This window comes from Giraffa tippelskirchi, chromosome 4, assembly GCF_054371585.1.
Source record: "Giraffa tippelskirchi isolate mGirTip1 chromosome 4, T2T-mGirTip1v1.2.pri, whole genome shotgun sequence".
Taxonomy (NCBI): domain Eukaryota; kingdom Metazoa; phylum Chordata; class Mammalia; order Artiodactyla; family Giraffidae; genus Giraffa; species Giraffa tippelskirchi.
The window spans coordinates 93,618,506-93,762,684 of NC_137278.1; the positions used below are offsets into that span (position 1 = coordinate 93,618,506).

The 144,179-nt window shown below is 41.1% G+C and overlaps 3 long non-coding RNA genes and 1 other non-coding gene across 4 annotated transcripts; 3 read left to right on the top strand and 1 right to left on the bottom strand.

The window, feature by feature from the left end:
- Nucleotides 1-12,824: 12,824 nt before the first annotated feature.
- Nucleotides 12,825-12,931, top strand: LOC145504004 (U6 spliceosomal RNA). The gene has a single exon (XR_014051998.1). It is a non-coding gene; the product is annotated as a U6 spliceosomal RNA (small nuclear RNA).
- An 11,929-nt stretch (nucleotides 12,932-24,860) lies between these two features.
- LOC145544558 (uncharacterized) lies at nucleotides 24,861-33,559 on the bottom strand. Its single transcript, XR_014081476.1, has 4 exons — nucleotides 33,396-33,559; nucleotides 26,020-26,146; nucleotides 25,469-25,586; nucleotides 24,861-25,027 (listed from the first exon to the last, which is right to left on the bottom strand). It is a non-coding gene; the product is annotated as an uncharacterized LOC145544558 (long non-coding RNA).
- LOC145544560 (uncharacterized) lies at nucleotides 33,494-117,712 on the top strand. The gene is made up of 2 exons (XR_014081478.1): nucleotides 33,494-33,630; nucleotides 117,218-117,712. It is a non-coding gene; the product is annotated as an uncharacterized LOC145544560 (long non-coding RNA).
- LOC145544561 (uncharacterized) lies at nucleotides 48,597-54,593 on the top strand. Its single transcript, XR_014081479.1, has 2 exons — nucleotides 48,597-53,107; nucleotides 53,662-54,593. It is a non-coding gene; the product is annotated as an uncharacterized LOC145544561 (long non-coding RNA).
- Nucleotides 117,713-144,179: the final 26,467 nt, after the last annotated feature.

The following is a 144,179-nucleotide window of genomic DNA, read 5'->3' on the forward strand; positions in this document are numbered from 1 at the left end:
CTAAGAAACTACTGTGGACTTGAGAAATATTGCCATTTGAATCTGTAAGAATCTTAAAATGCTACTATATTATTTCTTAATTGTATAGCATAAACATATTTATGTATAATACATACAATTATTTTTAATTAAATAAAATATATGAATATAAATATAAAATAAAATGTCAAATATATTACATATAAAATATATTATATATAAGATCTCCTGGGGGAAGTCATGGCAATTCACTCCAGTATTCTTGCCTGGAGAATCTCACGGACAGAGGAGGCTAGTGAGCTACAGTCCATGGGATTGCAAAGAGTTGGAGATGACTGAACGACTAACACACACACATACATATGTAAGCACATATACCTAGTTATTTCTTAATAATAATACTTATTATTTCTTTTTTCCTATTATATATGTATAACACATATAATATATATACCATATATAATATATACTATGTATAACATATATACCATATAGGGCTTCCCTGATAGCTGTTAGTAAAGAATCTGCCTACAATACAGGAAACCCTGGTTCAACTCTTGGGTCAGGAAGATCTGCTGGAGAAGGGATAGGCTACCCACTCCAGTATTCTTGGGCTTCCCTTGCGGCTCCACTGGTAAAGAATTCATCTGCAATGTGGGAGACCTGGGTTCAATCCCTGGGTTGGGAAGATCCCCTGGAGAAGGGAAAGGCTACCCACTTCAGTATTCTGGCCTGGAGAATTCCATGGACTTTATAGTCCATGGGGTCGCAAAGAGTAGGACATGACTGAGTGACTTTCACTTTCATATATACCATATATAATACGTACCATATACCATACACAATATATAAACCATATGCAAAATATAAAACATATAATGTATACAATTTTTCTTAATAATTACTATTAATATTTATTCTTATTTCTTAATTGTATATATTATGTCAATATGTATTTTGTGTGCAATATATTTATTTTTTATATTTATACTTAATATATTTTATATGCATACACACACACACATATATCCCCTCTTATTTATGATAAGAGCACAAACAAAACAGAACACAAGCCACACTCCTAAATAAGAGACAGCTTTCAGAGCACTTGAGAAGGACGCCCCTCAGGGGACGGGAGGGGCTTGGTGGTACTGGGGAAGCTGTTCCACATTCTTGGCAGCCCCCAGCAGTGGGGGCAGGGGCTTCCCATTTGCATCTGTGGTGCTGCGGTCTTGCTCCAAGTCCCTCTCCACAATGAAAGAGGCTGACTGTGGGAGGCCGCTGGGGCAGGCAGCAAGGCTATGGCAGAATCACACTGCTTGCCTCATCAGCTTTGCTGGGACCACTGCACAATGGTCTCTGTGAAGAAATGTAGATAATAATATACAACGTCTCCCAGAACCATGGCTGGAGTCAGACTCTTCTGATCCTTCATGGGAATTTAGAAGTGCAGTTGTGAGGTTGCAGTGACATCTAAAGGCAGACTCCTCAACTCCTGCTGCACTTCCGCTCTGCTGGTTCCTTCTCACAAACGCTCCTCTCCCCATCAGAGCTTCTGACAAATGACAAATGTCTCCTAAAATCTGCAGGAAACCACTTTTCCTGGGATAATCTCTTTTCTTGGTCTACTCCCTTTGGAAGTGGGACCTACTTGCCACCCTGAAAGCCTTTCTTGGGTTCCGCATTCCATCACTTCTGGCATTGTTGCTGTGTTATCTTCTTACACTCTTAAAACCTTTGTGCCCATATGTCTTGAGGCCAAATCAGTCTTAAGTACACAAACCACAAGTTGGGCAATAGCTTGCATTGCCCTGGGGCCAGGATCCAGCCTTATCTTCCTGTTGTTGTTCAGTCCCTAACTCATACCCAACTCTTTTCTACTTTGCGGACTGCAGCATGCCAAGCTCCCAGGTCGTTTACTATCTCCTGCAATTTGCTCAAACTCATGTCCACTGAGGTAGTGATGCCATCCAACCATCTCATCCTCTGCCGCCCCCTTCTCCTCCTGCCTTCAATCTTACCCAGCATCACGGTCTTTTCCAGTGAGTCGGCTCTTTGCATCAGGTGGCCAAAGTATCTTCCTATCTCCACCTCATTCTCCCTCTTCTACTTTCCCCAAGGAGACAGGATGGTCCTGAGGTTGTATGAGCTTCCTCTGAAGGGTAGAGGCTGGCTAAGCCACATGCTGTTCTTGTTCTTGAATTACATATGACCACCTTGCCAATCAGGATAAGGAAACATGTATTTTTAATAATGGATGCCCATGTATGAACTGTGTCCTTTCCTCCTTATTTAAATAAAATGACCTTTTCTGTAGCCAGGTTGGTAGTCGTCTTTCCCTTACTCCATCACAAATGGCAGACACAAGACCATTGCCATCCTGCAGGGGGGGCCAGCTTCCCACCTCTGCTTCCCTAAGGACCCCAGCCGTGGACGTTTCAGCCACCTACTCTCTCATTTCAAATGTGCCCCAGAGTCTCTTGTCAAGTAGATTCATGAATCTGAAATGTCTCATGCTCTGATTTGGCTTCACCATCCTTAACAATCAGATGCGTGGCATTGGTAAATTCAGACAAGGGCAGAGAAATGAGACCATGTACACAAGGAAATGGTATTTTGCATGCAGGTGATCCCTGACAGTATTAGAACCTGAATGTGTTTTCTTAGCTCCCCATTGAAAGGATGGGAGTCTTTCTTTTCTATTTTTTTTTAATGGCCTTGATGAAAGACCTATAAAGTTGAATTGAATGGTTGGAAGATAATAACTCCGGTGGTAAAGTTCCTGCCTTGTCTCTGACCCTGCCCTGGCAGTAATCCTGGCTTTGGGGGTCTGAAATTTCCTAAAGATGTATTAGTGTCGTATACACATGTGCTCTTGTATGCTCATAATCCCTTTCACTAGCTTCTTAGCTGCATGCTTTGTATTTAAATTTTCCTTCTGACCAAGTAAATCCCTTTGGATGAAGTGACAGGATCTTTTCAGCACCCATGGCTGGTGACAGCTGGTGGGGAGATTCTGAAAGCCTGCAAAGTATTCCTTCTTGCTTCCTTCAAGACCAGTGCCAGCCACCAGCTGAGAGATTTGTTAGCGCTCCCTTCAGGCATCCGTCAGCTGAAGAGGTGCACAGTCAATGCTAAAGAAGCATAATAGATATCAATGTAAAAGACAATATCGGTGCTTCTGGCTTAACCATGTCTTTAATTAGGTACTTATTTATTATATGTGAACATGAAACCTTTTCATTAATTCCTGTGTAACCCTTTATTAATACTGTATGAAGCATACACTGGCGTGTCAAAATGCAGTGAAAACTGGGCTTTGAAAGCAATCATTGCCGATAACCTTTAAAAGAACAGCTCCCAGGGCCAGATGCATGCTGTTTCCCCCTCCTTCGGTAAAGTTTCCTTGTGAATATCTAACTTGTAGTACATGCTGTCATTCTCTGTGAAAATCGAAGGATGTCCTTTTGGGAGGAGAGGGGGGCTCCTCTCTGGCAAGTGGTCATTGTTAGATTAAGCAATGAGGTAATGAGAAAGACCCTAACTAAGTAAGAAACTAGACTTTGAATTCATGAGGGTGTTAGCAGTAGGTTGGTCCTTATGTGGAATTACTTGGTTTCAAAGACTTACCTAACCAAATGTCCTTTCTCTATTTGCTGGAAAAGTGAAACAAAATAATGCTTTCAGGGTAACAGAGGTGATTAACTCCTTAAGAGCAACATTTAGGTGTTGTGAAATTTTTCTGTAAATGTATATCCCTAACCTACATAATCATCTTTCTAGAAATTACAAATTTGCTCACCTATAAAGTGAAAATAAAATGCAAACTAAAATGTCACTTCAAAAGATGCCTGGTTGTAGATTCACTTTTTCATAGTCCCCCTTTGTTTTTGCCTTGACTATTCTAATTATGAAGAGAAAGTTGAGAGAAGGTTTCGTTGTTTACACCCACTTATGAACAGTCCTAGCAATTAGAATCTCAGAGATGAGGAAAATTGGTTGTTCTGCGTACTATCAGTTGTTGTTTTGTGTTTGTGCACAAAAAATCAGAGCAGTGGTCATCCCAGAATGTTGAGATGTTCATATACATCATCAAGTATTTTGACAATGCAAAATTAATGGCAGATTTCATAATCACTATTCTGGTTTGGCAACTTATAAAAACCAAAACTTCCTTCCCTATCATATAAATGTGTGTGTTTTGCATCTTCTAACATTTCTCAAATAAATTCCTTTCCTAATTATTTTTTAAATTGACAGAACTTTCTACGAAGTGAATCTATTTTAAGAAATTGGAATATTATAGTTCGTGCCATGGTTTTGTTTTACAAAAGCTGTTGCACTCTACTAAGTTACAGATGAGAAAATTACTATGAAAATAAAGTGATTTTCATCTTATTTTACATTAGGGTTTGGGGTTACTAACAGTATATCAGCAGCAAAACAGATTCCATGACTTTTAATAAGAAAGAATGACACACTTTGGAATTTGAAAATCTGTGTTTTCTTTTTTGTCATTCTGCTTTTAACATGCCATGTTTCCTTAGGGGAGGGAAGGCTGTTGGACAGAGCGGAGGGAAAAGGATTGGAGACTTTTAGTTATATATACATTATTGCCAAACCCCCAAATACAGGCACTTTGCAAAACATCAAATGATGCCTTTTCCTGTGAGAAAAATTGCTAAACTCAATCATACTAGTGCGCTACAAGGATATTAAATAAGCTGTTGAAAGAATAAAATTTCTCTTGTAAACAATTAAAAGCAACCAATCCACTAAGAATAAAATTGAAATCTGAGTTTGTGGTTGGTATTGTTGTTTGAACCAAAAACGCACATGGCTTTTCAAATATTCAAGTACCGAGGACACCATTTTTTGTGTGTGTGCCTGATGAATTATTAATTCAGGGCTTGCACCGGGTTCACCAGCTATTCCTGAAGCCTTATTAGTAAATTGCAACTTGATGTGTCACAAGGAGGGTGAAGGGCATTCCTAATAAGACTATAATCTATCCACCGGTGAACATACATTGATATCTGCTTCTTGATCTACTTCCTCTCATATTGGGTAAATTCCTTTGAATGGGCTTTGTGTTTTTATGTAAGAAATTGCTTGGGTTTTGTTCTGTTTTGTTCTGGTTGCTGTTAGGGGCATGCACGCATGTGTGCATGTGTATGATTTAATGGGCTGCTTTACATGCTCTAATTTTTTTGGTATATCTTTGCACCAAATATTCCAATGCAAGTATATACACATGCATATATGGACTGGCCTACCTGTATGTGTGGTGTCTGTTTACATTTTCTGTCACGTAGTCATTAAGCACACAACGTAGCCTTAAAGGATGTCAGAACTGACAGCCCCAGCATGATGGATGATGTTGTGCTAGACTGATTCTTACCAGGTGTGGTGTGATGGGAATTCAGATGCTCTTCAGAGCTCTTATTTGTGTTAGTAAAGTTTTGCTTTTCTGTAAGTGCTTTTTTTTGGAGGGGGAGGGCTTCTGCACTTGTAGTCATAAACCCCTGTAAGATCTATCAAATACTTGAAGTAAAAAACAATATGGAGGTTCCTTCCAATGTGTGTATATGATGTATGTGATCTATTTTTAGATCACCTCCTCTTCAACAAACATTTAAGTAGCCTCGAGTTATCAGGAGAGATATTTTCAAAGATTTAATATTGCTGATTCTGTTGTTGCTAATCTCCAGGTAATATGAACGGCCCCACTGACCCGCTTAGCTGGACAGGAGTGATTACCACCTGCCCAGATCCATGAAAACATCAAGCCAAAGTTAGAATTTCATTTAAATATTAACTAAACTTTTATTTAAATATTTTGGGTCAGCTACAAGTTTGAAGGGAGAAAGGCAACATTCTCTGGCCTGTCTGCACACAATGGCTGGCCTCTGAACAAAATCTGAAAGCTCACATTGGTCCCTTCTAGCCATCAACACAAAAGCATGGGGCTGTGCCCAACCGCCATGAGGGTGCCCCTGCCAAGCTAAGCATGTGGCTAAGTGACACTCTGTACCCACAGCAAACCCCAGTATCAACCAGGGACACTGCTGCCTCAGTGAAGCTTGTTTGTTTTCCATATTTGAACTCAGTGTCTTCTGATCAAAAAGAACTTGTCCTTCCTTTTTGACCATTTAAGATGGGGATGACAGAACTAATTGGCTGAATTTAAGGTCTGCAGAATTTGACAAAACTGGACGACCTGCCTCAGGGTGTTGTCAAATATCACCTGTCATCAACAGAGGGAAGCTGGTAACTTAAGTAATCAGTGGACCTGAGCGAGAGAGTTCTAACTTCACCTAAGTGTTTACTGATCTTCCCAAATAATACTGGGCTAACTCAGCCTTTGTGTACAGATGATCTCAAAAGCTTGTCCTGACACCTGCTATGAACCATGTTTCTCACCAAATTTCCCAAGAAAATTATAACACAAAACAACTAACCCAGTGTCTAAGATCTTTACAGCTTTGATGAGTCTTCAGAGTTTCTTATACATATGTGAAAGTGAAAGTCACTCAGCAGTGTCCAATTCTTTGCACCCCCATGGACTGTAGTCCACCAGGCTCCTCTGTCCATGGGATTTCTCCAGGCAAGAATACTAGAGTGGGTTGCCATGCCCTCCTCCAGAGAATCTTCCCGAACCAGGGATCAAACCCATGTCTCCCTCATTGCAGGCAGACTCTTTACCATCTGAGCCATCAGGGAAACTTATATACATATATGAATATATATATATATATATATGCAGTATTCTTGCCTGGAGAATCCATGGACAGAGAAGCCTGGTGGACTATAGTCCATGGGGTTGCAAAGAGTTGGACATGACTAAGCTCTGCATAGCAGTCTTTCATTTCACAAATATCCAATGAGAACCTATAATGTTCTGAATTTGGTACAGAGGTTGGGGCTTGGTCCTAATTGATAGGTGTCTATCTGGAACTTGCTAGAAATCCACCCTCCACAGTGCCAGGGAAAGGTGTTCACAGAGAGGTGTCTCACTGGTGACAAACCTCTACCACTCACTTGGAGAAGGTGCTACAAAGCTGCAAGCGATTGGGTGGCCCTGGAAGCCATGGTTCAGGGGCCCTGAGGGGAGAGGCTGTGCTTACTGTGGTTTCCAGGCCCTTGGGAAGTCAAGAGCCTTCAGGAGCCCACTGGAACCAAAAATCAGAACCACTTCTCCTGCAGTGTCTCTCCAGCACCCTCTGCTGACAATGAAACTGAACATGGCACTAGTTGACAGCAGATACTTAGAGGGCACAGATCCATTTTCATAAATCAGGCAATTAAAGGAGAATTTAGAGCTGGGAGCATCACATAGGTAACTGGCCCACACAATGAAAGCACATCACCTGCAGGCCTACTCTTCAGGGGCTTCTCCTTTGAGTGTTTTGGTCTTAGGTTTTTCCTAGTGGTTACTCATAAGATTGGGCTTCTCTGGTGGCTCAGCAGTAAAGAATCCACCTGCAATGCAGGAGATGCACGTTTGATCCCTGGGTTGAGAAGATCCTCCAGAGAAGGAAACGGCAACCCACTCCAGTATTCTTGCCTGAGAATTCCATGGACAGAGGAGCCTGGTGCGCTACATTCTATGGGCTCTAGTCCAAGAGCTAGAGACGACTTGGCAAGTAAACCACCATCACTTGTAAGACTACACACACACCTCAGAGATTTTGTAGGTCCTGATACAGAGTACTGCAGTAAAGCAAATATCACAGAAAAGCAAGTCACATGATTTTTTTGGTTTCCAAATGTATATAAATATTATGTTTACCCCCATACTATAGTCTATTAACTGTGCAATAGCATTATGTCTAAAAGAGTACAGGCTTAATTTAAAACTGCTTATTTTTTAAAATGCAATAATAATTACAATACTAACATCAAAAATCATGGATCACCCTAACAAATATAATAAAGTTAAAAGGTGTGAAACATTAAAAGAATTACCAAAATGTGACACAGAGACACCAAGTGAGCGAATGCTGTTGGGAAAATGGCACGTGAGTTGCCACAAACCTTTAATTTGTGAAAAACACAATATCTGCCAAGTGCAATAAAACAAGGTATGCCTCTATGCTAATATTTGCAATTCTTGATAAATCGGTTTGAACTATTATCTACTAATACTTTACTATAAAAAATAACAAATGTGCTCCACTTTATCATCCCATTGTTTCCTAGGCATGACTTCAGTGACCTATAAAACTTTAAATAATATTTGAGCTTTATTTCCACTTGTCATCTTTGGGCAGTATTTTCTGACTCCTTAACTTCCAGAGAAATATCAGTGACTCTAGGCTTTCTTCTTTTGATCCTCTCCTCACTAGTACATCCAATGGAGTGCTCAGATTCAATGCTACTTTTAAATTCCTACTACTACATTCTTTCAAAAAAAATAGTTATAGTTAAGTCCTCTGTGCTTTGTCTAGTAATTGGCATTGAAAATTGAACCCAATGAACTGCACTGTCAATGTTATGATTATGTGTTATTCACTGAAATATTATTTATTGGCTCCTGGAGATGTAACTCTAAACCTAAGAGCAAATAAGAAATGTACTCTTCTTGTGATCATACAGCCAATAAGACAAAGTTTTCTCAAACCTCCTCCAAGTTATAGTGAGTGATAGAGTTGGATGTCTCAAATCTAATTCTAATGCACTGATCTTGAACACAGTGCTATGTAGTAAACTATTATTTTACTTTTGGTTCTTGATAGATTTTTTTTATGTGAGTATACTTCTGTTTCATTATATTCATTTTTTTTCAGACTTCACAAATAAGTGTTAACATACAATATTTGTGGAGAAGGAAATGGAAACCCACTCCAGGATTCTTGCCTGGAGAATCCCATGGACAGAGGAGCCTGGCGGGCTACAGTCCATGGGGTTGCAGAGAGTTGGACATGACTGAGCAACCAACACACACATACAATATTTGCCTTTTTCTACCTGACTTATTTTACTAAACAAAATACCTTCCAGGTTCATTCATATTGTTGCAAAGGGCAGATTTCATTCTTTTCTCGTGGCTGAGTAATATTCAATTGTATATTTATATACCACATTTTCTTTATGCACTCAGCTGTGGGTGGAGAATTAGGTGGCTTCCATATTTTGGCTTTTGTAAATAAAGCTGAATGAACATTGGGGTGCATAAAAGTTTTTGAATAAGTATTTTGCTTTGTTTTGTTTCAGATGTATACCCAGGACTGGAATGACTATCATCATAATCTACAAATAACAAATGTTGGCAAGGATATGTACAGAAAACAACTCTTGTACATTGTTAGTGGGAATGTAAATTGGTATAAGCCACAATGGAAAACAGTAAGGGGGTTCCTCAAAAAAAAACTTGAGAGATTCTTTATTAAAAACACAGAAGATGATTAAATGTTAGTCATAGAAAAGTAATTTATGTTCCGAGCATTAAGTGAGGTAGTACTGAGATGCTCATGTGCTCCTATATGCATCCATTAACACTACTGTCTGTGCTTACAGAAATATACTCATGTGTTTAGTTTGGGTTTATTATTTTTTTTAGGAAAAAGGGACTACACTACGCATATTTTTAAAGCTTTTAATTTTGTAATTACTTTTTGATGGATGGAGAGATTCAAAGATATCATAATGAGGTCTGGCAAGCCTTTTACAAGAATCTGCCCGTAATACAGGAGATGCAGTTTCCATCCCTGGGTTGGGACGATTCCCTGGAGGAGGAAATGGCTAACCCATTCTAGAATTCTTGCCTGGGAAATCCCATGGACAGCCCACGGGGTCACAATAGAGTCAGACACGACTCAGCAACTAAACAACAACAAACAACAACAAAAGACATGTTGAAATTCTACTCTTTACCAGTACCAGTGAATGTGATTTTATTTGATAAAGGGTTTTTGCAGATGCGTGCTGTGCTGTGCTGTGCTTAGTCGTTCAGGCGTGTCCAACTCTTTGTGATCCCACGGACTGTAACCCACCAGGCTCTTCTGTCCATGGGGATTCTCCAGGCAAGAATACTGGAGTGGGTTGCCATGCCTTTCTCCAGGAGATCTTCCCAACCCAAGGATCGAACACAGGTCTCCCACATTGCAGGTGGATTCTTTATGTCTGAACCATTTTGGAGGTGTAAGCAACTTAAAACGAGTTCATAAGGGTGGGCTCTAATCCAACAGATGGGTGTCCTTTTAAGAGGGACATTTCATGTAAGACAGAGACACACAAGGAGAAGCTATGTGAAAACAGAGGTGAAGATTACAGTTCGCTCTCTCATCATTACTTTTGATTCTTGCTGGACCAAGAATACAGCTATTCACTGTCACCCAAGGAAACAGCAGTGTTCACTTGGAAAACAGCACTAGATAACTTCATGTATTTTGTCACTCCTTGTTCTCAAATTCTGTACCTCTATTCTCTTAGTTGATTGTGTGTATCAAGTGGGTTTCAGTGAACTTCTGGGTCTGACTCCCCAGGAGAGGAATAGAAAGGTATTGAGTTAAAGAAAATGGTTTTGAAAGTGACAATGATACTCATCAAATACTCTAACTATGTGCCTCCATTTCTCAGCTGCCCTGGGAATCCACATGACTACTTTTTCTGGCCAGTGGGCTATGAGCAGAAGTGCCATGTGTCACCAGCAGGTGTTTATAAACTGGCAAGGCACTCCCAAGATGACTCTTCTACCATGGCAACTGAGGAGGCTTCTTTTTCAAGCTTGTAAAGCTAGATGATGATAAAAGATGTTCAGTCTCCATCTCTGCACAAGTAACTCTACTTGTACCAGACAAGCAGAATAAAAAAGTGAAAAAAATCTTGTGAAATGATTTTAACTTTAGCACAACCAAGTCCATCCTGACAAACAAGAATACAATGAGTATTCAAAAAGGAAAGCATGTACAATTACATCTTGACCTATGAAGGAGAAGACTCCTAGGCATACAAATAACTAATAGAGTAAAATAGTAAGTTTCAAAAAGCAAAGCCAAGAAAGTGTGAGCATTACTAAGAGGGGAAAGGGCAGGTAGGATGAATTGGGAGATCGGGACTGACATGTATACACTATTGATATTGTGTATAAAACAGATAACTAAGGAGAACTTACTATATATAGCACAGGGAACTCTACTCAGTGCTCCATGGTGACCTAAATGTGAAGGAAATCCAAAAAAGAGGGGGTCTAGGTATGTGTACGGCTGATTCACTTTGCTTTACAGTAGAAACTAACACAACATTGTAAAACAACTATGCCCCAATAAAAAATGCCAAAAAATATTTTTAAAAAAGAGAAACAAAACAAATTTTAACCCAATAGGAAATCAGGGAAGGCTTCACAGAGTAGCGAATATCTAAATTAAATTTCAAAACTTAAAATTACATGTTGTTTCACACTTGAGATCTCAGAGGCCCAGAACTGCTCCAATCATTCCAATCATCCAAATAGCAACATAAAGACTAATCCTTATAGTCTCTGAAATAGTACTTGAAAAAAATTATGGTAAGAATTTATTCGTTTAACTTGTTTTGATCACACAGATATCAGAACTGACCCTCTGCAATTCTTAAGTTTGGTAGGAAACTAAAGGAAACAGCTATTTGAAGAAGCTCCTTAGTGAGGGCAAAGCACAGTCCTCCTCTTGACCACAGGTGATTTTTCTCAGGATCTCTTAGGGTCAGATTTTCTAACAGGACATATCAACTCCATCACTAAAGTATCAAAGAAAAAATGAATAAATATATTTACATAGGACATGGGCTTCCCTGGTGGCTCATATGGTAAAGAATCTGCCTGCAATGCAGGAGACCTGGGTTCAGTCCCTGGCTTGAGAAGATCCCCTGAAGAAGGAAATGGAAAATCCACTCCAGTGTTCCATGGATGGAGGAGCCTGGTGGGCTACAGCCTGGGGTGGCAAAGAGTTGGATATGACTGAGCAACCAACAATTTCACTTTCATTTCACAAGGATATAAATATATAAGAGCCATTCATCAGGAAATTGAGATCATCTCTTTTAAAAACAGCATTTCTGTTTTTATTGGTCATTTATTATTTCCCTTCAGAAATTTTCTAAAAGGCTCAAATAAAGACTCTATATTCAGTTTCAATAAAATAAAATAAAGTCCAGCTTTTGGAACTGGATCCAGTCCATGAAACAGCTCCAATACTTTTCCTTCTCCTATATAATTGTCATTTTGTCATGATTGTCTTAGAGGATGTGTTTTACTCACTCAACAAAAAAGACTATTCTGTGAATCAGAAAAATTGGCAGCGGCTTTTGGTATTAACTACCTGGGTCAGTACAAAATTTCCCCTGCTAACATTTCTGAAAATGTTTTACATGTATTTTTAACAGCATCTTAAAATGTTTAAGTAGTATTTTTTTATATATATTTTAGTTGTACCACAAGATTTAACATATTTTAAAATACTATATATGTTTATAATAATATATAAAATACCTTAGAAATATATTTAGAAACCTAATAACCTTACAGAGTAAGTAGATCCAGGTCTCATATTCCCAGGATGGACTTGAGAAGTCGCTGGGCTCTCTGCAGACTTAGTGGATCCAGTGGTATGTGTGTCTGTCTACAGGTGGGACCACAGGGAAAGTCCATTTAGGTTATACTGCACAAAAGACACTTCCCTGAGGGAATAAGAAGAATCAGAAATACAGTCCATTCTCTGTTTACCAAGCTTTATGTCATGGTTAGGCTGGTTAAGTGGGAGCAAGGGACACTATTCTACACAGAGAACTAGAGGCTCACAAACCCACCAGCCCCAAATCTGAGTCCTTCCAAGGATATAACCATTGAATTGAAAGGGAATTATTCAGTGCTCGCTTCAGCAGCACATATACTAAAATTGGAATGACACAGAGAAGATTAGCATGGCCCCTGCACAAGGATGATACGCAAATTCATGAAGCATTCCATATTTTTGACATTTCTCCAAAGAAGAAATACAGACGGCTAACAAACACATGAAAAGATGCTCAACATCACTCATTATCAGAGAACTGCAAGTCAAAACCACAATGAGGTACCATCTCACACTGGTCACAATGGCTGCTATCAAAAAGTCTACAAACAATCAAAGCTAGAGAGGGCGCAGAGAAAAAGGAACCCTCTTACACTGTTGGTGGGAATGCAAACTAGTACAGCCACTATGGAGAACAGTGTGGAGATTCCTTAAAAAACTGGAAAAAGAACTGCCATATAACCCAGCAATCCCACTGCTGGGCATACACACTGAGGCAACCAGAATTGAAAGAGACACGTGTACCCCAGTGTTCATCACAGCACTGTTTACAATAGCCAGGACATGGAAGCAACATAGATGCCCATCAGCAAACGAATGGATAAGAAAGCTGTGGTACATATACACAATGGAATATTACTCAGTTATTAAAAAGAATGCATTTGAATCAGTTCCAATGAGGTGGATGAAACTGGAGCCTATTATACAGAGCGAAGTCAGTCAGAAAGAAAAACACCAATACAGTATATTAACGCATATATGTGGAATTTAGAAACATGGTAATGATGACCCAATATGCAAAGACAGCAAAAGAGACACAGATGTAAAGAACAGACTTTTAGACTCAGTGGAAGAAGGTGAGGGTGGGATGATTTGAGAGAATAGCATTGAAACATGCATATTATCATATGTCGAACAGATCACCAGTCCAGGTTCAATGCATGAGACAGGGTGCTAAGGGCCAGTGCACTGGATGACCCTGAGGGATGGGATGGGGAGGGAGGTGGGAGGGGGGTTCCGGATCAGGAACACATGTGGTCCTGTGGCTGATTCATGACAATGAATGGCAAAACCCACCACAATATTGTAAACTAATTAGCCTCCAATTAAAATAAATAAATAAATAAATAAAAAGGGAATTATTCAGATCAGGCCAAGACTTCTTTCTCTCTTCCAAGAGAAAACAAAAACAAAACATAAAAAATAGAAGCAACAGGCACACTTGTTACAGTTAGTAGAATTAAACATAAAAGCAACTCTGATTAATATACTAAAAAATATTTAAAATTGTAAAGATAAAAACCAATTTAAATTAAATAAAGTGGAAACTTTAGAACTATAAAAATAAATAAGGACAATAATTAGCTTATTGACAAATGAGTATAAAGGTGGAATGCATGTAGCTAAAGAGAGAATTAATACACTAGAAGACAGTTTCATAGAAATATCCAGAGTAAAGCACAGAGGAGAAAAAAACAGAAAATATTGGAAAAGGCATAAAATTATATTGAGGTTATGTTAAAAAATGTCTAATGTGTTATTAGAGGGGAAGGAATGAAGTAGAAGTAGTGCCTGGAGATATCAACAGAATTGTTAAAACTAGTAAGAGACATCAAGTCACATATTCCAAAAGCACTGTAAACTCTACCCAAAATAAGCACCAGAAACAAACTAATAAAAATGGAAAAGGCAAAGAAAACACCTTCAGGCACATAAGAATGAAATGACACAAAATCGAAGACAAGAAGTGAAGAACACCTAGGGACTGGGGTGGATTGTTTAAAAGTCGCATTATCCTCAAAAAAAACCCTGCAATAATACTGGAATCTGACTTCTCAAATGAAATAGGAAGCCAGAAAACAATGTGCTCAAAGAAAATAAAACAAAATGGTTAACTAGAATTCCATTCCCAGAATAATGGTCCTTAAACAGCAAATGTAAAAGAGGGATATTTACAGACACACACAAAAATATATATATATACATATATATATATATATAAAATACTGGAAAAAAACACATATAAAAAATACTAGAATGGTTTTTTTTTTCAGGCAGAAGGAAAATGAACCCAAGTGGAAATAGAAATGAAAGAAAGAAAAACAAACAAGTGTAAACATACTGGTAAATCTATAGGAATATTGACCATTTAAAACAATAATAACAGGACTTCCCTGGTGGTCCACTGGTTAAGAAGACTTCATCTTTCAAAGCAAGGGGTATGGGTTCAATCCCTGGTTGGGGAGCTAAGACCCCACATCCCTTGCAGCCAAAAAAAAAAAAAACAAAACAAAACGTAAAATTGTAATAAATTCAATAAAGACTTTAAAAATGGTCCAAATCAAAAAAAAAAAAAATCTTAAAAAGAACCAATAATGGCAATATCAATGCCTTGAGGAGTTTCAATACATGTAGTTTTAAAATTCATGAAAATGCAATGGTGAATAGAAACTATAAGCAAGGTGAAAAGACAGACTTCAGAATGGGAAAAGATAATAGCAAACGAAGCAACTGACAAAGAATTAATCTCAAAAATATACAAGCAGCTCATGCAGCTCAATTCCAGAAAAATAAATGACCAAATCAAAAAATGGGCCAAAGAACTAAACAGACATTTCTCCAAAGACAAACACATGAAAAGATGCTCAACATCACTCATTATCAGAGAAATGCAAATCAAAACCACAGTGAGGTACCATCTCACACTGGTCACAATGGCTGCTATCAAAAAGTCTACAAACAATCAAAGCTGGAGAGGGTGTGGAGAAAAGGGAACCCTCTTATGCTGTTGGTGGGAATGCAAACTAGTACAGCCACTATGGAGAACAGTGTGGAGATTCCTAAAAAAATTGGAAATAGAACTGCCATATGACCCAGCAATCCCACTACTGGGCATACACACCAAGGAAACCAGAATTGAAAGAGACACGTGTACCCCAATGTTCATCACAGCACTGTTTATAATAGCTAGGACATGGAAGCAACCTAGATGTCCATTGGCAGACGAATGGATAAGAAAGCTGTGGTACACATACACAATGGAATATTACTCAGCTATTAAAAAGAATGCATTTGAATCAGTTCTAATGAGGTGGATGAAACTGGAGCCTATTATACAGAGCGAAGTCAGTCAGAAAGAAAAACACCAATACAGTATATTAACGCATATATGTGGAATTTAGAAACATGGTAATGATGACCCTATATGCAAAGACAGCAAAAGAGACACAGATGTAAAGAAAAGACTGTTGAACATTGTGGGAGAAGGTGAGGGTGGGATGATTTGAGAGAATAGCACTGAAACATTACCATATGTGAAATAGATCGCCAGTCCAGGTTCAATGCATGAGACAGGGTGCTCAGGGCTGGAGCAGGGGATGACCCTGAGGGATAGGATGGGGAGGGAGGTGGGAGGGGGGTTCAGGATGGGGAACACAAGTACACCCATGGCTGACTGATGTGAATGTACAGCACAAGTCACTACAATATTGTAAAGTAATTCGCCTCCAATTAAAATAAATTAATTAATTTAAAAAATTCATGAAAATGATACATAGAAGAAGTGTAATTAAATTCAGTGAGTTTTAAGCCTTTGTTTTGTTTGGAAGACGATAGAAATACTAATTTATATTGAATTATAATAAATAAAAATAGCATGTTTAATATCTAGATGTGGACATTCACTAAAATAACAGTAACAATCTATAAAAAGCAGTATGCATAATATATATCTCTTCACATACACAAAAAAATTATTAACTACAAAGACAACTAAAATTATTTTAAACAGAAAAAGTAACAATACTGTAAAAGAAATAAAATGCAATTGTTGCATACTTTGTAGTTTCAGTTCAGTTCAGTCGCTCAGTCATGTCCTACTCTTTGCGACCCCATGAACTGCGGCACTCCAGGCCTCCCTGTCCATAACCAACTCCCTGAGTCCACCCAAATCCATGTCCATCGAGTCGGTGATGCCATCTAACCATCTCATCCTCTGTCGTCCCCTTCTCCTCCTGCCCCCAATCCTTCCCAGCATCAGGATCTTTTCCAATGAGTCAACTCTTTGCATGAGGTGGCCAAAGTATTGGGAGTTTCAGCTTCAACATCAGTCCTTCCAATGAACACCCAGGACTGATCTCCTTTAGGATTGACTGGTTGGATCTCCTTGCAGGCCAAGGGACTCTCAAGAGTCTTCTCCAACACCACAGTTCAAAAGCATCAATTCCGCGGCGCTCAGCTTTCTTCACCGTCCAACTCTCACATCCATACATGACCACTGGAAAAACCATAGCCTTGACTAGACAGACCTTTGTTGGCAAAGTAATGTCTCTGCTTTTTAATATGCTGTCTAGGTTGGTCATAATTTTCCTTCCAAGGAGTAAGTGCCTTTTAATTTCATGGCTGCAATCACCATCTGCAGTGATTTTGGAGCCCAGAAAAATGAAGTCAGCCACTGTTTCCACTGTTTCCTCATCTATTTGCCATGAAGTGATGGGACCGGATGCTATGATCTTAGTTTTCTGAATGTTGAACTTTAAGCCAACTTTTATACTCTCCTCTTTCACTTTCATCAACAGGCTCTTTAGTTGTTCTTCACTTTCTGCCATAAGGATGGTGTCATCTGCATATCTGAGGTTACTGATATTTCTCCCAGCAATCTTGATTGCAGCTTGTGCTTCATCCAGCCCAGCATTTCTCATGATGTACTATGCATATACACATATATTATTTTTGAGATTATTTTCCATTATAGGTTATTATAAGTTATTGACTATAGTGATGAATAAAGAAACAAGTCAGCCCCCTGCCTCCTCACTCACTCTCCAACCACATTCCACCTCTTGTATTTACAGCTGGGTTTCTACCTGGGAGCCTAGGAGCTGCAGAAATTATTAGCATCAATTGAGTCTCTTGTTTGCCAGGCACAGTGCTAAGTCCTACAAAGTTCAGGGCATTTTAAAATGTCCCCAACCCACTCCTCACCATCTATATTAGCAGCTCCAACTCAAGCCAGTTCAACTCAAGAGATGCCCCTAGATTCCTGCCTTTTCTCTCTGTATCCCAATGATGCTGCCTTCATCCTCTACCTGGTAACCTCTCACCTGGACACCTAACAAGCGTCTTGTCTGAGAGTCCTCCCCTACTGCAGCCAGTTCCTCCTCACTCCCTCCACCTTTTACATTCCCAGTAAAGTTATTAAAAAAAAAAAAAATCACATATCAGTGGCCTGATTTTAAAATGTTGATTATTTGATTATTTCTGATTAGTTTGGATAAAAATCCAAAGTCCTTGGCTGAATGGTCCTTGTTTCAGCCACACTTAGGCACACTCACTCTCAACCCTCTCCCACCCCACAGACCCTCCACCACACTCTAGGTCTTAATTGTCCCCTGACCCCCTCAGGTACATGTCTCTGCTTCTACTTAAAGTGCCCTCTGCACCTTCGTCTTCTCCCAAACACCGGCTCATACTTTATTATTTTTTTTGACATTTTATTTATTTATTTATTTTTTTGTTTGTTTTGCCATACATTGACATGAGTCCACCGTGGGTGTACATGTTTTCCCCTTCTAGAACCACCGGCCCATACTTTAAAACCCAGATCAAACCTCACCTCTTTAACGGAACTTCGCTCACATCCCCAAGGCACAATTACCTCCTATCTCTGTAATGTCCCTCATCACAGTGCATTCTCATTTGCCTTTAAAATCACTCAAGTTGTTCCTCAAAGCAGGGACACAGACTCTGCCCCACCCCAACCACGGTCCAGGCACCTAGAAGTGTCATGTTCAATCTTGGATTAATTTGCTAGGGCTACTGTAGCAAAGGACCACAGACTGGGTGGCTTGAGCAATGGAAATCTATCATCTCAGGGCTCTGAGGTCTGGAAGCCTGAGCTCAAAGGTGTCAGAAGGCTGGTTTCTCCTGAAGGCTGTGTTCAAATTTCCCCTTTTTATAAGGAAACTGATCCTATTAATATTAGTTTGGGAGCTCACTTTATTCAGCATGACCTCATTTTATCTGATTACATCTACACAGACCCTATTTTCAAATAAGTTCACCTTCTTTTGTCCTGGGGGTTCAACATGTGCAATTGTGGGGGGCACATTTCAATCCATGAAAAATGCACAGTGTTTAGTGAAGGACTGAACAATGAAAGAAGAAATGAAGTATTGTCACTCTGTCCTTTGAAATATACACCACTGTCTCCTTTCCTTCCAAGTCCCACCAGCTATTTCCTTCACCCTTACTCACACAACTTTGCATTAACCTCTGCTCCAGGGCTCTGTTTCCCAATCCAACCTTCATATGTCCACTATATTATTCTTTTTAAATGCTCTTTACACCAACTCATTTATCTAATTAAGGGTTTACCATGGCTCACTTGGTGCGGATGACACCACCCTTATGGCAGAGAATGAAGAAGAACTAAAGAGCCTCTTGATGAAGGTGAAGGAGGAGAGTGAAAAAGTTGGCTTAAAGCTCAACGTTCAGAAAACTAAGATCATGGCATCTGGTCCCATCACTCCATGGGAAATAGATGGGGAAACAGTGGAAACAGTGTCAAACTTTATTTTTTTGGGCTCCAGAATCACTGCTGATGGTGACTGCAGCCATGAAATTAAAAGATGCTTACTCCTTGGAAGGAAGGTTATGGCCAACCTAGATAGCATATTTAAAAGCAGAGACATTACTTTGCCAACAAAAGTCCGTCTAGTCAAGGCTATGGTTTTTCCAGTGGTCATGTATGGATGTGAGAGTTGGATGGTGAAGAAAGCTGAGCGCCACAGAATTGATGCTTTTGAACTGTGGTGTTGGAGAAGACTCTTGAGAGTCCCTTGGACTGCAAGGAGATCCAATCAATCCATCCTAAAAGAGATCAATCCTGTGTGTTCATTGGAAGGTCTGATGTTGAAGCTGAAACTCCAATACTTTGGCCACCTCATGCGAAGGGTTGACTCATTGGAAAAGACCCTAATGCTGGGTAGGATTGGGGGCAGGAGGAGAAGGGGACGACAGAGGATGAGATGGTTGGATGGCGTCACCGACTTGATGAGCATGGGTTTGGGTAGACTCCGGGAGTTGGTGATGGACAGAGAGGCCTGGCGTGCTGCAGTTCATGGGGTCGCAAAGAGTCGGACACGACTGAGCGACTGAACTGAACTGAACTGATGGCTCACTTTCTCCTATTTTATCAAGTCTAAAACTACCCTACCTCCTTTCAAGAGCTATTGTACTCTGAATCTAGCTTATTATATTTTAGGCAATGTTTGGGCTTGCCATGTGTGGATATCCACACTAGACTGGAGGAGTCTTGAGATGAATGAAAATCTAAAAACTGACCACGTATCTTAGGTAGACAGAATCTAGAAGGAGGCCCTGGAGAGTGTCTGGGGATTGGCAGGCTGAGCAACATATCAGAAAAAAACTGATCACAAGTAAACAGGAAAATGCAAACATAGCATCAGGAGCTCTATGAAAAGGAGCAATGAGTCCCAACAGGTGGACGGAACCCAGACACAGGAAATCTAAGAACAGGTGAGATTCTGAAATGCAGGGAAGCCGGCCACATAGGAAACTGTATCTCTGGGAAACAAAGCACAGACCACTAGGACACAGTTCAGAAGGGATGTGCAGGTTTTCTGGATGAGCCATTAGACCCACGAAAACAAACAAAATAGAAATGAGGGCTGAAAGGACTGCGCACCAAGGAACCAAGAGCAGAGGGGACACAGGATCAAACTAGTCCAGTTCGTTCAAGCTGAGTACAAGAATAATGGAGCAGCACAGGAATGTGATGAAAAAACTAGGCCTACATAATCTTCCCTCCAAACGAGGAAGAAAACAAATATCAATAAAAACATTGTTATTATTATTTAACAAATATTTTATACACAAACAACTATGTTTAATCTATTTAATATTATTGAAAGACTTAAATGTAAGATCTGAAACCATACAACTTCTGGAAGAAAACACAGGCAGTATCCTCTTTGACAGAAGTCTAAGGAATGGTCTTTTAGATATGTTTCCTCAGGCAAAGGAAACAAAAACAAAAATAAACAAATGGGATGATGGCAAACTGAAACACTTTTGCACAGTGAAGGAAACGATCAACAAAACACAAGGGTTGCCTGCTGAATGGGAGAAGATATATCTGATAAAAGGTTAATATTCAAAGTACACAAAGAACTCATACAACCGATACCAACAACAACAAAAAAAACCTGATTAGAAAACTGACAGAGGACGTGAACAGACATTTTCCCAAAGAAGACTTACAGATGGCCAACAGCCACATGAAAAGATGTTCGATATCACGGATCATCAGAGAGAGGCAAATAAAACCACAGTAAGATATCCTCTTACACCTGTTATCACGGCTATTATCAAAAAGACAACACAACACAATTGTTGGTAAGGCTGTAAAGAAAAGGGAAGCTTGTTCACTGTTAGTGGGAATGTGAATTTATGCAGCCACTTTGGAAAACAGTATGGAGAGTCATGAAAAAATTAAAAATAGAACTATTGTACAATCCAGCAATTCCACTCCTGGGTATTTATTGGGTGAAAACATAAATACTAATCTTAAAAGATATAGATAATAGATATAAAGATATATGCATATAATATTAAAAATGTCTACTCAGATCTTTTTAATCAGGTTGTTCACTTTTTTGATATTGGCTGTATGAATTCTATATGTATACCTAATATCATTGCAGCATTATTTACAGTAGCCAAGATATAGTAGCAATCTAAGTGGCCATTGACAGATGAATGAGCAAAGAAGACATGGCATACATGTGTGTGTACACACACACACACACACACACACAGGAATATTAGTCATAAAAAGAATGAAATCTTGCCATTTGCCATAACATGGATAGACCTAGAGGACATTATGCTAAATGAAGTAAGTCAGACAAAGACAAATACTGTATGATTTCACTTATATGTGGAATCCAGAATACAAAACAAATGAACAAACAAAACATAAGCAGAGTCATAAATTCAGAGAATAAACAGATGTGGGAGGGGAGGGAGCTGGAGAGAAAGAGGTGAGGGAGACTACAAGTACAAACTTCCAGTTACAAAATAAACAAGTCCTCGGTATGAAATGTACAGTGTGGGGAATACAGTCAATAATTATGTAACATCTTTGTATAGTGACAGATGGTAACTAGAATTTCCATAATGATCATTTTGAAATGTATAGAAATATCAAATCATTATGTTATGTTAACAGGAACTAACATAGTGTTGTAGGTTAATTATATTTTGAAAACAAACAAACAAAAGAAAAAAGAGATCAGATTTGTGGTCACCAGGGAGGTGGACTGGGGGAGGGAGGATTGGATGAAGGTGGTCAAAAGGTACGAGATCCTAGTTATGAGATAAATATGTACTAGAAATGTGAGGTACAATATGATAAATATAAATAAGAGCACTGTATATTATATACCACAGATGTAAAGACAATAAATCTGAGTTCTCATCACAAGGAAAAAATATTTTTTCTACTTAATTTTGTATCTGTATGGGATGATGACAGTTCACCAAACTTACTGTGGTGATCATTTCATGAGGTATGTAAGTCAATTCATAGGCTACACACCTTATAATACAGTACTGTACATCAATTATATGTCAATAAAATCAGAATTAAAAGTGTGATTTAGTGATTTTTGAAAAGATCCACAGCGGTTTTTCTGGTTTTAAAATTTTGTGACATAGGGGACACATTGGTGACATGTCTCCTAAAATATCAACTTTTTCCCAATGAACAATCACTGCAGAGAAGTAACCCACCAGGTCATGAGAAGTGGACACAGATTTCCAGACTATCTTCCCAGTTCCCTGAAGGAGCTAGTAACCCTCTGATTGGCTGAGCATCTCTTCTCTCACATCTACCTTGTATGATTGTCTTGAAACCAAATGAAGCAACATATATGAAAATGGCTATGTATGGCAAAACCATTACAATATTGTGAAGTAAAAAAAAATAGATAAATAAATAAATTTAAAAAAAAAAAAGAAAATAGCTGTGTTGACACTGAGATGCTTTTCGAAAGCATGTCACTACCACCAAGGATAGTAACACAGCAGTGGATAACAGGATAGTAACACACTAGTAGTAAAAGGACTAGGACTTTTTTTTTTTTTTAAGACTTTCTGATATGGATTATTTTCAAAGTCTTTACTGAATTTGTTACAATATTGTTTCTGTTTTACATTTTGGATTGGATGCCACGAGGCACGTGTGATCTTAGCTCCCAGACCAAGGATAGAGCCCGCAACCCCTGCATTCAAAGGCGAAGTCCTAACTCCTGGATCACCATGGAAGGTTCCAGGACAAGTGTTTAAAATCTTTGTTACTAAAGGAAAACTTGACCTCAGGGAGGTGTGCTTTCCTGCATTCTTCCTTAGTTGTATGCTGTATGGCCCGTGTCCAAGAGGTACTGCAGTTTCAAATGGCACCCAGGACAACCAAGGGCAGGAGATGCTGCTGGTACATGGCACTGGAGGGAGGGTGCTCTCTGCCGTGCCCCCACCCCCCAGTCTCCTCCCAGGGGGCTCAGCTCCCCTGCCAGTACCACAGTGACAATATGAGACAGCGCATCTGAAGCAGCAGAGCCAAATATTTGATTTGGATGGCTCTGCTGAAGATGCCTTATCACAACTGTGGGTGCCCAGATTACCAGCTTCTTGCTCTTGGCTTCCACGTGCTTTGCAGCGAGTACAAACTGCACAGAGAGCTCCTTGCAACAGGGACGGGAGGAAGCCCAAATGGCTGATGTGGAGTGTCTTGTTTGGGGAAGAGTTCACTGATGAGGAATAAGCTGAGGAGGCAAGATGCTGTTGTTTTTCCTGTCAAGGCACATGGTAATAAGCACATGGCAAGCGTGTTTGTTTTTTTTTTTTTCCCCTTTCTAACTTAGATTCAGAAATTTCTGGCGATGAGAAAGCAATTCCTTTTCAGGGAAGAGTCACTATGACTTTTACCCTTCTCTCCTTGATGCACATGGGCTCCACATCAGTTAGCATCACTGACAAAAATTACAGATCTTGGAAGGATCTGGTCTCAGCTGTCCCCCACAATCCCCTTCCAAAGTATTAGCTGTTTCTGACACCCTCCTGTGCTCCTGTTTCAATCTGACTGAAACATAAATAAAACCATGGTGCCTCATTAGCCACAAATACCTTCTTTATATTTTTACTACACAGGGATAGTATCTTCTAAACTTTATGCAGAAACCCCTGAAGTCTCTGAAGACAACAGGAGATGAGGACTTCGCATTTCCCCACATGTGCCTGCAGAATAAAAGGTGTTCTGTATTTTTAAGTGTGTAAAAAGTGAATTTCTCATTCAAAAGTATCCATATTTGTAGAAAACAAATTTACAGTGGGTAACAGAGGGAGGGATAAGTTGGGAGATTGGGATTGACATCTATACACAGTTATATATAAATAGTAACTAATAAGGACCCACTGTATAGCACAAGGAACTCTACTCAATACTCTGTAATAACCTATATGAGGAAAAAAATCTGAAAAAAGAGTGGATATATGTAAAACGGATTCACTGTGCAATATACCTGAAACTAACAACGCTATAAATCAACTATATACTTCAGTAAAAAGTTTTAAAAATAAAGCAAAATAAAACTCATTTTAAAAGTATCTGGCTTTCCCACCATTACTTCTAGAGATAACAGTTGTAATTACAAAGTCCAGGAAAGAAAGTGAAAGTTTAGTCACCCAGTCGTGTCTGACTCTTTGCGACCCCATAGATTGTAGACTACCCAGCTCCTCTGTCCACGGGATTTTCCAGGCAAGAGTACTGTAGTGGGTTGCAATTTCCTTCTCCAGAGGATCTTCCAGACCCAGGGATCGAACCAAGGTCTCCCACATTGTAGGCAGACACTCTACTGTCTGAGCCACCAGGGAAAGTCCAGGGGGGGTCACTGAAATGCAAGATGGGTAAAATTCTGGTCATTACACACATGCATACACACACAATGTACTTACAGACATTAATTCTGTGAGAACATAAATAGATGTATGTGTATCAGTGCACAATCATGAGGAGGTTCACACTTTGTATTTACGATTGTTGGCGTGTACTCACATACATTTCCACCTGCATACAAACACGAGTATAATCACGTGCCAACTTGTACATATCAAAGTCTTTAGAATGATTTTGAAAACTGAAGTGACCAAATGTGTATGTTTTAATAGATGTCCCTTCTTGATTTTCATAGGCTATCCTGAAAAAAAAAAAAATCAAGTCATAATAAAGGATTTGGGACAACTTGCCTTTCTTATTCACTTAATTCTTTTAGTCCTGTGCTAATCATGCCAAGTTTGTGGGTTCAGTCCCCAGGCAGGCTGTTTATATCTGCTCTGCTCCAGAGCCCCAGGCTGCACTTGAACCCCACATCAGTCATGAGATGAACACACCATGGAGGCTTGAAGTTGAGCATGTGAGGTCTGGAACAGACTCCACCGATAGAAAGCTCAGCTCTCTACTTCCTAGATATGTGATTTCCTACTACTCAGCCACTCTAAGCTTCCATCTCATCTGTACAATTGATTAATAATTATATTTCTTTCCTAAAACTGTTGTGGAAAGTAACTGAGAACACACACAGCCCAGAATCCACTAGGGATGGGGGCTGGGACGAGGTGGAGATGATGGCAATACTCACCACTTTTCTATCAGGGAACTAAGCAGCTATGTTGAGTGGATCATACAAATCCCCTCTAATGATCACAACTCAGGAGCAAGTTTGAAACCCAGGATCATGAGTTTGAAGAATCTGCTTCCTGCAAATTCAAAACTAATGGAAAAATAACTGGCTTATTTCCCAGCTTTTTAATCCCTAGTTATGATTTGAAAGATTTGCAAAACGAATTCCACGGCTTAAAGCCCAATTAAATCTTTTGTGAAAAAAAAAAAGCCAACACATATAGTATAAACCTCAACTTGTCAAGGAGAAATATATGCACAGTAGAAAGTTAATTAACGGTATTCTCCGTGCATTCCTATTTTAACTCTACTTTTCTACTGTCTTTTTCACTAGTTAAGTATTGCTTTTATAATTTCACTGAGTCCCACACGAGAACTTTTAGTAGAACACATAGTCAGATTTAATTATTTTACCTAAGTCCTAATTCATCTATGTTGATATCATAAGACACTATGTGATGAGTCTAAATGTTTTTCGGGTACAATATGTCATTTGTCTGTGGTGATTACCTGATCGATGATCTTATTTAACAGCAGAAGCAGACACAGAGATGTGCAGGACACACATATGGACACCAAGATGGGGAGGAGGATGAGGTCAATCAGGAGACTGGGATTGGCACACACACTAATGACACTATGGATGAAACAGATTGATAATGAGAACCACGGATCAGCACAGGAGCCGCTACTCAATGCTCTGTGATGACCTCAATGGGAGAGAAATCCACAAAAGGGGGAGATATGTGTGTAACATAGACGACGATTCACTTTGCTGGGCAGTAGCAACTAACACCGGAGAAGGCAATGGCACCCCACTCCAGTCCTCTCGCCTGGAAAATCCCATGGACGGAGGAGCCTGGTAGGCTACAGTCCATAGGGTCGCTAAGAGTAGGATATGACTAAGCGACTTCACTTTCACTTTTCCCTTTCATGCACTGGAGAAGGAAATGGCAACCCACTCCAGTGTTCTTGCCTAGAGAATCCCAGGGACGGCGGAGCCTGGTGGACTGCCGTCTATGGGGTCGCACAGAGTCGGACACGACTGAAGCGACTTAGCAACAGCAGCAGCAGCAACTAACACGACACTGTAAAAGAACAATACTCAAATAAAATTTGTTTTAAAAAAATGACTCCAGAAGGCCCTTCAGTCTGAAATGTACAATGAGTCTGAGACTCCTCTTTTCTTTTCTGTGTTCACTCTTGCCATGGTTTTTTCTCACAGCACTGGCTTGTGTGACTTCTTTAGATTAATTTTCCCATATGTTTCTAATTCACTCTCCAGAGAAATCAAGGTCACGTATAAACAAAACCTTAACTTGTTTTAAAAAAAAAAAAGTAGAAAAAAATTAAACCAATTATTTGCCACCATTTCCACCTTTGTATTTACTTCTCCCACCAGATAATCATTTAAATGAATACAACTTGTGATACCAAAATGGGCCATTTTATAATTAGCTGTAACATAACCTAAATCTTACACAAACAAATCATCTTATACAACCGCTAGCATCTCTGAGCCATGTGGAAGAAATTCTTTTTAGGCGCTTATCAAAATCTCACAGAGAATTTCTAGAAAATCATTGGGTGTCTCCAAAAAGCTCAATCCAATTTAATGTGGATTAAATCATATTATTGATTTATTCTACAATTTACATCTACCTGTAGCTTTACCATTATTTACACAAATTAACCTTCATATTCCTTCCTCTTAATTTTTCCTAAATTTCTGTTTATTCAATCTCTTTTCCTTCTTATACTAAAAGTGAGGGACTTCCCTGGCAGTCCAGTAGTTAAGACTCCAGGCTTTCACTGCAGGGGGTGCCAGTTCAATCCCTAGTCAGGAACTAAGATCCCACATGCTGTTGCGGCCAAAGATTAAAAATAATAAATACAATAAAGTGAATAAATTAAAAATTAAAATTTTCACCCATGGTACCTTAATAAAACCAAGTTTTCTTTAAACCACTTTCTCACCTGACACTGAAATATCAAAATGTTCCAATCAGGCCATAGAAAACATGTATGAAAGGATGGCACTGATACTGAAATCAGAATATTATCTCTTGCTGCTGCTGCTGCTGTTAAGTCGCTTTAGTCGTGTCCAACTCTGTGCGACCCCACAGACAGCAGCCCACCAGGCTCCCCCATCCCTAGGATTCTCCAGGCAAGAAGACTGGAATAGGGTGCAACTGCCTTCTCCAATACCATCTCTTACTTCTTCTAGTAAATATAATTATCACTTCTCAGGGGGTGTAGAAATGAGAAAATTTTCTAAATAGATTCATCTGCATTTCTTAATAGCAGGGAAGAAATGACACTACTCTGAGAGGTGGTTTACTGAGATGCTGGTTACTGCTCTTGGAGCTTTTTCTGACACTTAATGAGGTTTTCTGAAAATAGCATCTGGCATATTTACACTGACCACACAGGACAGCAAGAATAAAACCATGGGGTGGGGTGGGCTAAATCTCTCCTTCTGTCTCCACCCCAATGCCCACCCCCTCAAGTCATGAATCTCTGCTAAAACGTATCTGGGAAGAGGGATAACTATCTCCATCACCCAGCAGCTGGGCTCTGAACGCATTAGAAACACAGGGTCTGTTTCTCCATTGTTGCCCTGTAAGTAAATTCTTCAGTACCATTTTTCTAGATTCCATATATATGTGTTAGAATACAATATTTATCTTTCTCTTTCAGTTATCCTTCAATAAAAAACAAATTAATAATTAAAAAAAAGAAACACAGGGTCCCTGAAGCAAGTCCACAAAGGATGCTGAAGAAACTGAAGATGTTCTTGCATCCCAGAGACCAAGGCAGTGTCTTCTTTAGTTGGGGGACCAGGACATCAGTGCCTTCTTTCCCAACGTGGCTCTATGTGATCTTTTAGCTGCGGCATATTAGGACAACGGGGAGAGAACTAAAAGGACATGTTCATAAAGAACCATAAAACATTAATCCAGAGTTTGGAACAAGAAGGACTCCAGCACAGATCAATTTCTGTTCCACTGGTACACAGTAGTCCTGAGCCAAGGTGGTGAAGCAGGGTAATATCTGCATCAACTATGGAGTAATTACTTCCTGGTTTCATACTTGGATTTTTAACCCACTCACATTTCTCACAGAAGAATGGAATAAATAAATAAATAAATAGTCCAAGGGACAGCATAAAAGCACCAGAAAGGTGATGAAGCTTGTCTTAAGATTTAATGAGTGCTGGAAGCGGGTGCCACTCAGGGAAAGAAGGCATCGCAGGAGCCGAGGGCTTCACAGGAGATGTTTTCTGCTGGCTGAAGTGGCTTAGCTGGTTCTTCTTGCTACCCAGTACCTATCTGTGATGTGAGATAAATATTAATGGAAGCTGAAAAATGTATAAGGAGACAGGCGGGAGCCTAGTGCCAGAGGAAAGGGGGAGTGAAACCTCCCATTCCCATTTCAATCTGGATAAGTAGAAGGAGCCAGGGGAGCATAAGGAAATCCTCAAAACTGAAAAGACAGGACTGGGATGTGGTGGGAAATTGACAATGATTTTTAATTATTTTAAACCTGCTGGTTAGCCCTATCTGCTTTGAAAGGAGCTTCATCATGATTACTCAACGACACTGAGAACAAGCGGAATAATGACACATAAACCAAAGGGCAACAAATGATCAAAATACTGGAGGTGTAAGAAGTTCTGCTTTGGGGAAAGAAACGTAATTAAAAATTGAGGAAAAAAGAAAATGCATAAATACTGAAACATAAATAAGATTTGAGATACAAACACCAGGGAAGGAAAGAAAACGTAGAACAACTTTATCTTTAGTTTTGGTTTTGCTTTTTAAATTGGTATTAGAGGTCATGCTTAATGAGATTCAGAGTTGGGGAGAAAAAAAAACAACCTGTCATTTCAAGCAAAAGAGAGACTGTGCAAAGGATGATATTTCCTGCAGCCAGACCAGGGCGTATTTATTGAAGCTCTGAAACTCAGCATTCCAGAGCATATAGGGATGTTGTAGCCAACAAAGTCTGCATGTTAGGGCATCAAGGCTAATTCCTTCCTTAATACACTTGTCTTGTGTATTCTTGCTGTTTGTATTTAATAAGATTTTTTTGATATGCGAAGAGTCATTAGACAACTAATATAGAGGGAAATAAAATAAGGTAGAAGAGAGAAAAAGCAGATAGTTTTTAATGATAATAAAAGTACATCAACAAACTAGTTATTTTGGTAAAACAATTATTTGGATGATAAGAAGAATAGCAGTAATATTTTTTTTGTTTTAATTTGTCATGTATCATCAGGCCTTGATACAACCAGCCTCACCTACCTGTGCATTCTTTACGTGTAATATGATGTATTTAACATAAGCCAATTTTAATTTAATCAATTGATTAAATGATTATGGTGATGTCCTTCATAAATAGTGCCTATGATGAACACTTTTATGCTGAAGAGTAAAATTGCTGGGGCAAAGAGTGCAGAGTTGTTACTGATGTGGGAAAAGGGAAGATGTTAACAATAAAGTTTAAAAATCACTTACCAAGGCAGTTTTATAAAGAAGAAAACAGTATACTTTCATTAATTCCATGTTACTAGTCAGAATTCACCACCTGGGCCCTTGTCGAGTTTCTCGACGGAAGACCAGGCCCCTGAGTATGGCTAGGTTACCTGCAGCTCTGTCTCTGGGAGGGCATCCTGGGCTTTGTTTCTATAAATCATATTCTACCTGCAGATGCATCCATAATTCCTTCCCTCCTTAGTAGGTAGGGATTTTGTATATTTTGAATGTGGAATACCATAATACTGTCAATGATAAAGAAAACCTTGAATATGGTTTTTATAGATAGATATAAACAGATAGGATAGATGGATGTATGCATTGATGATAAAATGGATGGACAGATTAGATTATATGTATGTATGGATGGATGGATGGACGGATGGATGGATGGATGGATGAATAGATATACAGCTACCCAAGTCTACAGACATTCCCTACAGACGTACATGGATGTGGGAATTACCCTGGGTGTTGAGTAGGGGTTCTCCAGGCATGAGACGCTCCTTTTGGTGATCTTACTACAGTATAATAAGTTACGGACTTTCCTGGAAAAATAAAAATGTTCTCTAAACATTCATAACTTCAATACTATCTTCCCTTGGATGTGGACTACATCAAAGGTCCAGAAAACCCTAAATCGAGAACTTAACATGGAAATCCATCCCAGATTTTAACAGAACCAAGAAATACAGAAGCCCCCCTCTCAAGAAGTTCAGATTATAGAATGATCAGACATAAATTCTAAAACAATAATGTTTAAAATAGTAAAGGATGGACTTCCCTGGCAGTCCAGTGGCCAAGACTCTGTGCTCCTGGGTTTGACCCCTGGTCAAGGAACTACAATCCCACAAAGTGCAACTAAGACCCGGTGCAGCCAATTAAATAAATATTAAAATAATAAAGGAAAGAAAATTAAGACAGGTTCAAAATTTGAGACAGAAATGCAGTGTTAAAAATTAAACATATCTGAAAAGAAACCAAAGAACTTCAACATATAAAAAAAAGTTATTTAAATTTAAACACTTAATGGATGAGTGAAACAGCATATCAGACACAGATCAGAAGAAAATTGGTGTACCAACGGACAGATTTGTATGGAGGCACAATAGTCAGAGAAACACCAAAAGCAACTTAAAAGAAGACCAAGTTGGGGAATCTTCCCTACCAGACAACAAGATCTATTTTATACAGCAATATTCTATAGCAAATGGAATAGAATATTGGTGATGCAGGGAGAAATAGACAGTGTAATGGAGAAAAAAACCGTAATACTCAGAAACAGACTCACAATATATATAAACCTGATAGAGGACACGGTAAATCAGTTGGATAAGGGTGAACATTTCTAGGACAACTGGCTACACACATGGAGAAAGAAATGAAGTAGATCCCTACATTCTACCATAGACAGACATCAATTTCAGCATCTTTTCCTCATCTCACTGCTCCCTCCTTCTTCCCCTTTCAGGAAAGCGAACTTTTAACAGAATTTACTTTATCCTGATATTTTCTTTATATTTTTAACATACAGATGAATATGTGCTTAATATAATCAAACACATATATTTACTTATATATGCAATGTATGTGAAGTATATATATATATACACACAACAGGGTAGTGTATGTATGCATATATATATATTTATTTATACTACTTTTAAGATTTTTAAAGTTTTATTGAATTTGTTACAATAGTACTTCTGTTTTATATTTTGGTTTTCTGGTTGAGAAGCATGTGGGATCTTAGCTCTCCAACCAGGGATCAAACCCCCTGCATTGGAAGGTGAAATTTTAATCACTGGACTACCAAGAAAGTCACTATACTCATACTCCTTTTATACATGCTTGTACTCATATCCCTTACCATTTTTTTTACAACTTAAAAGATAAGCTATAATTTACTGAGTGTATATTATTTTTTTTCACTCACAAATGGAATCTAATTTTTAAAATGATACAAACGAACTTAGCTACAAAACAGAAACAGACCCACAGATACTGAAAACAAATCTATGGTTACCAAAGGGGAAACCTGGTGGGGAGGGGAGGAAATGGATAAACCAGGAGCTTGAGATTAATATACACACACACAAGACAGACAACCAGGAAGGACCCACTGCACAGCACAGGGAACTCAATACTCCCTGATAATTTATATGAGAAAATAAATGAATCTGAATGAATAATCTGAAAAAGAATGAATGTACATGTATAACTGAATCACCCTGCAGCACACCTGAAACTAAAACAATATTTTAAATCAACTATAATCCTTTTTCTTTTTTTTTAATCAAGCTCCACTTGCTGCCTATCAGCAGAGAGCAACTGGCCTGCACTCAAGCAGTCATCAGTCTCATGAAAGCAAAACTCTGCCATCTGATCTCATTTAAATGCCTGACTATTAAAAGAAAAAAAAAGTTAAATAATATTTCTAAAAGCATGGTAAGAAAGCCATTATTCAAATGGGTGAGTTAGGACAGGCATAGGACCATCGTGATGGAATATACGTTTTCCTTTTTAGAAAATAAAGCATTCCCACGAAAACTCTGGGGAGCTAAAATGGCTGCCTGGGGTGCACAGCTGCCTCTATGATGGTTTCCTGGAAGACAAACACTTAACACTTGCCAAGTAGCAAGTTGGTGGCCAATGGATGAAAAATTTACTACAGAAGCATCAGTGGTAAGGGGGATTCTGGCTAAAACGGCCTATAGGATTCTCACTGAAGTCACTCCAGCATAATGAGCCACCACCTGGGGAATGGTGGTGAGTGAGCAAATTGATCTGATGTGGAGCATGGAGGCGGTGACTCTAGTTAAAATGACCTAGCAGAGTTCCTGTGGAAACTAGATTTTACAAGGACACCACCTCTGGCCTAAGAGGAAGTTCAGGAGTGAGAAAGTTTGGTCCAGAAAAAATTTTTTTGTCCTCGGTGGTGAAGAACCCGCCTGCCAATGCAGGAGACATGGGTTCCATCCCTAGGTAGGGAAGACCCCTGGAGGAGGAAATGGCAACCCAATCCAGTATTCTTGCCTGGAGAATCCTATGGAGAGGAGCCTGGCAGGCTATATCCAAGGGGTTTAAAAGAAACGGACACAAGTGAGGGACTAAAAAACATCACCACCCAGCAGAGACCGGCCCTCCGTGCCACCCAGGAACCCTGCCCAAAGCCCAAGCATTTCTCAAGCAGAGAGGTACTAATGAACCTGCGTGTGCTCAGTATTAATATTAATGTGTGTGTCCAGCAAGCAAAACAGAAACTCGAAAGAGGAAGAAGGAAAGCTCCGCCCTGAACTACTAGCAACAGTCTGAGCGTTCCTCCCCACCCCTTCTGACCGTTACCTGAGTCTCCTCTGGGGCTATACAGTGAAGTAATAACGCACAACTGCGGAACAAATGGCCTGTTGTACAGCGCCTCCGGCCACCCAGGCTGGAAACCCGAGACAGGGATCTACAGGCAGCATAGTCAAGATGGTGCCGCTGATGTGTCAGCCGGCGGGAATCCTGGCGCATGCGCTTTAGGAGCCACAACGTCGGCTTCCCAGAATCCTCCCTGAGGGCCTTCCAGATTTCCCAGGTAATCGCCTCGTAACTGGCCCGTGGCAGTTCCAGACCCTAGAGCTGCCAGCATCCTCCACGCTATCTTCCATGAGCCTCCAGAATCTGAATTCCTGCTATTTTCAGTCAGAAACTGATCTGGGCATGCTGCCGGCCAGACAGCATTTACTTCACTCCCTCATCCCTATGTTGGTGCTAATTGCAGACCTCTATCATTTTATCTCCTATTGGGACCACAAAAGCTTCATTTTATTAATATCTAGAACAGAGAAAGTGTTCCCCAGCCTTCTGCGTAATGAAGGAGCCTGTCATATAATCATTTTCCAAACACCCTCTTCTCCTTTCCACATCACACAATACATTATGAAGCCTTGTCTGGGGTGTGATAGTTCACAGTTTGAAAGCTGGTGCTCTGGCGTCACCGTGATTGGGAAGTGAGACCTTGTATCTCCACGTACAAGGAGTGCTGTTAAGCACAGACACCGCTTTAGTGGCCGTGAAAATTCTACTCTATGATCACCCACTGCAGGGAGCATATTTGGGCGGTTACCTACTCTTGCCTCTGACATACTTCTTACTCTTCTTAATGGAATAATAGCATACCACATACCTTTCTCGATCTTGCATTTTTCACCTATAGATATAAGGTGAAAAATACAGGCATGTTCCTATATACACATATTCTTCATCCAACAGTTACATAATACTTCACCATGTAGAATAGATGCTGTATGACCCAGCGATTTTGCTTTTCATTGAATATCTTAGAAAAACTCTATTGTCTACAAAGAAAGTTAGAAAAATTCAAATGACCATCCACAGAGGAAAAGGAAATTCATGGTTTATTCAAGTGAAAGAATGTTATGCATCCCTAAGAGTGGGTGAGCTTACTAGTATGTAACTTTAGATGACTGACTTAAACTAAAGGCTGATTTCTTTAATGGTTAAGCATTAGTTATATAAAGAAGCTGCTGCTGCTGCTGCTGCCGCTGCTAAGTCACTTCAGTCGTGTCCGACTCTGTGTGACCCCATAGACGGCAGCCCACCAGGCTCCCCCGTCTCTGGGATTCTCCAGGCAAGAATATTGGAGTGGGTTGCCATTTCCTTCTCCAATATATAAAGAAGCTAGTAAGTATTAAATAGAATTGTTGTTGTTTAATTGCTGGCTTTAAGTCCTGTCTGATTCTTTTGTGACGCCATGGACTGTAGCCCACCAGGCTCCTCTGTCCATGGGATTTTCCCAGACAAGAATACTGGAGGGGGTTACCATTTCCTTCTCCAGGGGACCTTCCTAACCCAAAGATGGAGCCCTAGTATGCTGCATTGACAGGTGAATTCTTTACCAATTTGTCACCAGGGAAGCCCATTAAATAGAATAACCTAAGGGAAATGTTTGGGCTTTCTAGGTGGCTCAGTGGGTAAAGAATCTGCCTGAAATGCAGGAGACGCAGGAGACATGAATTTTATCCCTGAGTCAGAAAGATCCCCTGGAGGAGGAAATGGCAACACATTCTACTATTCTTGCCTGGAGAATCCCATGGACAGAGGAGCCTGGTGGGATACAGTCTGCAGGGTCCAAAGAGTTGGACAAGACTGAACGGATGGAGCACATATGCAGGCAAGGGAAATGTTTATACCATATCTTCCACAGATGAAGTGTGGTAATTATTGGTACTGTTTGGCAAAGGGAACTGGCAGAGGCTGGAAGAGGCAGATTCATGTTACCTATGGAAAATAGTGAAACTGGTTCATCTACTATCTTGGGAAAAGATATGTGATCATGGATTCTAGTTCTCAGGGAGGAGGTTGCGGAATGGGATACTGGCAGCATGTGTTCCTTACTATCGGCTGTATTTAATGGGCTATCACCAGAAAGAGATGAATTCACAAAAGAGCTGGTCAATTTGAAACCAAGAGTGAAAGGGAATGAATGGATACCAGGAAAGAAAGGTTTGTTAAGAGTAAAAGGAGAAGTTGCTCTCTGCGCCCAGGGAGTAAAAAATAAAACTGAGGTGGTCTTGAGCAGGAGGGTCTCTTAGACTTGCAGCAAGAATAAAACCAAGGGCATGACTTCTAATTATTTGGTTAAAATGCCTAATGTTTTAAGGTATTTCAGAGTAAAGACACAGTTAGTCTTTGATACCCAGCAAATCTGATCAATTGGACGAAATATTTCAGAGGAGGAAAAAGCTATTAAAATGTGATTCTGTAAGATAGGTTCATGGCTCTAACAATTAGGTAGAGAATGACAGCATCATGTAAAGGAAAGAGAACAGTAGATCATTAAATGGGTCTAGAGAAGAACTATGGGTATAGCTATGGAGTCATTGGAATCAAAGTATCACATAAGAAATCTATTGTATTTTAAGGAAATAAATTAAAGTCCAAATAAATCAGAAGCCTGACTTAAAAAATCTGTAATTTAGTCAAGACTTAAAATGGCCCACCATCTCCCCCCATCCTTTGGATAGGAACCCCTCTGAGAGACCAGTTTAGCTCCAAGGAGAGCAGCTTCTCAAATGCCCTTTTTGGAGATGGCCAGGGAGGAAAACTGAGAAGGTAGTCTCTTCCTTCCATGGAAAAGGGTGGACGTTGGGTTCTAAGCACTAAACCAGATGGAGCTATTAGGTTGGCTCCCTTCAAGAGAGGAGAGGGTGAGGGCTTTATGCTCTTTTCGTTCCAGTAGAGTTGAGTAGGGCCATATGACAAGTGAGTGGTGAATGGAAGGGACATTGCCAGGCATTTGGGGGCTAGAGCATTGAAATGCAGTTGAAACATATTGCTGGACTCTCTGCCAGTTGAGATGGTAGCCATTTCATCACCCAGAGTCCCAGAGCAAGGAGACCTGGAGCAGAGTCACCAGGTGTACTGTGAGCAAGAAATGAAATGTCTTTGTTTTAAGACAGGAAGAAGCACAGGTTGTTTACCACCGCAGAATAACCTGGTTTGATGTGACTTATCAGTAAGAACAGAGTACAGTAAACGTAAATTATAATAATGAAAATGTTAATGAGCAATATCACTAATATATTACTTACTAATGGCAGCCTCTTATCTTACATTACTAAAAGTTTGCATAGAATAGATAATGGACATTTATATTATGTTTACTTAACATGTCTCCTCTGTTTAATTGCATCCTTTTGCCTCTTAAGATTTCCTGTTTCCTCACTGAGCCTTATCTTTACTCCTTCTACCTGAATATTAGCAATCACTTAAATTGTTCATTTTCTCATTCTCATTTTACATTAATCCTTATACTTCCTTGGCTCAGATGGTAAAGAATCTGCTGCAATGCAGGAGAGGTGGGTTCAATCCCTGAGTGGGGAAGATCAACTGGAGAAAGGAATGGCAACCCACTCCAGTATTCTTCCTAGAGAATATCATGGACTGAGGAGCCTGGCGTGCTATAGTTCATAGGGTCAGGAAGAATTGGACACAACTGAATGACTAACACTTTCAGTCTGACTTTACTTGAACAAAGGGAGAACTTCCTTTGTGTTATGCCCACTTTCATGCTTTTCCTTGAGCAAGAGAGGGGTCTACTTTGAATGCACTCAGCACCAACAGAGCACCTGGGCAAAGTCCCTCTGTCCCTGGTCTCTGATCACTGGGTGAGGATTGAATTCTCTTCACAGAGGAAGCAGGGGTGTTGGACACAGCGCTGATCTTCTGATCATTCAGTTACTTGTGGCAGAAAACCCCTGCCACCCTCTGGACTCAGGATGACTCTCACTCTTACCCTGTCTCGGTGGCTTCTCTTATTTCAGGTGGAATTTACATCTAAATACAACATTTTATTTCTCACGTTAAAAATAGCAGCTCTTGGTAACTCTTTTATTCTGCTACAGTCTTTAAAGAACTTAAAAAAAAAAAAGCAAGGGCCACCAAAACTTCAATCTTTCTTGATCTCCTAGTTCATTCTAATGGTTAATATTTTTAAATTATATATATATATATATATATATATATATATATTCTATTTCTTGGAGAAAAATTTTGCCAAGGATCAAAAGAAGAAACCCTAGAATTTAAATGGGGAGATCTATATATCACAGTGGATTTCTTCTCAAAGTGACAATGTTTAAGTTTTAAGCAAATAAAGTGCCAGTTAATGTGAAACTCAATCACAAAAACTTGAGATTTTTGCTTTATGAAAACAGACAATTGAAGTTCTTTTATACCATAAATGTGCACTCAGAGTCTATGAACCATGCTCTGTTTTTATTTAGGGATAGAATGTTCTCCTGTCAAACCTCATTCTTCCCATTTCTTAGTAGAAACATGATATGGAGTGCATCTCTCGGCTTCCTGCTAGTTCATAGGACATGTGGCACAGCCCACTTACAGTGCCTACCAATGCTGCCCTAGGCCATGATTTCTCCTGGTTCCATTCTTCACTTACTTCATATCCTGTGCGTGATGGGAGTATGTGACATGCTGCTCGGACACTATTCAATTAGCATGTGTTTTTATACTGGTGCCCTTGTTTACTGCATATGTCGCTTACAGCAGCAGTTTAAGGGGCTCTGCAGGGCTGGAGAAACCATGCATTCAGGAGGCCTGTGTGCAGTTGATAACAGACCAGTTACATGCCTTATGAAGGTAGTCAGGAGACAGATCTGTAGGTTTGCTTCTCCACATTCTGATACCATGAGCTAATGGGAACTAGGTTTGTGGGGGTGGAGGGGTGGGTGGTAGAGGGGTTTAGTGTGCTAATGGACTTCCCAGGTGGCTCAGTGAGTAAAGAACCTGCCTTCAATGCAGGAGACGCCAGAGGTGTGGGTTCAGTTCCTGGGTTGGGAAGATTCCCTGGAGGAGGACATGGAAACCCACTCCAGTATTCTTGCCTGGAAAATCCCATGGACAGAGGAGCTTGGTGGGCTACAGTCCATAGGTCGAAAAGAGCTGGACACGACTGAAGTGACTGAGCACAGCACAGCACTCGGCAACCCATTCTAGGGAGCTCCAGATTCCACAGAGGAATCTTAGAGGAAAAAAATGAAAAATTAGACATCTATACACTTTTAGACTAAGGAAGCAGGGAAGCTTAGTCTGGAGAATAGAAAGCAGGGGAATGATTAGATGTGTTTCCTAGCTGTTGATCATAACTAATGAGGATAAAGTGAATAACTCCTAAATAGAGAAAACAACAGGAAACAAGTTTTCTCAAAACATTGTCAAAGATGGGGTGGCTTCCCTGTTGCAGCTCTGCCACTGCTTCTTAGGTCAAATCTCAGAAGCTCGCATTTACAACAATGGCAATCTAAGACCTTAAAGGAAAATATTTTACTTACAATTCTAAAAGTGTAATTGATTCTACAATTAAAATATATAAATTTTGTAAAATGTTAAAAGGCTTTAAGTATTGACAAAATGTAGTCTCAATAAAGTTTTTTTTTATTTTAAACCAATTACTTCAAAACTTCCAAGCATTGGAACTTCCAACCCTGGTGGTTCAGTGGGTAAGACTCCAAGCTTCCACTGAAGAAGGCAGGGGTTCAATCCCTGGTCAGGGAAGTTCTGTGCGCTTCGAGGTACAGCCAAAAAGAAAGAAAAACCTTTCAAACATGAACATTATAAGGTAAGCAAAGGCTCTTTATGTGTGCCCAGTCATGTCTGACTCTTTGCGACCCCATGGACTGTAGCCTGCCAGGCTCCTCTGTCCATGGAATTTCCTAAGCTCTCTAACTTTGCCTAAATTGAGAAAATGTATTGTCTGTGTCAAATGGCATATACTTTTTATGCATGCATGCATGCTCAGTTGCTCAGTAATGTCTGACTCTTTGCGACCTTATGGACTATAGCCTGCAAGGCTCCTTTGCCCTTGGAATTTTCCAGGGAAAAATACTGGAGCAAGTTGCCATTGCCTGCTTCAAGGGATCTTCCCAACCCAGGGATCGCAGGCACATCTCTAGCGTCTCCTACATTGGCAGCAGATTATTTACCACTGCGCCACCTGAGAAGCCCCTCACTTTTTAAAACCCACCCAATAATATAATAAAACAAAAATCATTTGAATCATTGCATCTTGACATATGATTTAGATGTCCCATTTCCTTGCTCCCCACAAAAACACATAACCACACACTCATTTATACACATATGTATACTCACACACCTGCACACCCATGTACTGTGTACATTTCCTACCAGTTTTCTAAAGGTGAAAGTAGAATGAATAATGCTTCCCTCATGTTATTCCTGTAGAAGCTCAGATATGAAGAGATCAGGTGATTTGCTTAAATTTATTTCACACAAGATATAAATTGTGAAGACAAGAAACAAATCAAAATTCCCTGTCTACCATCCTAGTGCTCAGAAGTAGACTTTAATGCCTCTAGCCATCATTCTTGCATGAATCACATCAAATAAATATAAGGTTGAGGTCACTTTTGATTGCACAAAATAATTTTACTCTACTCCTTAAGGAGAAAAAAATAGGGAGGGAGACAGGATCGCTGAGAAGATGTCATTGGCGGATGTTGTCAGACTGTGTCTCTACCAGTTTTTTTGTGAAGGCTTCCCTGATAGAGGTTCACTGCTTGACAGCAAAATGCCTCTTACTGTGTAGGACTGAAAGGAAAAGATAACCGGGTGACTGTACACTATGTCAATGGCAAGAAAAACTGTATCTTTTTCACCTCCAAAGCCTGAAAGCCCTTTGAATACTTAATCCAGGATCTCCTAAGAGGAATCTATTTTCCATGTAATGGTGTGAATTTCCCACTTGAAAACTAAATATTCATGATTTCATGAAAGAGCTAAGCTTCTGCAGGAAAAAAAAAAAAAAGAGATTCTAAGTCCATTTTATACATTTTGGACAAGAGAGTATTTGACATACTCTGTATGTTCTGAATAGTATTATAATTTCAAATAAATCTCTATTGACATCATTTCAGTAGTGTCAGATCCTTAAAACCATCTGATAGGTGAAGTGCCCTTTTTGTGGATTAACCAAGTAGACATGACAGAGGATGTAGAGGAGGGGAGAGAAAGCCGGCCAAGAGGATACTCCCTCTCATGTTCTGAACTGGAATTGTCCCTCATCTCAGACCTGCTTTTCTTGCCAAGCATCTTACAAAGTCCTCTGAAACTTCTTTATGGCTCAATGCCTGGGGCGTTTCTCAGCACAGTCAGTATCTAGTAGAAAGAGTTTTCCTGGCTCGCTTTCTCTATCTGGGGAAACTATTAAGCAAAGTGGATTACACAGGGCTGTCTTCTGTACAAACTGAGCAAAGTAGGAAAATCAGGTGTGGCTAACCCATGTGGTCACAATGATTCTATACAAGCACATGGCCTTATAAACTGAATAAACTTGTTCAGAACTTATTGGGATGTTCTTTGCACATGGAGGACCATACCTGTTCCTCTGTAATTTCTCCCTTCACCATCCCACCCACAGGAAGTAACTTCCCGCTCCCTCCAAACGTTCTCACTGGTTTTGTTGAATGAGATACAAAAAGCACTTGAATGCCACATTTCGTGCTGAATGGTTAGTAGATGAATATATAACTCTTTCATTCCATTTTGAAGATAACATCAAAATAGCTAAGAAAATGTACATTTTTTATAAAGATTTGTTATTTTATTTTTTGCTGGGCTGGGTCTTCATTGCTGTGTGCAGGCTTTCTCTAGTTGTGGTGAGCAGGGGCTACTTTTCATTGTGGGGAACAGGCTTCTCATTGCGGTGGCTTCTCTTGTTGCAGAGCACGGGCTCTAGAGCATGGACTTCAGTAGTTGTGGTGCACGGGTTTAGTTGCTCTGTGCCTCGTGGGATCTTCCTGAAGCAGAGATCAAACCCATGTCCCCTGCATTAACAGGAGGATTCTTAACCACTAGACCACCAGGGAAGCCTTCCCTCCACAAAATACATTTTTATTTTTAGATACAACCTCAGGGGTTCAGAGGTGGGGAAGCCATCAAGCCTGAAAAGTCATTGTTTTTCACTAATTCAGCTGAGCCTTGAAACCTCTCAGCCAAATAGATATACATTTTTTCTATATTCCTATTTTATGTCCAATTTTTCTTAAAAAGGAGAAGATAGATTTCTAAAACTTCTTCTTGGTCTCCAGTAGAATATTCCATGTACTGCTGTTGCTGCTGCTGCTGCTGCTAAGTCGCTTCAGTCATGTCCGACTCTGTGCGACCCCATAGACGGCAGCCCACCAGGCTCTGCCGTCCCTGGGATTCTCCAGGCAAGAACACTGGAGTGGGTATTCCATGTACTGGAAGCTAGTAAACATGAAAAGACCTAGAGATGATCATACTAAGTGAAGTAAGTCAGGCAGAGAAATCACTGATATCGCTTACATGGACTTCCCTAGTGTCTCGGTGGTAAAGAATCTGCCTGCAGTGCAGGAGATGCGGGAGACACAGGTTTAATCCCTGGTTTCGGAAGATCCCTGGAGGAGGGCATGGCAACCCACTCCAGTATTCTTGCCTGGAGAATCCCATGGACAGAGGAGCCTGGTGGGATAGTCTATAGGGTTGGAGATGAATGAAGCGACTGAGCACAGCGCAGCATCACTTACATGCAGAATCTAAAATATAACACAAAGAAATACAAAAGAACTTATCTACAAAACAGACTCACAGAGAGAACAGACTTGTAGTTGCCAAGGGCCGGGGGAGGCACAGAGTGGAAGGTAGGGATTAGCAAATACAAATCGTTATATACAGAATGAATAAACAACAAGGTCATACTGTATAATACAGAAAACTATACCCAATATCTTGTGATAAACCATAAAGGGAAAGATACAAAAAATAATATATATGTGTGTGTTTGTATAACTGAGTAACTTTGCTGTACAGTAGAAATTAACAAACATTGTAAATCAACTGTGATTCAGTAAAATTTTTTAAATGGTCAAGCAGGCCATCCTGGGCAGATGACAAGGTAACACCAGCCTCAAAATGGCATTAGCTTCCATTACTTCTGGGCTTCCCTGGTGGCTCAGCCATAAAGAATCTGTCTGCAATGCAGGAGATGTGGGTTCAATCCCTGGGTCAGGAAGATCCCCTGGAGAAGGAAATGGCAACTCACTCCAGTATTCTTGCCTGGACAATCCCATGGACAGAGGATCCTGGTGGGCTACAGTTCATAGGGTCATAAAGAGTCAGATGCGACTGAAGCAACTGAGCATGCATACATGCATGTACGTTACTCTGGAATGGGATGAATATTTCTCCAGCAGAGACTTCAACTCTGTCTCAACGTAAAAAGTTCTCTTTGCATGCTGTCTGCCCAGTTATTTCCTTTTGACCCGAGGTATCTATTCTTCCTTTCGTTTATGTGTTCATAGAAAGTATAAAACCAAAGGGTTAAATGATTATTAAAGTACCTATGGGAGAAAGAGGTGAGGGAGACGCCACTGGATGGCTCAAACGAATTAGAAATGTTGATTACTATTTCTCCTGCTCGAGGCCAGCAGTATTTGTGGTGTTTCAGGCCCAAGGGTGCCAGGCCAACTGTGGAAAAGACAAAATTAATTAATGTTTCCTGAGATTAATTAGAAAATTAAATGGAAGTCTAATGAAAACCAGCATGGCTTAGCTGCCTGGATTTACAACTGTGTGCTCCTAAATTTTAGAGTTGTTCAAAAGTGCTGTGTATTATTCAAATAAAAATGTAGTCAGATTAGCTGCAATCATTTTTTACAACTCCAGCATCCAATTCCAAACAGAATCAGCTATACACCAATAAAATTAATTTTAAATTTTTAAAATTAAAAAAAATAAATAACCACACACACACAAAAAGCAAGGTTCTACTGTATAGCATAGGGAACTCTACTCAATATCTCATAATAAACCATAATGGAAAAGAAGATGACAAAACATATATATATACATACACACATATATATAATTTTTTTCACATGCCCACGTTGAGCTGTCAGATAATCAAAATGAAATAAGAATTAGCCAATTATCAACTGACCTAAATCCATCAATGTGGTCCTTATTATTGTTTAATACGGTCAGCATTTAAGGGTATTCGGTAATTGAAAATTATTTTTAAGGGACAACAGTTCTGAGTAAATTCAATTATCTTTTATTGACTTTAGGGGTATCTTATCATTTTCACAAGCTCTGCTAAGGGTCTTGTTCAAGCAACTGCTGCCAGCTTTCTAAATCCAGCCTCTCTGAGCTTGTTTCTTGCTGGCCTCTATTGCTTGGGGCTTCCCAGGTGGTGCTAGTGGGTAAAGAACCCACCTGCCAGTGTAGGAGACATAATAAACTTGGGTTTGATCCCTGGGTTGGGAAGATCCCCTGGAGGAGGGTATGGCAACCCACTCCATTATTCTTGCCTGGAGAATCCTGTGGACAGAGCAGCCTGGCAGGCTACAGTCCATGGGGTTGCAAAGAATTGGACACAACTGAAGCGACTTAGCACACACATTGTTGCTTGAATCTCTTGATACCCTAAGATGGAGTATATAGTGAGATAAACAGGAATCCAACCAAACTCATCTGCTTGACATCAGCTAAGCAATCATCAGACCCAGTAAGATGAAGCAGAAATTTGACTATGGAATATTTTATGTTTCAGAATCCTGTGATTAGCAATAAAGCAGAAAATTCTACCCCTTTTTCACACCTACATTTCTTAGTCTTATTTTTTTTTAATTTTTTAAGGGAGAATAGCAGTAGGTTTACTTTGTTTTATTTCAAAGCACATCTGATACAATGTCAACAGTGGTCACCATGAAAAATGTTCTTAAGTTTTGGGATGATTAGTATTATGCAATTTTTATTTTTTAAAAAAATCCATCCTGTTGCACTTTTAATGACATTTGTAAAGGTTTCCCTTTTATCTTTCATCAGTGACTGAGTTAAACAAGACTTCTTTATTTAAAAACTGAGATTATAAATAAAAACTAAAACTCATCTTCTTTGAAATATAATAAAGTTATATCCCATGGTGTAATTATTAACATTTTTAGTATTTAGATTGGTGTTTCTCAAAGAGTCCTCAGGGGAATCTCATTTGATAAGATGTCCTTTGAATAATGTTTTTTGTGATGAAATAAATAGAATTGTTGTGCTGGACAAGACTCTTGAGGATCCCTTGGACAGCAAGATCAAACTAGTTAATCCTAAAGGAAATCAACATTGAATAGTCATTGGAAGGACTGATGCTGAAGCTTCAATACTTTGGATACCTGATACAAAAAGCTGACTCATTAGAAAAGTCCCTGATGCTGGGAAAAATTGAAGGCAAGAAGAGAAGGGGCAACAGTGGATGTGATGGTTAGATTGCATCATCAAAACAATGGACATGAGCAAACTCCAGGCAATAATGAAGGACAAGGAGGCTTTGCATGCTGCAGTCCATGGGGTTGCAAAGAGTCAGACAAGACTTAGTAACTGAATAACAACAAAATAGAAGGGAAATTCTACCTTCTCTTGGATTTACTTATTACTTAGCACACGAGAAATGTAAGCTCCCTGAGAATTCTTGCAAGAAGGAAACTGGTCTGAATTTGTGTAAAATTTTAATTTAATATCTATTTAGATATTTAGATACTGATTCAAACTTTATGTTCCAAACAGGAATTGTGCTAATCTTTTAAGATTCCTACCAGAGTCCCATGGGCCCATAATAAGTTGTCTTAGGCAATATCTTGATTCCATAAGTCACCTTTATCCTAGATAAGTAAAAAGGGAATTGTAATGCCAAAATGTGTGAAAATATGATGATATTCAACATCCAACATCGTAGATCATATCAAGTTTAGACACCTGAGACCTGCAATAGCCAAAATGAATCTAATTCTTCATAGAGGTTTGTTTTTTGATTTTTGGTTTTTTTTTTAGTAATGTGTATGTTTCAGTCCCCACAATAAATCTAATATGGTCCCCAGGCTAATTCAGCTTTGCTCTCATCAACTTATGTTACTGACCAGGGTTCTGGGACTTCTTAATCAACAGACATTGATAAGAAACCAGGTGAGAAACTCTAGCAAGGCTTTACTGGGACTTGTGCTACATCAGGAGGGAAAACAAGTAATAGATACCCTTGCTTGCTCCCCAGGGAGACAGGGTCCCTTAAATAGAGTGAGGGTAGGAATGGGTCCAAGGGCTGGGCCTGAGGGGTGGCTTGGGTGGTCTTCCCACCTGCTCGGTGGTGCATGTGGAGCCTGGTTTTGCTCCTGACACCTCTGAAGTGGCAGTTAGGTTTTTGTTCTCTTTGTTTTTTGTTCATAATTTGCCCCAACTGTGTGTACATGCAGTTATTTTTAGTCCATTGTAGTTTCTTTGTATTTGTTTCTGGAGGAGACCTTTGTCTAGGTTCAGGTAGAATAAAATGAAAATCAGAGTCATTTGTTGTCACTCTCATGTAAATATAGCTCAATTTAGCCTTAATCTGAGACATTTTGGAGCTCACTTATATCCCCACTGCCCAAGGAGGAGAAAGAATGCTTTCATACCCAAGTTCTAACCCCAGTGTTCATTGCAGCACTATTTAGAATAGCCAGGATATGGAAGCAAACTAAAGGTCCATGGATGGAGGAATGGATAAAGATGTGGTGCATATATACAATGGAATAATACTCAGCCATAAAAAGGAATAAAATCGGGTCATTTGTAGAGATGTGGATGGACCTAGAGTCTGTCATACAGAGTGAAGTAAGTCAGAAAGAGAAAAAAGAATACAGATATTAATGCATATGTGTAAATGTAGAAAAATGGTATAGATGAACCTATTTGCAGGGCAGGAATAGAGATATAGATGTAGAAAACAGATATGAAGACACAGGGAGGGGCAAAGAAGGATGGGATGAATTAGGAGGTTATGATTGACCTACATACACTACCATATGTAAAATAGACAGCTAGTAGGAAGCTGCTGTTTAGCACAGTGTTCTGTGGTGATCTACAGGGGTTGAATGGGCAATGGGGCAGGAGGTACAAGCGGGATGGGATATATGTATACATACAGCTGATTCACTTCTTGTAGAGCAAAAACCAACACAACAGTGAAAAGTGACTGTACCTCGACAACAACAACAAAAAGAAGCAAAGCCCATAACTTCCTAAAGTGATTGAATCCCTCATGAGAACTTCATCCTGGTTTAGAGGGAAGTAAACTATCTTGGTTGTTGGGCTTCCCAGTTGTCTCAGTGGTAAAGAATCCACCTACTAATACAGGAGATGAAGGAGCTCTGGATTCAATTCCTGGGTTGAAAAGATCCCCTGGAGAAGGAAATGACCACCCACTTCAGTCTTCTTGCCTGGAGAATTCCATAGACAGAGGAGTCTGGCGGGCTATGGTCCATGGGATTGCAAAGGGTCAGACATGACTGAGCTACTAACACAACAACTAACAAAACTATCCTGGTTAGCATAAAAACCTCTTTAACCAGGACCCCTTGAAGAGCTTTGCTGAGAAATCACTGCTTTGATGAAATAAGACCCACAAGAGCAGACACACACACATTCAAAATTTCTTCAAAACTATCCTTCTTGTTTGAAAATTGAATATAACAACAACAATAAAAAGGAGTTGCAAATTATAATATGCTCTCAAAATTACAGGTCAGTTACACCCATCTGAGAGGTCCTTTTTTTTTTTTTTTTCCTTTCCTTCCTTCTCTCTGTATCTCCCTAGCACAACTTCCCTTTTCTTTTATTATTGTTCAGGTAGCATTGCGGATAAAGACATCAGGAAAAAACCACCAGTGCCCAAGACACTTTGATGGCCTTTTCACTGTGTGGTTATACTTCCTCTCGATAACACTAAAGGCGTCGCTTATTGCTGGTAGCAGACAGACCTTCTTTTTCAGAGGTAGATGGATTGTTTCTGTGGGCCTTGATGGTCTTCAAATTATCTGAGCACAGAAAAGAGAGCAGAGTGGATTTTATTTTAACTCATTTTATTTCTGAATTTATTTTCCAGTGGCTAGGAGGTGATGACTGGCCCCAGCAGTCAAGTCAATTGTTATCTGTGGGACTTGATTACGTTTGGACCCAGTTGCTCATTTTGAGCAAGACACAGTTAATGAGGAGAGAAATGAAAAGTGCATCGAGACCCAGTGTGTTTGTGGTAATTTGTGACACATTTACTCCCCAGTTCTTTGTTTATTCCTCCCCCTTCTGTGCAGGTTCTCTAGAAGAAGGAGCAGATAAGCGAATTCACTGGTAGACAGCTAAGGATGTGGTAGGTAATGAATCTCTCTCTGTATCTCTGACTCCATTGTTGGCAGTAATTGGGGCACCATTCATCTCTACAGTAAAATGCCAGGAGAGCTCATCTCAAAGAAACATCTTTTTTTCCCCCATTATTTCACAACATATTTTTCATTGACAATGCTAGTTTCCATTTTCACTACGTCTCTCTCTCTTTTTTTTTTTTTTGGTGTGCTCTTTGCCACTTTTCTAAATAATAGTCCATTAAACAGTTCACAGTGTGTGTTCTGTAGAAATGTAAAAAAGTGATTGGATGGTACTAATTAAGGAGAGATTTTGTTTCCACTCACTGCAGATCAATGGTGGGTTACATTAAAGCTGCATTTTGTGATGAGTTTAACACAAAAGAACAGCTGTGCTAAATACATATTTCAAGACATCCAGGTAGGTTGCATAAACATTGCTTTCTTTGAAAAGTTTATGTGTTCCCTCTATAAATTCTACTTGCAGAACTGTGAAGAGACACAAAGGCTAATTATTCACTACAATTATTATTAATTTGAGTAGAAACTGTTAAGGATAAAATTGGGATAACTTCAGTTACTGCTAGTTCTTACTTTGAGTCCTTCAGTGTATTGGTTCTGCTATGATATTTTTCCAGTCTGATTTTTAACAAAATGTCCAACTGAATCAGATTTTCTCTTTTCTTTTTTTTTTTAATAATAATTTTGAGTTGGAGGGTTCAGTTCAGTAGCTTAATTGTGTCCAACTCTTTGAAATCCCATGGACTGCAGCATGCCAGGCTTCCCTGTGCATCACCAACTCCCAGAGCCTACTCAAACTCATGTCCATTGAGTCAGTGATGCCATCCAACCATCTTATCCTCTGCCACCCCCTTCTCCTCCTGCTGCCCATCTTTCCCAGCATCAGAATCTTTTCAAATGAGTCAGTTCTTCGCATGAGGTGGCCAAAGTATTGGAGTTTCAGCTTCAGCATCAGTCCTTCCAATGAATATTCAGGACTGACTTCCTTTAGGATGGACTGGTTGGATCTCCTTGCAGTCCAAGGAACTCTCAAGAGTCTTCTCCAACACCACAGTTCAAAAGCATCAATTTTTCCGCACTCAGTTTTCTTTATAGTCCAACTCTCACATCCATACATGACTACTGGAAAAACCAGAGCTTTGACTAGACGGAAGTTTGTTGGTAAAGTAATGTGTCTGCTTTTTAATATGCTGTCTAGGTTGGTCATAGCTTTTCTTCCAAGGAGCAAGTGTCTTTTAATTTCATGGCTACAGCACCATTTGAAGTGATTTTGGAGCCCCCCAAAATAAAGTCTCCCACTGTTTCCATTGTTTCCCCATCTATTTGCCATGAAGTGATGGGACCAGATGCCACTGAAGAGGAAAAATGTCAATGAATTTTTCTGGCTTAACTACAACTATCCTCATGATTTTTATCTTTACTATGTGGTAGGCTTTATTTGTTCCCAAGGAATGTCCTTTTCCTCTAAACAAGTTTGAGGAAATACAGTTCAGTTCTGTGAGTAACAATGAACATTCATTAAAGAGTATCATCAACTCTGAGAGACTCAAATACCTGGATTAATAGAATTAGAGATCAGAGGAAGAGAATTACCCAAATCATTCACATCAGTTTAGCCTGCAAGGACTTCACCTCTGACTATATGTGTGCAACTCAGATTTATACACATTTCTTTCAGGAAATGCTATTTTTAATAGAAGCATATTCTTTGTGCTACTTTTTTTTTTTTAACATTTACATATACACAATAGATGTGCACTTAGTTGCTAAGTCAGGTCTAACTCTTTCGCGACTCCATGGACTGTAGCTAGCCAAGTTCCCCTGTCCATGGATTTCCCAAGCAAGACTACTGGAGCCGGTTGCCATTTCCTTCTCCAGGGCAACTTTCCAGTCCAGAGTTCAAACCCACATCTCCTGTGGCTCCTGCATTGCAGGAGGATTCTTTACCACTGAGCCATCTGGGAAGCCCTTATACAATAGACACTTGATAGCAACTTTCTGCTCCAGCTTTAGTGTCACTCGTCTACCACAGTGTCTACTGCAGTTACTGGTTTACCTCATGAGATACTCTCATAAACAGGATGTTGCTATAACAATGATTTTTGTCAAACATGGTCTCTGCTTAGCTTTGGGTATGACAGGTTGGACTTGCTAACCTGAATGAGGTTGATTAAAAGGCTTGCAAGGGAGGAGGACTCCAGAATGACTTTCCTGATTACACATCTGACTTGCTGGATGACTTGGGACTAATAACGCTGCATCTCTGTCCAGTCATCAATAGGACTCTGCTTAATAGGAATGAATGTTACATGGCAACCCCAGTATGCAACTGGCTTCAAAGGGTCGCATCTCTTAAGGAAGATGCAAGCCAGGTTGTAGAGACAGAGAATCGGATGGAGAAAGGGCAAAATTCTTTCAGGGAATTGGATGGTGAAAAGGCAAATTTCTTTCAACCCAGACAGAAAGCTTAGGAGGCTATGGTTGGTTACAGAGCTCAGCTTTTCAGAGAAGACCACAGAATTCATACTGGTTTTGAATTCAAGGAAATAGTCTTTTACCTTTTTATTTGTACTCCAGGGCAATAAGATGAGAAGGAAATGAAAGTCCCAAGGGTGATGTGAATGACATTGTGTTTGTGTAGCTATATCTATGTGTATTTTTATGTATTGGGCTTCCCTGGTGGCTCAGATGGTAAAGAACCTGCCTGCAATGCAGGAGACCTGAGTTTGATCCCTGGGTCAGGAAGATTCCCCTGGAGAAGGGAATGGCTTCTCACTCTAGTATTCTTGCCTGGAGAATTCCATGGACAGAGGAGCCTGCTGGGTGGCTCAGTGATATAGAGCCCACCTACCAGTGCAGGAGATGCGGGTTCGATCCCTTTGTTGGGGAGATCTCCTGGAGAAGGAGATGGCAACCCTCTCCAAGACTTTTGCCTGGGAAATCCCATGGACAGAGGAGCCTAGTGGGCTATAGTCCAGGGGTCGTAAAACAGTTGGATATGACTAAGTGACTAAACTACATTTTTATGTATATTTTCCCACATTGATTATGTTGTTTTCCTTTACCACCCAGACATGTGAACTCTGCATCTCAGTTACCTTCTTTATAAAATCAGAATAGTGCTCTCCTTACCTAAGACTCCGCATGAAAACTTAAAGAATTTAAAAATAGTGTATGGGGAAGCCCTTTAGAAAATAGAGATCACTGTTAAGTTACTGTTGTCAGTGTGTCATGGCATGGCTGTGGTGGAAATTGGCACTGATCATACATGAGACAGTCAAATTGATTTTAATTGCTTCTTTCAACAAATATGTATCGAGCACTTTGTATAAGCAGGCAGTGTTTTTGGCTCTTGGAATACAGCAAACAGATGCATAAAGCAAACAAAATGTCTTACCCTCGGGGAATTTATGTTTGAACACATGTCCCTGCTCTTAAGGTCACTTTGTTCCTTCAAGAGGCAGAAAATGGTCTTGTTTTGGTGTGTGTGTGTACATGTGGTATGTTTTTGCGCATGTGTGTTTTTCTACTTAAAAGGGAAACAAGCACTGGAAAACGTCAGCCTTTTTCCAACTCTAAGATATGAGTGAGCAATAATAAGTGAAATGAACATGAAATCATGTCAGAAACTCTGAGGTCCAGAATTAACTGCTCTTGATTCTGTGTTCCTATGAGATGTCATCATAAATTCTATGTCCTTCCTTCTTTTCCGACCTCCACTGTACATGGGGTGTATGCTGTACACCCCCATGAGGTGTACATGGGGTGGTGGGCTCTCTGATGGACTAGAATAGGAGGTTGGAGCATCTCTTCTCTGCAGCTCAGGGAATCTAGAGACTGACACAAGATTGCACATCAGAAGGGCTCTGGGTCCCAGTGGTAGGAGTTAAGGGCTAAGATAGGAATGTGAGGGCCTAGGAGCCCTGGGGAAGGGATGGAGAGTCTCTACAGACAACAGAGTTATACAACACTAGGTACTGCTTTCCCACCAGTTGGCTGGGGATTATTTGGATATTATTATTAATATTTGGGCTCAACAAATGATTAATGATTTCCACAAGGGAGATGAGAATTGTCATGCACGAGAAGTAGAAAAGCCACAAATACCACATGGAAAAATCTGGAATGGAGTATAAGTTCTAATCTTTGCTCTTTAAGTCACTAGAGCAGGTTACTTAAAACTCTTGACTTTTGTTATCTTGATCATTACAGAGGGACAGACATCTCCAACATATGAGATAGCTATCACATAGACTGGATGTCTGTGCTTCTCCAAAGTGTTTTATAACGTCCCAGCCAACACTGAACCATTGCTTCCAGGGGAAATACAAGGCTAGGATCCTGCGAGCTTCTGTTCACAACATTTTCATCAACCTTGTTTTATGTGTATTTTGTTTAAAGATATTTTATTTAACACATAGCATTGAGTCATAAACATCAAGCTCACATCCAACAGCACCCTAACTCATGACCAAAGGAAGCTTACATAAGATGTATTTTTTTCTCTAAGGTACATCCTAGTTATTTCATGCTTCTGAACACTAGAAAGCACTTCAGCTCTGCATTTAGGAGGTTTTTTGAAAGGGTGAAATCACCAGTAACAATCACAAGAATGCAAAAAACAATGCACTAAATAAAGGAAGAGAAGGAACCTTGTTTACTGTGTGAGGTCAAAAACCAACAATCAAAACATCTCTTGTTCATCCTCAGCTGGGAATACATGTCTACAGTAGTTCAAAGTTTTCACTGCTTTGTACATATTTGCATGTGATCCTGAAAGTACAGGTGTCCAGTATTGATTTTGGAATTACAAATAAATTTTGGCAAGTAGACAAATTTGCAAATATGAAATCTATATGGAATGAGGATTGACATTTGTTTTAAAGAATATTTTATTTGCTGTTATGATCATTAATAGCAAAACATTTTACAAGAAAAGAAATATAAAACAGGAGTATAATGTTGTTTACATTTATTTACTCACACATCACTCAAAATGTTATTCCTGAATTTCGTACTCATTTTTTTTCTAGTTTTAATTGTTAATCTATTTCTTTAGTTGTCTGCTGCTGCTGCTGCTGCTGCTGCTAAGTCGCTTCAGTCGTGTCCAACTCTGTGCAACCCCATAGACAACAGCCCACCAAGCTCCCCTGTCCATGGGATTCTCCAGGCAAGAATACTGGAATGGGTTGCCATTTCCTTCTCCAATGCATGAAAGTGAAAAGTGAAAGTGAAGTCGCTCAGTCGTGTCTGACTCTTCGCGACACCATGGCCTGCAGCCTACCAGGCTCCTCCGTCCATGGGATTTTCCAGGCAAGAGTACTGGAGTGGGGTGCCATCGCCTTCACCTTAGTTGTCTAAGAATCCCCAATAATAACTCACAGTTTTAAGAGCTGTCATAAATTATTGCAGAAGTCTCTCTTGCAATTATAATTGTACCTTTATATTTCAGCAGAATTTTTACCATCTAAAACACATAGAGAAAAATATTCTCCTTTTTTTTTTCTGATTTTCCAAGAAAATCTAAGTGGCATGTCTTGTTTATATATCAGATGTTATGCTAAGTAGGAGATATGGTAACCTATGTCAAATATAGGACCACAAGATCATTCACAGTATAAAATTCAGAGGAGCCTAAAATAATGGCCTTTTAAAGGCAATGGGAAAGTTCAAAACCAAATTAGAGGGGGTTAACCCAGTACTAAGAAGAAGCCAAACTTCAATACATCCTCATCAAAACGCTGAGCCTCTTGATTCTCATACATTCTTCATTCCTTCATACCTCTTCTGCCCTGCCTCAGCCTCACCCTTCTGTACAAAGAGATCCATAATTGTATTCTCACCCTGCTTATTTAACTTATATGCAGAGTACATCATGAGAAACGCTGGGCTGGAAGAAACACAAGCTGGAATGAAGATTGCCGGGAGAAATATCAATAACCTCAGATATGCAGATGACACCACTCTTATGGCAGTGCAACTGAGTGGAAACTCCACATTTCACTCAGTAGAAACAAGTGGAACAAATCCCACTGACTTCTATGATATGCATTCAGGAGTTTGCCTTGTTTCTAGCTTTAAGGCAAAGATCTATCTAAATCATTTTTAGTTGATGAGGAACTGTTTAATTTACAAAGGACTCCTCATGCAAGAATGAACTTTAAATTGTCAGGTTTTGGCCAGTTCAGTTCAGTTCAGTTCAGTCGCTCAGTCGTGTCCGACTCTTTGCGACCCCATGAATCACAGCACACCAGGCCTCCCTGTCCATCACCAACTCCCGAAGTTTACCCAAACCCATGTCCATCGAGTCAGTGATGCCATCCAACCATCTCATCCTCTCTCGTTCCCTTCTCCTCCTGCCCCCAATCCTCCCCAGCATTAGGGTCTTTTCCAATGAGTCAACTCTTCGCATGAGATGTCCAAAGTATTGGAGTTTCAGCTTCAACATCAGTCCTTCCAATGAACACCCAGGACTGAGCTCCTTTAGGATGGACTGGTTGGATCTCCTTGCAGTCCAAGGGACTCTCAAGAGTCTTCTCCAACACCACAGTTTAGAAGCATCAATTCTTTGGTGCTCAGCTTTCTTCACCGTCCAACTCTCACATCCATACATGACCACTGGAAAAACCATAGCCTTGACTAGACGGACCTTTGTTGGCAAAGTAATGTCTCTGCTTTTAAATATGCTATCTAGGTTGGTCATAGCCTTCCTTCCAAGGAGTAAGTGTCTTTTAATTTCATGGCTGCAATCACCATCAGCAGTGATTTTGGAGCCCCCAAAAATAAAGTCTGACACTGTTTCCACTGTTTCCCCATCTATTTCCCATGCAGTGATGGGACCACATGCCATGATCTTAGTTTTCTGAACGTTGAGCTTTAAGCCAACTTTTTCACTCTCCTCTTTCATTTTCATCAGCAGGCTCTTTAGTTCTTCTTCACTTTCTGCCATAAGGGTGGTGTCATCTGCATATCGGGAGAAGGCAATGGAACCCCACTCCAGTACTCTTGCCTGAAAAATTCCACGGACAGAAGAGCCTGGTAGGCTGCAGTCCATGGGGTTGCGAAGAGTCAGACACGACTGAGCGACTTCACTTTCACTTTTCACTTTCATGCATTGGAGAAGGAAATGGCAACCCACTCTAGTGTTCTTGCCTGGAGAATCCCAGGGACAGCGGAGCCTGGTGGGCTTCCATCTATGGGGTAGCACAGAGTCAGACACGACTGAAGCGACGCAGCAGCAGCAGCAGCAGCATCTGCATATCTGAGGTTATTGATATTTCTCCCAGCAATCTTGATTTCAGCTTGTGTTTCTTCCAGCCCAGCATTTCTCATGATGTACTCTGCATATAAGTTAAATAATCAGGGTGACAATATACAGCCTTGACGTACTCCTTTTCCTATTTGGAACCAGTCTGTTGTTCCATGTCCAGTTCTAACTGTTGCTTCCTGACCTGCATACAGGTTTCTCAAGAGACAGGTCAGATGGTCTGGTATTTCCATCTCTTTAAGAATTTTCCACAGTTTATTTTTTTTTTATATAAATTTATTTATTTTAGTTGGGGGCTCATTACTTTACAATATTGTAATAGTTTTTGCCATACATTGACATGAATCAGCCATGGGTTTACATGTGTTCCCCTTCCTGGACCCCCCACCCACCTCCCTCCCCATCCCATCCCTCTGGATCATCCCATTGCCCCGGCCCTGAGCCCTTGTCTCATGCATCGAACATGGAATGGTGTTCTATTTCACATATGATAATATACATGTTTCAATGCTATTCTCCCAGAACGTCCCACCCTCACCTTCTCCCTCAGAGTCCATAAAATTGTTCCATGCATCTGTGTCTCTTATTCTGTCTCGCATATAGGGTTATCATTACCATCTTTCAAATTCCATATATATGAATTTTCCACAGTTTATTGTGATCCACACAGTCAAAGGCGTTGGCATAGTCAATAAAGCAGAAATAAATGTTTTTCTGGAACTCTCTTGCTTTTTCAATGATCCAGCAGATGTTGGCAATTTGATCTCTGGTTCCTCTGCCTTTTCTAAAACCAGCTTGAACATCTGGAAGTTCACGGTTCACATATTGCTGAAGCCTAGCTTGGAGAATTTTGAACATTACTTTACTAGCATGTGAGATGAGTGCAATTGTGCGGTAGTTTGAGCATTCTTTGACATTGCCTTTCTTTGGGATTGGAACGAAAACTGACCTTTTCCAGTCCTGTGGCCACTGCTGAGTTTTCCAAATTTGCTGGCATATCGAGTGCAGCACTTTCACAGCATCATCTTTGAGGATTTGAAATAGCTCAACTGGAATTCCATCACTTCCACTAGCTTTGTTCCTAGTGATGCTTTCTAAGGCTCACTTTACTTCACATTCCAGGATGTCTGCTAGGAGACTGTGAAACAACAAGGTTAGGCTCACACATTCTGGAGTCAGTGTTTGAAGTTGTATTCTGGCTCCATCACTTACTAGCTGGGCAGTCTTGGGCAAGTTACTGCATCCCTGTGTGCCCCAGTTCCTCACCCATCAATGGAGACATCAACAGTCCCCATTTTGCTCTCTGAGAAGAATATGTGAGTTAATATATGGAAAGGGAGTCTGGAATGTAATAAGCACTCAGTAATTCTCAGCCATCATTTTATCACATCACTAATTCCCTTGTGGCTTCTTCTATCATCTCCATAATCATCAGCATCATTCCTAGAGCTCCAAGCTAGACTCAGTTGAAAGCAGTATTGAAGCCGAATCAGGCAGAGCTTCTGGTGAAATGGAGAAGAAATAGCTTTATTGCTCTGCCAGGCAAAGGGGGCCACAGCAGGCTAATGCCCTCAAAACTGTGTGCTGTACCCTAGAGGGGATAGTGAGGAGTTTTATAGCAATGGTTCAAAGAAGGTGTGGTCAGCTTGTGGACATTCTTCTGATTGGTGGATGGTGAGGTAATTGGGAGTCGTCATCATCAACCTTTTGGGTCCAACCAGTCTGGGGTCTACCTGTTTGTGGGCAGCATGCAGTTAAATTCTCCCACGTGGTAGGAGTTTTAATATCTGCAAAACAACTCAAAAATATAGCTAGGTGTATCTCTGCCCCAAGGCTGCACTATTATTTTTTTCTTTGATAATCAATTTTTACTGAGGTATATTGTATTTATAATATTACATAAGTTTCAGGTGTACAACAGTGATACATAGCATTTAAAGGTTAACTCTACTTATACTTATTAAAAAGATTGCCCGTATTCCCTGTGCTGTATAATAAATCCTTGCAATTTATTTATTTTATTTTTAAATAAGTTTTATTGAAGTGTAGTTGCTTTACAATTTTGTGCTGGTTTCTACTATACAGCGAAATGAATCAGCCATACATACACGTGGATCCCCTCCCTTTGGAACTTCCTTCCATTCAGGTCACCACAGTGCATTCAGTAGAGCTTTCTGCTGTGCAGTTCTCACTAGTTATCTATTTTATACATAGTATCAGTAGTGTGCATGTATCAACCCCAATCTCTCTATTCCTCCCAACCCCAGAGAAAATAATAATTCAAAAAGATACATGTATCTCAATGTTCATAGCAGCACTATTCACAATAAATAGCCAGGACATGGAAGCAACCTAAATGTCCATCAACAGAGAAATGGATTAAGAAGTTGTGGGATACATATATATGATGGCATATTACTCAGCCATTAAAAGAAATGAAACTGAGTCATTTGAAGAGATGTGGATGGGCCTGAAGAGTGTCATACAAAGTTACATAAGTCAGAAAGAGAACAACAAATATATATTAACTCATATATGCACTGTAGTTTCTTGACTGCTTCTCCCTTGTCTCTGCATCCCCTCCCTTCCCTAATTAGCAGCTGTTTAAATCTGCCCATTGGAACTCTGGGAAGGTCATGGAGGCTGAATGAAGCCTATTTCCTATAATCAAGAAATGGGAGGCACGGAGAGGCTTTCCTGTCCAGGAGCCCCACAGGGTCCTGCTCAGTATCTGTGTTACAAATAATTTTGGATTCCCCAAGTCTCACTGAACATTTTAGTTTGGGTTCAGTTATGTTATGTGACAAAAGTAATAAGATAGTCATTCTTATGATTGAGTTACATTTAATGACCCTATCTTAGTTGAGCAAAGAAAAGATTCTCTTACTGGCATTAAAGGTGCTGTGCTGCAAGCAGGTAGGAATGATACAAGGGCAGCCTCTCAGTTGCTGAGAAAGATCCCCAGATAACAGACAAGGGGGAAGCAGAAACCTTAGTTCTCCTACTGCAAGGAACTGTATTTGTTGAATAACCTGAATGAGTGTAGGAAAAGGCCTTGGGTTTCAGATAAGAACTCAGTTCTGTAGTCATCTTGATTTCAGACTTCTGTGACCTTGAGCAGAGAATCCAGCTAGGCTGTGATTGCATTTCTGATCTCCGGAAGCTGTAGGATTAAAAAAATAGGTGCTGTTCTAAGCCACTAAGTTTATGGTCATTCATTAGACAGCATAGAAATCTAATCCAATAGCCTGAAACGAGCCGCAAAGAGTCAGACACGACTGAGCACATAGACCCAATAACCTGAAAACTGGAAGGGGATTTTTAACGACAACGTTGTGACACATTGAAAAGATTGTCTATAGACACAGTCGGGCTTCCCAGGTGATGCTGTTAGAAAAGAACCCATCTGCCAATGCAGGAGTCACAAGAGAAAAATGTTCGATCCCTGGGTCAGGAAGATCCCCTGGAGCAAGAAATGGCAATATGCTCCAGTATTCTTGCCTGGAGAAACCATGGACAGAGGAGCCTGGTGGGCTACAATCCACGGGGTCCCTGAAAGTCAGACACAACTGAGCACATAGACGCAGTCATCATATAGGAAGCCTTGCTGTTCAGGACATGGTACATGCTGATGGGAGCAATGGAAACAGTGACAAACTTTATTTTCTCGGGCTTCAAAATCACTGTGGATGGTGACTTCAGCCATGAAATTAAAAGGAGGAAAAGAGGACGACAGAGGATGAGATGGTTAGATGGTATCACCATCTCAATGGATCTGAGTTTGAGCAAGCTCCGGGAGATGGTGAAGGACAGGGAAGCCTGGCATGCTGCAGTCCATGGGATCACAAAGAGTCAAACACAACTGAGCAACTGAACAACAACAACAGCATGTTGGCAGCAATATATGTCCTTTTTCTTAGCTGGAGACTTAAACTTGAGATCTTATGGCCTACTCTTCAATCTCAAAGATGTCTTTGAGGGGAAATACCTGTGTCTTTCAGGGAAAATACATATTCATCTGGATGGCTATGTCAGCTGGCCAAATTAGACATCACTCTTGGACAGGACCTACATATATATTTTGGTATCTTGAGCCATAGAGGAGAATTTAATACAATGGCTAATGTATCACCACCATCACATTCATCTTACATACAACATATACGCTACTGATTTCAAAGAGAATGAATGGGCTGTTGGCAAGACAAATGTCCATGGAGACAAATGACAATCTTTCTGCCTTCTCTTTGTGTTCATGCAAAGGAGGAAGGCATGGCTTCTCATTGTTTGCAAATGCTCTCTGCACTTCCTTGTCAAAACAATCTGCTGCAATTTGAATAAAGGACAGTTTTGAAATGCTTCCCAACTTCACATTTTCAAGGGTAATATTTTCTTTTGAGTTGACAGACAAAGCCTTCAACTGACAAATGAATGTGCTCAAGAGATTGTATCAGTCCTAATCCAATTAACAATCTTTGAGTTGTTCCGTTATCTCTGCTGTGAATGGGATGAGTTATAGATTGTGGAGAACTGAATGTAATGTTTACTTTTCCCTTAAATATTTATTAATCATTTTTGTATTTAACTTTAGGGAAATGATAACTTCCAACTATTGTCCTGATCTTTAGAATGAAGACACTAACAATAGGGGAACAATCCTACCCCAAATCTGCTTTTTAATATTAGTTATTCTTTGGTTATCATTTTAAGATTAAATGATTCATTTTACTAAACCAGTGGATAGAAACAAAAAAGAATCACATGACTAGGACCAACCAAGTGTTCTGTTCTTCTCACGTGTGTGTGTGTGTGTGTGTGTGTGTGTGTGTGTGATTTGATTAGAGATACACCTCTCAATAAAGCACCAATTCATTGTTGTTGTTTAGTCACTAAGTCATGTCCGACCCTTTTGTGATCCCATGGACTGTAGCCCACCAGGCTCCTCTGTCCATGTGATTTCCCACGCAAGAATAGTGGAGTGGGTTACCATTTCCTCCTCCAGGGATCAAACCTGCATCTCCTATGTTGGCCAGCAGGTTATTTACAGCTTAACCACCCGGGAAGCCCATCAATTCATCATGTTGACTCAATTTCCAATCAGTTATTTTGGGATTCACTAGACAGATCTACCAAATATGTGGCCTGTATGATATAATCTTAGACTTTCAGAAATGTTGCAAGAATAACCAATGATTATTTTGGAATAAAAACACTATTTGCAATCCTTTTGGAAACAAAGACTTTAGTGGAGGATGGGAACATAACGATGGTGAGGACTTGTTACCCCTCATCATTAAGATGGTGGGTTTTGCTTTCTTATTGCTACATGCTAATCTGTGTGCAAAGAAATGGAGGGGCAAGGCACTATCTTATCTTATCATCTTATATTTCATTTTTTATTTGGCATGGAAAATTCTAATCTTCAGATTTGTGACCTCACTTTCTTTCTTAAGAATTATTTTCCTGATTTACAAAAGGTTTCAAACTGCCTCCCGTCTTTCCAATAAATACCAAAGTGAGAATGTGAATGTAGCATAAGAATGTCGGAAGCCTGATGGATATCTGGACATCTCCTAAGGGCAGTGGGGCAGCCCTGCATCTGGCCTTAGAATTTCTAAACTGGATTATTGTGTCCAGTTCTGCAGCAAATTCAGCCCAAGTTAAGGAAAAGGGGTTCCTCTACGTTCATCTCAAATCCCATTTTTATATTTTTAATTCCAACTTATAAGATGGTACAACACGAGAAACCAATTTCCAGTGAAAACATTTTCCTTTATTATGTGGTTCCTCCCTGCAGGAGACATAAGAGATGTGAGTTCAATCCCTGGATCTGGAAGATCCCCTGGAGGAGGAAATGACAACCCACTCTAGTATTCTTGCCTGGAAAATTCCATGGACAGGGGAGCCTAACAGGCTACAATCCATGGGATTACAAAAAGCTGGACATGACTGAAGTGACTTAGCATACACACACGCCATGAAGAGAGCACAGCTGTGATAATTCTTTTCTCCTAGTCGCTTGGTTATCATAAACCTGGCCCTTCTCTCCTTTACATCCCTAAAGCTTTGCCTGTGTGATTATCATAACTCCCTTTTCTGTGGGATTATGTGTAATTAAGTTTTCAATCAATCTGACTAATTAAATCGAAGCACTGTCTGTAGGCTAGATCAGGAGACTAGAAATCTGGGTTTCTGAGTATTATCACTAGTTCACTAAGTGGAAACAGCAGGTTGCTATTGTTGTTCAGTTGCTAAGTTGTGTCCGACTCTTTGTGACCCTATGGACTATAGCCCGCCAGGTTCTTCTGTCCATGGAATTCTCCAGGCAGAAATATTGGAGTAGGTTGCCATTTCCTTCTCCAGGGGATCTTCCCAACTCAGGGATCCAACCCATGTCTCTTGCACTGCAGGTGGATTCTTTCATTTCTGAGCCACCAGAGAAGCCCCAGATACAAGATGGAGACTACATTAAATTCATCGGTAAAATCTTTGACTTTCTCTTAGTTCTCCATTAGGCATGAATTAAGTATTGCTTGGGAAAGCATCCTTTGCTGTATCAATGTTTCCAGCTTTGGACCAAATACGAAATAATAACTCACTTCCAGTAGTAGTACCCTAGCAACACTGCAGCCCAACCTCCTGACTGTTTGTAAAGGAACTGAGGTGCGTGAGGGAAAAGGGTGCGTTGATCCCAGAAGGAGCTGGAACCTCACACCTCCTTCCCAGTGCTCTCGCCACTATTTAGCACTGTCACAACTGCTTATGCCACTGAGCCATTTTGTCAAAGGAGGCAACATTTGAGCAAACATGACTCTGCTCAATGGCCAGACAGTTGGCCACCACCCAGCAACTTTTATGGAGGAGGAAATGGCATCCCACTCCAATATTCTTGCCTGGAACACTCCATGGACAGAAGAGTCTGGTGGGCTACAGTCCATGGGGTCACAGAGTCAGACACGACTGAGCCACTGAGCACAGCTCTTAGGTGTCCAGAGGAACAGGCGCTCAAGAGCCAAGGGCAGCAGATCTGCCATATTACCGCTATGTCTGACTCGTTCCCCCAGGGCACATCTTTTTGTCACCTTGTGGGATAAACAAGAGCAACAGGAGGAATCCTCATGGGACTCAAGATGATTCCTCAAAAGTCAAGCAGTTAAGTGAGAGGGAAGAAGCATATAACTGTCTTCAGGATATTGGACCTCTAGGAGTCCCCAGGCTGAGATGAACAAAGCCCACTCTTGGTTCCAGCTCTTCCATCCCCTGGATTTCTCCTCAAAAACCCCTATCAGACCCCCAACTTGCAATCACACCCCTCACTTCACTTAACCCACCCTGAATGTTTCTTTTCTTCAAAGAGCACAGCGGTGCTGACCAAAGATTCCTTCTTTGGCTAAACACAACACAAGGCAATGTTTCCCTTAAATTCTTCAGTATTTATTTAAATGGTCTGTTCTGTAGTATCAGGGCTTTCCAGGTAGTGGTAAATAATCCACCTGCCAATGCAGGAGGTACAAGGGATGAGGGTTTGATCTCTGGGTCAGGAAGATCCCCCAGAGAAGGAAACGGCAACCCGCTCCAGTATTCTTGCCTGGGAAATTCCATGGACAGAGGTGTCTGGTGGGCTATAGTCCATGGGGCTGCAAAGAATTGGACTCAACTGAGCACACTGTACTATCATGCATGATTAATATGTGGTTTTGGATATGTTCTTTAGTTACTTCCTGTGTGTTTTTCACATCATCCTACAGTATTACAGATTCCTTGAGGTGAGAGGCCCAGACTGTTCTGCATTTCTGCATTTCTGCATTTCTAACAGAATTTAGCACTTAATACACATGCATTGAGTTTACATAAATTTCTATGGAGACTTGAAAAAAAGGATGAGTTTGTTTTCAGCCCTTCTTTCAATGTTCTTGCCACAGTGAAGCAACAAAATAAATACCATGAGGGGACTTCTTTGGTGGTCCAGTGGTTGAGAATCCACCTTCCAATGAAGGGGATGCAGGTTCAATCTCTGGTCTGGGAACTAATATCCCACATGCTGTGAGTCAACTAAGCTGCCCACCCCAACTAGAAGCCAACATACCATGACAAAGAGCCTGCACAGCCAAAATTAAAAAATGAAAATAAAAATATCAAATAATATCCTTCTTAAAAAAAGAAAAAACACCATGGGCTTCTGGGAAGTTTAAACTAGACCAAGATCCAAGCACAAATCATTAAAAGCGTGCACTGTTTCAAAATGAGAAACAAATACTTTAAATGTTGAATTTTTTTTTAATTGTAGATGATGCATCCATAGTTTGAAATTAAAGAATATATTTAAAAGTTAATATAAATAGATCAATAACTAACAAAATTTTGTAGGTTGGTTTCTGCTGACCCTGGAATAGACAGTTTTGATCTAGAAATATGATATATCTCTACACTACAAATGAAACCATTTTGCTTTTCCAAGCTAAACTAATTCTTATTCTGTCATGCTTACTGCTCACAAATGTTTCAGGGAATAATATGAATTAGAGTTCTGCTCTGCAATGTTAAATAGTAGCGAGTCCATGATGGCAAGTCTTGTCATTTAATGTGTCAAGGATCAGATACTAATATTGTATTAAAACTAAGCCATGTGCACTCGGAGTCTGCTTTTCTCTTCCTTTGCAAAATGTCAGCAGAGAAGCAACAGGAAATAGCAGAATGTGGGAGACAAAAGTTCCCCACACTTAAAGGATGGCAACAAAACAAAATGAAGTTTGTTTAATTGAAACAATGAAGTGTTTAATTAAAATAAATTCATATCTCCTGTTCATTAAGATATGCATCATGGGGATTCATTTTAGAATAAAAATTTAATATCTGCTTTGTAACTTCAGTGATACTTTCACATACTCTACTTTTCAGAATAATACTGTCTTATGGAGTAGGAGGGGGAAAATCTGCATTTATGCTTCTCTACGTACTGAGGATATGCCATTGTCTCAAATAAAATTAACAACTTCAAAAGAAATGCATCAGAAATGATGATTAATCCAGAGATATTCAGGGAGGTGAGAAAGAGTATGACTCAGAACAGTCTTGAAAGCTTGATTTAAGTGTTCTTAAAATTTGCATTCAAACTCACAGAATGATGACAGGCCAAGGCATTTCTAGAGAACTCTGAAGGCAGTTGGTGTCTCGGATACTGCTTTTTGGAAAAATTTAGAAGAGGAGAATAAAAAAGTCTCTATTTAAAATAAAACTGACTTTTGGAGGAAAGAAACTGATTTTAGAATATGACATACGACCACAGTTTTAAATTCTGTGTTGGTTGAAAAGCTCTTACCTCATGGATCCTGATGAAGAATATCAAATTACGTGGAGTGACATCTGCCTCCATGAAATAGAATGATTTCCCAGAGAAGAACAAGACTTTCAACACAATAAGAGACTTGCCAGTTGCCAGGAAAGAATGTTCCCCAACCTGACCATTGTTAATGGGGTCTGATGTGTTCTCTCAGGAGTGGATGGTTGAAAGTATTGCTTTATTAGTCTGTTTAATCTTCGTGCTTGCTAAGGAAGAGATCCTCCTTGATTTAAAGGCTGTCAGGCTGTCATCTCAAGAGGTTCATCCCTTGTCATTCTCTCCATCCACAATCAAAGAAAATGACACGTAGCCCTGTTGCAAAGAATTAGCATAAAGAAGAAAGCCATCTAGAAATAGAAGCTGAAATTTTCAGCTCAGGACATCTGCACTGCTATCGTCTGTTCCCACTGTGATTTTCAGTGGTTCAGATAGATATTTGCTATCCTCAATATAATGACGTCAGTTTTAAATATCTCTGTGGAAAAAAAAATTCATGATATGGTTGGTGTTGAGTTGATGATTACAGCTTTAAGACAAATCTTAGTTTTGTAGTCATGGTGTTATCATTTAGAGTTAAAATTTTGATACATAACTCAGACATATTGCAGGGAAAGTAGTGAAGAAAAAATTTTGCTGGTGGAAGAAACAGAGAAGTGGGTAAAGTTCAATAGAGCTAACTGTTAGGCTGCTCTAAAATTAATATCTTTGAAATATACAATATTGAGTTGGATGGAAATTCACATTGGTTTGCATTCTGCTCTGAAATTTCCAGATCTATTTTACCAGTTCTTCACTTGTAGTTTATTAAAAGTTCAAAGTGAAATCTACATACCTGGTAACTGAATTAATATTATGAAAATGTTTTCTGTTTTTAACACCACCCTGCTTATTTAACTTGTATGCAGAGTATATAAGTGAAATGCCAGGCTGGATGAATTATATAAGTGGCAATAAAGATTTCTGGGAGAAATATCAACAACCTCAGATATGCAGATGATACCACTCTAACGGCAAAAAGTAAAGAAGAACAAAGGAGTCTCTTGATGGGGATTATAGTTGAGAATGAAAAAGCTGGCTTAAAACTCAACATTAAGAAAACTAAGATTATGGCATCTGATCCCATCATTTCATGGCAAATCAATGGGGAAAAGTGGAAGCAGTGACAGATTTTATTTTCTTGGGCTCCAAAATCACTGTGAATGGTGATTGCAGCCATGAAATTGAAAGACGCTTGCTCCTTAGAAGAAAAGTTATGACAAACCTAGACAGCATATTAAAAAACAGAGGTATCACTTTGTCCATATAGTCAAAGCTATGGTGTTTCCAGTAGTCACGTACTGATGTGAGATTTGAACCATAAAGAAAGCTGAGCAGTGAAGAATTGATGCTTTTGAACTGTGGTGCTGGAGAAGACTCTTGAGAGTCCCTTGGACAGCAAGGAGATCAAAGCAGTTAATCCTAAAGGAAATCAACCTTGAATATTCATTGAAAAGACAGATCTGAAGCTGAAGATCCAGTACTTTGGCCACTTGATGCTAAGAGAAAGACTCACTGGAAAAGACCCTGATGCTGGGAAAAATTGAGGGCAGGAAAAGAAGAGGGTGACAGAGGATGAGATGGCTGGATGGCATCACCGACTCGATGAACATGAGTTTGAGCGCACTCAGGGAGATAGTGAAGGACAGGGAAGCCTGATATGTTGTAGTCCATGGGGTTGCAAAAAGTGAGACACGACTTAACGACTGAACGAAAACCACCAAGGAACTCCAATCCTATCTAAACATATATTCATGGAAAGAGAAAAAAGAAATCTAGATTGAATGGCCCCAGACAGAGCTTATACTTTCCCAACCATAGGAGAATGGGCTCTTTAGAATCAGGAACTTTTCACCTTTGAATATCTAGAGACTCTGTAGTCTCTGCTTCCATCCCTTCTCTTAGAATCTGATTTTAGCCCATTTCCTTCAATCAACTATAAATGACAGGAAGCAGCTTAAAAAATCATCCTTCCCATGGGATGGATATCTGTATTTTCACCAGAGATTAGTATTTAAGCTTAAGTGCCTTCAATGATGCTTCAAGAAATCGCTTCAAAATGGGGTACCACTTTAGAGACATCCAGGTTTCCGTGGGCTGCCTAAAATCCCCCCTAAGTGGCCACATAGAGAACTCAGAGCTGGTTAGAGAATGCTACTCCAGTTATACCTGTTTGAAGGAGGTGCTATCTTTTATGAGCCAAAAAGCAGCTCCTATTCTGAGCATATAATTAGCTTAAGAGCTCTTTGCAATAATGTGGCTTCTTTAAATGCCTTGCTAACTTCAATTTCCCTGACTTACAATTCACCTCCTTTGCGACACATGTTATTTGTACCTACTTCAAAAAAAAAAATACTAAAGGTTGTTTTTGTCCAATTGTCACTAATAAGCTGTTGAGATACACACAATTCACTTTCAGATGAGAACATATTAAATCTTTAATTGACCCTTGTAAGAATGGAAGGGTTAGTGTTTTTTTAAAAAAGGAGTTTATGGGAGGAAGTGCCCTTCCAACCCATTTTGTGTGCCATCATTGAAGGAGGTCCATTTGCTAATTAATCTCAGAAAAGTGTGATGCTTGGAGGGTTTATAATTGTGACAAACTTACAGACTGTGGTAAATAATAATATTTAGAAACTATGCTAAATAATAATCATTTTAAAAAACCTATCGTCCCCTGAAGGGCAAGGACTATTGTAGCACCTACAGGGATGTATCAGGAAACAAAACAGAGAGGTACCACTGTGTAACCAAGCAGGACCATTTGGGGGCCTTCCCAGGGCAGACCCCTGCCCCGCATCCCCTGCTGCAGCTCCTCTCTGAAGTACCTAGATAATAGTATCTGATGCCCATTTCCTGAACTGTTTTACAGATGTGAAAACTCCACCGAATGGTAGACTGCAGCTACTTGATGACCATAAGCACATGATCCCCGTGCCCCAGTGACTCCAAGCCTCCTAGAGCACAAGGATTGATAATGTTAACTCCTGTGCCCCCAACCTTGTGTAACCATCAGTCAATGAGAACTGTGCATGAGCTGATCATGTACTCTGCTACCACTTTCCCTCACCTGGCCTTTAAAAATGCCTGCTGACATCGTCCAGAGTACATGGTTTTAGAGCATAAGCTACCTGTTCATTTATTGGCTTGCACATGCTTGCATGCTCAGTTGCTAAATCCTGTCCACATCTATGTGAGCCTATGCACTGTTGCCCTCCAAGCTCCTCTGTTCAGGGGATTCTCAGGCAAGAATACTGGAGTGCGTTGCCATTTCCTCCTCCATAGGATCTTCCTGACCCAGTGATCGAACCCCTAGTCTCCTGTGTCTTCTGCATTGACAGGCAGATTCTTTGCCAACGAGCCCTCAGGGAAGCCCCTCTTGCATTGGCAACTTTACAAAACAGGCTGTACTTTCCTTCACCACAAGCCAGTGTCAGTAGCTGAGCTCCACTGTGCATGGGCAACAGGACCCAAGTTTGGTTCTGTAACAACTGCCCTTGTGATACTGACCCTGTATGGGGAAGTTGGGGTCAATTCAGTTCTAGATGCTTGGCAAGTAGAACTTTACCTGATTTAGATAGATCTGAAACACCTAGCCCAGTAAGCTACATTTTTAAATAAATGTAGGGAAAATTTGCACAATAAAGATTAACATCAAAAACATGAATAAGCATTTTATATGCTTTGTGGATGAATGGATTTTGAATTTTCACCTATTTCTCTATAAAGCAATAAAATAAAAGTCATAACATCTCTATGTGTAAAGGGTGAAAGCAATAATTGGAACTATAATGTACTATTCCAGTCCAGCCAATTAGCTCTTAGAAGGCAAAATCAAGTATTTCTATAATAGTGAAATTTTATATGCTCTGTGATAACTGGACAAGAATTTTAAATAAACCATGCCTCTACTGCATCCTCTGCTGTTTCCTATAGTTTTATTAAAGATTTAACCATGACCAAAAACTATATTGAAAAAGTACAACTTTTCTTTATGCTTTAATTGATCCAGTTTCTATTACAAGAAAACTGACATAAAATGCTTCATGTTAACATTAAATTATGTGCAGCTACTTTGAAAACATATCTTGAAAAAAAAATGGAATAAAATATATAACTGCCAGAGATAAGAGGAACCACGATTTATGCAGGCAAAATACACACTGTGGTAGTAGTTTAGTTGTTAAGTCATGTTGGACTCTTGCAACTCCATGGACTATAGCCCACCAGGTTCCTCTGTCCATGGGATTTCCCAGGCAAGAATACTGACTGGAACGGGTTGCCATTTCCTTGCCCAGGAGATCTTCCTGACTAAGATATCAAACCCAGGTCTCCTGCCTTGCAGGCAGATTCTTTACTGACTGAACCACTAAGGAACACTATTATATAAAAAGGTAGATAAATAGTAAGGACCTAGTGTACAGCACAGGGGACTCTACTCAATACTCTGTAATGATTCACACGAGAAAAGAATCCTAAAAAGAGTGGGTATATGTGTAACTGATTCATTTTGCTGTACAGCAGAGATGAACACAACATTGTAAATCAACTATACTCCAATAAAAATGTTTGAAAATGAAAACAAGGCTTTTGTAGGCATTGATGATCTATCAGCCCCCGCCTCCTCCTCTCAGGTCTGCCTGCTGGGTCTGTCCTCTGGAGACCCAGCTGCAAGGTAGTTCATATTCAGACACTCTAGGTTCAACATCATTCATGTTCACTGCCAAGTCACTGCAAATCCCACATTCCCCTCATCTCTCGGGCTTAAAAAATTCATTTAACACCAAGAGCCAATTAATTAACTGAATTTTCTGATATTTAGTGGAGAACATTTTAAGCCATTAGGGTGCAACCCTGTTCAAATTTAGGTCACAGAAAAGTTCTACAAGTATGCCTGTCAAGAGAAAATCCAACCATCTTTTCACCAGATTTTACTTTATTAGTAATCAGGTTTTTCTTTTTTTAACACCACATGAAAGCTGAGGAGGCAGGGATGTGTACTAGAACAGTTTCTTAATTCCTATCAGCATGCAAATCCTTATGACCAGAAGTCTTTAGAAAAAGTTTGAATTGATAGTGTCAGTCTCTCGGTTGTGTCCGACTCTTTGTGACCCATGGACCGTAGCCCACCAGGCTTCTCTGTCCATGGGATTCTGCAGGCAAGAATACTGGAATAAGTCACCATTCCCTTCTCCAAGGGATTTTCCCAACCCAGGGAGAAACCCGAGTCTCCCACTTTGCAGGCAGATTCTTTACTATCCGAGCCACCAGAGAAGCCCTTTAATCTACACACAAAATAAACTTCACCTTTAAAATCAGTATCAAATAATAATAATAAAATAAGTAGCATCATTAACTCTGAAAATAGTGTGAAGATCTGATGTTCATGTTTGTGTGTATTTGATTACAGGAAGGTACCTTGTCGTCTATGACTAAAGGCAGAAAACAAATTTTCCGGCATTTATGTCAATTTTTCCCATGATGGAGCTGTTCGAGCTAATATTTTAGCTCGTCTTCTATTTGAGGCTGGCAAGCTCTCAAGAGCAAACAAAAGTATGAAAGAAAATAGGGATTTATATCAGTGTATACAAATAAAGTGGCCTTATTTTGCAAAGCTTCAAATTTGCAGATATTCACATATAAATTTTCATAAACACTTTACCTCCCAAATGAGATCATTTCTCCAGTGCAAATCTAAGGCCTCTATTTTCTGAGAATGAGGAGCTCCAAGTTCCCCATTGCCATCAGAAATGTACTTTCCATCATTTCGTATTACCTGCTCAGATTTATTTAAAGATTGTTTTCAGAAATAAAACCCAAACACATCACGAGGTAAATTCACAGTAGAAAGATGCAATCAAGACCCAAATCATTTTTAAAGATTTATCTTCACGGATATGAATGGATTACTCTAGCCCTGGGTCTCTGAAATCCTTTGGGTTAAAAGTTTGATGACAGGACTCAAAGCTGGATTTCCAAAAATGGTAATTCTCAAAGAAACTGCATTTAAAACTGTTTAAAATCATATAAGAGGTGATTTTGGATTTATTTTCATCTTCTCCCCCTGGAAATGTAACTAAGAATATTTGCTAAGGTAAAAACTCTCCAAGACTTTCATCTCTGACTCAAAAGACCCCTTCTAGAATGAAGAGGAACAGAAGATAAACTTCATGGGAATGCAATTCCCACAGCATCTCTGTCATATTCTCCAGTGAGCAAACTGTCTATGGACCATATCAGGGTCACAATGGCTCAGAGGGTGAAAAATGTTCCTGAAATGCAGGAGACACAGGAAATTGGGTTTTGATCCCTGGACCAGGAAGATCCCCTGGAGAAGGAAATGGCAACCCACTCCAATATTCTTGCCTGGGGAAATCCCAAGGAAGGAGGAGGAGCTGGGAGGCTACAGTCCATGGGGTCACAAAAGAGCTGGGCATGACTGAGCAACTAAGCACACATGGACTATATTAAACTCATATGATGCTCCTATGAGCAGCTGTTCACTCCAGAAAATCCAGGCCTAAGTGCCCAGGGCACAGGTGCCCTCAGGCAGCAACTCCAGAATCATAAATGAGGCTAGAGTCTTAAGAGGGTGGAAGACTAGGGAGGCTGGATCCATTATCAAGTGGCTGGAAGAGGTTTGAACAACTCCACCATTTCCAGTGAAGATCCTGAACCATAAAAGTCTCTTCACGACCACAGCAAAACTTACCTGTATGACCTGACAACAGTATTAGCTAAAGTTGAGATACTGATTCTACTGCAATAAATAAATATATCAAATCAACAGGTGCCATGTCTTACACTTATGCAAAGTTATATGTAAATGACATTATCATAAAATTTTAAATACAAAAGAGAAAAGGTGAAACTTAAAGGGGGGAGTCAGAAAACCTGGATTCAAAGTGTGACTCGATTACTTTTAAATGTGGACAGTTTAAACCCTTTAACTGCTTCCATCTCAGTTTCTTCGTATGCCAATGAAAGATACCAACACTTGCTCATAGAGGCATTATAAAAATGATTGAAGAGATGTATGTAAAGTAGTACTTTATATAAATCCTTAACTCTAAAGTGGCATTTATTATGTGATAGTCAGCCTGTGTTTCTATTTTTCTATTTTAATGACACACCAGTTAGAACTTGTGCTTGCCTGGTGGCTCAGATGGTAAAGAGTACACCTGCAATGCAAGATATCCATGTTCGACCCCTGGGTCAGGAAGGTCCCCTGGAGGAGGGCATGGCAGTTCACTCCAGTATTCTTGCCTGGAGAATCTCATGGACAGAGAAGCCTGCTAAGCTATAGTCCATGGGGTTGCAAAGAGTCAGATGCCACTGAGTAACTATCACTTTCACTTTTAGTTCTTTCATCAGCAATCGAACCTGCGCCCTCTACATTGAGAGGGCAGAGTCTTAACCACTGGATCACCAGGAAAGTCCCCTGTGTTTCTAACTAATGCATTGTATTACTGTTATGGGCTTCTCTAGTGGCTCAATGGTAAAGAATTTGCCTGCAATGCAGGAAATTCAGGAGATCTGGGTTCCATCCCTGGGTCAGGAAGATCCCGTAGAGAAGGAACAGCTACCCTCTCCAGTATTCTTGCCCAGGAAATCCCGTGGACAAAGGAGTCTGGTGAGCTACAGTCCATAGGGTTGCAAAAGAGTTGGATGTGACTGAAGTGACTAAACAACAACATTACTGTTTACATATTGTGAATCCCTCCAGCCCAAGACCACCAGGGGCACAGTTGTATTTGGCAAGCTGGATTCATTGCTTATGGCAGAGGGAGGACGTACAGGATCCAACAGGAAGCATTCTTTCTCACCCCTCCGTTGGTGGCATCCTAGCAGAAGGGTAGACTAGGGTACAGCTGAAATAAGCTGCATCTAATTGTTCAAGAGTAGTGGTCACTCATAGGAGCCAGAATAGAGGGGTGTTTGGCCATCTTTGTGGTTTAGAGAGTGTTTAGGGCTTCCCTGGTAGGTCAGCTGGTAAATAATCCACCTGCAATGCATCAGACCTGGGTTCCATCCCTGGGTTGGGAAGATCCCCAGAAGAAGGGAAAGGCAACTCATTCTAGTGTTCTGGCCTGGAGAATTCCAAGGATGTGTAGTCCATGGGGTCACAAAGAGCTGGACACACTGAGTGACTTTCACTTTTCAGAGAGCGTTTAAGATGATGTCGATGTTCTGACATAACTGGGCAGAGATCTTGGTTTTGTCTGAATCCACCACAGAATAGTCTTGTCTGATGCAGATGTTCTGTAAAACTGTTTCTGTTCCACAGGAAAATCCAAGGCCTGGCTCTGAGTACTACCAGACCAGCTCCTGGAGATCAAGGGCAGCTATTGTCCACCCTGATGTAAATCTGTGTATGTGCACAAATGTATATACACATATCTAGAAACTTAGTGTCAAGTTCAAAATCTATAAAACTGAATAAATTAAATCCTCAACATATTTTCATTAATAGAGATGAAATTCTTTCCATAAAAAAACTCAAGCTGGATCTTTAAAATGTGTACTTTATATACCTCCTTTCTTTTTCTATTTACTTTTAAGATTAAATCTGTATATTATGGAACCAAAAAAAGTGTAATTGTCAGATAGCTGTGTGTGTGCGCTCAGTTGTGTCTGACCCTTTGTGACCCCCATGGACTGTTGCCCACCAGGCACCTCTGTATATGAGATTTCCCAGGAAATAACACTGGAGTGGGCTGCTATTTGCTTATGCAAGGGATCTTCCCAACCCAGGGATTGAACCTGCAAGTCCTCCGTAGCAGGCAGATTCTTTACCACCGAACCACCTGGGAAGCCCTTAAGATAGCTACACACAGTATGAAAAGCATAACAAAGTGTTAAGAAAAAGTAAGCAAAAATAATAACTTTCTCCCCAAAGGGAAAAAATGTAAAACTTATTTGAGTTGAAAAATGTCAGCAAACAATATTTATAGGGTCGTTTCTCTTGAGTTCTAAGTTTGATTACGTCTTGAACTACTCTGTCTGCCCACTGCCAACAAGAATGAAAAATTATATTTGTGGGGCAAAGAAGAAATAATCATTATTTCCAAAACATATTTATTCCAATCTGTGGCCTTGAACGATGCTGCTTAAGACACCCCAACAGATCATCCTCATTCTCAGCCATGCTTGTATTTTGCATGGAACTCTCTATGCCAAATGGTCATTTTTCTCACATTTATTTTGTTAACAGGATAAATGCCAACATTTGTCAACATCTTGTAAATGATGAGCCTTAATGAGGCAAGCTACTGTTTCACTCCTCTGAGGAATTTCATAGTGCAATAAGCAAAATACCAGGTTAAAGCAAGCGGGAGGGAATCCCAGGGAGCAAACCTTTTCTGTGAACATATATTCCTTGAGGTTTTGCTTAGAGTGTGTTCTAGGATCCAGGCCAATTTGGCCTAAACCTTTATACAACATTTTAATTATATTTTTAACAAATCCTACAAAATGAGGTTCACATGTTGATTCAGCCAAAAAAAAAAAAAAAAAGCAGTGTCTACAAGCTGAACAGAATGCAAGAGAGAGGGAACGATTTAGAGATGTTGCCAAAAACCAATGAATACAGCGTTTTTTATAATATGGGGCCATGTTTCACTCACTTTGGGGAGAGATAAAGACCGGTGGAGGGTATATTCTTGCTCTAGAATAAATGAATGAAAAAGTTTTTATTTTACACATGTGTACTAGATGCAAAGAATCTGCCTGTTAATGCAGGAGACACAAGACATTCAAAGACTTGGGTTTGATCCCTGGCTCAGGAAGATCCCCTGGAGAGGGCATGGCAACCCACTCCAGTGTTCTTGCCTGGAGAATCTCATGCACAGAGGAACCTGGTGGGCTATAGTCCATGGGGCCCAAAGAGTCGGACACAACTGAAGCAACTTAGCACGCATGCACTAGACTCAAAAGTAAAAAATGTGGCGTTTACAGAAACATTAATATTCTGAGAATGTAAGGCCAGACAAATGCTAAATAAGATAATGCATAGGCTTGTCAATCTGTGGAAGTCAACACAAGATTACAGTTAATGCCTTAGGTTTGGGTCAGAAATATTAAGTCTCTGTGTTTAAGTCCTGGCTCCAGTAATGACAAAATATTAATAAATACAAACTGAATACACTTGGCAAATCACTTTATTCCCTTTAATCTCAGTCTCCTGATCTATAGAATAGAGATAATAAAGCCTACTCTATGAGAGTATTACAATAATTAAATGTGATAATATACATAGAACAGTGCTTATTAAAAAGCCATTAGTGGTCACCATTGTATCTGCTAATGAAACTGAAAATTTCTAATCCCTGGCATTAAAAGCAAATGATGGTGGTTGGCTGTAAAACATGTTTAAAAATGTTGTAAAATAGCATGCATCTTATTGTATTTAGGTTTGTGGTTAGGGGGAAATGGAAACTTCCTATGTGAACCTAGCATACTTTCAGTTCAGTTCAGTTCAGTTCAGTCGCTCAGTCGTGTCCGACTCTCTGCGACCCCATGAATTGCAGCACGCCAGGCCTCTCTGTCCACCACCAACTCCTGGAGTCTACCCAAACCCATGTTCATCGAGTCGGTGATGCCATCCAACCATCTCATCCTCTGTCGTCCCCTTCTCCTCCCGCCCCCAATCCTTCCCAGCATTAGGGTCTTTTCCAATGAGTCAACTCTTCGCGTGAGGTGGCCAAAGTATTGGAGTTTCAGCTTCAACATCAAACCTTCCAATGAACACCCAGGATTGATCTCTTTTAGGATGGATTGATTGGATCTCCTTGCAGTCCAAGGGACTCTCAAGAGTCTTCTCCAACACCACAGTTCAAAAGCATCAATTCTGCGGCGCTCAGCTTTCTTCACCGTCCAACTCTCACATCCATACATGACCACTGGAAAAACCATAGCCTTGACTAGACGGACTTTTGTTGGCAAAGTAATGTCTCTGCTTTTAAACAGGCTATCTAGGTTGGCCATAACCTTCCTTCCAAGGAGTAAGCGTCTTTTAATTTCATGGCTGCAGTCACCATCAGCAGTGATTCTGGAGCCCAAAAAAGTAAAGTCTGACACTGTTTCCCCATCTATTTCCCATGGAGTGATGGGACCAGATGCCATGATCTTAGTTTTCTGAACGTTGAGCTTTAAGCCAACTTTTTCACTCTCCTCCTTCACCTTCATCAAGAAGCTCTTTAGTTCTTCTTCACTTTCTGCCATAAGGGTGGTGTCATCTGCATATCTGAGGTTATTGATATTTCTCCCGGCAATCTTGATTCCAGCTTGTGTTTCTTCCAGACCAGCGTTTCTCATGATGTACTCTGCATATAAGTTAAATAAGCAGGGTGATAATATACAGCCTTGACGTACTCCTTTTCCTATTTGGAACCAGTCTGTTGTTCCATGTCCATTTCTAACTGCTGCTTCCTGACCTGCATACAGGTTTCTCAAGAGACAGGTCAGATGGTCTGGTATTCCCATCTCTTTCAGAATTTTCCACAGTTTATTGTGATCCACACAGTCAAAGGCTTTGGCATAGTCAATAAAGCAGAAATAGATGTTTTTCTGGAACTCTCTTGCTTTTTCAATGATCCAGCGGATATTGGCAATTTGATCTCTGGTTCCTCTGCCTTTTCTAAAACCAGCTTGAACATCTGGAAGTTCACGGTTCACGTATTGCTGAAGCCTGGCTTGGAGAATTTTGAGCATTACTTTGCTAGCATGTGAGATGAGTACAATTGTGCGGTAGTTTGAGCATTCTTTGGCATTGCCTTTCTTTGGGACTGGAACAAAAACTGACCTTTTCCAGTCCTGTGGCCACTGCTGAGTTTTCCAAATTTGCTGGCATATCGAGTGCAGCACTTTCACAGCATCACCTTTGAGGATTTGAAATAGCTCAACTGGAATTCCATCACCTCCACTAGCTTTGTTCGTAGTGATGCTTTCTAAGGCCCACTTGACTTCACATTCCAGGATGTCTGGCTCTAGGTGAGTGATCACACCATCGTGATTATCTGGGTCGTGAAGATCTTTTTTGTACAGTTCTTCTGTGTATTCTTGCCACCTCTTCTTAATATCTTCTGCTTCTGTTAGGTCCATACCATTTCTGTCCTTTATCGAGCCTATCTTTGCATGAAATATTCCTTTGGTATCTCTAATTTTCTTGAAGAGGTCTCTAGTCTTTCTCAATCTGTTGTTTTCCTCTATTTGTTTGCACTGATCGCTGAGGAAGGCTTTCTTATCTCTCCTTGCTATTCTTTGGAACTCTGCATTCAGATGGGAATATCTTTCCTTTTCTCCTTTGCTTTTCGCTTCTCTTCTCTTCCCAGCTATCTGTAAGGCCTCCTCAGACAGCCATTTTGCTTTTTTGCATTTCTTTTCCATGGGGATTTTCTTGATCCCTGTCTCCTGTACAATGTCACGAACCTCTGTCCATAGTTCATCAGGCACTCTGTCTATCAGGTCTAGTCCCTTAAATCTATTTGTCACTTCCACTGTATACTCATAAGGGATTTGATCTAGGTCATACCTGAATGGTCTAGTGGTTTTCCCTACTTTCTTCAATTTAAGCCTGAATTTGGCAATAAGCAGTTCATGATCTGAGCCACAGTCTGCTCCTGGTCTTGTTTTTGCTGACTGTATAGAGCTTCTCCATCTTTGGCTGCAAAGAATATAATCAATCTGATTTCAGTGTTGACCATCTGGTGATGTCCACATGTAGAGTCTTCTCTTGTGTTGTTGGAATAGGGTGTTTGCTATTACCAGTGTGTTCTCGTGGCAAAACTCTATTAGCCTTTGCCCTGCTTCATTCTGTACTCCAAGGCCAAACTTGCCTGTTACGCCAGGTGTTTCTTGACTTCCTACTTTTGCATTCCAGTCCCCTATAATGAAAAGGACATCTTTTTTGGGTGTTAGTTCTAGAAGGTCTTGTAGGTCTTCATAGAACCGTTCAACTTCAGCTTCTTCGGCGTTACTGGTCGGGGCATAGACTTGGATTACCGTGATATTGAATGGTTTGCCTTGGAAACAAACAGAGATCATTCTGTCGTTTTTGAGATTGCATCCAAGTACTGCATTTTGGACTCTTTTGTTGACCATGATGGCTACTCCATTTCTTCTAAGGGATTCTTGCCCACAGTAGTAGATATAATGGTCATCTGAGTTAAATTCACCCATTCCAGTCCATCTTAGTTCGCTGATTCCTAGAATGTCAACGTTCACTCTTGCCATCTCCTGTTTGACCACTTCCAGTTTGCCTTGATTCATGGACCTAACATTCCAGGTTCCTATGCAATATTGCTCTTTACAGCATCGGACTTTGCATCTATCACCAGTCACATCCACAGTTGGGTGTCATTTTTGCTTTACATACTTTTACATACTTTACATACTTACATGCTTTACATACTTTACATACTTTTACATACTTACATACTTTACATACTTTTAGCATACTTTACATACTTTTAGCATACTTTACAAAATATTAAGTCAAGATTTCAACATCTTTATCCACTGTTCAACTCTTAGAAGTGTTTCCTACTCAGCATTTCTTATCTGCTTGGAAAGAAAGACTTGGCAATGGGACTGGCGATGATGACCAAATCTTTACCATCACTATGGTTACCTGAGAGTCAAGGTGGCTGCTGCAGCTCAAGGCATTTTGTCCTAATCCCAGGCCAGAAGAAGCAGCATGGCAGTGTGTGGAAATCTTCCTGTTCCAGGGATCGAACCCATGTCTCCTGCATTGGCAGGCAGATTCTTAACACTGAGCCACCAGGAAAGCCCTGGACAACATTGCTAAATAGGATATTTGAGCTAATCGGATGTCTCCCCTCCTGACTCAGCTCCAAGTCACTCCAACGACACGAAGAATCAAACAGTATTTTAAAGTAAAGAACCAGATAGTACTTTAATTACATCACATATTACCATCGAATATGCTTTCTGGATACGCTGTTGTGTATATGTGTGGAGAGTAATGACAGAGGTTTAAAGTCCAAAATTTAATGAGGCACCTCAGAACCAATTTTTGCTTGAAGTTGGTAAACTGGAAAATGCAAAAGTAGAAGGAATTAAATAAACAGTATGTAAGAAAAAAATGTGGGAGTTTCCCATGAAAATATATACACTTTCTTTCCTATTACTTAATTACTGGCAGATCTTAAATTCCACTAGTCAGAAATAAGAAAGTTACACTGGTGTTACCAGACCAAGCCTGAAAGCCAGAAGGCAAGTGTGTACTCATCCCAGTTGTTGTTTAGTCACTCAGTCCTGTCCAGTTCTTTTGCGCCCCCTGGACTGCAGCCCACCAGGCTCCTCTGTACATGGAATTTTCCAAGCAAGAATACTGGAGTGGGTTGCCATTCCCTCCTCCAGGGGATCTTCCTGACCCAGGGGTCAAACCCCGTGTCTCCTGCATCTCCTGCACTGGCAAGCTGGTTCTTTACTGCTGAGTCAGCACTGATCACAGAGGTCCGTGTAAAATAGAAAGGAAGGGAACGGGTGAGTCAAGCGTGATTTTATCCTTACTGCTTCCAGGACCTGCAAGGGTGTCATTAAACATCTCAGGGACAGGGTCTGAATTTTACATACTTTTACTACGAATCTTTTTTTTTTTTATACATTCGAAGTTTATTCTCTAAAGAGAACACCTAATTCAGATGATAATACAACCCAGGTTATTCATCAGTTCAGTTCAGTTCAGTCACTCAGTCGTGTCCTACTCTCTGCGACCCCATGAATTGCAGCACACCAGGCCTCTCTGTCCATCACCAACTCCCGGAGTCTACCCAAACCCATGTCCATCGAGTCAGTGATGCCATCCAACCATCTCATCCTCTGTCGTCCCCTTCTCCTCCTGCCCCCAATCCTACCCAGCATTAGGGTCTTTTCCAATGAGTCAACTCTTCGCATGAGGTGGCCAAAGTATTGGAGTTTCAGCTTCAACATCAGTCTTTCCAATGAACACCCAGGATTGATCTCCTTTAGGATGGATTGATTGGATCTCCTTGTAGTCCAAGGGACTCCCAAGAGTCTTCTCCAACACCACAGTTCAAAAGCATCAATTCTTTGGCGCTCAGCTTTCTTCACCATCCAACTCTCACATCCATACATGACCACTGGAAAAACCATAGCCTTGACTAGACGGACTTTTGTTGGCAAAGTAATATCTCTGCTTTTAAATATGCTATCTAGGTTGGCCATAACCTTCCTTCCAAGGAGTAAGCATCTTTTAATTTCATGGCTGCAATCACCATCAGCAGTGATTTTGGAGCCCCCAAAAATAAAGTCTCATAGAAGACAGTAAATAAATTCAGAGCTTAGCTTCTTTTCCTGTTTTTCAAAAAGCATTATTTCAGGGCTTCCCTGGAAGTCCAGTGATTAAGACTTCACACTCCCAATGCAGGGGGCTCAGGTTCAGTCCCTGGTCAGGGAACTAAATCCCATACGCTGCAACTAAAAGACCTCACCTGTAGCAGGAAAGAAAATCCTGTGTGCCACAACTAAGACTTGCTGCGGCCAAACAAATAAAGAAATACTTTAAAGAAAGATGGGGTAAGGAAGGGACACTGAAAAGAAATAAGCTGTTAGTAGTGACTCAGTTAGCAAACAGTGGAACCAGGTATGCCCTCAGATAGACTAGTGTCCAGGTTTCTAGGCTCTTAACCACCAGCTCTGGGCTTCCTTGGTGGCTCAGACAGTAAAGCATCTGCCTGAAATGTGGGAGATCAGGCTTCGATCCCTGAGTCAGGAAGATCCCCTGGAGAAGGAAATGGCAACCCACTCCAATACTCTTGCCTGGAGAATCCCATGGACGAAGGAGGCTGGTAGGCTACAGTCCATGAGGTTACAAAGAGTCAGACATGACTGAGCGACTTCACTTCACTTCTGGACCTGAAATCAAGAACCTGAACAGAGGTTAACAGCATGGATCTGGTTTCAGAACCCACTACTCCAACAGCCAGAGAGTTCTTGGGAAAGAGTTGTTTATCTGTATGGTGAAAGTTGGTCTTATTGAGTCTATGCTGGGCGTGCGTCTGTGAGTACGTACGTGCTGCGTCACTTGAGTCGCCTCCCACACTTGGCCATCCTATGGACTTTAGCCTGCCAGGCTGCTCGGTCAATGGGATTCTCCAGGCAAGAATACTGGAGTGGATTGGCGAAGCTCTGTGTGAGTGAGACCAGTTTTAAGCATTAGCGTTCAGCTGCTGCAAAATGTGCAAATCGACGTGATAGCAGTTTAAGCTTGAGCTTCACCGGAACATCTTGCTCATATTCTGCTGTTCCCTAAGAGAGAATCGTCTTTCTTCCTTCTTCTTTATGTATGAAATAATAATAATCAATTTAGAAAGCTGAGTGTGCAGAAGCTAAGTCTACAGCTTTTTTTTCCCCCTAACTAATCACTTTAAGTAGGCTCTTGCAAACCACTTAGCTGAGCGGAGGTCCTAACACGCTGATATTATTGATAATGTGCTCATCCATTCTTGACTGATTTCTTCTGTCTCTCTGCGCCCCCAACAGCTGCTATGAGTGTGCAGTTTCCATTGACTTGATAGAGAGAATTGCAAGCTGGTTGGCTTCTTGGAAGTATAGAGGGGAAAAGGCTCGAGACACAGCCTTGGCTGACACAGAAGGAAAAGAATGCTGGCAATGGGATGAATAATAACAGTTTTATTTGGATGAAGCTGCCAGAAAATAGAAGCAAAGGATCTCGAGATGGGTCAAGGCTGCATTCAGCCGAGAATAGCGTGTAATACTATCTGATGAGGGGAACACGGTGCTTGTTAAGTTATATAGGACTGAAGGGGTGGGAAGAATAGGGAAGTTACAGAGATGCAAGCTGAATAGCACCAGGAAGGGGGGCACCACACGATTCCAGAGGTTAGGATGTAGGTTCGTTGGCCAGGGGCAGATGGTTTTGCAATTGTGTACTTTTGCAAGGGAGATAATGGCTTTCCATTAGTCAGTGTGAGTAACCCTGACTGCATATATTTGAAAGGCTTTATTTTTAAAAAATGCACTAAGATTATTTGTTAGGCTGAAACACTTAGAAAATTGCTTTTAATAATGTGAGATAGAGTAAATGAATGTGTGTTCATGTGTCTGTACCATGTTTCTGATTTTTCTTTTTCTATGTAAGTAAAACCCAACACAAGTGTCCTGACGCTTAGATGTTTAGGTGAGGGGAGAAGGGAGTTCTAGAAGCTGTAGGAATATGGGTTTAAAACCAGTAAGATGATGACATATACTGGAACAAATGATATTATTTAGATCAAGAGTGAACAGTGTGTTCACCTGAAACTATCACAGCATTGTTAATTGGCTATACCCCAACACAAAATAAAAAGTGTTTTTTGTTTTTTTTTTAAAGAGTGAACAACATTAGTGGTTCATTTCCTTTTTCCTCAAAGTATCAGTAATTTTTTTTTTTTATTCATTTGCTAGAAAGTTAACCTTTATTTCTTGGTGGCTCAGATGGTAAAGAATCTGCCTGCAGTGCAGAAGACCCAGGTTTGATCCCCAGCACAGGAAGATTCCCTGGAGAAGGAAATGGCTATATATTCCAATATTTTTGCCTGGAGAATTCCATGGACAGAGGAGCCTGGCGGTCTAAATTTCATGAGTTCTTTTTTGTTGCTGTTGTTAGTTGTTCAGTTGTAGCCAACTCTTTGCAACCCTATGGACTGTAGCCCGCCAGGCTCCTCTGTCCATGGGGATTCTCCAGGCAAGAATACTGGAGTAGGTTGCCATGCCCTCTTCCAGGTGATCTTCCCAATTCAGAGACTGAACACAGGTCTCCCTCGCTGCAGGCGGATTCTTTAGTGTCTGAGCCACCAGGGAAGACCATGAATACTGGAGTCAGTAGCCTATTCCTTTTCCAGGAGATCTTCCCAACCCAGGAATCCAACCAGAATCTCCTGCATTGCAGGCAGATTCTTTACCAGATGAGATACCAGGGAAGTATACTTGTTGAATTCAGTTAGGAAAAGTATTGATCCAATTTTTTCATAATGTTTACCATCACCAACTTCAATTCAGGTAATATGCTTAAAAAAAAGTCTACATTGTTAACTATTCTTCCTGAGAAAGACTTTAACCTTTTCAGACATTCTGTAAGAAATTCAGTGTCTTTTAAACCCAAGAGAAATATCACACAGCACTTAAAGGTTACACTTGCTATGTGATATGTTATCACCAATATTTTTCACCAGGTAGCTATAGTTTTTTGTTTGTTTTTTTAGGTAATAGTGCTAAATGCTGATCATGTTAGTGCTGTTTTGTAAGCTATTTTTCACACCCTTAAGATAAATTCTCAACTCTGTTTGCCAGGCCACTGAGTACCTTAAACACTAGTTCCTGAAATCAGAACAGTCTGGTACCCAGGTTACAAAGTCCCCCACCCCATATGCAATATTACACACAGAAGGAAGTACAGCTTTTGTGTCTGACAAGAACTGAATGAGCACAAGAAAAAGAAAAGACAGCAGAGAGTTAAAACAACACTGGGGTTTCCCAGGTTCTAAAATAAAGGTCTCAGAAATTGTGCCTCACCATAAACTGCTTCTTTCTGCAAAGGTGGGAATTTATTAATAGATATTTTATTGACAACGGAAGTTGAAAGCATAGAAAAATCTCCATCATTCCCTCAATAATCCTACTGGAGAATTGTTTGTTCTGAGAATGTGGCTCACTCTACTTTGACGTGAAACCCTTAATAAATTATGTCTGCAAGTTCTTTTGAGGGAAGGCAACTGGGCCCATCTTGTCTATAATTATGCCTTAGAATACCCTATTGCATTCAGAGAAAAAATTTAAATCCATATAAAGAAAAAGTAGTTAGATGGGAATGACCTGAGGTCGTCCTTCACATAATCCAGAGAGAAATCAAAAGTTTATACAGAGAAATCACACATAGAGCATTTATGTGTTATTGGACACATGCATACGTGCTAAGTCGCTTCAGTCATGTCTAGCTCTTTACAACCCTATGGAGTATATATCGCTCGCCAGGCTCCTCTGTCCGTGGAACTCTCCAGGCAATAATACTGGAGTGGCTTGCCATTTTTCTTCTCCAGAAGATCTTCCTGACCCAGAGATTGAACCCACGTCTCCCGAATCTCCTGCTTTGACAGGCGGAGACTTAACTTACTATTGAGCCACCTGGAAAGCCTATTCTTAAATTAATTATATATTAAAATACAACTAGTTCTCTCTCATCAGTATAAATTTATCTATTCTCAACAAATGGTTTAGCTCTCATACACAAATGTCACTGTTTCAAACTAAAGAAGAAAGGAGACTCTGGTGCCTTTTCCCATAACATCCACAGCAATTATTATGCATCAGCTTGTTCTTTTTTTACTAAATTTTCCTTCCCACTTCTGGCTTTCTATCAGCAAACCAGGTGTGCCACTTTCCTTACACGATTCTTCCATTACAGCCTTCATCACTCTGGAGTGTGAAAACACTCTGTATTTGTCTTCGCATTGTATTTAAACCATGCGACTTGTGTGTAGATAAGTACATCTCAGATAACGGTTACCTGGGCTTTAGTGACGGGAGGCAGACAGTTCTGTAGTGAAGTCTCTTCTAAAGGCTCAGCGGAAGACACTTTGTGGAAGAGGTGAACGGCTATGGTAGATGATGTGATAACAGTGCACAGTTTCAGCAGGAAGTTCGAGAATTGAATTGTTCTCACATGAAATAGCCATTGAAGAGAATCATTTGTCTTCCTCATCATTCATGCTCAGAGGCACACCAGCTGAGGAAATTGCCACCGACTGTTAGGAGGAGAAGGGAAACAGGACTTAGTTCATTTTGTTTTTCCATGAACATGTTTCCCCTGAAAGGTGCTCAGTGGCACCCAGATGGATCTCACAGATCTCACCCAAATCCATCTCACAGATGGTTCTCACCTCCAGTGGGCAGATGCACAAGCTCATTGGGGTGCCTGGTCTCCCTGTGTGAAGGGCTGAGGCTTTGATCCAGACGAAGATGCACGAATGGATAAAGAAGGGCATTCGCAGACACGCCAGCTAAAATGCAGGGGCCTGAGGGAGCTCAGGACTGTTTGCCTCTGAAATTCTCTTGGATTCCATGCATCAAAGATTCTCTGCTTGACCAAACTCTACTCATGCGCTTCTGAACTCTCTTCTCAGAGGCCTTGTCTGGGGGGCGTCCATGGCCATCTGTGTGCTGTTGAAGTTTGGCAAGAATCCTTCTTAGTCAGTTTACCAGAATCACTCATCTTTGCTCCCTGGCCTCCCTTAACATTTGATCAGGTATCTCCTCCACCATCCAATTTAGCCAGAATCCCTCCTCTTCCCCTGGGTGTTTCTTCCCAGTGATTTTCCACCCACTGACACCCCCACACACATGTACACATGCCCTGCTCCTTAGGTATAAATTTCCACTTTTCCTCATATTTGGAATTGCATTTCTCTCTCATACTATAAAATCCCATTGCAGTGGTTCCTACATGTCTCATGATAGCTCCCCTTGAATTAAGTTTGTTGCTTTAAAAAAAAAAAAAACTTTTAACATGGGAATGAAATTGACAGAATCAACCAAATTACTGAATACCCATTCTACCACCTACCCCCATGATACGGGACTCTCTGAAACGGTGTGTACAATGATATTTCTCATCTGTGAAGCCTCCACAGTTTGCAGGCAGCTGTTAGAAGTGGCTGGACGGTACCTAACTGAGTTCATATTCTGGATCTTGGCACAATAAATAAACACTTTCATACTTATATGTGTGTGTGGGTGTGTGTGTATACATGCTAAATCCCTTTAGTCATTTCTGAATCTGTGCAAACCTATGGACTGTAGCCTGCCAGGCTCCTCTGTCCACAGGAATCTCCAAGTAAGAATATTGGAGTGGGTTGCCATGCCCTCCTCCAGGAGACCTTCCCAACCCAGGAAATGAACCTGCGTCTCTTATTTCTCCTGCATTGGCAGGCAGGTTCTTTACCACTAGTGCCACCTGGGAAGCCTATATATATACATATACATATATATATGTATATATATATACACATATACGTATGAGATTCTGAGTCCACCACACTTAATTCTTTCCCTTTTACTCTGCTTATTTTCTTTGCGTCGTTGAGACCTAAGAGATACACATGCCAACACCACCAAGGTCTGAATCATTCTTTTCCTGTGAGTTCTAGAATAATCTTCATTAGCTCCAGTGAAGGTGTACTGATTTGCCTATCAACTGTCACACGAAAGCAAAGGAATTGGAGAGAATGTGTTGTCATCAGTGCCTTACTTATTCACTCAGAAAGTTCCAGAGAGTTTTCTGGATAGATGAACATGAGCCAAGATGGGTTTACCAACATGCCCTTAAAGATCATAGATGATTTTGAGGACTTGTGCTAAAGTGAATGTGCCTGGTAATCAAAAGTGCACAAAATATTTGTTTCCAGTTAGTTCTAAGAAGTCACGACTCATCCAGGTGGAGACGAATATGTGAGCCCAGCTGGAAATACAGAGAACATACTCCCTAAGAAGGAACCCATACCAGGTCACTCATTAGAAGAACTGACTAGAAAAGGGCTGGAAGGAAGCCTGTTGCAGGTAGACGCTGACATGAACAATGCAACAGAAATGAGAAATCAAAGGATACATCAAGGAAGAAGGGAAGTCCTTCCTAGTGTTACCTAAAGTGGGGTCTGGGTGCTCACTGCCCAAAAGTCAACAAAGAGGCCAGGTTGGCGGAGAAGGAAGTTTGCTTTATTTCAGGTGCTGGCAGCCTTGGAGAAGGGCAAAGGCCCATTCCCACCCCCACTGACAACCAGTGGGGCAGGAGCTTTTATAGGCTGAGGGAGGGGGCTACGTGAAGAAACAGCATAGTTAGCTCTGACAGTCATCTTCAAATTGGTCATCTTGGTTGTTTTAAGTACAGTTAGTCTTCAGTGCCAGGGTCAGTTTGTTTCCCTGTCTTTGGGGCCAGTTCTTGGTGCTTTGGGCAGCTTATGTCACAACTACAGTCTGGTCATCATGTAGTTAACTTCTTCCACCTGGTGGGGTTTCAGTCTCTATAAGACAGCTCACAGGATATGGCTGAGAATATTATCTATAGCCCCTGACAAGAAACTAAATGTCCTTGACTGTGCTTAATGACTACATTATTGTTATTCGGTCTCCTCTGACTGTTTTCCTTTGTTTCTGCATTTTCTCATTTCTCTGTTTAAATTTATTCTTTGACTCAAGTTTTCCACAGACAAAAGGTAGGCAGAGGACATGGTGGGTGGGCAAGGGCCATGGGGTCCTGCTCCATTTCACTAGGGCATGGGGACCAGGGGGAGATCCTGGGGTGAGGCTGAAGTCACAATACAAGATAAGCTGGTGTTCATCCTGGCTTCATAGTTACTAAGTACTTGCTGTTTCACTTATTAGCCTGGTCATAGGAAACAAAGCTATTTAGACTCTCTAGGACTCAGTTTACCTGCCAGTGGTCAAATCAAAATAATAGACTTTATTTCACAAATTTGGTTTAAAGATTAAGTACAGAAGTACATGTAAAGCACTTTGCATAGTTTCTGCAGCATAGCAAATGTCCCCCAATGAAGCCAGTATTATTAAGTGTTTCCCAATTAGAAAAATAGGTTGGTACTTGGAACAGTACTGTATCCTCACTCTAAAAATTCCTCTTTTTGTTCCCTCGGTCTGGAGAATAGGACTTCAGCATAAAAAAAATTCAGGGGAAGGGTGTGTGCAGTTCAGTCCAAAGCACTGTCCTTCCCTTGTTTGTTGGTCCACCTTTGCAAATATCGTTTGGCCATATTTTTGTGGGGCTGTTTTTGGATTCTCCATGAAAAGTGAAAATGTTAGTCCCGCAATCATGTCCAACTCGTTGCTACCCCATGGACTCTATCCTTCCAAGCTCCTCTGTCCATGGGATTTCCCAGGCAAGAATACTGGAGTGGGTTGGCATTCCCTTCTCCAGGCATCATCTTTAAGGTCTTCTTGCTTGTTTGGTGTGTCATGTCTGGCATTTTTATTTATGAAAAGGAGACATACAGGCTACACTGTTCTGCTGCAATGGGAACTTCTTACCAGCGTCCTTTTAGCTTATGGCTTCCTCATGCCTCTCCAATTTCATCCCCTGCCATAATTCCTCTCACTCTTCTCCTCCTGGCTACTGTGTCCTCATTCTTTCTCCACCAAGTGAGGAAGCCCCCACCTCAGGGCTTTTGTAGCTACTGTTTCCTCAGACTGTAGCCATTTCTCTCTAGACAGCCATGCATCCCCTGCTCTCCTCTCAAATACTCTCTTTCATATAAGGTCCTCCCTAAGAACCCTTAATGTACTAACCACCCGCATCCTAGTATGTGGGCTCCCGCACTGCCATGCTTTATATGGATTCATAGAGATCATCACTACTGGACATACTATGTCCTTTGTTGTTGTTCAGTTGCTCAGTTGTGTCCGACTCTTTGCGACCCCATGGACAGCAGCAAGCCAGGCTTCCCTGTCCTTCACTATCTCCTAGAGTCTACTCAAACTCATGTCCATTGAGCTGGTGATGCCATCCAACTATCTCATCCTCTGCCACCCCGTTCTCCTCCTGCCCATCCTTACTTGTTTCTTATCTGTCTCCTGTACTAGATTAAGGGCAAGGAGCGTGTGTCTGTTAGTTCTCTCAGCAATACGAGTCCAGTGAATGGATAAATGAGATAGAAATTATCTTTCCCATTTTCAGATGACAAACTAAAGTAGAAACTGAAGTTGTAGAGAGATTGTTGACTCTTTTTGACCCCTGGACTGCAGCCCACCAAGCTCCTCTGTCTATGGGATTTTTCAGGCAGGACTACTCAGCGTGTTGCCATTTCCTCCCCCAGGATAGAGAGATTAACTGACCTATGTGACATTAGCTTCTTAGGGGAAGAACATTGCCCTGAGTATGTAGAGAATAAGATTCTTCTTTCTTTCCTGCCCTACGGACATCAGTCAACTGACTAAACAGTCACAAGCTGAGTGTGTTTAAAATGTCACTCTGACTGCTGAGCAGGTTGTGTTCAATGCCCACGGCTCCCATAGACAGCAAAATCCTGTCTAGCCCACCAAAGCCATCCTAGAAAGACCTGAGAAAGCATTTTGCCTGTGGAAATTCACACCATCTCCCAGGCACGTGGTTGACTGTTTAATGTCAATACTCCAGGATCACTGTGCTACATAATCTTCATTACTTTATAATTATATTTCAATTTCAAAAGTGTTCATTCTATTTGTTTTCTAGGAATCTCTTTTGAAACTTGTCAAGTAATTAGTTGATCAGCTTACCTTTCAGCATCAAGTGGTATTTTATCTTAATCTAAGATGTCTTTAATAACCAGGTATCACTGATATGATAATTCAATTCAGAAGCCTCCAGAGACTGACTTACATTATATTCATCATACAAAAGCAGAGACTTACTCGAGTGGAATGTGAATATTTGTGTTCAGTTATCTTTAGCACCATGAATAAACTATGTGTTGAAGACAGAACAAGTGCTTCTAAACATAATAAGTACAATATATGAGAAAATAAAGTGTCTAATATTTGTTAAATGTAATAAAACAACTATTTTATGATCTAGCTCCTTCTTTGCCATAAGTTTTGAAAATGTAGAGCCAAATTTAATTTACTAGTCAATTCATTTTGGATGTCTGCTAAAACCACATCTTCTGCACATTTTTTTTTTTTTTTTTTTTGGCCATACTCCATAGCATGCGGGATGCTGGAATCAAACCTGTGGCCCCTGCTGTAGAAATGTGGAATCTTAACCACTGGACCATCAGAGAAGTCCCCTTCTGCACCTTTTTAAATGGACTTTACACTTCTATAGTCTCTCCTCCCAATCTCTTCCCTACCTCCCTCTTTCCTTGCTTTCTTCCTTTTCTTCCTTCTTTCGTCCTCTTCAACTCCTAAAACATCTTAAAGCTTTCTTAACCTCTTAAACATCTTAAATTCCTCCAGTGCATCATTTTTCATATAGAATATGTGTATTATGTTTTGAAATAACTGTTATAAATGTAATGAAATTTTGGCTGTACCAAACAATCTGAATTCTCTATAGAAACCTAATTGGACCTTGCAAGTTTTAAGGGTTGAATGAACTCTCTCATATCTTGCATTGGTATTTGGGATATCAAGAAAGAAAACTGTCTGATAAACCTTTCTAAATCTGTCTTAATAATGTCTTTACCAGGTCTTACCAAGAATGCACTTATGTGTTAATTCAATACACGCTCTCCTGTACTATGGTAGGTTCTGTAAGAAAATCCAGGGTGGAATAGATTTTACTGTAAAGGTATATGGCTGATACCTTAGGAAAAACTAGAAAATTAGCAAGATGGATGCTGCTCTCTGTTTGTCTCACCCTCTCCTTCCTCCACTGTGTCCACAAGTCTGATCTCTATGTCTGGGTCTCTATCCCTGCCCTGCAAATAGTTTCATCCATACTATTTTTCTAGATTCCATATATATGCACTAACATATATTTGTTTTCCTCTTTCTTATTTACCTCACTTACTTCACTCTGTATTGAAAGAGAAGCATTGGAACATACATATTTCAATATATAAAACAGCTAGTGGGAAGAGGCTGTATAATACAAGGAGCTCAACCTGGTGCTCTGTGACAACCTAGAGGGGTAGGATGGCAGAGTGAGGGGGAGGCTCAAGAGCGAGGATATATATGTATACTTAAGACTGATTCACATTGTTGTATGGCAGAAACCAGCATTGTAAAGCAATTATCTTCCAACTGAAAGTGAATTTAAAAAAATTTTTACAAGATGGATGGGTAGATAGACGATAGATACATGCATACATACATACATGATGAACAGATAAAGATCAGAACTTAAGATAGAAAGATCAGATCTCCATCTGTCCATGTATCAGGACCCCCTAAGACAATGATTTTACTCTCTCTTTGCTCTACTTCCTAGGAAGTTCTCAGAAATATCTATTTATTTTTGTTGAAGATTGATCGATGTTCACCTTTGATATCTCTAATTGTCTATTTATGTTTAGCTAAACCCACCGAGCTGTTTGTTTCTCTGAAGAAAGATTTTGCTAAATCGATGCTCAGATTCTGCTGGCAACGTGGCGCTCGCATGTCTTTGCTTTCGCAAACACTATGATGCCCTCTCTCCCCTCACATTCTGATTGTTTTTGGAATTAGCGGCTGGGGTGCACCCAAATCGCACCTCCTCCCAGTTTCACCCCTGCATGACTTCAGAGAACGCAGGCAGGGATTGACTGGGATGCTAACCCATGCTTCACTAAGAGGGTGGATTTGTAGATTTTTAGAGATCCTCGATGGGGACATTCTGTTTCTGGGGTGAATGGGAAGAGACAGGGGACCCCTGCCAGCAGCTATATTTGCTATTTTTGCCTAATGTTTCAGTGGAAGAGACTTTCCTTGCAGCTTTCTCCCAACTTCTCTGTGCCCACTTGTCCCTTTTATTTCCTTGCCCGGATGTCTGCTGCCTCCGAGGACCCTCCTATTCCCACCCTCTTGGATTGGGCATGGCCTCCAGCTCCAGAAAGTCTACCTTCCAGGCTTGCACTGGCACAAACAGGGAAGGGCTGTTTTCGCTTCTTTCTTTCTTTGTAAGTCTTAATGATCTTTTCTCTGTGACTCCCATCCTCAATTATGTTTTAAAAGGCAAAGTCCGTGCATTTGTACACAACTGGGGGACCTTCTTCTCCTTGTTTTTCTTACGATTGTGCCTGTGAATGAAACCCTGAAATTATCAATAGTCTAGTAAAGCCATACCACTCTTCCAAATGGTTGAGTTAAATCAGCTGTGGCTTCAAGTAGTATTATCATTACTAATAATAGTAATAACTCTCCCACCAGTCGAATATTTACTAGCACTAAATAACAGGGGCTTCCATGGTGGCTCAGACAGTAAAGAATTTGCCTGCATGTGGCAGACTCAGGTTTGATCCCTGGGTCAGGAAGATCCCCTGGAGAAGGGAATAGCAACCCACTCCAGAATTTTTGCCTGGAGAATTCCATGGACAGAGGAGCCTGGCAGGCTACAGTCCATAGGGTCACAAACAGTCAGACACGACTGAGTGACTAACACTAACTAAATGATATAGTAGCCTCCTACTAGAGATATTGCTGTCTGGTCAGAATTATCTGGAAAGCGGATGCCTGGAGGTTCCTCACATACAGCTCTCATCTTTTCTCAGGTCCCTAGTCTAATACCAGCTTCCCTGGCAGCCCAAGTCAGTAATGATCCCTCCTGTTGGTGACAGTATTTATTGTCTCTTATACTCATTTGTGGGCTTCCCTGATAGCTCAGTTGGTAAAGAATCTGCTTGCAATGCAGGAGACTCTGGTCAATTCCTGGGTTGGGAAGATCCCCTAGAGAAGGGAAAGGCTAACCGCTCCAGTATTATGGCCTGGAGAATTCCATGGACTGTCTAGTCCATGGGGTCGCAAAGAGTCGGACATGAGTGACCGACTTTCACTTTCACGTTCATTTGTCACTTTACAATGCTGCCTTAATTGTTATTGATCTTTAATATATATATAATTTTATTTATTTTTTTATTTTTAGCTGTGCTGGGTCTTCCTTGCTGCAGACTTTTCTCTAGTTGCAGCAAGCAGAGGTTGCTCTCTAGTTGTGGTGCGTGGGCTTCTCATTGCAGTGGCTTCTCTTGTTGTGGAGCATGGGCCCTAGGCCTGCAGGCTTTAGTAGTTGCGGCTTCTGGGCTCTACAGCACAGGTTCGATAGTTGTGGCTCACGGACTTAGTTGCTCCACAGCATGTGGGATCTTCCAGAACCAGAGATCGAACCAGTGTCCCCTGCCTTAGCAGGCAGATTTTTTACCACTGAATCACCAGGGAAGCCCTGTTATTGATCTTTTAATGTGCATCCTATCTAATATACTTTGATCTGGCCACTTTACTCCAGTTTCTGCCTTTTATTCCTATAAGATTTAGGTTTACAGAATTAACTGCTGCTGCTGCTGCTAAGTGGCTTCAGTCGTGTCCAACTCTGTGCAACCCTATAGACAGTAGCCCATTAGTCTCTGCCATCCCTGGGATTCTCCAGGCAAGAGTACTGGAGTGGGATGCCATTGCCTTTTCCACAGAGTTAACTACTGACTCTCAAACTTCTTTCAAGGGTCTTTTTATTTTTAAGGGTTTTTTTTTTTTTTTTTGATGTGTACCATTTTTAAACTCTGTATAGAATTTGTTATAATACCACTTCTGTTGTTTATGTTCTGGTTTCTTGGCTGTGACACATGTGAGATCTTAGCTCCCCAACCAGAAATTGAATCTACACCCTCATACATGTGGAATCTAGAAAAATGGTACTGATGAATCTGTAAGCAGGGCAGGAATAGAGATCCAGACATAAAGAATGAACATGAGGACACTGGCAGGGAAGGGTGGGATGATTAGGAGATTGGGGTTGGCATACATACACTGTGTGTGATAAGTCACTTCAGTCGTGTCTGACTCTGTGACCCCATGGACTGTAGCCCACCAGGCTCCTCTGTCCATGAAATTTCCCAGGCAAGAATACTGGAGTGTGTTGTCATTTGCTTCTCCAGGGGATCTTCCTGACCCAGGGATTGAACTCATGTCTCCTGTGTTACAGGAAGATTCTTTACCACTGAACCACCAGGAAAGTCCTATAAGGGTCTTAGTTATTCAAATAGTTCCCTTTGTACCATCCCATTGAAGTAGGGTCTACATATCAGAAGAAAGTGACACAGTTGTTGCTTCTGCCAACACCACTCATAATATGACCAACATCTACTGAGATCTAACTCTGTGCCCAGGCATACGCTGGGTCCTTGGAGAGAATTAACTGGGTATTGCTTGCTGTGAATAATCCTCATTAATTTAATGAGGTGGGTAATATTCTCCCCATATTACAGGTGTTGCAACTGAAGTTCCAAGAGTTAAGTAAATTCCTCAAGGTCATAACCCTAGCAATTTTTATTTTATTTTTTGGCCACACCATGCAGCATGTAGGATACTAGTTCCCCAACCAGGGATCGAGCCCATGCCCCTTGTAGTGGAAGCATGAAGTCTTAACCACTGCACTACCTGTAATTTTTAGAGCTGGTCCAAACCCAAGTCCAGAGTTCTTAACCACCATGTTCCTGTGATGATCATGATAAAAGGACTCTATAGATACCTCTTGTCCTGACAGGTGCTATCCTATGCACAATGCAAGTCTGTCCCATAATGCTGTAAAGAAGAAAACAGGGCAAATTATGAAGGAAAAAGTGACCCTGGACGTCAAGGAGTCAGAAATAATTGTCAGATTCCGTGGGTATCAGGATGATGGTGGCATGGTGTCTGCCATTACTGTGGAGGTTGTTTGAAGAACTTCGGAAACAAGACCAGGGGTCCTTTTATGATGTTTAATTCAGTGGGTATGAAAGGACCTCAGTTCATGATGTTGCTCTGGCCCCAGACTGCACAGAGCTGGCGGAAGATGGATTGGAAGACCTTCACCTTCCCAGGACACTGTTTCTTTTATTCATCTGCTGAGACTGACACAGCCTTGCTTCTAAACTTGGAACTTGCTTCTCTCCTGACATGGAAATCCTCTCCAGGTACTATGAAAGATTTCCAAACAAAAGTACTTCCTTAAACAATATTTATCTCTGTCTAATCCCCACAGATATATGCTATGCCTCGTAGGCATGGCATAAATTGTTTAGAAGCTTAATAAACCATCATTTTCCCCCCTGTTCATTCCAGTTACATTATCAGAGGTCCTCGGTAATAAACACTTTCCTGATATTTATTCCAGCACTTTTGTGACCAACGCTCTTAAAGCTTCCTTTGTGTCCCGTTACCTTCAGCTGGGATTCTCTGTCACTTGATTGAATATATCGCATTTGTTTGGGACCTATTGTTGAATAAGGAGGGAATCGATCCTTTAGCAATTACCTACTTATTGGGGCCAAGCAAGGTCAGGGATATTGCTGGAAATTTTTTTAATGCTGGTTAAGATTAAACCAATAAGAACTCCTTGTCTGTCATTTTCCCTTAGATACTAAATTATGAAATTAAATAAAACATGATTGTGCCATTTTGGGTGATTGACAGTATCTTTCTCTGGTTTCTCATTACTTCTCTATCGTTTCGTCAGGTTTTCCTTTGTTTGTTGCTGTTGCTGGGTTTCACTGCTTGGTTGTAAGGTCTGCTCTGCTAGGGTTCCCCTTCCTATCCTCCACAGATGCATCCATCATGCAGCCATGGAAGTCTGGTGTGACCCACCTTTCACGTTTCCCACTTTCTCTGCTCGTGGGTATTTGTTGACATTTTCTGCAAACCCTGTTGCTATCCTGAATCAGAAACTAGATTTCAAGCTCCAGCACATTCAGAGTTAAACTGCTTTGAAAAGGTGAAAAAGAAATAAACAGGAAAAGCATAAAGATTCAGAGTAAGAGACAATCTGTACCAACAAAACAATGGCATTGCCAAAAACACTTCCTTGTAAAGCATCATCTACTAAGGTTACACCAGGAGGGTTTTTTCCTTTCCGAACTTTCTAAACCTAGACTGTTTTTCTTCCTTAAGCTATTACTTGTGATCCCAGCCAGTAAGTCGGTCACTTTTACTATTGTGATCATTACTGTGACTCATCTAGAGCTAGTTATATAGGAAAGAAACCCCTTGCAGACAGGGAAGCATTCCTTCCAAACTTTATAAACATTGCATGGCATTTTTGTGGCTTTGAAATCTAAGTGAATCCAGTTACTTAGGATAGCTTTGTGTATATCTGCTGATAACCAAATGTCACAATTTGGGGAAACCCAATGCTCTTTAAAGTGTTACCTAAATTATAGTCTGTTCAATTCTAAAGCTGATGATTCGTAAGTCTCCGTTCGTGAAGTAAATCAGAAAGAGAAAAACAAATATCATATATGAATTCGTATATGTGGAATCTAGAAAAATGGTATAGATGACCCTATTTTCAGGGTGGGAATAGACATGCAGGTGTAGAATGGACATGTGGACATAGTTGGGGGAAGGGTGGGATGAACTGGGAGATTGGGATTGACATATATACACTGTGTGTGCTAAGTCACTTCAGTCATGTCTGACTCTTTGTAACCCTATGGACTATATAGCCCTGAGGGTTCCTTTGTCAGTGATATTCTCCAGGTATGAATACTGGGGTGGGTTGCCATGCCCTCCTCCAGGGGACCTTCCAAACTCAGCGATCGAACCCGCGTCTCCTGCGGCTACTGCAATGCAGCAGATTATGTCTACAGCTGAATCACCAGGGAAACTCCATATATACACTACCATGTGTAAAATAACTAGTGGGAAGCTGCTGTATAGCATAAGTGAGCTTAGTTCAGTGCTCTGTGATGACCTAGAGGGGTGAGATACAGGGGTGGGGTGGGAGGGATGCTCAAGAGGAAGGGGATATATGTATACATGTGTGACTGATTCATTTCCTTGTACAGCAGGAACTATCACAACATTGCAAAGTAACTCAGATGCCTGAAAAATCTCCCAGTGTCTAATGCTAGAACAATTTGAGCAACAACAGAATAATGTAGTTTCAGATTATAACTTACTGTATGAAACAAATGTATATAAGTACATATTGATACAAATAAATGATGGAATAAACAAAGGGGGAGAAAATAAAAAATGAAAAAAAGGAATCTGTCCATACGTGGCCCATATAAACACACACTGTGTAAACACCAAAGTGAAAGTTGAAACTAAAGGAGGATGTTCATCTTCATATATGAGTGTAAACATAGATAAACTGTGTGATTCCACATTCACGTAAACACACACACACACACACACACACACACACACACACACACACACACACACACACACACACACACACACACACACACACACACACACACACACACACACACACACACACCCCTGATGCCTCCATGATCGGTGTAGTCTGTTTTCTGCCACTGGGTTTCAGGCTATTTTCAGACTTGTCCAAACGTTTGATTTTTGTGATTACTGGGATATTTCTTATCTTGCTCTACATGGAAAATAAAATTGTGATTGAGAGAGTCAAGTCCCAGCGGTCCCGTCTGCACGCAGCAAACAGTTCCATGTCACTCTCTGCATCACAGTGTAGGAGCCACTGAGCTTGGCGGCTGCTAATCCTCTGAGCCCGTTAATAAGCTTAGGAGCACGTTCATTGAAGGCTGACGCAGGGCACAAACAGGGAGAAAACATCTACTGGGGAAAGCTGAATTGGTTTTAATCATCTGCTAATCACCAGTAATGAGACCTACTCTGGGGAAGAAAAGAAAAACAGATAGTCGAAGGGAGGTTTTGTTCTTCGCAGCAGAGGAACAGGGAACGAGAGGGCAGCTGTGATTAGGGAAGAAAGGATGGAAAGAAAGGAGGGATTTGGCCAGACCAGATGAAGCGTCCTCGGCAGGCTCCGTTTTGTTAGCTGAGTGTTTCTTTCATTCAGGCTCTGGGACTTCAGATCTCATGGGCTCCTTGACAGCCCACCTCGAAGACAGTGCTTCTTGAAGAAAGGGACATCCCCCTAGAGTCCCCTCCTCCAAACCCTGCATTTTCAGACAGCACTTTACAGGGTATCTTAGCCGGAGGAGAGAAGTCAAGGCAGTGGCGGCTCTGGATTGGCACCAAAAGACAGCTGGGGTGTGTGCAGAGGAGGAGAGGTGTATAGAAAGCTCTGTGAAGGAGGTAAGACCCCTGGTCAAGAAGGCAAGGGCTGACAAGGAATCCAGAAAGGAAGAAGCAGTTGCAGAATGTCAATCCTAGACAAACTGGGTACATGGTCTTTTTAAGTCCTGGGCACTGTGTTTCAGGGCTCCCCAGGTGGTGCTAGTGGTAAAGAACCACCTCCCAGTGCAAGAAACTTAAGAGATACAGGTTCGATCCCCAGATCAGGAAGGAGGAGGGCATGACAGCCCACTCCAGTATTCTTGCCTGGAGAATCCCATGGACAGAGGACCCTGACAGGCTACAGTCCACAGGGGTTTCACAGAGTCAGACATGACAGAAGTGACTTAGTACACACGATGTTTCAGGAAACTCAAGTGAGGTTATGGCTTGATCACCATTTTGGATTCCATTATTCAGGAACCCTTCCTTCAAAAGCTTAAGGAATGTTAAAAAATGATATGGGTGAATCTGTTTGCAGGCAGGAATAGAGACACAGAGGGGCAAAGGGATGGTGGGAGAAACTGAGAGATCAGCACTGACATATGTACATTACCATGTGTAAAATAGACAGCTAGTAGGAAGCTGCTGTCTAGCACAGGGAGCTCAGCCTGGCCCTCTGTGATGACCTAGAGGGGTGGGATGGGGGGTGCCGTGGGAGAGAGGCTCCAGAAGGGGGCGATATATGTATACATATAGCTGATTCACTTCATTGTACAACAGAAGCTCACACAATATTGTAAAACAATTATACTTCAATTAAAAAAAAAAGTTCAAACTCTTGCAAATGTTAATAATACAACCATATTTCAAGTGGTGGATTTGAAATGCTATCCTCCATGGAACTGGGATTCTCCAAGAGTAGTTGATAATACACTGGCTTGAATCACATTTCTAGAATAGTTATATTAACTAAATCCCTGGTGCCTCAGATAGTAAAGAAGCTGTCTGCAATGCAGGAGACCCAGGTTCCATCCCTGGGTCAGAAAGATCCCTTGGAGAAGGGAATGGCTACATACTGCAGTATTCTTGACTGAGAAATCCCGTGGACAGAAGAGCTTGGTGGGCCACAGTCCACAGGGTCACAAAGAGTGGGACATGACTAAGTGACTAACACTAAGGTATTATATTAATGACTGAACTATTAACAATAGCTCCCCTGTCCACTTTGACTCTTCATTTTCTAAACCTTCCTGTAGGCTCTGCAAGAGTGAAACCACAAAGCACAGCCTCTGTGCTTGGTCCCCGACCCTCTGCCCAGCTCAAAAATTTCTACCAGCTTCATACTGAAATCTAACCTCTGTTCCTGATGTCGAGTTTCATCATACTCTGGGTATGTTCTCTTCTTCCCATTCCATGGTCTATGCCTCTGCGTACATGGGTGCTATGTCTGCCAACACAAGGGTTACTGTTTCCGTATAGCCTGGACTGATTATAGCTTTTTTTTCAAATGTATTTATTTTTGGCTGTGCTAGGTCTTTGTTACTTTGCAGGCTTTTCTCTAGCTGTGACGAGTGAGAGCTACTCTCCAGTTGCTGTGTGCAGGCTTCTCATTGCAGTGGCTTCTCTTGTTGCAAAGCACAGGCTCACGGGCACTCAGGCTTCAGTAATTGCGTTATGTGGACTCCATAGTTGCAGCTCCCGGGCTCCAGAGCACAGGCTCAGTAGTTGTGGCACATGGGCTTAGTTGCTCTGTGGCATGTGGAATCTTCCCAGACGGGATTAAACCCATGTTTCCTGAATTTGCAGGTGGACTCTTTACCACTGAGCCACCAGGGAAGCCCCTGACTATTGTTTTTAATTTTGCCAATGTTTAATAATTTCCAAGACTGGAGCAAGGACTTTAGAGTCCCTTGAACATCAAGGAGATCAAACCAGTAATTCCCAAAGGAAATCAACCCTGAATATTCACTGGAAGGACTGATGCTGAAGCTGAAGCTCCAATAGTTTGGCCACCTGATTCGAAAACCTGATGAAAAGACCCTGATGCTAGGAAAGACTGAGGGCAGGAGGAGCAGGGGACAACAGAGGATGAGATGGTTGGATGGCATCACTGACTCAATGGACATGAGTTTGAGCAAACTCTGGGAGATAGTGAAGGATAGGGGAGCCTGACATGCTGCAGTCCATGAGGTTGCAGAGAGTCAGGAACAACTGAGCCACTGAACAACAACAATAATTTGCAAGGAAGATCCTTTCTCCAGCCTAAATACTCCACCCTTTCTTTCTGAGGTGCTGTCAATTTGCTTTCCAGCATCCTATAGCACCACTCGTGTTCTCTAGAATCATGAATTTCTGTACGAGTCTCTTCTTCTCAGGGCAATGTCATTTTTCTTTGAATTCCTCACACCATCTAAAACCAGCCTGCCCGTAGGAAATTCTCCATTTATTGAAATATGCTGAATGTTAAAACTTCTAGCAGAAGGAATCAAGTTAAGATTTCAGCATTTTGTAAATATATATTTAAATGGTTCATTGGAACTCAGGGTGGAAGAAGACAAACTTGAATGTTCATATTTATTTTTATTTGTTAGCCATTTATATTCATTATTCCAGCTACAGGCAAGGAGCTGGGACTAGGGAATCACAGAGTAAAATCATAACGTATATTTTAGAGAAAAATGGGAAAAGCAAAGCTGGTGGAGAACATTCACTGAATGTCTGAGTCGTTGTGTCATACAACTCTTCACACAGTACCCATGAGGACCGAGCCCTTGAGAGCCAAGGGCATGCAGTCTCTGCCTTAGGGGCGTCTCAGTCTTTGAGGGAAAGGAAGCCACATAAACAGGGCGGTAGCAGTCAGAGCGAGCGTGTGACATGAGCTTGCCAGCTCCCTGGCGGTCCTGAGGGGCGATCCTCTCTCTGACTAATGGAGCTTCCCCAAAGTCACACAGCTAGTATATGGAAGAGTCTTTCTCCTTCCTCTCCACCTCTTTGTCTGCCTAGGAAGAGACAAAGCAGAACACAGCGTGCCCAAGAGCAAAAGGAGCTGTCCCCGACTCCCCGTTTACCAGAGCAATTAAGGGCATGCAGGAAAGAGCACATGGCTCTTCTTCAGGAAGAGCATAAGGAAAGGCAGAATGCCCATTAAGTGAAGTGAAGTGAAAGTCACTCAGTTGTGTCCGACTCTTCGCGACCCCAGAATGCCCAGGGCACCTTTGAAACCCAGCAGAACACTGTGGGACTCCTGGGCACAAAAGGTTTTGTGTCCTCCAATTCTCGATTACAGGAAATAGGCTTCATTCAGCCTCCAAGATCTTCCCTGAATTTCAAGGGGTGGGTTCAACAGGGTGCTAATCAGGGAAGGGAGTGGATACAGAGACAAGGGAGGAGCAGTCAAGTTACAATAGCGCAGCCTTGGGACAGGTCCTGGTTTCCCCCTCAAGGGACACACACAACAATACCTTTGAGGTGCTCTGTAGACGCGGAAACTCCCACCAGGTGGGAGAAGTTAACTGCTGCCCACAGTCACGGAGACCCCAGATCTGTTGGAACCGGAAGGTGGATGATGCTGACTCCCCCTTGCCTCACCACCCACCAATCAGAAGACGGTCCTTGAGCTGACCACGCCTATTTGAACCTTGACACTTCTCACTACCCCCTCCAGGGTGGGACATACAGTTTTGAGGGTGTTAGCCCACAAAGCAATGGGGCTTCCCTGATGGCTCGGTGGTAAAGAATCCACTTGCAATGCAGGAGACTCAGGAGACTTGGGTTCAATCCCTGGGTCGGGAAGAAACCCTGGAGGAGGAAATGGCAACCCACTCCAGTATGCTTACTTGGAAAATCCCATGGACAGAGGAGCCTGGTGGGCTGGGCTACAGTCCATGGGTTCGCAAAGAGCCACACACAACTGAGCATACACGCATGCAGCCTGCAAAGGAATAAAGCTATTCTTTTCTACTTCACCCCAGACTCTGTCTCTGAATTTTAACTCATTGTTGGGGTACAGAGGCCAGATATGGTATCATCTTTCAATCCTAAACTGAAAGAAATTGCCTAGAAAAATACTACTAGGATTTAGAAATCAAGTCTATTGATTTAGATCTTATATTAACCAGTTTCCTTAAATAACCCACGGTTCAGTTTCCACTTCTGTAAAGTGGCAATAAAAATAACACCTGCTCTGTCCACTTGTCCTGAGTTGTTGTGCAGCTGTGGTGTAACCCTGTAAGGAACATTCTCATGGTAAACCTGGGGAAGCAGTAGCAGGTGGAAAGGCTGAGGTGACTCCTGAGCCAAAGGCTTCATTGTGAGTAGAGGTGAGAGGGGAGAAGACGTGGTGGACCCTGGCCATGGCAGAAAGACCTGTGCAAAGGGGCTCAAGTGTGATGGGAGAGACGGTTCCTGGCGAGAGCTGAGAGCAGGACCCCAGCCAGCAGGTGAGCTGGGGGCAGAAGGGCTGGGTCTTTTTCCCAAAGGCTAGGCTTCCATCCTGGGAGCTGTGAGGGGTCTCTGGAAACTTTAAACTGAGGAAACTCACATTAGCTTCAGGTCTTCAGAAAGATCATTCAGGCATCAGCGTGACTATTGTATTTGAAAGAGACGATAAGGTCATGTTAGGAGGCCTGATAGAAACATCTGATGGGGAAAAATTGGCAAAGGTGGGAACAATTAAGGAGTCAAACCTGCAGGACATGCCATGTGATGGAAGGGAATGACTCTCAGTTGGCTGGATCATGGTATTTCTATTCAATTACAGAATCAGAAGAATGAGTTGGATGCAATGCGGAAATAACTTTGGGGTATTGTGGTGAGTTAAATAAGCAGGGTGACAATATACAGCCTTGACGTACTCCTTTTCCTATTTGGAACCAGTCTGTTATTCCATGTCCAGTTCTAACTGTTGCTTCCTGACCTGCATACAGGTTTCTCAAGAGACAGGTCAGATGGTCTGGTATTCCCATCTCTTTCAGAATTTTGCACAGTTTATTGTGATCCACACAGTCAAAGGCTTTGGCATAGTCAATAAAGCAGAAATAGATGTTTTTCTGGAACTCTCTTGCTTTTTCGATGATCCAGCAGATATTGGCAATTTGATCTCTGGTTCCTCTGCCTTTTCTAAAACCAGCTTGAATATCTGGAAGTTCACGGTTCACGTATTGCTGAAGCCTGGCTTGGAGAATTTTGAGCATTACTTTACTAGCATGTGAGATGAGTGCAATTGTGCGGTAGTTTGAGCATTCTTTGGCATTGCCTTTCTTTGGGATTGGAATGAAAACTGACCTTTTCCAGTCCTGTGGCCACTGCTGAGTTTTCCAAATTTGCTGGCATATCGAGTGCAGCACTTTCACAGCACCCTTATGGCAGAAAGTGAAGAAGAACTAAAGAGCTTCTTGATGAAAGTGAAAGAGGAGAGTGAAAAAGTTGTCTTAAAGCTCAACGTTCAGAAAACTAAGATCATGGCATCTGGCCCCATCACTTCATGGGAAATAGATGGGGAAACAGTGGAAACAGTGTCAGACTTTATTTTGGGGGGCTCCAAAATCACTGCTGATGGTGATTGCAGCCATGAAATTAAAAGACGCTTACTCCTTGGAAGGAAGGTTATGGCCAACCTAGATAGCATATTTAAAAGCAGAGACATTACTTCACCAAAAAAAGTCCATCTAGTTAAGGCTACGGTTTTTCCAGTAGTCATGTATGGATGTGAGAGTTGGACGGTGAAGAAAGCTGAGTGCCGCAGAATTGATGCTTTTGAACTGTGGTGTTGTAGAAGACTCTTGAGAGTCCCTTGGACTGCAAGGAGATCCAATCAATCCATCCTAAAAGAGATCAATCCTTGGTGTTCATTGGAAGGACTGATGTTGAAGCTGAAACTCCAATACTTTGGCCACCTCATGCAAAGAGTTGACTCATTGGAAAAGACCCTAATGCTGGGTAGGATTGGGGGCAGGAAGAGAAGGGGACAACAGAGGATGAGATGGTTGGATGGCATCACTGACTCGATGGACATGGGTTTGGGTAAACTCTGGGAGTTGGTGATGGACAGAGGGGCCTGGCATGCTGCAATTCATGGGGTCGCAATGAGTCGGACACGACTGAGTGACTGAACTGAACTGATTGTTTGAGGGAGTTTGTGTGTGTGTGTGTGTGCACGTACACACTCATTTGCTCAGTCGTGTCTGATTTTTTCTGACCCCATGGACTGCAGCACCCCAGGCTCCTCTGTCTAAGGGAATTCCTAGGCAAGAATGCTGGAGTGGATTGCCATTCCCATCTCCAGGGGGTCTTCCCAATCTAGGGATCACCCACATCTCCCATGTCTCCTGAGTTGATAGGCGAATACTTTACCACTGAGCCACCTGGAGGGAGTTGACAGCACCGTTGAAAGGAATGAACTTTAAAGTCAAGATGGCATGAGTTTTAATCTGGGCTTCAGCACTTGCCACACACATATGAAATAATTGTGTAGAGCCTAGAAGATGAAGAATAGCACATAATTCAGATATAAGATTATGGTGGTGGTGGTGGTGACTGTGGTCAATGGTAGCACAGCCATTCAGGTAAGCATTCCAGAAGGAGAGAGCTCTGAGTAGAGTAGTAGGTCATAGTACACTTAGAACCGACAGAATAGTGGAAATATGGGAAAGAGTTAAAGTAAATCACCCACAGGTCATGTGTATAGTTAGAGAAGAAGACTGGGAGAGACAGTGGAAAAAAAATTTACCTTGAGAAATGTGGCGATAGTATAAGACAAAAAATGGTTATTGAGTGATGGATGATGGATGGTAATTTTCCAACTCAAGTGTACCCTTCATGAGGGCAAAGACTGTGTCATGATTGTCTTTGTATTGCCAATCAGCATAACGCCTGAATTGGTGTAAAAATGCATTCAGTAAATGGACTAGAAAAATAACATTATGTTTACTAAGGGCCTCCTCAGTGGCATCTAATGTTTTGATCTGAGTATATCTGTATCCAGAGAACAGAACTCTTAACCCAGTGGTCCTGAAGGCTTTTCATTATATGTTTGGCTTTAGGATTTGAGAGACGCTTTGTAAAACCGAATGTGGGCATGTACATTTATGCATAACATGTGTGTGAGTGTATATGGGTGTGTTTGCTGGGTGAGGATAATTTATATACACATAGGTGCATATGTACATATATGGCTTCCCAGGTGGCACTAGTGATAAAGAATCCACCTGCCAATTCAGGAGATCTAAGAGACATGGATTTGATCCCTGGGTCAGGAAGATCACCTAGAGTAGGAAATGGCATCCCACTCCAGTATTCTTGCCTGGGAAATTCCATGGACAGAGGAGCCTGGCGGGCTACAGTCCATGGAGCCTTAAAGAGCCAGACATGACTGAGTGACTGAGCATTGGTCTCATGTACATATATGTATATGTGTATACATATATATGTATATGAAATTATTTTCATACTTTTGAGGAAGGGAGAAATATAATAATAGCAATGCTATAATTGATTAATGACTAATTTGCATATTAAACATAGTCCAACACATAAAAAGAGATATTTGGGGTAATGGTGCCATATGTGGAATATGTGAAAGGAAAAAATCTAAAGGTTCATCAAGAAACCAGTAATAATAATGTTTTGGGGAGATTGGGTTGAGATGCTCCTACAGAGGAACATTATGATTGCTACCTTGATGAACTTAACACGTAATCATGGATCCATGGCTTCTAAAATTGTGAATAGATTATTCTATCCATTCCCCAACTTCTAACACCCCAAAATAGTCTTTAGTTTGCTTTTTCAGGAGGACTTGGTGGATATAAAGCATAAAACATAGATTTTAGAGACAAATGTATAAACTTCCAGAAAAATGACTATATATCCTCAGGCAAGTTGTTTATCCTCTTGGAGCTTCCTTTTCCTTTTTATTTAATAAATGATGAAATGTCAACATCTAACCTCTTTTTTTCCTGGGAGTCCAAAGTGAAATGACTTATTAAAGCATCTCACACAGGGTTTACCATGATGAATGCATTCAGCAATTTCCCTTTTAATTTTTCTACATGGTTTAGTCACTCAGTTGTGTCTGACTCTTTGTGACCCCCATGGACTGTAGCCTACCAGGGATTTTCCAGGCAAGAATACTGGAGTGAATTGCCATTTTCTTCTCCAAATAAACTGTGCTTCCTGGGTGATACTAGGGGTAAAGAACCTGCCTGTCAATGCAGAAGATGCAAGAGACGTGAGTTCGATCCCTGGGCTGAGAAGATGGATTAGGAAGTAGCAACCCACTCCAGTATTCTTGTGCGGAAATTTCCATGACAGAGGACCCTGTTGGGCTACTGAGCAACTGAGACACATAGTAATAAACTAAATAATTTGGTTGCTGATATATGAACTCAAAAGATATGTGCAATTCGGCTACTAGAAATAGTTACTTATGTGCTTCTGTAGCCTTTAAAATGCTGAAGTAACAAAAGAACCCTGAACTCAGTGTCCTGTTGTATGACTGCAACAGTTTATCTCCTGCTCATCCTTAGTGAACTGAAAGTCACTCAGTCGTGTCCAATTCTTTGTGATCCCATGGACTGTAGCCGGGCAGGCTAATCTATCCATGGAATTCTTCAGGCAAGAATATTGGAGTGGGTTGCCATTGCCTTCTCCAGGGGATCATCCCCACCTAGGGATTGAACTTGGGTCTCCTGCATTGCAGGCAAATTCTTTACCGTCTGAGCCACCAGGGAAGCCCTACCAGAGTACCTGCTCATGGTACATATATCTAATTCTGTCAGCTCTACCCAGTAGCTAACAAATTCAGGAAACCAAGGATGGTTCACCCAGTAGCCGGACCATCTGAATTTCAAACCCTGCATTCTCCTTGGCAGGAGAGAAGGCTGGAAGGTCACACAACAGCTCTTAAATACTTTCACTCAAAAATGACATCTGTCAGCTGTACTCACCCAGTCCCATAGTCCCCTGCAGCACAGGGAAAAATCAGGGAAGCCCGTGGATATTTGGTGAGAAGTAAATGGCTCAGCCAAAATTACAGACCCACATAAGGCACTCAGTTGGCACTACAGAAACCGTGAATTAGAATCTCCAATGAGGACTTGTTATGTATTTCCCATCCCATTCACAACTTTTTAAACCATAATCTTATTTCACCCTTTTGCCGACAAAGGTCCATATAGTCAAAACTACCGTTTTTCCAGTAGTCATGTACAGATGTGAGAGTTGGGCCTTAAAGAAGGCTGAGCACAGAAGAATTGATGCTTTTGAACTGTCATGTTGGAGAAGATTTTTCAGAGTCTCTTGGACTGCAAGGAGATCAAACCAGTCAGTCCTTAAGGAAATTCATTGGAAGGACTGATGCTGAAGCTGAAGCTCCAGTACTTTGGCCACCTGATGCAAAGAGCTGACTCATTGGAACAGATCCTGATGCTGGCAAAGATTGAGAGAAGGAGGAGAAGGGTGTGACAGTGGATGAGATGGTTGGATGGCCTCACCGACTCGATGGACATAAGTTTGAGCAAGTTCCAGCAGATTGTGAAGGACAGGGGAGTCTTGTGTGCTGCAGTCCATGGGGTCTCAACGAGTTGGACATGAACGAGTGACTAAACAACAACAAATTTTCACACTCAGTTCCCAGGAAAAGATTTCTGTAACATACTCCAATGAGCTTCCTCACTTTGCTGGGCTTAGATTAAAAATAGTGAGTTGCTTAGAATAAAAATAGTGCTGTGTCCAGCGCTGGCCTTTAGGGCCACCCAGGAAGTGTGCCACAGTGACGAGTGGACGCCGCGCCCTTCACTTACCCTTGGTTCCTCTCTCTCTCCTGTCTCTTCCTGTCTCCCACTAGCGTTTCTGCTTCTGCATTTTATCTTTCTGTCTGTCAGGCCGATTAGCACAGTTTGACAGATTAAAAGGCTAAGGTCAAACCAACAAACCCCTAAAGAAATACTGCTAATTATTGTCATATGTTTTTTTAAATACTTTGCTCTTCAAAGAATTTAACAAGGAATAAAATTCCACTTTGTATCCCAAGGGTTGGTTTAATATTATATTAAGAAAAATGAATTCCTGAGCTTTCTGTGTTCTGGATTGTAGGAGAGCAATGAACTTCACCCCCAGGGTCAGCGATGGTCATCACCACTTCCCATGAGCCTCTTTCTAAACTGACATACTAAACGGCAAGCAGTCTTTCGATCCTGGAATAAAAGAATCCAGGGAGATGAGATTGTCTTCGTGTCCTTATATGATGCCTGAAGTTAACAGTGTTATCCTTTGTGAGCTGTGAACACTGGACTCTTTTATTCTCTCCATTCCTTAGTTTCCTGATCCATTAAAAAAAGGGGCTTGGGACTACAGTACCCATGTCATCAGGTTGTTCGCAAAAATTAAGATGAATCTGAAGAGTGTCTGGAACTAGAGAAATCTTCACTGTGAGTACATCCTTCATATTATTACAGAGTGGTTGATCGCTCTGATGCCCAGAAGGAAAACTGAAGTGTTTTTCAATTCCTCCAGGATTAGTCATCTGTCTGACAGGTAGGAAGGGTAACATGCCAACCCCACCTGCTGCAAGTAAATCATGCTGCTGTCACACCACATACAAGGTCACTTCCAGCCATGGTCAGCTTTGCCAAGAGTGGTGGCTAGGAGGACGCAGTCTAAAATGGAGACGCTCAGTCTCTAGTCCACTGTTGGGGTGGGAGGTGGGAAGGGGAAGTAGGGACTTCGTGTTCACTGGGGACAGAGTTTCAGTTTAGGAAGGTGGAAAATTTGGGAGATAGATGATGGTTGGAGCTGCACAACAATGTAAATGTACTTAGTGCCCCTGAGCTGTACAGTTAAACCCGGTCAGAATAGCAGCTTTTATATTATGTGACTTTTACCACAATAAGACAATTTTAAAAATCAAAGTTAATGCAAAAAATTCATGATGAACAAAATGTGAAATTTTTAAATAAAGGTAAGAGTGGTCTGTAGCCTTCTACCTCCAAAAAAAAGATAGAAAATGGTATTTGAGTCCTGTTGATGGTGCCGCTCCTTCAAGGTCTGTGTTGGTGATGAGCCCTGGCTCGTTCCCAAGTGAGTTATGGCAGGGGATTCTGGGCTGGGGATGGGGGAGCTCGGAGGAAGCTGGGGGTGGGTGGAGAGCCAAGAGGAAGCTCAAAAGCTCATTATCCAGCCTCCTTTGAAAGACAAGGACAGGATAGCCTCCAGTAAGAGGCATCTAAAGAGCTCAGGAAAGTCTCCAGCAAGTCGTTCACTACAGGTGAAAGGACAAATTACCAGATCAAGTGGCTACATTATCAAAAATTATTCTATTGATTTCACGGAGATGTGTTTTCCCTGAGATGATTACCAGCATCTAAAACCTCCTTTCCTGCTGATTTGGAGCACGAAGCACCATCTCCAAGTTTCAAGTTGTTCAAGATGCTTTACGCGTCTGTGGGTAGGCGCAGGTCGGCCTGCTGTGAGGGTCTAGTTAGCTCAGCTTCAGAAAGGCAGGTCGCCCCCTTCCCAGGGTCAGTATCTTTATCACTGGTGAGAAATTTGGTGTCATGAACATCATTTGCTCAGGGAATGTTCTGTGTTCTGTATTTTTTGGCATGTTTTCTACACTGGATCCTACTTTGGGAAAATGCCGCGCCCCCTCCCCAACCACTGAGGGCCTCCCAAATTCATGTGCTCAGGGCTGTAAAGACAAAGCATTAACTTCACACATGGACCCTGGGCTTCCCAGGTGGCACTTGTGGCTAAGAAACTGCCTGCCAGTGCAGGAGACCTGGGTTTGGTCCCTGGGTCAGGAAGATCCGCTGGAAAGGGGGATGGCTACGGTCACCACAGTAACTTTAGTCAACAGCCAGAGGAAAATGAAGGTTCATAGCACAATGATCCATCTAAGTGAGAGCTGGAAAAGAATCTTAGAAGGGCATCTACTTTTTAAGGGGGAAAAAAAAATATTCTTCCTACTAGTTTGAATACAATGCCATGGTAACAGTGCATCTGGGTTACTCCACAGGAATGATTTCCTTGGGGTACATTGATGGGTGGATGATGCCTGTGGATAAAAAGTGTCATGAATTCTGTCTACAGCATCAGAGCTCTACCCCACTTTCCTGGGCTCACAGTAGGTGAGTGTGAGTGTAAGACCAGCCTGATCCAGGGTATTCTGCAGTTTGTGTTTGAATCAGAGCCAAGAGAAAGCACCTTCCCACACTGATGACCTTGCACCTCACATGGGTACAGAGCTCACCACTGCCTCCCTAAATCCAAGCACGGAGGCTGTGGTGTCCTTGATCTTCAAGCCAATGACCCCTGTGTCTGCTCTCCATGGGAATGCCCCCTCCTTCCTGGGACCCCTTGGGCTGATGCTGAACATATTCAAATGTTCCCCTAAAAGGTTTAGCCGGGGCTGCTTCTTCAGTACTGTTTGAACATTAAATATGCAAATAATCGTCATTACACTTCCAACAATTACACATGTTTGCGAGCACCGTGTCAAGAGCTGGCAGCGGAGCAATCATTTGTAAAGACAAATATTCCATTCCAAGAGATGTCACGCTGCTCAGAAGATTCTTTTTTGTATGAGTAGCCACACTGCTGCTTCCTAAATTGTGCAGATGAACACGGCCGAGCCTCCAATAGCTGCTGGGCCCTCCCCTCTGCCAAGCAGGTGCCAATCACCCACCCAGGTCCTGCGGAGCCCTGGAATCCTACCCGGTCCAGGTACCAGAGCACCCAAGGCTGATGGAGAGACTCCTGCATCCTCTCCTCCCTCCGCGACCCCTCCCTTCCCACCCCCCCATCCTGTCAGAGCAGGCCTCCGGCCCGGGATATTTTAATTCTTGAGGTCCAAATGTATTATCCTGTGTTTGTAACAGGTGAATTGTCATTCGTAGCCCGAAAGTGATGGGAAGGGCTGCCTAAAACCACAGGCTGAGAGTCACAGCTGGGGCTGCGTTCTCTGCCCCGAATTTTTCTCTCTCCCTCCTTTTTCCCTCTCCCTCCTCCCTCCCCTTTGCTCTCTGCTTTTCCCCTCCCCATTCTTCACTTAGCCACGGATAATTGTCACAATTTACTTTTATCGCATCCAAAGTGGCGGCTTAGAGGGTCCTGGACTTGAGTCTGGACTAATCTTGCCTTCTCCCAAAGTCGGAAAATCCCAAGTCTTGCGGGGTCCAATTGATAACCCTTGTGCTTCTTTTCCAAGAAAGACAGATGACTCTGGCAAGCTTGGGAGACTGCAGATAATGGGATTGACTTGGTACTTAAATCTCAGTGAACCAGGACAGCATAAGTAATTAGTGAATTGGATCCATCCTGGGGTGCTAATGATGGCTAAGTCTGCCCTCACACCATTGGGAAACTGGCAAGAGGCACATCCATCTCACACAGATAAAAACCAAAGGGACATTGTTCACAGACACCATTTATTCCTCCTTTAGTGCACCATTCATCCTAAGAGAGGGGAAAAAAATCTAATTTTCCTCCAGCGATACTCAGAAGACCAAGTGACCACACTCCCACCAGAGTTCATTTTGATCACAATACTGCTGCTGTTTTTAATTAAGAAAGGCTAATTAAGAGAAACTTGACATTTATCTTCTTATCTGCTTGTCCACACGGACACTACCCGTATTTGTTTACAATTTGGTTACTGGCTTTCTATCAGTGAGAAGTTTCTCCATTTCTGTCTATGTTGGTGCTTTCACAAGTGTCAGGATTGAATAGGTCCCCACAAGGGTAACTTTTAGCCTATCAGATCCTGGTTTACATGCATGCAATTGTTGTTGTTGTTGTTTAGTCACTCAGTCAAGTCCAATTCTTTTGCCACTCCTTGGACTGTAGACCACCAGATTCCTCCGTCCATGGGATTACCCAGGCAAGAATACTGGAGGAGGTTGCCATTTCTGCCTCCAGGGGATCTTCCTGCCCCAGGGATTGAACCCATGACTCCTGCATTGGCAGATGGATTCTTTTACCCCTGAGCTACCAGGGAAGCCCTTACATAAATATATATACACAATTATGCACACACATACATACATATGTAGTTTACATATATGCGTGTATAAACATTGATTATAAAGGAATTCTTGTATTTTTCCTCCATTAATTCATCTGTGTACACACCGGCTGTCTCTTCTGTTTTTCTCTTTACATAGAATGATGGCACTTTATGAGGATAATTTAGATGAATGCCTTTTCTCAGAGTTCACTTATCCTCCCAGCAAACATGATTGACAAAGAGCCACAAAAGATGAACGGCGCCGAGTTTTGATCCAACGTGCGTTCCGTCCAAGAGACGTCTTCAAGGCAGGCGTCTTCCTTTTTCTCCATCTCCGCTCCCTCCAGTCTGATTCCCAACAACTAAAATGTCCACAAAATGCACTCTGGTGAAAACGACCAGGGATTCTGAGAGCTAAAAGTGGAAAGTGTGAAGCATAGATTTTCAGCAGCCAGACGCCCCAGCCTGACCGTTTTGGAGGGGATTGATCGGAACTCAACATGACAGACTGTGAACCCCTCTCCTCGGCTTTGTCGTGGCAGAGGGGTCTTAACGCCACACACAAGCTCTGCCTCCCTGGCCCCTTTCAGCTTCTGTCTTCAGTAATCGCCTTTTCTTCCATCCTTTCATGTGGGGGCCGGTGGAGCGGTAACATTCAGGAGATGAGCCCGCAGAATTGGTTAGTGAGAAGCTCTCTTGTAACTCACATCCTTCCTCACCCCATCCTGCCACCCGAGCCTTGTTTTTCTTGATATGAGGTTTCTTTCCATGCTGTTTAGCTTCCCAGCGGCCAGCTTCTCTGAAGGCGTGTTTGTATACGTGTGCAGAACACACGCATAGGCTTCCCTGGAGGTGCAGTCGTAAAGAATCACCCTGCCAGTGCTGGTGATGTGGATTCAATCCCTGGGTTGGGAAGGTCCCCTGGAGGACAAAATGGCAACGCGCTCCAATGTTCTAGCCTGGGAAATCCCAGGGACAGAGGAGCCTGGTGGGCTACAGTCCATGGGGTTCCATAGAGTCAGACACGGCTGAACAACTAAACAATGACAACAGAACACGCTCAGATCAGTACATGATCACATGTAGGACTGATGGCCCTAAAAACTTTCTGCATATTTAATATATGAGGAAAAAGCTGATGATTCAAGGACCCCATTTTTTCCTCACAGTCTGAGGGGAAGGCAATGAGACTAATGTCAGGTGAAAGGCGGGCAGAGTCCCCCGGTGGGAGTTTGGAGGGAGAAATTTAGTTCCTCCTGGAGACTCTTAAGTTCTGATTTGAGTTTGTTTCCTAGATACTGACTTTCCTAACCTGCACTCTAACTAAATTTGGCTTGCATGTTCAAATCAGTTCAGCTTGTGTTAACATTCACAGTTCAAATTATGTCTGTCTTCCTTGAGCAAAGGAAGTTTATGCTGACTGTATGGTTTTGCTCAGAAGTGATCTTATGTGCATGTGTGTGATATGTGTGTGTGATATTATGAGTGTGTGTGATATTATGTGTGTGTAATATTATGAGTATGTGTGTGATATTATGTGTGTGTGATATTATGAGTGTGTGTGTGATGAGTGTGTGTGTGTGTGATATTATGAGTGTATGTGTGATATTCATATGAACATTGCTTGAAACAGGTCTTTCCACTAATCAAAAAGTGTTCCTCTGAAAATTTTTATTTTAATTATTTTCTACTTATACCAAGGAATAATGTAGACTGATTTTTATTTTTATTTATGTATTTGGCTGCACAGCATGGAATGTGGGATCTTAGTTCCCAGACCAGAGATAGAACCCGGGCCTCTTGCAGTGGAAGCTCAGAATCCTAACCACTGGACCACCAGGGAATTACCTAGACTGATTTTTAAAAGCTATTATTCCCAATATCATCCCTCATCACATAAGCCCATATTTCTAGCACCCATCATGGTACTGCAACAGTAAAATTAAAACACATATCTTACAATTACTTTGGGAGAATTAGTTACAATTAAAAATGTAAATTTTTCATTTTGAAAGCAGCACCATATATCAAGCTGACTTGAGGAAAATTCCTTTATCTTTTCTGGGAAAAGTGGCACTCTATAGGGTATTTTTGGATGATACATGTGTCCAATATGTATTTAGTCAATCCTAAAGGAAATCAACCCAGAATATTCATTGGAAGGACTGATGCTGAAGCTGAAGCTCCAATACTTTGGCCACCTGATGCAAAGGGCAGACTCATTGGAAAATACTCTGATGCTGGGAAAGATTGAGGGCAAGAGGAGGAGAGGTGACAGAGGATGAGATGGTTGGATGGCATCACTGACTCAATGGACATGAACTTGAGCAAATTCCAGGGGATAGTGAAGAGCAGGGAAGCCTGGCGTGCTGCAATCCATGGGGTCGCAAAAAGTTGGACACAACTTAGCCACCAAACCAACTAAACTAAAAACACATATGTCTAATTTTGCAAACAAAACTCGGTTGAAAATGTTATGAAATGTCAAAAGCAAATGTGTGCAGATATATAAATATAGCAAAGGGTTCAGATTGTCTGGGTGTGAATTTCAGGTTCCTCTCTCTTGAGCTGTGCTTTCATGGGCAGTTTCCACCCATGCTCCACCTCTATTTCCTCATCTATAAAATGGGGATAATAATGACACTAACTCACTGGAATCTTGTAGGATGAAACCAGTTTCTCTATGTTTGTTTTTGTTGTTGTTTAGTTACTCAGTCATGTCCCACTCTTTGCAACCCCATGTACTGTAGTCTGCCAGGTTCCTCTGTCCGTGGGATTTGCCATGCAAGAATACTGGAGTCCTGTTGCCATTTCTTCCTCCAGGGGCTCTTCCAAACCCAGGGATTGAACCCGCATCTCCTGAATCTCCTCCACTGTCAGATGGATTCTTTACTACTGGGACACCAGGGAAGCCCATTTCTCCATATAAAGTACTTTAATAGTACCTAGCACATAATACACAAGAAAAAAATACAAAACTGCTGTTTAGGAAGTTGTATTTTGTTAACAAAAATAAGCTTTTTTTTTCTTCCTATGCCTAAAGGATTTCATATTCTACCCCAAATTCTGGTGACTTCTGAGGTGCCCCACTCGCTAAGAAAAGAAGACCCATCTCATACGCAATATTCAGGCAGCCAGCACTGTTGTCAGCATATTTCACTGCATGATCCCTGCGAGGAGCTGATGAGACTCCTTTTTTAAGGTTCAGGCCAGCGGATGGTCAGCCCCCACAACCCCCATCAGCCTGGTAGATGCTCTACTCATAATGCTCAGTTAAGATCTATTCAGTGTGTATGTGATGGGGGATGGGGGGACAGGCAGGGCATGACTTCCAGAGCTAGACTCCTCCCCTGTCCCAGAATCAGACAATAATTAATAAATGTGATGCTGATATGAGCTGTAATGAAACATGCTTTTAAAATAAGCAGACGACTGAGATTAGAAAATGGGACTTCGCCTTTCATAGCACCCAGTGTGAATGATTATCTGATTCTGTACGGCGCTAATTGTGGGATCATGTTTAAGAAACGAGGGGAGGGACTTCCCTGGCTGTGCAGCAGATAAGAATTCACCTGCTGATGCAGGGAACTCAGGTTCAATCCCTGGTCTGGGAAGATCCCACATGCCGGAGTAACTAAGCCGGTGTGCAACAGCTACTGAGCCTGCACTCAGAGGCCGGGAGGCACAGCTACTGAAGCCCATGTGCCTAGAGCCTGTGCTCCACAGCAAGAGAAGCGACCACAGTGGAAAGCCCAAACACCACAACTAGAGAAAGCTTGAAAGCCTGCGTGCAGCAATGAAGATCCAGTGCAGCCAAAAATGAATACATAGATAAATAATACATTTTTAAAAAGAAACAAAGGGAATTTCCCTGATGATCCAGTGGTGAAAACTCTGCACTTCCAATGAAGAGGGCTCAGGTTTGATCTCTGATCAGGGAACTAATATTCAAGTAGTGTGGCCAGAAAAAGAAAATTTAAAAAAAATTTTTTTAAGTAAGAAATAAAGGTAAGTTTATGCTAATATCACCCGACAGCAGTTGGGAATTAATGGTGAGATGGAAGGCAATGCCTCAGATGTAAGTCTGACTTTTGTGTTTTAATTATCTAATTTCCCCCTGGTCCCTAAATCCTGGCCACTAAAAACATCTCCCACTTTTCTTCATGGATTCATTTGTACAGTAATTAAAATTTTTTGAGTGTGTTGAAAATTTCAGGAGAAAATATTTCATAAAATTTAAATGTCTCTTGCTATGGAAATGGCCTTGAGTTGTTGTCGTGTAAGTCACTCAGTCTTGCCCAACTATTTGTGACCTCAAGGACCATAGCCTGCCAGGCTCCTCTGTCCATGGGGATTTCCCAGGCAAGAACACTGGCGTGGGTTGCCATGCCCTTCTCCGGGAGATCTTCCTGACCCAGGGATCCAACCTGAGTCTCCTGCTTTGCAGGCAGATTCTCTACCGTCTGAGCCCTGACTACCACCATTTACTACGTTTCGATCTTGATGTTCACCCTGGAAGCATTACCATTCGCGTGATTGCCATGGAGCAGGGAATTCATGTGTATGTGAACTTCCCCAGCCCTGATGGAGAGTTCCTTAACTTCGAGGGAAAACGGAGTATTTAAATGGGATCCTGGCAGGTGGAAGAGCCATGCTCTCTGAGGAGTAGGGTTACATGGGCAACTTCAACAAAATCTATGAGGTATTCTTTCTCTGAAAGAGACTCAGAGAATTGGAGAGGGAGAAAATGGGAGTGAACGATTAAATGAATTTGAGGAGCATTTTTATCTGAGAGACAAGTGTGAAAGGAGGAATAATAAATGACTCCCTGCCTTTCCCGAAAACCATTGGCTATCCATTGTCTTCTCTGGAAGCCATCTGATAGCTCATGCTCTCCACCAATGGGCTTAGAAAAGTGGACAAAAAAAAAAAAAAAACAGGGGTCAGCTAAGTAGAGAGAAGAGGCTTAGCCAAAACAAACCAAAAGGCTTCCCTTCACTGAGGTTTGATTAATGGCATATTAGACAGCGTCCTCCGTGTGAAGACAAGAGCTAACTAGCCTCCAGCAAACTGTGCTATGAATCACACTTCACACATCAAGATGTGAGGTAATGAGATTCTCAAAAAGTCCTACATTTAGAAACAACCCTTTAAACCCAAGCACACAATCCCCCGCTTCTGCCAGTCGCTGGCATGATTCCACTGGTGAAATTGGAAAGGAAGCTCGGCACTTTTTTTTTTTTTTGAGAGGTACTTTTTGTTTGTTTGTTCTTGACCACAGATAGCATGATGGAGCAGCTGGTGTGAGAATAAAGGAAAAATATGTGTGTGTTGGCAGCAGACATTTGTAACACGGCGTGATTATCCTCTTGGAGTCTTAAGCATCTGAACTTATGGCTTAAAAAATAATAGTTTGCCTGGACTGCTTTACAAGGAACAGCGCTGCACGTTGAGGGTTGTTTGCTATTGTTGTTTGATGTGGGATTTTTAAAAACCTCCTCCCTCACCCCCTTCCACAAGATCACTGTGAATCCGTGACCCACATGATTCATAACTGATCAATCTTGAACATTTTAAATTTTTGTTAAGGATTCCACAGCCTTCACAGGCCATTTTTAGCCAGAGAGTGAGTCCTCGGTAAACCTACATCTCCACCTAGTGGTGTCAGGGAACAGTTAATGACTTTGAACTGCAAGGAAATCAAGATTTAGTCAGAGTTTGCAGTCAGCCTGTAAGCTCTTGGTCTCTGAGCAGCGGAAGCACAATATTTAAAGACAACGTTTTAATCTCAGAATATTTTTCCTTCTTTTCCATCCTCCCCAGACTTTCCTCCTCCTCAACCCCTAAAGGCTGACATTCTTACATTGCACAAGAGCTGAAAAATACTCCTCCCACTCTATTTGTGTTCTTACACTGTGCTCAAAGGCTTTGACCAAAACCTCATTTGGGTAGCCAAGGATCATTTTTCAAGGTTCCCCCACCATCCTCTGCTTTCTTATTCTCTGCCAGCTCACTACTTGGCAGAGTCTCCACTGCTAGAGAGGCCAAACTCAAGTTTCGCTACAGATGTCTCAGGGTGTCTTCTCGGTCTGCTTGAAAAAAAAAAAAAATCACTGATGATGTTCTGTCACCCTTCAGGTGAATGAAGACACCACCTCTGCACTCCCCACCTTGGATCCTCCCAAACAGAGAAGTCACATCAAAACCCATTTCTATACAGCAGCCCAGCACATTCCTGGTCTGGTAATCTCTGAAGTCCCAGCTTAAAAAGAAATCATTTAACAGCCAGCAGTCCCCAATCTTTTCAGCACAAGGGAGTGGTTTCATGGAAGACAATTTCTCCACGGACCAGGATGGGGGACGATTTCGGGATGATTCAAGCACATTAAATTTCTTGTGTACTTTATTTCTATCATTCTTACATCAGCTCCACCTCAGATCATCAGGCATTAGATCTTGGAGGTTGCGGACCCCTGCTCTAGAAGAATCTCTCTAAATGGCCAAAATCACACCACCTAGGAGCAGATGCTCTGCGATCTTGCAAGTCAAATGAAAAGCAAAGCCATCTATTTCCTGTTAAATGTGACCAGATGCAAATGTCCTTTAGGTATTAAAGAAGCCAAACATTCTTAATTGTTTATTGATTATTCAAATCATATAAACCTGAGATATCTGAGTGTGGTTACCAGGGGTCACCAACCTCCAGGATCTAATGCCTGATGATCTGAGGTGGTCCTGATGTAAGAATAGCAGAAATAAACTGCACAAGAAGTGTAATTCACTTGAATCATCCTGAAACCATCCTCCCCACCACCCCAGTCCATGGGAAAATTGTCTTCCATGAAACCTGTCCCTGGTGCCAAAAAGTTGTGGTCCGCTATTCCATAGGGATCCTTCTTGCTGCTGAACTCATCATTGGCATCAACTGTGCTGTCATGAAATATGAGCACTGTTGGCTTTTCAACTGGTATATGTCTAGTAAGATTAAAGCTATCTATGAGAGTTGCTGCTTGCTATTCCGTATAATTAAACACTACTCGTTGGAGGGTATATTATGCCGATTGAGGCTGTTATTGCTGTATTGGACCCTAAAATGTTTAATAACCCTCCGAGGTTGAATTTTTCTAATATCTATTAATGAACACCCATTAACTTGTACAGAAGGCAAAAAGAAATCAATGTGTTAAATGTCAGTTAGTTTCTGCTCTAACCTATGTTTTTCCTTAAACCTGGTGTTCTGGCATGTCATCCCTTAAAAGTGCAGGCGTGCTCCATATGCAGAGAAATCCATGCAGAGAAATCTGGAGTGATGGAATTCTTAGAGTTTTTTAAACTTTCTCTGCCTTTAGAGCAAATGTTCCCAATTCTTTAGCTCAGATGTTTAAGCTCTCTGGTTGTCATCCTCTGCACCACCATCAGCCAAGATCCATCACATGGTATGTTTTTCATTGTGCCTCCCCCACCCCAGTTGCTTCCAAACTGCTGCTTTGACTGGTAGGGGAGATTTCTCTAGGTTCGGTGGTTAATGCATTTTCAGCATAGTCTCTCAGTAAGAAACAACTGTGGTTGGCCAACTTTTCACCAAATTTGTCTCCGATTACATGGAAATCATCAACATCATCTTTCTCCTTGAATGTTCTTTGGATCATTATATCCTTCAACACAAGTGGGAAGTGACCAGAACCTGAAGCATGCACACCAAGGATACTTGGTATGCATGAGTGCTAAGTCTTTTCAGTTGTGTCCAACTCTTTGCAACCCCATGGACTGTTGCCCAACAGTCTCCCCTGTCCATGGGATTCTCCAAGCAAGAATACTGGAGTGGCTTGCCATAGTGTCCTCTGGAGGATCTTCCCAACCCAGGGATCAAATCTGCATCTCTCTCTTGCATCTTCTGCATTGGCAAGCAGGTTCTTTACCACTAGCACCATCCAGGAAGCCCCTAGCATGCATGCAATGGAAACCAAAAATATCAGCTGAGTAATGAACTGATATTTTTTAAAAGAAAAATGCAATTCTGCAGCATATGCTACAGTGTGCCCAGGTGCCAATGGGACATCCCTACTGGAAGATCCACCAAAAAAAAAACAAAAAACAGAAGAACACATAAGAGACTGTGTGGAAATAAAAGGGAAGAGACTGAATTTATTTCCGGGACTAAGGCACGCTCATAAGCAAGAAAGATATCACACCAAAAAATACTTATGGTCAAAAGTGCACAAAGTGATCCACTTCACAGAATCAGGGATTTCCTCCAAAGTCCCATGTTGATTCAAGTACTTTCGGGGGGGGGGGTGCAGAGGGGGAGGCCTCGTGTTTCCAAAGTCAAGTGTCTTTCTGTGAGGATGGGCCTTAACCAGAGTCAATTTTCCTTGCACTCCACATACGGCACCTACAGCTCAGTGGAGTGTTTAGCGAAATTAAATAAGATGGCCATTTCCTTCTCTCCTTCCCTTGAGTAGTCCTTCAGCCCCTACAGAGTTTAAAACTGTAATGTGTTTGGGATTACTGGATGACGAGGAGACAGAAGTCCACACGGCGTGACTCCCATCGAAGGCAAACTGCGTAAGCAAACACTTGGCCGGCTTTCTGGGCCACTCTCTCCAGCTCCATCATAAAAATGTTCCCGGCCTTTCTCACAGGTGCCAAGAAGACTTCACAAGTATTTCTCCAGTGATCGCCTTGCAACCCAGAGCCTAAACGATAGCTGATAGTAGGCCTCGAGAAATACTGTCACCAGCCCCAAATTGAATCTCAGAGTCTAGGAGAGGGTCACAGGAGGCGACTCAGCACACACCTGCACATTCAGCTCAGTTCTGTGGGTCCCTGCTCCCAGGTGTAGAGCAGACGTGAGGGATTGGTTTGTGGCAGCCCTCTCAACCAACCTTGCTAATGACGTGATTGACTCTAAAGATGATCAACATGGACTCTGTTCATTTAGCTACCTCGTCTGAAATCTTATTTAGTTCAGAGTGACAATCATTACTTATCCTGGAATCTCCCCACGGTGACAGCCATGTGTGGTGGACATTCAGGAAGTTGAATTAATTGTCCTTCCTGAAAATAAGATCTCAGAGGCAGAGTTTCTTTTTTGTTTTTACTTGCACATTCTTGATGTACATTTAGTGCTTCATTACTGCTCTATTCAGTTTATTCATTCATTTATTTTTAATTGGAGTATAATTGCTTTACAGTGTTGTGTTAGTTTCAGCTACACAATGAAGTGAATCAGCTATATGTATACATATATCTTCTCCCTCATGAACCTCCCTCCCACTCTCTAGGTCATCAGAGAGCATTGAGCTGAGCTCCCTGTGTTATGCAGCAGCTTCCCAGTAGCTATCTGTTTTACACAGGGTAGTGTATATATGTTAACTCTACTCTTCCAATTCATCCCACCCCCACCTTAAGTGGTTCTTATTCACTCTTGACTGCAAGGAGATCCAACCAGTCCATCCTAAAGGAGATCAGTCCTGGGTGTTCACTGGAAGGACTGATGTTGAAGCTGAAACTCCAGTACTTTGGCTACCTGATGCGAAGAGCTGACTCATTGGAAAAGACCCTGATGCTGGGAAGGATTGGGGGCGGGAGGAGAAGGGGACGACAAAGGATGAGATGGCTGGATGGCATCACCGACTCAATGGGCATGGGTTTGGGTAGACTCTGGGAGTTGGTGATGGACAGGGAGGCCTGGTGTGCTGCCATTCATGGGGTCACAAAGAGTCGGACACGACTGAGCGACTGAACTGAACTGACTGATTCACTCTTGAAATGTGCCACTGTGTTGTCTTGTTCCTACATGTAGGTCTCTGTTGACGTGTAGAGTCTTCGAAAACTCTCTTCATTGGTCTTCAGGGAATAAAACAGAGTATTCTAAACAGAACACTGATGGAAGAGGGAGTAGAGTGAATAAACTGTATGAATCCAAGAATCAGTCTGTCACTTCTCACAGTTACTTCAACAAGTCTACGCTTATGTGGATCAGTAGCACTGGAATCACGAAAATCTAATTGCTTGAGATGATGCTAATACTCAGGCTAAAACAAAGCAAAGAATATATGAACTTAGGAAGTCTTTTAAATGCTCCCAGGTTTTAACCACAAATCCTCAAGGGAACAGGCTATCTCAGGAAGTGCTAGCGCCCCCAGGAAACTATCTGAGAGTTCAAATAGATCCTCAGGGACTTCCCTGGCAGTCCAATGATTAAGACTTCACCTTCCAATGCAGGGGGGTGTGGGTTTGAGCCCTAGTCAGGAAGCTAAGATTCCCACATGCCTTGTGGCCAAAAAACTAAAACAAAAAGCAGAAGCAATTCTGTAACAAATTCAATAGACTTCAACAATGGTCCACGTCAAACACAAAAACAGAAATCCTTAAGTAAATGTTTATATTGTTGCCTTTGCCCAAGTGGAAAACCTTAATGAAGTGATGGCAGCTCTACAGTTCCCTTTTACTTTTTGTCTATGTTTCATAGTATTTCAGGACTTCCCACCCCTCACTCTCCCAGGCCCCACATTTCTCCCATCCCCTATATTCTTTGCCATGACAACCACAAAGATAATTCACAGAGGGCAGTGCTGGCCCTCGGCGTCACTTCCCTCTCAGTCAGCTTCTTTATACTCTCTTTAACCTCAGTTTTTCTAATCAAAATGAAGAAGAGAGAGCTGCTATACAACACATGTGCCCTTTCTCTCTTCAGTTTATAATTATGGTAAATAATGCAAAATGTGGGGATTGGGGGTGGGGTGGAAATGAGGCACCTGGGGAGGGCATTTGGGGAAAGGTCAGTTGAGGACCAGAAGCAGTGGAAGGCAGTGGTTAAGACCACTTTTCAGTGCGGTTGTTGTTGTTGTTCAGTCGTGTCCAACTCTTTTGTGACCCAAGAAGTTCAAATTACCTTTCTTGAAATTTACCAACATACTAGTGATGTGATGCGAATCTGACATCCTGACTTTTGCTTCATGGAGCAACCTGCTTATCCACTATTGACAAAGTCTTACTGGAAAAGCCAGGTATGGCTGATTATAAATGTCCTTAACCCTGGTGGAGTCGGGTCTATTCGGCACCCTTGTCACCTGGAGGAGGGTCCCAGGACCCACCTACATGGCTGGTTTTCATGGTGCCTCCCTGAACTGTCTCTCCTCTTAGGTCAGCTATCCCTGGCTCCCACACTGCCCTGGCAGAAGTTCTTTATAAATTTTCTTTCAGATATATACTAATTCTTTCTTGTGTTGTGCTGTGCTGTGCTGTGCTGTGCTAAGTCACTTCAGTTGTGTCCAACTCTTTCTAACCCTATGGAGCCCACCAGGCTCCTCTGTCCATGGGATTCTCCGAGCAAGAATGCTGGCGTGGGTTGCCATCCCCTCCTCCAAGGGATCTTCCTGACCCAAGGATCAAACCTGTGTTTCCTGCATTGAAAAGTGGGTTCTTTACCACTAGCGCCATATGGGAAGCCCAATTCTTTCTTAATTGTGACTTAAAACACAGTATCGAGCCACACTGTGTGTTACAACTGTAATTCATTAGCAGCAGAGGCTGTGGGAACATGTCCTCACCTCTCATCGGCAATTGGAACGTGGATTCTCTGGCTGTTGGGTTTCCCACAATCTTTATGAAGTGAAATGCAACATTAGTTTCTAAGGCTCTCCCAAGCAACTGTCCTTTAATGGGAAAGCTTCAGCAAAAAATATGTATTGCATGCCAAATAGCTAACCTCACTCTCATAAATATTAATATCATAGGCAGAGTCGAAATATCCTTGGTAAGATGAATGTGTTTCTTTGGGTTTCCAACAAGAAAACATCTTGCAAGCTGAACCCATTTCAGCCACCGAGAGGCATAAGCTTTTGGTGGCAGACTTGGGGTGCAAAACAACATCACTAATTGTTCCAGGAGGAGTTCATCTCAGAAGAACTTCTCCAATATCATCCTCTTTCCACTAAAGAGGAGGATAAAAACATAAGAACAGATGTTGGATTTGGAAGCATCTCAAGCTGCAACTTTGAAGCACATGTAATGTGGAGGGGCCGGTTGGCTTAGTGCAGTGACTGGTACTCAAAGTGTGGTCCTCATGCCAGGAGCATCAGCATCTTCTGGGAACATCCTCAGGTTCCACTACAGACCTGCTGAGTCAGAAGACTAAGTGGGGAGATGGATGGTGTTCTGTCCTATCTTCCTTCAAGCCCTATCTTCCCTGGTGGCTCAGATTGTCAAGAAGCTGCCCACAATTCGAGAGACCAGGGTTCGATCCCTGGGTTGGGAAGATTCCCTGGAGAAGGGCATGGCAACCCACTCCAGTATTCTTGCCTGGAGAATTCCATAGACAGAGGAGCCTGGCAGGCTACAGTCCATAGGGTCACAAAAGAATTGGACAGGACTAAGACACTAACACACAGGTGAGTCTGATGCCAGTAGGTTTTGTGAAACACAGTGGTTTATGATCTTGGAAAAACCTAAGTGTGAAACCTGTCTCCAGGATGGTTCATGGATCCCTTGGTACATTATTTGACTTCTTCAAGCCTCACTTTACTCTTCTGTGAAAACGGGATATCACTTACCTCATAGAGTTTTAAGGATTCATGAAGAAAATCCATATAAATTGTGCATAACTGTGGCTGGCACAAAATATGTAATCCATATTATCTATTATCATTATTATGGTTATTACTAAGTTGTTACTTGAAGGCTGATGAGAGTCATTTACTTAAAGTACTTCCCAGGTGGCACTATGGTAAAGCATCCACCTGCCAATGCAAGAGATGTGGGTTCTATCCTTGGGTCAGGAAGATCCCCTGGAAGAGGAAATGGCAACCCACTCCAGTATTCTTGCCTGGAGAATTCCCATGGACAGAGAAGCCTTTGACAGGCTACAGTCCATAGGGTCGCAAAGAATCGGACACAACTGAATGATTGAGAACAAGACTATTCATAGGGGCTCTGCCCTTAGTACTGAATGACCTCCCAGAAGCCACACCTCCAAACATCATCATGGGCTTAGACTGTCAACATATGAACTCATGGGAACGCAAACATTCAGTCGAGAGCAAATTGTATTTAACAGAATCCCGCATATTCCCGTTTATAGTGTATTGACTAAAAAGTGTAAATGATGATAATAGCAACCCCTCATTACAACAGCGGTATCATATCACTGTACCCATCAGATTTTAAACAAAGGTATGGTTAAGTAAGAGGATGATCCTTAAGTAAATGAAGCTCATCAGCCTTCAAACTTGACCTTCATAAACCATAGATTGTGGGGAGGTAGGGTGAGGAAGGTAAATTGTCACAAAGAGACCATTCTCTCTCTGATATTGAAGTATTCTCCATCTTTCAGAGCCATTCATTCTGAAATAAGAGAACCTTGGTGGAACCTTACCACATTATCTTTATTTTTCTGGGCAGCCACTATATTGTCTGTTATTTGGGCCAAGCACGGAACCTCAACTATGTATTTACAACATTAAAAACGAACTGTTCCTCATTCTGTGCTTCTGCCCCCAAAACAAAATTCCCTCTTTGTGAAGTGGAAGGTAGTGACAGTTACTTTTTTCAACAATGTGATAGTGGTGATTTTGTCTCAGCTGTCAGTTCAGTTGTCTGCTGTATGGAGCTGTCACCAGAGACGGGCCGTTAGTGATGCTTGTTTATCTATTGACACCAAATGGTGTTCCCAGTCATGTCAATTACATTGAAATTAATGAAAGATCCTAACTAAATAATCAGTTTTCTTTTAAAGTTTCCCCATTGAATTCTATGATGTCCTCTGCATGTGCCAAGTACGGCTCCTTAACCCTCCAAGATGAAAGGCGCCTACTGGTGGCATTTCAATTCTTATCCATTATTTATACAGGACATAGGCAGACGTGTGGCTCCTGGTGGGTGCACCCGTGCAGACAGAACAAAGCAAGGATTTTCCTTTGGGGGGTCACAGTGTAAATGTACCCAAGGACATGTGAGACAATAAAACTCAGTGCAACACAAGGATGTTGAGAAGTGAGTGGTTATTGTAAATGAAATACTTTGCGAAACAGATGGTTTTTAAGGAGGTTTGTGATAAAGAAGGTGAGCGGGTTTGATGCACTTTAATAGGAGACTGTTTTGAGTCCTGAGAAGAAGAGGAAAAAGTGGCCATAAGAAAGAGACTCCTTTTTCCTCTATAGCCCTCACACATCTCTGTGATCCAGATTCCATCATGAGAGAGATGACAGGCCGGTAGATCTATCTCTTCTAAAGAAAAGAGAAAGGGAACACAGAAAAGTCAGGGGGCAAGTAGTCTGAGCCCTGGGATTAGACAAGCCTGTCATATCTGGGCAGCTGGGAGTCCATGGGCAAGGAATTCTGCAAATTTCATGACCACAGGTCTACACATCTGTTGGGCCAAATGTGTCTTGGAATTCAGGAGAATACAGAATTTACACAAGTAATATGATATGTATGCTGCACATTACACATCGCCCTGGCAAGTTCTGGGGTAATAAAACACAGACCTAATTTTATAGAAAAATCTTCAAAGCAAGTGGAATAAACAAAGACAACAAATCAGTTCAATTCAGGCTTTTCTGCTCAATGAAGTCATGCTGTGGCTCAGGAATTGGGGAGTTATGGCTCATCTTTCTGTGAGGAAAGTGGAGGCCCATTGCATGGGTTGAGAAATTGACCTTAGGTAGAAATTGATCAGGCTTCCCAGGTGGCACTAGTGGTAAAGAGTCTGCCTGCCACTGCAGGAGACAGAAGAGACATGGGTTGAATCCCTGGGTTGGGAAGATCCCCTGGAGTAGGAAATGGAAACCCACTCCAGTATTCTTGCCTGGGAAGTCCCATGAACAGAGGAGCCTGGAGGGCTACAGTCCATGCATTCTCAAAGAGTTGGACATGACTGAGTACTCATCATCTTCTTAATAATTGTTCAGAGCAAAGACTGGAGAGATCACCAATCCTGATGCTTTTATTTTAACGAATACTTCGCCAACTCCAGATGGCCCTTACTGCATTCAACTGATTTTCACCTATGGTACACATGCTCTTGTCCAACTCACCAGCTTTCCTCATGGTCAGCCCACACTAGTCACCCAGCTTGTGAGTCTGCTCATCAGGAAGGGCCACTCTGAGAAGCTGTGTCCCCATAAACTGCTCTCCACACTGGAGCCCATGTGATCATCCACCATATGCAAATCAGATCCTGCCGTCCCCTGGTGGGAATCTTGCAATGATGTCCCAGGATCCCCAGGTCAGTGGCCGATCGTTGCCCCGATGGTAAGCATGGTAAGCTCCCCTGTTAACCCCAAAACAAGCTTGCAAAGCTTATGTTTCAGAGAGTTGCCTGCTTGTGAGGTCTTGTGTCAAGTTCTTTACTTACATAAGTTCAGTGACTATTATGATTCTGTTTTAGGGGAATAGTTGATGATGGTCATTTCTTCTCTAGTAAAGACATAATAATTGTTGATTTATTTACCAAAATTGTAAATGTCTCACCTCTTCTTATGTGCATACAATGACATAACAAAAAGCTGGAAGCATATGTTAGACCTATACATCAAAAAACTTTCAGTAAACATTTCTTGAATAATTCCTCTCAATCATCAGAATTCTATGAGAAAAATAATGTATATTCTTCATCTTTAAAGGAAATCTGGCAAAGCTGATACCTTGAGGTGAAAAATGAACACCAGATGATAGAAAAAACATGACAAAAATCTTCTTGTCTAAAAGTAAATTGGTTGATTTTATAGGTGAACCAAAGACATATTTAGTCTTTAACTATTTTCCTTCCCTATCCTAATTATTGACAATTTTTTTTTCAATATGAAAGCTTTATATCCACTAAGCTGTCTCTACAGCTGGGCATGTAGAAAGAAATTGAGTCATACGTAATATATTTGTGGAAAATGAGAAGTGTCGTGAGTCTAGTAACCTATTCTCTAATGCTATTTAATTTAGAAATAAAGTAGGGCCTATTTATAGGGGTAAATACAATGAAATAATTCTGAGTTATGTATCCAGAATTCAAAGCAAAGCACATAATACAGTGACAGTTAATTACATCAGCATCTAGCTCCCAATGAAAGGAAGGATACTTATTAAAGTGGAACACTCAGGGAGTCTGTGTGGTGGTAAAAGAGTCCACATCTAGATTGTTAGTTGCTGAAATCCATTACACTCTTCAACTGTAATAATAACCACAATAATAGCAAGTGGCACTTAAATAACACTTTTCAAACACAATGTTGTAATACTTTGCATTTATGTGGGCGAAACGTCATCATACTGGGCATTCACAGCTCACAGAGCACTTTCCCATGTGGTGCCTCATGGGAAACTCACAAGACAGAGATGACACTGTACACAGATGCTTATGTTCAGAAACATCAGGTGCCTGAGGTCACACTATGGTCCCTACAGAAGGCTGGTCCATACTCGAATCTCTTGGAAGTTTCCACATCTATGTGGGAAGCAACTGGCCCCTGTAGTATCCACGTATGATACACGTGCCTTGCCTGTTAACAGGAAGGACGAATGAACCACAGGTCCTTGAAAACATTCCCTTAAAAGACAACGCATCTTTTTTGTTGTTGTTCTATCATGAAGTCATGTCCGACTCTTTGTGACCCCATGGACTGCTGCACACCAGGCTCCTCTGTCCTTCACTATCTCCCAGAGTTTGCTCAAACTCGTATCATCCATTGAGTTGGTGATGCTAGCTAGCCACCTCATCCTCTGCCTCCCCCTTCTCCTTTTGTTTTGAATCTTTCCCAGAATCAGGGTCTTTTCCAATGCTTTGGCTCTTGGCATCAGGCGGCCAGTTTGCAATTTAAAAAGCGTTTTCCTATACATAATGTCATTTGAACCACACAACTTCATCATCAGACAGAAAAGACAGGAAAGTCTTTTTATTCCAATTTTAGCAAAAAGAAAAAAATCTGTGACCAGAGAGGTTGACTAGGTCACCCAAGTTTTCTAAGCCAGGAAAGACCAAGAGAAAATGCTGACGAACAAGGTCTTCTGATACAAACACAAAGCAGTAGGTGAAAGAGCCCTACAGTAGAGCCAGTGGTAAAGAACCTGCCTGCAATGCAGGAGGCATAGAGACACTGATTCGAACCCTGGGTTGGGAAGATCCCCAGGAGGAGGGCATGGCAATCTGCTCCAGTGTTCTTGTCTGGAGAATCCCCATGGGCAGGGGAGCCGGGTGGGCTACGGTCCATGGGATCACAAAGAGCTGGACACCACTGAAGTGACTGAGCACACAAAGGGCCATTCCCTCTCGCCGTCACTGCTATGGGTCAGGATCTGACCACCCTCTGCATCTCCACTTTCGGAACCATCTCCTCTTCTCTCTTTTTCATTGCATATCATTCATCCCGAATCCCCAAAATGTCAGAAAGTGCTGCATTTTCAATAAATACTGTATTTGTAGGGTGAATTTCTCCCTGGATGTGTGCTTTGTTTCTGTGCTTATCCTTAGTCAAGTTCAATAGACAGATTGGTTCGAGAAAAGCATTAAACTGGCCTCAGTATTTGGAGCAGTAGAGATGTCCATTCACATACAGGAAGGGTGGCCTGAGCCCTCATGAAAATAATTAAGCGTTTATCATCATTTATAGAGAAGCAAGCTTTTCTGTCCAGGAGGGGTTTTTTTTTCCCCTGCTCATTAAACTTTATATTTTATGTTGGGGTATAGCCAATTAACAATGTTGTGGTAGTTTCAGGTGGACAGCAAAGGGATTCAGCCGTGCAATCCACATGTATCCATTCTCCTTGGTGGCTCAGATGATAAAGCATCCTCCTATAATGCAGGAAACCTGGGTTCAATACCCAGATCAGGAAGATCCCTTGGAGAAGAGAATGTCAACCCACTCCAGTATACTCACCTGGAGAATCCCATGGACAGAGGAGCCTGGTGGGCTGCAGTCCATGGGGTCACAAAAGAGTCAGACACAACTGAGTAACTAACACTCTCACACTTTGACATTCTCCCCCAAACTCCCCCTCCCGTTCAGGCTGCCACATAACATTGAGTAGAGCTTTCTGTGCTTAACAGCACATCCTTGTTGGTTATCCATTTTAAATACAGCAGTGTGTACATGATCATCCCAAACTCCCTAACTATTCCTTTCCCCTGTCCTTCCCCCAGCAACTGTAAGTTTGTTCTCTGTCTGTGAGTCCAGGAGGGGGTTTTGAAAAAATTACACTCAAGCCCAAGGAAGCCACAGGGGGCTCTGCTGTTCGGAAGGTTTTTGGTGGAATTCCCTGAGCTCTTCTGGTCTTGGCTATGGCCCAGTGGTTTACCACAGACCCTGCAGGAAATGCCTCATTGTCACAGAAAAACCCATGGCTGAAGACAGCTTCAGGAATGTGCGAACTAACATAAGGCAGCACTTTGAAAGCATCTGACACTTAGGAAATTCACTTTGACCTTTGGCTTCCTCTTTTTCAGAAACAAGGTCAAAACACACACCTGTGGGCAGCAGATGGGAGATGCAATTCCCAATTTGTGGCATTTTTGTTCTCTGTTTCTTGGGGCTTGTTTGTTAAGTGGTGGAGAGGCTGAGGGTAGGGGGAAATTGGAAAAAGATCATGAAGGGAAGAGAAAACTACCCTGGGTGGGGGGCGGGGGTCAAGGTCACTGTTTACTGAGACAAAAGAAGACATTTTAATTGTAAAGAATTCCACCATCTCTATTTTGTATAGACAGCCCTTCCCTGGGAGAGGAATTTTGATATTATTACTTGCCTGAGTTCTAAAATGTTTCAGGATTTCATAGGCAGACAGGGCTCATACTTAAAGCTGGAGACATGGGAGACATCTTTATGTCACTGTTGTCAGCCCAGCTCAGGGAGGAGACCCTGCAGAGGCTGCCTGGTTTTGGGGATCTGCTGAGTCAACCTTGAAGAAAGTGCTAAGAACCACTGCTTATAGAGCCTGAAAGCACAGAAGTCCTCTCTCATGAGTAGTACCCATAAAAAGATGTTTAACCTGCATGGGAGATGCCCTATTGTGTCGACCTTCCGACAACTGGGTGTAAAACTTTGAGTAAACACCTTCCTGACACCTATTACAGGGAGCCTGTGGGAGGCATGGCCATTAATCAGAACAGCTGCGGGGGGCAGGGCTGCCAATGGAGCCCTGGAAAGATGGCTGGGTCCCCCGCCGTTCTCTCTCTTTTGCTTCAAATTAAAACTCAAGGAAATTGAGAAGGAGAGAAACTCTATTTGATTCCTGCTCACTTCCCACCAGAAGGGGCTGTTTCAACCTGCCTGGGTAGGGAGAAGCATGTGAAGGGTGCTATTGCTACTTGGGTTTTAACTTTTCAGGTAGAGAAGAATAAGGGCTTCCCTGGTGGCTCAGGTGGTAAAGAATCTGCCAGCAATGCAGGAGACCTGGGTTTGATCCCTGGGTTGGGAAGATCCCCTGGAGAAGGTAATGACTACCCACTCCAGTATTGTTGCTGGGAGAATCCCATAGACAGAGAGGAGTAAAGGGGGTCCAGGATGGAAGAGCCTTCTCCAAGGGACTAGAGGAGCAGATAGGGCTGGGTTTGGGGCCAGGGTTTTCCCAAGGACGAAGATGGGCAGAAGGGAGGTGGAGGAGGCACCACTCATAGAGCCCCTGGAGGAGGACAGAAGATGCTCTGGAATGATGGAGGCATCAGAGGTGGGAACCATGTCCTGCTGAATAAGGGTTGCCTGGCAGCACTGGTAGCCACTTGGAGCCATAGAGATCAAGTGGAGAACAGGGGCTTCAGACTCAGATTACTTTTGTGTGAACCAGGCTGTGCCAACTGAGGAACTGACATAAGATCATAAGTCTAATTTGTTTGCAAATCCAACAAAGTTAGCCTAGGTATCCAACTAACACAATTAGCTATACTGTACTGTACTGTCATAGGTTTATAATACTTTCACACAAATAATACATAAAAAACAAAAAAATAAAGAAAATATTTCTAATCTTAAAGTACAGTACCTTGAAAAATACTGTAGTAACAGTACAACAGCTGGCATACTGGGGCTGGCATTGAGTGAACAGGCAAGAAGAGTTACTGACTGTAGGAGGGAGAGGAGGTGGGAGATGGTAGAGCTGAAGGATCGTCAACAACAGGAGACGGAGGGCAAGCTGCAGTTTCACTCATACGCAACATTAATGGAACACATGTTTGCATCTTTGAGAGTTCACAACTTGAAGGTTCCTAGGCAGAGGACTCACTGTATCCCTAATAAAATCATGACCAACACAGCCATGAATCTCAGCATAACCTGCATGGGAGCAGAGCTGGATCCAGCAGGCTAATCTCTCTGTAGCCATTCTCAGGTCTCTCTTCCTTCCTAGGTCCCATCAGAGAGACTCAAGTCCAGAAAATCCACAGCAGTTTGATAGGGGCCATAGACGCAGCCCTGGCCAATAAGGTAAGAGGAGGAAAGTTATGAGGAAAACATTCCCTCTTTGATAAAAGTTAAGGAGGAATAACAAGAAGCATCTCTCAGCCAGGGGTCAGCACCCTGCCCCTGGTCTCTATTAAGACAAGGATGTGATGCTTGCCCCTGTGGCCTCAATCTTCTCACAGTGAAGAATTTTACTAGTACGTGTGTGTGCTCAGTCCTGTCTGACTCTTTGTGACCCCGCCAGGATCACATGGACTGTAACCTGCCAGGCTCCTCCCCGTGGGATTCTCCAGGCAAGAATACTAGAGCGGATTACCATTTCCTCCCCCAGGGAATCTTCCAACCCAGGGATCAAATCTGGGTCTCTTGTGTCTCCTACCTTGTCAGGCAGATTCTTGACCACTGAGCCACCTGGAAAGCCACCAAGATTCTTACTAAGTAAATCATAAATGAACTTCTTCTCTTTAAGTTATCTAAAACTCATAGCCAAAGACAATCTAATACAATGACCTCCTGGGATCGAACCCGAATCTCCTGCTTCTCCTGTGGATTCTTTACCAGTAGCACCACCTGGGAAATCCTTAAAATTCAGAGCTTGAAAACCAAATAGAATGTCATCTTTCCATCAATCTCACATCTCGCTCTGTTTGTATGAAAGAAACAAGTTTGCATTTAGTTCTGGGTAAACTAGAGTAAGCACAATTCCTTTGTATCTGTCTTCAAAGTCTAATGTAAAACATTCATCTTTTCATCTTCCAGGTGGAGCTGAGTTTCACATAAAAAGTATGGACCTGTGAAAGTTGGAAGCCCTAGAGGCGAGATCACATGCTAAGGCAATGCATGTGCAGAAGAGAACATGATGGGATCCAGAAAGCTGGAAATCATGGAGACAGAAAGGATGGACACAACTGAGATACTAGCAACATAAAACACCATTATAGAAACTAGCCTCCCGGTGCTACATGTTCAAAGGACAGCATCATGATGATCTGGGCAGAAGAAGTGCGACGTGAAGTTATATACAGGCGGATGCAGAGATGCTGAGGTCAACGGGGCTTCAGGGCTGGGACCTTGATACACACATTGTGAGTTGAGGACTGCATCTGGCACAACTCTAGGAAAAGCTCCACAAGTGAGTGAACTAGAAATAAAACAGGGAGTCATGGTGGTGACATACCAATCTTAGGGAAATCCAACCTCCAGTGATTTGATTCTATTCTACTTGCCCCCTACCCTCCTGCATGACTCAACTTACAATGGCAGAGACTTCTAAGGAATAAGAGACCACTCTTTTCTTCCTAAGAGAAGATGAAGGACAGCAGTAGATGTACATCAGAGCAATGAGCATTTGGAATCTGGCTAGCACCTTCTTTCCCTGACGACAGGTCTGTTTCTGGTTCTTTTTCAGATGAAAGATGTAAGGAAAGCGGTGGATATTATTATTCTCTGGGAAACTTTGAGAATTTGGCACTTTCCTTTTCCCTCTTTGCCCTGCTGGCTGACCTGTGGCATCTCTCCACTTGTCTGTTTATAATTAGGGTCCCCACACAGTCCAGATGGCCGGCTCTCCAGCCCAGGTGTGCCTGTCCACACATGCTGCACCCATCTGGGATATGAAGATGAGCAAATGTTGAAAAAGTTAACCGTTCCCTTCTTTTCTCACCCTCTCTCCAAAACATATAATTTAACTCTCATTCCACACTCTCTTTCACACGCTTTTCTGATTGTACAACTTGAGCCACCAAGAAACATGTAGATGATCCGTCAGATGTTGAAATTACCAACATGGAATTAATTGTAGTGTAAAAGATTGTTAAGTAAGGTCCCTTTCCCACTTTTTCATCTCTCTCGGGGATGTTGACCTCCTGATGTTGACCTTACTCTCTATTTTAAAAAATAAAAGAAAACAACTAAACAAAGCAAATAATTTTTATTTTAAAAAATTAAAGAAAACAAAAAATTAAATAAAATTAAAGAAAACGATGCGCTCTGATGAGAAATAAAACCTCAAAATGGGGCATTGGGATTTCTGAGCCTTTGCCAAGATACATGATCGGGCTGGTGGATCTGGGTACCCCTGCCCTTACCAGCCAGACTCTCACTGTATCTTCAGACACTGATTCCCACACAGCTTGCAAGAGACTAGTGGGAGAAGAAGGGCACCACAGTCTTGCAGGCTGTGTGGGTATCAGTGGCTCTGGTGACTTGGTGGTAAAGAATCCACCTGCCAATGCAGGAGACACAGATTCCATGCCTGGTTCTGGAAGATCCCCTGGAGGGCAGAGCAACCCACTCCAGTATTCTTGCCTGGAGAATTCCATGCACCGGGAGCCTGGTATAGTCTATGAGTTGCAAAGATTTGGACACGACTGAGCAACTAACACTTTCACTTTCTTCTCTTAGAAGAAAACTCTCAATCTCTCCCTTCCTCTCTCGCCGGGAGCCAGCTCACGAGATCCCCACTCATGACAGAGTCATGAGGAGAAGGACTGACGAGCAGAGCAACTCAGGCCTCAGGGATGCTCGAGAGGCTGCCTCAGCGCTCACCTTAAAAATGAGATCTCTCTCTTTCTGATGCTTGCTATAATAAACCTCTTCTTATTTTCTATGACTTAGGCAAAAGACCTTTCCTGATTCCCTACTAAAAAAGATCATTCTGAAACCTCATATCAACAAGGCCCCTGAACGGTAGCACCCTAAATAAAATTATCTGGGATATAGAGTATGCTGATCTAAATTCCTTTTGCTAACATATCGGTTTGTTTAATAAATGTACCTGTGCCTTTGGAGCTAATGTGCATGACTGTTCCTTAATAATAATACAGCATTGAGAGCCTCCACACAAAAAGAACCTATGGGCACAAAATCCCTCGCAGGAAAAAAGGCTTGTTAAGGAAATACAAAAAATATTGCTTTGTGAAACTGTCACTTAATCTATATTTAGTCACTATGTTTTTACTCAACGTATTTAGCCTATATAATGAAAGCATAATAGTTAGGGATTTATATAAATAGAAGTTTAGCTTTAATACAAATAATAAGACAATTGTTGATTTAACTGATGATTCTTACTTAGAGCTGAATTTCAGCTTGCTGTTCTTTGACTTTATGGAACTACATTCTTTTCTGTTAAGCTCAAGGCGTAGAGTAAATTACCAAAAACAGGTTTTACCTTAAAACTTTCTGTTGATGAATTCTTTCCTGATGTGTCCTATACAAAAGTGTTCTGATTGATCAACCTTTATCAATAGAGAGTCACAAGGTGTTAGCAGGCCACCAGGCCAGAAGATGATGTAAACAAAATGAGGCTTTTTGTAACTAAAGACATGCAAACGACTTCGATGAGGGTCGAAACTGCTAGCCCATTGAGCTAACTTGATAGGCCCATTAAGATATACCCATTAAGCTAAGTTGGTATGTTCCTTGAGCCAAGTTAGTATGTCCCTTAAACTGAATTGGTATGACTCTATACTTTACATTTGTTTCTATATACCACTAAAAATATAAAAGCTGTCTTAAAAAACAATAAAGTTGGGAGACACTTGGAAACACCGGAGACTCGCTGTGTCTTCTCATGCGCATCGCCGACGCTGTCCATCCTGAGGGAACCCCTGGACCTGCTGGAGCTGGACTCCGGCACTCTCTCCTGCTTATCTATCTGTCTGTCTACCTGTCTGTGTATCTATCTATTTATCTATAGTCTATCTATTTCCCCCCTCTTCTTTTTACATTTTTGTTGTCATTATGATATTTAAAAGCCCCATTAGCAAAGAAAAAAATCTATCACTGAGCTTGCCCCTTAAAATAAATACTTTCAATTCCTGCATGATTCAGATAAAGTGGGATTTGGGTTAAAATTGTCTAATAAAATTCCTAATAAAAGTTGTGGAGAACTTTACAAATGAAGTTGCATAAAAAGTATTAGCAAACCACGTCATAGTTGTTCAGCCAAAACACGGTGACGAGTTGAGAACAAGTTCATCTGCTTTCAACTGGTTTCCTCAAATAATCGGATTTAAAAATACAGTTTGGATCCACAGTTTCTTGAATTCTATGTATATTCTTCATGAATTTTTTTGGAGAAAGGATAGCTAAATAATACTTTGTTTGGGGCTGTGTGAATATTGTTTTTCTCATGTCTGTGATTACTGTAATAGGACATTATGATTATACCTGAAACAATATAACAAAGCAGATTTTAAAACAAAGGCTTAAGTCATCTGATACAACGTTAGCAATCACCAGCATTTGTCCTATGAACAAAATAAAAGTAAAAAGATTAAGAGATGCTGGCTTACAAGTATATCATAAACTAATAATGCACGGAGAATAACTAGTGGTCGTTGAAGAATCAGCCATAAACCAATCAGTAGAATTAATACAAGACTCCTTCAATAAACTTTATTTATGAATTCTGACAGAAACAAAGATATCTTGCAACAGTCATAATTACAATCAACATTTTAAATCATTAATCTTTACCGAAATGTGGTTGATTTGCTTTATAGATTGCAAATTAAGTTTAATGGGAAAATGATGTACTAACTGGTATATTTCTCTAAATATTTAGAAATACAATTTAAGCTTTTTATAAAATTCTTTAAACTACTCAGGATCTTTAGCCATAATTATATGTGATCCAGAGAAAGAGAAGACATTCATTCCTCATCAATTTAAGGATTTAAAAAAAATCAAAATCATTAAAATAATTTTAATTTAATATATCTTGTGCATATTATACATTTACTATTGAAGATTTGAAATCCATGTATCCTTGAAGTCAAAGAAGCAAAATATTATTACTTTTTAAAAGTTCATATAATTTCTTGTGTTTTAGGGAAAGGATTATTAAAATTCTTTTACAATATTCCACAAATTTCCAAAAGGAAATCTAGATTTCTGATACACAACAAAATGCAATGTGTGTCAAAAATCACTCAAAATTTTTTTTTGTTGTTTTGGAAGTAAAATTTTATTTATGCATATAATTAAATGTATAAATAAAAGAAAATTGAAGTAATGATAGGCTGTTACAAAACAAGGTTTTATACATTTACTTGAAGAATGGATTTTAAATATAAAATGTAATTCTGTGTGTATTCAAGTTTCAAGGAGTGTCATTTTGTAATTCGCCAGCTGATAGAGCAATAAATGCTCTGAGCAGAGTTTTATATTATGGAGAAAGAGTGTGTGGGGGTGTTAGGCTAATCTTTTTTAGCATTTTGTTCACGTTTTATGATTACAAGAGCAAAAATGCATGTAAGTTACAGTGTTCATTTAAAAATCCATTCCCAAATCATTTGAAAATTGTAGAATTGATCATCTTAATTATACAGTTAGCTCTTAATTGTTAGGCATTCTGGTTATAATTCATTTACTTCTAATCTTTGACAACAAATCACTGGACTTTCTTGCAGGTTTCTATAATGTGTATAATACGAAGACAAGGCTAAGGTTTCTTAAACCCATCAGAAAGTGGTGCGTTTTATTCACCCAGAGTGAGTTCTTGTGGTCTAACAATGTTTGTGTGTTGTGTTAGATGCTCAGTCATGTCCGCCTCTTTGCAACCCTATGGACTGTAGCCCTCCAGGCTCCTCTGTCCATGGAATTCTCCAGGCAAGAATACTGGCGTGGGTTGCCATTCCCTTCTCCAGGGGGTCTTCCCAACCCAGGGATCAAATCCAGGTCTTTCTCTTTGCAGGCAGATTCTTTACCATCTGAGCCACTAGGGAAGCCCGTGACAATGCTTAGAAACTTATTTTTAATGAATTTGAGAAGGATCTTTAATTCAAGTTTTGTAGAAAATCCATGGTCCAATTTTAAATGATTGAAACATACAATATGAGAATGAAATGAGAATGATATGCAATTTACACACCAGTCCACCTGAGCTGCAGTTTATCCTCCAAACCACAGGTTTCATCCGGGACAGTTCTACTGCTGTCAGAATTGTGATGCAACCGCACAAAGGTATCGGGTGAGCATAGAGATGCCTCACTGCCCTGCCCTCTTCTCAGCTGGTGTCTGTTTCTGTCCCTGTGCAAAGCTCACTGCCCCATCATAGTATTCTCTGCATTCCAAATTGAAATAAACATCTGTACTTAAAAGTAGAAGCTGTTCAGACAGTTTTCATTCTCCCTGACAACATTTACTCAAATTTCTAAGCTTGCAGTTTCTTCAGGAACTCATCACCATTATATCTAATGATCTTGATAGTCATGAACTGTTTTTCAGATCTGAGCAATCCTGGATATTCCTTCCAAACTGGATCTGTGAATTGCCTACTGTCAGTGAGGCAGGGGATGGCCCGTTCACTCACCCAACTCTCTCTCCTGGTCCACAACAGGACCCTGTTCTCAGCAGGAAGATTGCAGAGTCAACGTCCAGCTTAAGGGGCCAACCCTGCCCTCCAAGGTCATAGACCTCATTATAACCTTTACTGTTCCTAAAAGTTATATGTAGAGTACATCATGAGAAATGCTGGGCTGGATGAAGCACAAGCTGGAATCAAGATTGCTGGGAGAAATATCAGTAACCTCAGATATGCAGATGACACCACCCTTATGGCAGAAAGTGAAGAAGAACTAAAGAGCCTCTTGATGAAAGTGAAAGAGGAGAGTGAAAAAGCTGGCTTAAAGCTCAACATTCAGAAAACTAAGATCATGGCATCCAGTCCCATCACTTCATGGCAAATAGATGGGGAAACAGTGGAAACAGTGGCTGACTTTATTTTTCTGGGCTCCAAAATCACTGCAGATGGTGATTGCAGCCATGAAATTAAAAGATACTTACTCCCTGGAAGGAAAGTTATGACCAACCTAGACAGCATATTGAAAAGCAGAGACATTACTTTGTCAACAAAAGTCCATCTAGTCAAGGCTATGGTTTTTCCAGTGGTCATGGATGTGAGAGTTGGACTATAAAGAAAGCTGAGCGCCAAAGAATTGTGGTGTTGGAGAAGACTCTTGAGAGTCCCTTGGACTGCAAGGAGATCCAACCAGTCCATCCTAAAGGACATCAGTCCTGGGTGTTCGTTGGTAGGACTGATGTTGAAGCTGAAACTCCAATACTTTGGCCATCTGATGTGAAGAGCTGACTCATTTGAAAAGACCCTGATGCTGGGAAAGATTGAGGGCAGGAGGAGAAGGGACAACAGAGGATGAGATGTTTGAATGGCATCACCGACTCAATGGACATGGGTTTGGGTGAACTCCGGGAGTTGATGGTGGACAGGGAGGCCTGGCGTGCTGCAGTCCATGGGGTCGGAAAGAGTCAGACAAGACTGAGCGACTGAACTGAACTGTGCCTAAAACATGCACAGAGGATCCTGCCCTGGCTGATACTGTTCGTGATTTTATTACTTACTCATTTCCTACCTCACAGTATATAATTAAGATTTCTTTCAGATGAAGTTTCTCCTTTTTAATATTTATTTTTTTAATTGTGCAAAATAAATATAACTTTTAACTTACCACTTGAACCATTTTAAGCATATAGTTCAGGGACAGTTCAGTACATTCACAGGCTGTGCTACCATCACCACCATTTGTCCTCTCAACTCTTCATTTTGCAAAATTGAGATTCTACCCATGACAAAGTAACCCTCCCACTCCCATCCTCCTGGCCCTTGGTAACAACCAATCTACTCTGCCCACTGTGGTAACGCTGACTTTCCAACACTGTGATATGTAGACATAGTCAAAGGAGAAGGTCTGACCTCGCAGACAGCAGTAAACATGAGCTATGTTGAACTCATTCAAGAGCCAGCAGCACCGCGCAGCACTTGGTGGCAGACACTGAGGTACTCTGTGTTCCCAACATGTCACACTGCCTCCTTCCCCCACCCCAGCCCACCCTGCCACCCTAAATCATAGTTAAATGTTTAGAAATCACTGAATATTTTACTTATTAAAAATTGATACTCACGGATAAAATTTTATTTCTATTTTTCACAATTACATAATCCCTTTTATCAGCAATTCCACTCATGGAAATAAATATAAGTGATTTTTGGCATATATATATATGAATTAAATATGGCATTTTTTTTAACTGTTATTTGAGGAATAATAGTACTTTTGGAGTAAGCATGTAGAGGTAAGGGGAGGAACAGTAGAAGAAAATGTTCATACCAATGTTAAGAATATGTACCTTTGCCCACTATTAATTTATGATAGCCTACAGTGTTGTAACAAAACTTAATGCTAGTGAAATTCAATGCTGCCTTTAAAACTAAAATGATATATTTTTGTATGGTCTCTGTTTAGAATCGAAAATGTAATAGTGATTCTGACCTGTAGACAGGGGGAAAAAATAAACAGTATTAAGTACTGACAAAACAAGGCTGATATGTTGAAAAATTCAAAATATTTACTTGGAACCTGTGTGTAACATACAGGTTTTATATAAGACCTGTTATGATATGTTTAGTTGTGCAGGAGGCAACTTAAGATCATAAATGATAAAAGGAATGTACTCATTAAAAAAGCTACAGATAAAGGTATAGCTAAAATAAGAAAGTTAAAATATCATAATCTCTTAGCCTTTGTCTGTGTTTTACTTGAGAATCATAGTTTTTTTACAGATCCATCTTTTATATTTTGAATTGGAGGAAAATTGCTTTATAAGGTTGTGTTGGCTTCTGCCATCCAACAATGTGAGTCAGCCACAAGTACACATATGTCCCCTCCCTCCTGAACCTCCCCCTACCCCCACACCAAGCCAAACTCCCTGTGCCCGTACAGCAGCTTCCCACTGTCTATTTTACACATGATGGTTCATATAGAATTATACCATTTTTATACCACCTTCATATCAAATTGTCAATTCCTGACAAAGTGATATTACCATATACTCTGAAATATAATCTGTTTCTTCCTTGGGTAAATACACATTCCTCCATAGCCTTTTAGAAAACAGTTCCAGGGAATTTCCCTTTGTGGATATTTCAGTTATGAAGCCACATTTGCCAGTCTGGTTTGGTATAAAATGATGAAAAATTTTGTGTGACCACAGAGATATCAATGATTTCTTAGCTTACAAGGACAGCAAATTCAAATGCATGCAAAGAATATTAGTAATATTTTAGAAGTATGTTTGGAAAATATCACCATTTTTCTTGTCCAAAACTTAAAACAAATAATGTTTATAACTTAAGCCTCAAATCCGTTGCTGATTTTACTCAATTGCTTCATTATTCTTTTGCTGTTGTTGTTAAATATTGTACAACTTGTAACTTCCTTTGTTATTTCTCAGGTCAGGTTTGCATTTAATGGTATAAGTAGCATTTTCTCTGGTTAATACAGTTTGATATCGCTTCAGCCACAAAAGAAACTCTTTTACCCGCTAACAATTTGGTGTATGTTTCTCCAGCATCCCAAATCAGCTAACAACAAGCCTCATTTTACTCAAAACAGAAATTTGTAAAATGATTTTAAAAGGTTATACTTAAGATTGCAGTGCGTTTATATGAAACACAAGAGGAAATTAACTCCAAACACTGATAAAAAATCGCATAACATTAACGTCAAACAATGTTTCTTGTCATGCAATGATAACCTGGAACACTTCCCTCAGTTTGTAAGGGTGACCGCCACTGCTGAAGGCTGTGCTCGACTTTCCTGCATTGAAGAAACATTTTTATCAGTTGGCGGGAGAATTATGTTTTTGTACCTAAAATTTATTTTGTGTACTCAAATCAGATAAAAGTTCAAAGCATTTTATTCATAATTTTCCACTTATGTATATTGACCTCTTTTTTTTTTTTTTTTTTTACTGGTTTCTTCTAAGTGTTCCACACTGGGATGTCAAAAACTGCTTGCAGAAATAAAAGTATCCTCATTATGCAAATTTAAGTTTCACTGATAGGCATGTTCTGTTTTATAAATTACATCCTCTTGTCAGAAGTCAAAGTGTATTTGAATAACTTCATGAAAATTGTCACCAAGATTTAAACTTGTATGTCTTACATGCCATTGTTGATTTAATCCAGGGGCTGAAAAATGGCCATATATTTATTTTTAAATGTGTGCATGATTACTGTGTCACCAATGTTATCTAAATGAAACCTAGATGAAAGTGCAATTTTCATGTATATTTTGATAAAGTTTTGCATTTTATAAATGTATTTTAATTTACAGATTTAATAAAATATGCTAAGTAGTATCAGTTGCTGTATATTTTAGTGCCAACAAATTTGTTTCCTACACACTTGGAATTTTCCTAAGGGGTAAAATAAATATACATCTTTTCACAAAATTATTAAAATATCAAAAATTAAAATGAAAAGGGGATTTGATTTATGAAAATTATTTCCTGTTCACCAAGATGAAAAACATTCCCAATTTGCATTTACATGTCACATCCTGGAAAACAAAATGTGGTCTCATTGAAATTGAGAATATTTGCAAATATCCAAACATTGAATAAATGACTTTTTAATGTGAGCTTAAAAAATATCTAATAGTTTTAAATTTACTACTTAAACTATCAAAAGAAATCTGGAAGAGAACTGAAGGCATGCAATGACATGATCATTTTATTAGAGAAGAAAATGTATTACATTTCCTTTTCAACCATTCCTGATAAAAGATCAGATTTCAGTTAAAAAAAAAAAAAGTATGTCCTATACAGAGCAGTTGCGTTTGGAGCTCATTTGATTTTACTTTTCAGAATGTCCAGTACCAGTGTTAGAGTAATCTTTGATGTTACAAAAAGTAGAAAAATCAAAGTGAAGAACTAAATCTGTTCGTTTTTCAAACATATTAATCTTGTCAAGATAATACATAAAAATCAATCCTTGAAATTTTTTCCAGAGCCCTTCTCCTCTCTTTTATCCAAAATATGAAACCACTTAGGAGGATAAAGCAACATAATGTGAATGATTTCAGAAAAATAACCTCAGTTATATTTTGGCTAATAAAGTTGAAGATAGCTGAAGTGGACTGCGTTTGCATGGCCAGAATAATGTTTGTACCACCATTGACATTCGTCATATGTGATCAGCTCATATGTATGGCAGACTGAGAATTTCTCATACTGTTTTTTTTAAGAATTCAACTGAGTTTCAAGCCCCTGACAGTAACAAATACAAATTGCACCAGCCCCCAAAAAAATTGTTGGGGCTAATTTTAATATTAATGAATTCTTTACAACCTCAGTTCAGCGGTTTCGATTAAGCTTTAATTAGTAGCCAGAGGGGAATCCAAAACAAAAATAAGGAGTTGAATTGCTAATTAAGTTAGTTTGATGAGGTAGAGTTTTAGTAAAAGACTGGTTGTTGTTAGCTGTGCAAGTTCTGACAAGCTAAAAATACTAAAGATTATCATTATTGTAACTAACATTCTTTGTTACCACCAGCTTTCTGCATGGAACAGACAGTTCATTAGAGTCCAGTGCTTTTGTCTGTCAGTACTGGAATTAAAACCTTGTTAATAAGAGAGCACTATATTGGGATGAGAGCCTGAGACAAGCTTGTGGAACCTTAACTCTGATTGGTTATAAATTACCCAGTTATTACACCCAAGTGAATGTATTGAATACTTACCCACCAACAGTTTTGGTGTCATTCACTGCATTTTTCACAAAGATCTTATTTATTAGAAACTGATGTTGCAAAAGAATTTGTTTTCTAGTGTTGTCGGTGTCTCTGTTTCTCTTTACGTTCGGGTCCTGAACAACTTCCAAAATTGCACCATTTGTAAAGAATCTTTAAATTTAGAGAGCAGAAAACAAAAAGAGCCCACTATCCACAATGAAATACACCTCCTCTTATGTCTACTGATACTCATTCAATGACTTTTTATTATTATTATCATTTGAATCCTCTCAACAATAAATTTTGTTGAAGAAGAAACAATAACATGGATCATTATTATTTCAAACCTGGAAATTAACCCTTTCTGACAGTTGCCTATTCCTAGTGCGATAGGAATGTTCCCTGGTACCCCAAAGTCTACTAATTATCCCCTAGAAGGCTCTCTGGTGAGGGAATTCAGCCAGACTACACCAGAGGAATGCGAACCATCTTCTTCAGGATTGTGGAGAATGTAATTTGATTTCTCCATACTTCAATGTTTTCTATAATTTGTATTTTATCCTTTTGCTTAAGGTTTCAAAGCCTTACAAACCCAATAACTTAGGGATAAGAGAAGACAGAAAAATAAATGATATTGTTTCTAGGGTATTAAATATAAGCCTGGCTATCGGAGCTGCATGGCACTCGCGAATCATAATCAGGTACTTTGATTTAACACTGTTTTGTTTTATAATAAGGTGGTTGCCATATGTTGGAAAACTGATCTGCCTATATCAGAGGGGCTCCACACCTCTGTAACAAATCCAAAAACTCATTTTATAATACCTTAAATCTACCCATTGTAATGTAGCGCCACAAGTGTAAATCCACAGCAATCTTGGCTCATGAATGTGGCTGCAAGATTACCTATATTATCATTGAAAGCAAAGGGGAAGCAGTGAATTAGAATGTAGTGGATCTCACAAAAATAACTTTCAGTAAATCTTCTTTTAATGCATAGTTTACAATTTTCTTTTGCTCAGCATGAAACTGATTAAGGTCCCCCTTCTAAAGAATAGTTTCCCCCTCACATAGACGCATTGTTTAATATAGTTACATCCCCCAATACCTGACAAATCAGAATTTCAATGCCACAAATGTGATGCTTGTTTAACAGCAGCAGAGAGTATTAATAATTTATCTA